Source organism: Lygodium microphyllum, chromosome 21 (genome assembly GCF_053477565.2).
Source record: "Lygodium microphyllum isolate KBCC chromosome 21, Lygodium_microphyllum_v1.1.10, whole genome shotgun sequence".
Taxonomy (NCBI): domain Eukaryota; kingdom Viridiplantae; phylum Streptophyta; class Polypodiopsida; order Schizaeales; family Lygodiaceae; genus Lygodium; species Lygodium microphyllum.
The window spans coordinates 78339723-78483901 of NC_141155.1; the positions used below are offsets into that span (position 1 = coordinate 78339723).

General features: G+C 41.6%; 2 protein-coding genes across 2 annotated transcripts; one reads left to right on the plus strand and one right to left on the minus strand.

Moving 5' to 3' along the window:
- The first annotated feature begins 1946 nt into the window (after nucleotides 1-1946).
- LOC148018182 (EXS (ERD1/XPR1/SYG1) family protein) lies at nucleotides 1947-104992 on the plus strand. The gene is made up of 13 exons (XM_087661481.1): nucleotides 1947-2266; nucleotides 2974-3104; nucleotides 3845-3883; nucleotides 4023-4115; nucleotides 4222-4338; nucleotides 21614-21709; nucleotides 22259-22372; nucleotides 23048-23101; nucleotides 44640-44687; nucleotides 102840-102990; nucleotides 103589-103754; nucleotides 103856-103925; nucleotides 104028-104992. The coding sequence occupies exons 1-13, from the start codon at nucleotides 2194-2196 to the stop codon at nucleotides 104283-104285; spliced, it is 1410 nt and encodes a 469-aa protein (XP_087517607.1). The 5' UTR covers nucleotides 1947-2193; the 3' UTR covers nucleotides 104286-104992.
- Nucleotides 104993-139261: 34269 nt separating this feature from the next.
- LOC148018183 (uncharacterized) lies at nucleotides 139262-143017 on the minus strand. Its single transcript, XM_087662069.1, has 6 exons — nucleotides 142558-143017; nucleotides 140674-140872; nucleotides 140506-140574; nucleotides 140110-140257; nucleotides 139755-140007; nucleotides 139262-139621 (listed from the first exon to the last, which is right to left on the minus strand). Exons 1-6 carry the CDS (start codon nucleotides 142892-142894, stop codon nucleotides 139605-139607), a joined length of 1023 nt encoding a protein of 340 aa, XP_087518195.1. The 5' UTR covers nucleotides 142895-143017; the 3' UTR covers nucleotides 139262-139604.
- Between the last annotated feature and the right edge of the window lie 1162 nt (nucleotides 143018-144179).

Here is a 144179-nt window from a genome sequence, read left to right on the forward strand (position 1 = left end):
TTGTAGATCACTTAGGTGTGGCTTAGTCACGATCTATTTTAGTTCCATGTATGGAAATAGTGCCATACGTTCCATCTTAGTTTATACGATGAATAAACAAATTTTGTACCTTTTTGGTTTTAGTTCATGCATATCATCATAGTTTTTGTCACTTCATCTTTTTGTACATTGACTTCTAGAGCCTATTATGTAATTGCATTAGAGGGTCATGAGCATGCTAGAAGTGCTATGTTCACAATTGCTTAGTGTGCCTTGTCATGGGGTGCAAGGCCTCTAGCAAGGCATAATAATGTTCTTTAGTCTCCATTAGGTCATCATAGGTAGCTACATGTGGGTTCAAGTTATGACTATCCTAGTCATCCATTGGGAAGTGCTATGTGTTGAGGCTTGGATCACATGCTTTAGAACCTTAGTACTTTTGATTATATATAGTATATGCAAAGTAGCCCTTTACTTTCTATAGAAATATGCATGTCCAAATGTAACCCATCATGATTTGTGACTTTTGGATTCTCAACTTAATAAAATTTTCAAGATAGCGCCTATTTTGCACATTGGATGGTGTGACAAAAAATTCTATGCCAATTCTCAAAGATTCGTTGTTGTTTTTTGTTGCTTTCCGATTCAAGAAGCGTGCATGCTAAAATGTAGATGTTCCTATGCATTCAAGTATGGATCTGTTTTGTTGTTCTTGATTAAAGATGTTTGACGCGTTAGGCCATTACAAGAAGTTCACCATTGATTTCTACATTTTGCCTTGTGGTGCTAAATTTGTCCACTTTGCCTTCATCTTCTATTCTCACTTACACTTGTTGCCTACCACAATCTTCCTGAGCTTCTTTGCTACTCACTATCCGATGGACATGTGTTCTCATATCTTGAGAGACATTTTAATGTGGGATACTCAATTGCATAGAAAAGTTTGTGTTATTTAAGTTGGACCTGATTATGCTAGCGACAATGATGGCATGGGGGTGAGAGCCATATGACTATGCAAAAGCTTAGAGATAGCTCACAAATTTTTAAGAATGCCTTTGGTTTCCCATGTTGCAAGTATAAATCAATGGTTGTACCCATGAAATAAAGGAGAAATACCAATGATTAGAGATTTTATAGGAGCTCTTGAGAGGCATCCCTTAAAAATTTGACCTATAAAAGCAATATTTAAAATAGCCTAGGAACTTTGTGTGAGGTTCCAAACACATTGAGTAAGGATAGTAGGCAGTTTGCTCCAATCATATTGTATTTCTAAATGCAAAGTTTGGGATATGCTCATATGATAGTAATGTTGATGAAAGTTGATTGTTGCATCGACACCTTGATTTTCCATTGAATTTAATTGATTCAATTGAATGCCTTTTGTAAATTAAATGTACAAAGACTAGAGAATATACTTGAATGATTTGAAATTTGAAGAGAGGGCATGTAATCCATTACCACACTATGGTTTGTATGTGGACTTTCACTCATAATGTTGTGTGCGATTAACAAGGCTAACTATGCTAAATTCAAGCAAATGATAAAAGAACGCGATCCTTAAACGAAGAATATTAAGGTAGTAGTTCAAAAGGTATAACACACATCTATCATGACATTAGTAATGGAACTAAATATTAGTATTACAATTAAAGAGTAGAGGGCTACATAATTATTATAGTCTTAACATAATAATAAAAATATAGCTAAAAGGTTAAATTACGTGGTAAATATTAGTATTGCAATTAAAGAGTATAACATTCCATAATGATTATAATGTCAGTGTAATAATAGTAGTATGACATTTCATAATTATTATTACGTGCTAAATATTAGTATTGCGAGTAGTAATAGTATAAGATTGCATGATAACTACTATAATTATTTTTCCAACATAATAATGTTATAGCATTTGATAAGGATATAGGAAATTTATAGTAGTAATGCGACAACAACAATAAGCATTAGTATAATGTATTACGATACGAAACTAGTCCCGATGTGTGCGTCCGACATCGTGTGGGTAGAACAAGAACGTGCATTTTGATCTCTCGCTCTGCGCGCGCGCGTGGTTGTGCCTGTGCGCGTCTGCGTGTTCGGTTGCTTCCACATTACACTAAAATTTACCAGGCACCCGCCATCTCTTATTTGTTTGTTGCCTTCTTGTCCTAATCTTCCATTGATGAGGCCCTTTGTAGCAAAGCCCCCAGGCCTTCCATGTTCTCTTCTCCATTGGGTCTCGCCCTGAGTAGTTCGCTCCTTCGCCGATCCATCAACAGAGTGGATCCAGGTACCAATCAATGATCTTTTTGAGCTCCTTTAAGCTTCAACAATGGAGTCTATTCCGCCCCAAATCAATTTCAATCTGAATGTGGTTTCAGTTGTGCCATCGTTCTGGTTTTCTTCAGATAGCTGTTGTGTTTATTTGATCCGCAGATCAAAAGAAGTCATCGATCTCAATCCCAACGTGTCTCCCTGAATGCTGCCATTGCCACTTCCATGTGCTGTTTGTGGCTTTTACATCTTGGACTTAAGATTGTTAATTTGATCTCGGCGTTGTAATCCGAATCCTGCATTTGTGCGTTCTTTCGGTGTGTCTGTGTGTACATGTGGTCCCTTCTGCATCTGTATTTGTGGCTGTATCTCCACATCTTGGACTTAGATTGTTTATTTGAATTCAGTGTTACAATCTAAGTCCTGTGCTTACATGGCCCGTTTTGCAACTGTATTTGTGGCTGTATCCCCACATCTCGGACTTAGATTGTTTATTTGAATTCAGTGTGACAATCTGAGTCCTGTGCTTGTACGGCCCATTCTGCATTTGTTTTTGTGGCTGTATCTCCACATCTTGGACTTGGATTGTTTATTTGATTGTTAGTGTTACAATCTAAGTCCTGGGATTACATACACTCTTCAGGCTGTACATGTATGCGCACATGCGCACATGGTGCCTGCCATGCCAGCATTGGGTTTATCTCTCTGATTTATTTTGAACAGCGAAGGCAGCTAGCAATTCAGATGAGAGATTAATTGATCTCACTCCAATGAAGGTGGGTAGCTCCCCACGGCCAGCTACCACTGTGCCTCTGGTGGTTGGTTTTTGGCGAAGATTATGGAGGCGTGTACAGGTATGTGCCCTAGAGATTAAGATTTTGAAGTTATACCACAAGAATCATGAAATGCCTTTTCAGGTTCCAGCTCTTCTTTGGAAAATATAGTTTTTAATATGGCTATGTATTCAGGCATACTTGACAATGTGGCCTTACATGTTAATTTTGTTTGCAACATTTGTTTTTTCAAATGCAAAGTTATGGGTGCTTAAATTTATCAGCTTGGTTTTGTAGTAGGAGCAAGTGCTAAAACAGACTATAATTAAAAGGGCCAATTATGCCAGTTTAGCGTCAAACCTGCTCAGACTGCCCGTTCTAGATTGCAATTTGATCTTTAGTCTGCATGAAGGGTTTCTGCTATGGGTTTCAGGAAACTTCATGCTTCTGAGCAAAGTTGCCTAGGACAAGTTCTGTATATTCCTTTAGAGACTTCTTCAGGCACACAGTCATTGAAAGAAGTGCTCAATCTAGCTTCAGACACTATCAGTTGCCACCTTATCTAGCTTCAGACACTATCAGTCGCCACCTTATCTTATGCTTCTTGATTTGCTGAAAATTGTTTGATGCATTGTTGAGGAGAAGTCTCATAGCAGATGAGTGTGTAAGGTTCTTAATGAAGGACCTTCACCCTTGAAATCTTAAAACATTTAATCCATTACGTCTGCTTTCTTTCTCTGGTTCCTGATTGGTAGTTTCCCTGCTCAATTCATTGTAACTTTCTTCTACAGTTAATATATTAATGCCATTTGTTGGTGCAGATCCCATTGTTTATATTCTGGGCTGTCTCCTGCTGCAAGGTATGTGATTGGGCAGTCTCAGTTTCCAAATAATAGCTTGCATCCTCTCACAGGTGGCAAGTCAGAAGCCTTGAAAAGAACATTCTTTAATTACAGAGGAAACAGAATGTTGATGATTTTCTGATTTGTATACCTGCAGTTAGCAGCAGACTCTGCAATGAGTCTGGATGTGGAACTGCGTAATCATTTACTGTATGAGACATTTTTGTATTACAATCCTCTGTTTCTGGTGGTTAGTAACACGGTTTACTGTCTTTATCTTATGTTCTCTAGCAGATTCTTGCAATCCCTCTCTGTTTGGTTGTAATTCTAAATATGCATGTCTCTATATGATCCAGGCTATTATGATATGGCTTTGGGGAGTTAATCTGTGGGTTTTTGCGGTCTACCGGATCAACTATGCTAAGATCTTTGACTTGGAAAGTATACAATTGAATTGCAAGGAAGTTTGGACAGTAAGTGGCCCATTGATGTGGCATGCCCTTATCTTTGTACAGCTGTTATTGTTCAGTGCAAATGATTTCTGGTTGCTTTCAGCTTATATAGGTCCAGGTGAGATTAGAAAGAAGTTCAATTCATATTCAAATATTAAAAGACTAGCAGCTGCTGTTGAATAGAATTTGAGAATCATCAATTACATCAGATTAACTAGTTGGGATCCTTCAAAAACAGCAACACGCACCTGCACCCTACAACAAGCAATCCTTGATTCCTATACAACAGCCACAAAACATGAGCATATATGTGCAAAACCAGCATTCTATGTTGGTTCAGGCAGCAGATCTGCTGGCGCTCAACTTACAACATTCAACATGTGACTGGCCAATGCCACATCCTTGTGGTAGCTATCTGACTGCGGGATCAAGCAGACTACTGCAGATCCACCTTCGGTCAGCCACACACAATAGAGCAGACAACTTACTGAACTAAAGAATTAGTCACCACAACCAATTCAAATAGACTTTGTCTTGCCAAATCCGCAGCAGGGGCTTTTTCTTTGCCATGAAAAGCATAAAAGCAAAAATCAAACTAGCAGGGATGAAGTGTCAAATCCTCAAACACAGCTTTAAAACGTCAAATGCAGCTATCTTTTGAAAGTTCCCTGATCAGATAAGTCTGAAGCCACATAAGCAAGCTGTGATGCATGTTGGCATTGCCATGTCATTGACATGTAAGCACTTGAATGCCATCACGAGGGAACATGTCATGTCTGCATTCAAATCAGCTTGGAATCCTCTTTCTAGTGATGCTATTCAAGAGCACCCAGTCACCTAGTTCAAAAACGAATGAGAGCCTGTAATGATCCGCAACTCTGTTATGCTTTTATTGAGTTTTTTGTAGTAGCAACTTGACCTCCTGATAAGCTTCTTCTTAGTTCTCCACATATCTATCAGACTAAACGATCTTATTCTTTATGCTCAGAATGAGTGGCATCTTCTTCCCTCCATCCACAATGTCAAATGGCACCTTTCTAGTTGAGGTGTTTCTATAAGCAAACTCCACCTATGGAAGATTAATGTTCCCATTTCTACTTGTTATTAGAAATATAGCACTTGAGAAAATCCAAAACTAATTTTGCAATCTCAAATTGCCCATTTGTTTGTGGATCAAAACTCAAAGAAAACTTTTATATTACGTTCATATTCTCGAATGATGCTTTCCAGAACAACTCATCATCCTTGTATCCTAGTCACAAACAATAGATAAAGCCATTCTATGGTATTTGGAGATGTTCACCATGAACAATGTCACCATTTGCTTTTCAGTGATCTTCCTTATTGGGATGAAATGAGCCTACTTAGTGGACCTATTAGTGTGTGATAATACAAATGTCATCATTTCTAATGTGAGTCATGGAACACAAAATCAATAGCTGCGGCCTTTTGGTTGTCATATTTTACCTTACGGTAGATGGACTCACAAACAAATGCATGAATGTCTTGCCTCAAAGTAGGCTAACGAAAGAAAGCCTTCGAATGCCTTCATTGTTGTTTCAACAGCCCTGTGGTTTGTGTGATAGCATGATGATGTTAGCAGATTAGTTAGCTCATGGTTGAGTCTGGACTTGTGGTTCAGTAGGCTGGCATTAGAGACATTTTAGGCATTTTATTTGCCATTGTGTATTGAGGTTTGGGCATTATTTACAGCTAGTCGGCCAGCATTTAATGCTAGCTGACCAGTCATTTTAGGCATTTATTTGTCCTATATATTGTCTAGCTCCCTCCTCCACCATTCATTCATCACTTGACAGTTTTTGGGAAGAGGGAGTAGGTGCAAGTGCCTCCACAGCCGGTGACTCACATTGCTTCTGTACTGTCTCATGTTTGGTATATGGATTCCATTTCCCGAGCATACATCTGAGTTCTCATCTTTATTGTGTTCCCTCTTTCTTTTCTTTTGTCTTGTGTTCAGTAGTTTATTTTAGCACATGTTTATGTTTCCATTGCTGCACCACTTCTAACAGATGATCACGTTGTTGGCCAAAAAACATGCAATAAAAGGCTCTTCCAAAATCCTCATCTTGCACATATTGCTCTTTCATCTCACTCAAGCTCACGATGAAACACACAAGAGGCTATTGTTTGTTGAAACTTATGGTCTTTGTGACAAAGCATCAGCCACCACATTCTTCTTTTCACCCACATGAACAATTTAAAAGTGAAACATGGACAAGAAGTTGGCCCATGTCAAGTTTGATGATTTATCAGCATTGTAAAGTTAGCTCCAATAAGATAATGCTTCCAAGTAGTAAGAACAGGGATACTTGCCAACAACTCTTTCTCATAAACCTAGAAATTCTTTTAAGCTCCATGCAAGATGTGACTCTCATTAATCACATGCTCATCTTGCATCAAAACTGCAACAATGCTATTCCTGTTAGCCTGCTCTATTTCATTCTCAGTCTGTCATCTCCTGGTTGTGAGCTCCTGTCAGAGTCTGGCAGGAGACAGAGGAGCTCTGTCAGTTTATGTGTTGCTGATTTTTGTGTGCATTCCCTTCTCGGGTGGCAGTCAGCCTTTATTTGCTGCTTTTTGCGCCAGTCGGCCAGCTTTTGAGCTTTTGGGCCAGTCGGCCAGTTTTAGGGCTGGCAGCTAGTTTTAGGGCTGGGGGACTATTTATAGCAGCCCCCCCATCAGTCCTTCATTATGTCCTTCAGATTCAGCGCACTCTCCCTCCTCTCCCACTTTGGCATCGGTTCTGCCCTTGTTCCCAGCTTGATCTGGTGCCCTCACTGACGCTCCGGGCTGCGTGCAGGGACTGATCAGTCCGTTTCAGAGTATTCAGCATCCATTTCAGTCAGTGCAGATCTTCTTCCTTCATTCTCTGCTTTCTCTCTGTCTCTCTTCCGTGTTCGTGTTTCTTCCGTTGCGCACTCTCACATGGTATCATCGCCTAACTGAGAGCACGGATATCTTCATCGATTGGAGAGACACCACACCACTCTTCTGCTGTTGCCGCCTCATCTCCAACAGCCAAGGCGGCCCTTCCAGGAGGTCACCATCCTTGCGTTTGCTGCAGGCGCCCCCTCCATAGGCTGCCACGTTATCAACCACCTCTTCCTGCTTGCGTTTTCAGTCAGGACGGCCACTTCTACAGCTGGGCGACACTCCTCCAACCTGCGCCTTGCTGTTCTGGCTGTCGTTCCATCTCTAGGCGGCTCTTTTCCTGCTGGCGACCTATTCCCAGGCTGCGTTTTGGTGCTGGCGGCTTCTGTCTTGGTGATATTCATCAGACAACCTTGCGTTTTGCAGCTCCAGGTGTCACTAGGCTTTCCCAGCTTGCGTTTTGGTGATTGGTGACCATACTACTGGTCATTCTTTGGCATCGGCAAGTTTTCTTCGGTGTTTGGTGTTTTGCAGATTGGAAGATGTCTTACCAGTTTTCAGGCTTTGACGACTCAGAGGATGAGCTTCTCTCTCATTATTCCTCTGAGCGGAGACGGGATTATCAGCCGTTTCGACGACGGGAGGAGACCCCTCGCACTCGTCCCTCTTCAGTCCATGCATCTTAGAGGGCTCCATCTACCGTGAAGGTTCCATCCGTGAAGAGTGCTTCAGATGTCCGGATGCCTTTCTTGATTCCCTCTATCCAGGTGCCTATTCTCCCTTCCTTTTCGAAGGAAGATAAGTTGGATGGTTCCAACTACTCCCTCTGGTCGTGCAAGGTGGAGTGCATCCTCGATACATTCGACCTATGGGAGCTTGTTTCTTCACCCATCGACCGTCCCCTCGTGGATTCGTCAGATGGAGCCTCTATGGGCCGTGCTGCCTTGTGGGATAGGCTCAACTCACGAGCCCGTTCCTTTCTTTTTATGAGTCTTCATGACTCGATTCTTGTACATGTTTACAGGTTAAAGACCGCGGCGGAAGTGTGGAAGAAGCTTGCGTCTTTGTATCAGCATAAGATGTTTGCCCATAAGATTTCTTTGGAGAAGAAGTTGTGGATGCTCAGTCTTGATGATTCTTCTTCTATGAAGGAGCACATCACGAAGATGGAGGACATGCGAGGCGAGCTAGCCTCTCTTGGTCGTGTGATATCATCCGAGGATATGGCGATGATTCTCTTGACTCAGCTGCCATCACCCCGCTATGATGTCTTCTACACCAGCCTCATCACCTCGAGGACCCACGAGAAACTCCTATGGGAGGAACTTTCCCTGCTTGTCTTGGAGCATGACGAGCGACTCCGAGAGGTGGGAGCCAGTGGCTCCACCAAGGCTTTTACTGCAGGTACAAGTGGCGGCAAGAAGAAGCAGCAGCAGAAGGAGAAGGCCAAGGATAAGAAGGAGGAGGCCAAGAAGGATGCGAAGGAGAAGCTGCCCAAGTGCCCACATTGTGGGAAGGGCACTCATCCCGAGGAGAAGTGTTGGCAGAAGTACCTCCATTTGAAGCCCAAAGAGAAGGATTCGAAGGTGGCCCCAGCCACGACAGAGTTTGCGTTTGTGCATGTCTTTGTTGAGGAGGATACAGCCCTAGCTTCTACCACTCAGGCGAAGCCTTGGCTCGTGGACAGCGGAGCATCTTCTCATATGACCTTTAGACAGGATTGGCTTTAGGATCTTCGTTCCAGAGGGGGCACTGTCACCATTGGTGACAATTCTACAGTTCCTGTTCGAGGCGTGGGGACGCTACCTATGTTTTCTGATAGGAGGTCTTCTTCTGCCAAAATTCTTTATGTACCTGATTTGGGCTTTAACCTATTGTCTGTGCATGGTCTTACTCAGCTAGGTACCCGAGTCATTTTCGCACAGGATGCAGTCACAGTGAAGGATGCTTCTACAGGTGATGCTCTTTGGAAAGGTCCACAGGAGGGTGGCTTTATAAGCTCACAGCCTTGGCTGCGAGGGCTTCCCACGAGCTTGGGCTGCTTTGGCATGCTCGTTATGGCCACTTAAACCTTGATTCTATTCGGCGGGCTTCTCGGAGGAAGATGGTGGAGGGCCTTCCAGATTTCTCTCCTCTTCACACTTTGTGCCCTAGCTGCTTGAGGGGCAAGCAGCATCGGCAGCCTCATCCGCAGATTTCTTCTAGACGGGCTACTTCTCCGCTTGAGTTGGTTCACACCGACCTTTGCGGACCTATGGGCACGGCCTCCCTTGGGAAGGCCAAGTATTTGATGCTGGTTGTGGACGACTTCGGTCGTTATGTGTGGCCTTATTTCTTGGAGTACAAAAGCGAGGCGTACTCCCGTTTCTGCGAGTGGACGGTGTTTGTGGAGACACAAATAACTTCCAAAGTTCGTGGTGTACGAGCTAATCACGGTGGCGAGTTTACTTCTCACATTTTCTCTTAGTTTTGTAGGGATCACGACACTCGGGTGGAGTATTCCCATCCGAACACACCATCTGAAAATGGTGTGGTGGAGCGTACGAATTGGACCATGGTGGAGATGGCCCGATCTATGCTGGCGCATAGGAGTCTTCCTCCTTTCCTTTGGGGTGAGGCGGTGGCTACAACGGTGTATATTTGCAACCGTTCTCTGACTTCGACATTACAAGACATGACTCCCTATGAGGCTTTCTTTGGGAGGAAGCCTTTCGTGTCCCACTTTTGCATCTTTGGATGTGATGCTTTTGTCCATGTGGACAAGAAGAAGAGGAAGACGAAGCTCGACTCTAAGTCGCGCCAGCTTATCTTCGTGGGCTATAGCACGACCACGAAGGGATATCGGCTCTACGACCCGACGACACGGAAGATTGAGGTGAGCAGGGATGTGATCTTTGATGAGGCTTCGGCCTCCGACGATCCGATTGATGGTTCTATTCCAGGTGCTTCTTCGTCATCGACCGGAACTCCCCTCCCCCCCTTTCCTTCTTCTTGGAGTTCTTCCACCCCTTCAGTCTCCCCTCTGGAGTCTTCTAGGGATCCACTGCCATCTGATGGGGAGCCTTCTTCAGATGAGGAGGATCTACCTTCCCTTGGTGAGGGGGAGTCCCTCTCAGAGACAAGTGCGTTACAGGTTCCGGAGGCTACTCGGTCTCCCTCGCAGCAGGAGGAGTCTCTTAGGATTCCTTTGTGGTATCGCTAGCTTATGTAGGATTCAGGTGTTACTCACTTTCCTGCTTCTTCTACAGGTCCACGCAGATCCGCCTGCTTACAGGCCGAGCGGGATAGTTCACTCTGTGTGAACTATGCTCTTATGTCTCAGATTCTTTAGGATTCAGAGCCTTCCACAGTGGAGGCGGCTCTTGCACAGGATATTTGGCGACAGGCTATGCAGGTAGAGCTCGATTCCATTGAGGGGAACCATACTTGGGAGCTTGTACCGCGTCCCAAGAAACGAAAGGTGATAGGTGTGAAATGGGTCTTTAAGACCAAGTATCTTACAGATGGCTCCTTGGACAAGCATAAAGCTAGGCTTGTTGCCAAGGGTTTTGCACAGAAAGCCGGTTTGGACTACTTTGAGACTTTTGCTCTACAGCTCGGATGTCTACCATTTGAGTTATTTTGGCTCTTGCAGCTCACCACCGTTGGCCTGCTTATCAAATGGACGTCAAGTCAGCCTTTCTGAATGGCGTCCTTGAGGAGGAGATCTATGTTTCACAGCCTCCTGGTTTTCTTGTGCAGGGGAAGGAGGATCATGTCTACAGGCTGCGGAAGGCCCTTTATGGCCTGAAGCAGGCTCCTCGTGCTTGGTACCAGCGGATTGACCGCTTCTTTCTACAGAGTGGTTTTCAACGCTCCGATCATGACCCCAACCTCTACTTTAGGGTTGTGGGTTCTCTTTGTGTTTTGCTTATCTTGTATGTAGATGATCTTATTACTACAGGGAGCGACACTCAGCAGGTGGAGCATACTCGGGCTATTCTACGGCAGGAGTTTGACATGACGGATCTAGGGATCCTTCACTTCTTTCTTGGTCTGGAGATCTATCAGATGGCACAGGGCATTTTTATCTCGTAGTACAGGTACATCTCCGAGCTTCTTTCGGAGTTTGGTGTGGCCGAGAGTCGGCCTATTTCATGCCCCATGGACCCTGAGTCCAAGATTTTGGCAGGTGGAGTCCCCCTTACAGATGCCACTCGTTACCGGTGCCTTGTTGGCTCTCTTATCTGGCTTATTCACACTAGGCTGGATATCTCTTTTGTGGTGGCTTTGTTGTCTTCTTTTATGAAGACTCCTACACAGGATCACTGGAGGGCAGCCTTGCGTGTTCTTCGGTATTTACAGGGGACTCGATCCTACGGGATCATGTATGGAGATGGGATTACTCTTTCTGGCTGGAGTGATTCTGATTGGGCAGGTGATGTGGGTTCGAGACGATCCACTACAGGTTATGCTTTCACCCTTGGATCTGGTGCTGTCTCTTGGAGCAGCAAGAAGCAGCCTACTGTGGCACTTTCTTCTATAGAGGCTGAGTATCGGGCCTTATGTTCGACCGCTATGGAGGTAGTTTGGCTCCGTCGCTTGATGGCGGAGATTGGCTTTTCCCAGACAGGACCTACAGAGCTGCGCGTGGACAACTAGAGTGCCCTTGCTCTAGCCAAGAACCCGGTGTTTCATGCTCGCACGAAGCACATTGAGGTTGACTATCACTATGTTCGAGAGCGGATCGTGGATTCGGAGCTGGCGGTGGCTTATTGTCCCACGGCGGACAATGCGGCTGATCTCTTCACGAAGCCTTTGCCTCGGGCTTCTTTGCTTCATCACATGCGGTTGTTAGGTCTTTAGACCCTCCCAGGATCTGAGAGGGGGTGTTAGCCTGCTCTATTTCATTCTCAGTCTGTCATCTCTTGGTTGTGAGCTCTTGTCAGAGTCTGGCAGGAGACAGAGGAGCTCTGTCAGTTTATGTGTTGCTGATTTTTGTGTGCATTCCCTTCTCGGGTGGCAGTCAGCCTTTATTGGCTGCTTTTTGTGCCAGTCGGCCAGCTTTTGGGCCAGTCGGCCAGTTTTAGGGCTGGGAGGCTATTTATAGCAGCCCCCCCCATCAGTCCATTCTGTCCTTCAGATTCAGCGCACTCTCTCTCCTCTCCCACTCCGGCATCGGTTCTGCCCTTGTTCCCAGCCTGATCTGGTGCCCTCACTGACGCTCTGGGCTGCGTGCAGGGACTGATCAGTCCATTTCAGAGTATTCAGCATCCATTTCAGTCAGTGCAGATCTTCTTCCTTCATTCTCTGCTTTCTCTTTGTCTCTCCTCCGTGTTCGTGTTTCTTCTTCCGTTGCGCACTCTCACAATTCCTACATGCATAACATCATTCACTATTTCGGAGAGTTTGCTTTACCACTTCACACTCTGACTAAGAAAGGAGTTCCCTTTAGATGGGCTGTATAGGAAAAGGGAACTTTTCAAAAGCTGTAGGAAAAGCTTACCATGGATACTATTTTGTTTTATCTTATTTGCATAGAGGTTTTGTGGTATAAATATCTTGTAGTAAGAACATAGTCCCAAGAAAGTGCGACCCTCATGAAAAAGCTGTTGAGATTAGGCCAATTCCTTATTGCTTCTACCATTGTTGGATCCATCTTTGTGCCATCCTTAAACTCAAAGAAAGTGAATCTAATTATTTATCCAAGCTGAATTTACTCTTCTTGCTATCAATGACCAACCTGTTCTTTCATAATTGCTGAAACATCTTATCCAAATGCTCCTCACGGCACATGATCCTCTTCCGTCTTGGAATCTATGAAGTTATGAACATATTATCAAAGAATGTGCCCACAAAGAGATCCTTTCATCATCCTGTTGATAGTAGCTAGAGCATTTGTCAAACTAAAAGGCATATTCAAAAACTCATAAAGACCAAAGGTAGGCCAAAAATCTGTTTATGCATATTCTCAATTATGATTTTGACTTGATGATATTCATTCTTTGGATCAATTTGCCTAAATACAATAGAACCTTGCAAACTATCCAAACTATTGTGAATCCTTGGGGCAAGAAAGTGGTTCTTGTTGTTTAAAACTACGTAATCAATATAGTGCTCCATTAACCATCCTTGTTCTACTTCTGCAATGTCTCATCTTCCCAAATAGCTAGGAATTAATCACATGTTAATCTGGACCTTGGAAAAACACATCTTGGTGAGATACAACAACACATGTGCAATTGCACCACTCCAAACACAGTAGTTTGTGACAAATCTAGGTTTCTTGGGCCTGGAAACACAATGAAAATTATTTAGTAGCCTTTGTTATCAAATGGATAGTTGTATATATAATCTAATCGAGAATAATTAGCTGACACATAGAAAACAATGAATGCAATAATTGATAGTTGTATATATGATAAAGTGGAAAGTAAAATGAGGATATCTGATGATGATACAAGTCATAAAGAGTAGACTAGAATAATAGGTATGCTTTGATACAATGTTAAAATAAGCGACAATGTAAATAGATAGTAGGGCTTGTGGGGAGTAACACAGCGTGTGTATGGCAAATACTACAAGAGAAGAAACTTAGAAACACAAGAAGAACACGATGATGCATTGAATCATACTATGAGAAGAAAAGCTGATATAGTGGAGCTGAAGCTTAGAAGATGACTGCATTGCCTTGTCTGAATCAGGCGGCGAAACCTGCACAGTGAAGGGAGCGAAACGCAGTCCTCTAGGCAGTGGGCTATCGAAGTAATCATTGGAAGGTGAAAGATAGCTGTTGAGGGAGTGAACCGCAATTCTCTAATGCCGTCAGAGATGTGGAAGATGATCACTAGTTGTCGAGGGAGCGAACTGTAGTCCTCTGATACTGGGGAGCGACTTGGGATGAAATCAGTCTTCCTTTATTGGTTGGGTGGTAATTCCTTGATTACAACTTAGTTTCAACAGCAATATTTATTACAAGATTGAGAAATGCAAATTAACTTATAATCTTGGATAATGGACACCGTATTGGCCCCAAAATTGGCACCCCCTTTCAGTATTTCTTTAACTTAATTGAAGAAGAAGTTGATGTACAATGGGATTTTTCCAATCCCTTTCGGTATTCCAGAACTCCCCTTGCTATCCAAAACAACTAGTAGGTCTTCAATTTGATTTGCCCCTTGATTTAGACAGTCAATTGGTCTTCACCGGCTTTGATGGAGATGGAAAGTGCCCCAAATTCATTGATTTGCTGGTCCCTCCACTTGAATTTAATTGAAAACAGCTTCAACTCTGTTGAATCCAAGTCTTGGAGCTTTCAATTTTTGGCACACTTCTTAAGGCTACTGCTAAACCCTAATTTTTGTTGTTGCAATTAGGGTTTATAGCAGAGAAATCTGAAATTTCTTAGTCTTTGGTGATCTCAATGCTATAATCTTCAGAGCAAGGTTGTAAAAAGATTGGGAGATGAGAGAGAATGTTGAGGAGAGAGAAAATTCAGACTTTCTTCGTGAAAAACTGAAGAAAATCAGTCATTTACTGTTGTTGCTCTTTCGCAACAGCCTATAGATATTGTTGCCTATTATTGATTGGTCTTCTACTGCCCTTGGTGGCTGCTTGAGAAGGTCCTCCAATGGCTATAGATCGGATGAGTAACATCTCCTCTCTCTCTCTCTTTTGCAGGTTGAATTGTTAGCAGAGTATTTGTCGGCTCATGTGTGAGTCTGAGCTGGATCTGGGCTGGGCATTTTTATTAGGTATTTTAGGTATTTTTCTGGTGTGGCATTTTATGCCAGTGGAGCATTTTATGCACCAGTCGGCCAGCATTAATGCTGGCCGACCAGCATTTATTGCTCCCCACTTTTCCGCCTATTTATACTCAGTGGCTCCTCCTCAGTCGTTATTATCACCTTCACCATCTGCAGACTCTGTGGAGAGAGGAGCCAGTGCCAGTGCCAGTGCCCACGCAGCCAGTGACTCACTGTTGTATGCGACTATCTCGTGTTCAGATATATGGATTCCATTTCCCGTGCATACATCTGAGTTCTCATCTGTATCGTGTTCTTTTCTTTTCTCTTTTTGTCTTGTGTTTCAGCAGTTTATTTCAGCACATGTTTATGCTTCCACTGTTGCTCCACTTCTGACATGGTATCAGATTTCAGGATCTGTGCTCTTGCTGTGTTTTATTGCTGATTTCAGGACTGTTTTGTACCCCTGCTGATCAGGCGACTGCTGTCGCAGCCAGGCGACCTGTTTTGGGGCTGTTTTCAGCCTGCGTTTTCTGCAGTTTTACCATCGCCTGCTGCCTCGGCACCCTCTGTTGCCTGCGTTCTCCATCAGCAGCTGCTGGCGACAGTTTTCTACCTGTTTTTTCTGCAGTTTACAGCCTGCGTTTTGCTGGTTCAGCATCTCTCGTGGCTGAGTGACTGTTAATTCAGGCCGTTTTTGCTGTTTTTGGCAGTTTTTGACTGATTTTTTGACTTTTTGCAGCAGATTTTGTCTTCTATTGATCAGATTTTGGGTTATATTGCATGTGAACTCTCATTTTCTGCAGTCTGTGCTTGTGTTTTGGCTGTGTTTCCTCTCTAAATTCCATCTCTTCTCTACTTCTCTTCTTATCCTCTCCATATGGCTCCTCCGTGCACTTCCACTGATGATAAGTTACATGGACCTGATTATCTCACATGGAGTGCTGTCATGAAAGCTTGGTTTGTGCAGAAGCGGTTATGGTACATCGTCTGTGGAGCTATTGCTCGACCTCTCCGTCCTTTTCCTCTTCCTGACGACTTTGATGAGGACAACCATGAGGAAGTGGTGCTCACATGGGACTCGGACGATGCCTGTGCTTACTCGGCGTTGCTTTGGTGTATTTCTAAAGCGGTCTTACCGGCGGCTACCTCCTGTAGGACATCTCCTGAAGTATGGCAGAAGTTGCAACAGATGTACGAGGCACCTTCCACCATGCGGGCCGTCACACTTTATGGCCAGCTCCAGCAGATGAAGTTTGAGCCGAAAGATACTATTCAGTCTTTTCTTCTTCGTGTTACGCAGGTACAGGACCAGCTTCGGCACATGCAGTCTGCTCTTCCCGAGGCGCATCTCGTCGTGACGGTCCTCTACAAGCTCCCCCCGGAGTTTGATGGAGTGGCCAATGCTTTGCGGGCGCAGACATCATCGACTCCTGTCAGTTTTACACATATGACCTCGATGCTTCTTGAGCATGAGACATCCTTGAGATTACAGGGGCGACTTCCGGCACATTATGGAGGTGAGGCTTATGTAGCTTTAGAGAAGGGTGCCGGAAAGAAGAAGTCGAAGGCCCAGTGTTACCACTGTGGCAAGAAGGGACATTTGCGGAAGGACTGCAAGACGTTAGCGGCTTCCAGGAAGAAGGAGCAGAAGAGGAAGCGGGATGTTGACTCTACCGATGAGTCCTCTCCTTCATCAGACTCCGACTTAGATCCTTCGACCAAGGTGAAGTCCAAGGCGCGGAAGGGATCCTCTTCTTCGGATCGTGGGAAGGGCTTGGTGGCCCCTTCCTCGGCTGCTTTCTAGTGGTGGTGATGAGGTCATCCCTCACGACTCTCTTGTGCCAGAGAGGGAGTGTGAGCGGGTGTTCAGATGGGGCAGCCGTGCCTCATCTCTACTTTTATACCGGTGCACAGGTTCCAGAGAGGGACGTTCCTGATGCATCGACTTCAGTCTGGCGGAATCAAATCCTGGAGCTGGGATTGACATCCAGGTTCATGATGAGCTGGTTATCTGATAGAGAGCGGGAGGCTTTCGTCTGGCGCTCACATGAGGGGACACTTTGGCGGTCTGGCCAAAGGCGGGGAATCCATGGTCACCTATGTTCAGGGGCATTTTTGACAGGATGGTCTTGTATGCTACTGCGAGATATTGGTGATGGACACAGAGACATGCTATGATCTTTTCTATTTTCAGGTGTTTGGTACGATCGACATCGACATCAGGTTCTCTCCGAGGCACCTTGGTGGTGGCTTGATCACCCACTGCTTGGGTATCCATGGTTCTACTTGGTGGTTTTATGTTGTATAGTTTCTAATCCCTTTTCATTGTACTATTGTATTCTATCAGATCACCCATGATCTGAGAGAGGGTGTTAGCAGAGTATTTGTCAGCTCATGTGTGAGTCTGAGCTTGATCTGGGCTGGGCATTTTTATTAGGTATTTTAGGTATTTTTCTGGTGTGGCATTTTATGCCAGTGGAGCATTTTATGCACCAGTCGGCCAGCATTAATGCTGGCCGACCAGCATTTTTTGCTCCCCACTTTTCCGCCTATTTATACTCAGTGGCTCCTCCTCAGTCGTTATTATCACCTTCACCATCTGCAGACTCTGTGGAGAGAGGAGCTAGTGCCAGTGCCAGTGCCCACGCAGCCAGTGACTCACTGTTGTATGCGACTGTCTCGTGTTCAGATATATGGATTCCATTTCCCGTGCATATATTTGAGTTCTCATCTGTATAGTGTTCTTTTCTTTTCTCTTTTTGTCTTGTGTTTCAGCAGTTTATTTCAGCACATGTTTATGCTTCCACCGTTGCTCCACTTTTGACATGAATGCACTAAAAATACCTCTCTCTAGCCTCGAAAGACGTTTTTCAATTTTGCATGGGCATTTTTGACATGTGGCAACTTTTCTAAATGGTTTTTTTCAGCATTATTCATAATTAAATATTAATTTTTAGTTTTTAAATGTTGAAAATTAATCTTATAATTATTGTAGTGCTTAGAAAAATATTCTGATTGGCCAATAATTAAATTGTCTAGGCAACTTCTATTTCCAAGTGTCTTTGCACCATCTTGGACTAACAGATTGGCGTTAGGTACCATTAAGTGCTACTTCTCTAGCATCACCAATCAACTGACACTCATAGCCAAACAAATGACCTAGGCCAATAATTGACACTAGATACTACCAAACCTGTGTAGCATAACTTATAGCAACTTTTGACTTTGACATCCCTTGTGATTTCCTTGGGTCCAGGCTTGTAAATTTACTCTAACCCTAGTTACACCTCACATCTACAACATTTACTTAACCATGTGATTAAAAATTAATCCACATGTTAAGTGAGATTTCAAAAATACATGTTCTCATGACATGGGCAGCAAAACACAAATCCCAGAGTGTCTGAGCTCTCAAATACAAGGAGAGTAGCCCAAATGTTGATGCCAGGTGGATAATGATGACGCTAGATGATGGAGGATGAGTCGGGTTGCAAAAACGCAGGTCCTAATAGCGTTTGTGATAACGAGTGACATTAGGTGATGGAGGAGAAGCCAGGCTACAAAAACGCAGGTCCTAGCAGCCCTTGTGATAGACAAATGATGCCAGGTGATGGAGGAGGAGCTAGGCTGCCAAAACGCAGGTCCTAACAGCCCCTATGATAGATGAGTGATGAAATCACTGATGCTCGGTGATATAGATTGTTGCCAAAGGCTAGATTGCTGACGCCAAGCTAGAAACGATGACGTTAGGCAAGGAGGTCTCCACATTGAAAAACGTAGGTGAAGGTGGAGTCTAAAGGAGAAGGGTGCTAATGCCAAGCAGATGATGGTGATGCCATATGTGGAAGATGCTCCAAATGCAAGGCCTAATGTTGGAACAAGGCTCCTTAAGCTGAAGAGGAAGGGTGAAGGCAACCACGAGCCATGAACCACAATGTCCTCCTGAAGGGGTGTGAGGGCAATGGAAGGGGTTGGTGAGAGAAGGGAAGTGGTGGTGGTGACCAAAGGTGGTGAAGAATGACTGAAGAGAGTGCGGTAGGAGTGTAAAGAATGAATGAAGTGATTGCATATTTATAGGCATAAGCTGTCTAGTGTGGTGCACCACTGTGTGGGCACCCATTGAAAAAGTGGCCAATATGTGGAGACCAGCCCTTTTTGGGGCTGTTAGTGCAAAACCCTAAAGGAAGTGTGTGAACTGAAGAATGGGTTTCTCAACATCTAGGACTGGTCAATTGGAATTGGCTTGACAAGCATTCTGACCCAACTGTATCTAGTTGGACCTGGCCTGCACACATCCTGAAGTTCAATGTGGCAGTCCTGTCCAGCAATGGCTAATGCTGTCTAGCTGCATTGCTTCTGAAGCTTCCACCAGGATCTGCAGTTGCTTGCTGAGCACTTCTTGTCAATAAAATGAAGACCCCATTGTCTATGTCAAAGATAAGAAGCCCCCAAACTCATGTGATATGAGGGTCACATTGCATTGTCAAGGTTAGTTTTCTTGAACTATTTTCAATTGGGCCTTACCAGGATTTTATTCATGTGGATAATTGCACCATGGAAAGCCATAGCACTGAAAACTACACAGGATAGTTTTTGTCATTTCCCCCGCTTAGTACTTGATCTCTGTTACCAAACAATATGCATGACAAGAAGGAAGATGTGGAATTGTGATATAATTTTCGTAAAAGGTAATTGTATTAATTACGAAGAAAGTACAAGATTACATGATTACATGAGTACAAGAGGCACGAGGGCCATAGGCCAACGTGTGGGAAATCCCCGGACTAGGGTACTAAAAAGTTACACCAATCATGGCAAGGACCCCGAGGCAATTGCCAAATGCCAGGAATACAAATCCTCCCGAGGGAGCAAGTCAGAGTGCCTGATGAGATCTAGCTGCCAATGCAAGAGCCCTTTAAGCCTTGCAATATGTCGCGGTACATTAGAAGCCGAATCAAAGAGAAAAGCATTTCGGGTGGTCCAAATGTGCCAGCATCCCCAGTATCTGAAAAAATGGAATAAGATCTTCATATGTAACGGTGGAGGTGTGGGATACTTCGGACGCACAAAAACCCAATCGAAGGGAGTCAGTGAAGATCCCACCACCGCGTGCCAGATTCGTGACAAGAGTGACCAGATATTCTTGGCGAGCGGGCAAGAAAGAAAACGATGTCGGGCCGATTCCGCCGAAGTGGTGCAGAAGAAGCAAGTGCCATTCGAGATTCGACGCTTGGAAAGGGCCGCGGCAAGAGGAAGACCACCAATCATTACCCGCCACAGAAAGACCTTGCATTTGAAAGGTGTCTTGTTCTGCCATCCCTCCATCAGCGTTGCCTGCCACCATGACAATGATTTCCGCAGGCCCCAAAGAGCATTAACTTTCACGCCCAACCATTGGTGATCTTTAATGAGAAGATGATACACCTGATTAGTAGAGGCCTTTTCCAGACTCAACCGGCCTGCAAGGTCCCAGTCCTGCCAAGGGCGATCCATAGCCAGGGCAGGAAAGGGTTGCCTACCCTGAAGTTCCGAGGAAAGCTTCCCCCATAAATCACGGTATCCGCGCGGGATCCTGAAAAGTCTCCTAGCAGTCCGAAATGATGCAAGGACATTGCGAGTGGCAAGGGTAGCATCCGCAATCGAAGTCACACCCAAACGGGCCATGCGGTTAAATCTTGGTCTGAGCTGATGTTTATCTTCCCATGAAAGTAATGTGGATACCGCCAACAATTCCAGCTGAAAAGAATTTGTCTGCACGCGGTCCCCTACAGGATGCCAACGGGCCTTTTGGAGCACCACTTTCCAAGAGCCGACCAAATGCACTAACAAAGAGGAAGAGGGACTGGAGAAACGAGCGTCAGCATTAAGGACATGCCACCATGAGGCTCGAAGCCGTGTGTTACCCTGGCGGAGGCCGCTGTCCTCAAGAAAATAACGGGCTATGATGGTCCACGGGTGATGATCCACACACATGGCACGAAACAGAGACCAACGAAGAGCCAGCATATGAGTTTTTGCATCCAAAATAGCTCCACCACCCATGCGCTTAGGGGTACATGCATGCGACCATGAAATCCAGGAAATGCCTGCCTGCAGTGAATCCTTCTTCCATAGCATGAAACGAATGGGATGAGTAAGAGCCTTCAAAGTACTGGGCGTCCATGGCAGTAATGGCAGGAAATACGTCAGCATTGGTAGCATAATTGTCTGAGCCACTTTGAGGCGGACATGGAACGGCCAGGCTTGCGACTTCCAATACATAAACTTCACGGCCAGTTTGTGTGAAATCCACTCCAGCAGGGCCTTTGGCCGAACATCCACCCCCAATGGGTATCCAAGATGCCTGAAGAATTGTGATATAATTGTAACAATAGCTTTGTAAGTTACTACAAGTAAGTAAGAAATAAGTGGTGTGCAATAGCTTGAAAACCTGTTTTGATTTGTGTGATTTATACTAGCTATCTACAACATCTACTGCATATTTAGCATTCTTTTGTCGCAAAACTTTACCTTGGTGAATAATGTTCCATCTGTCTTGTTTTTTCTTGTGGATTTTTCCAACTACGAGGTATTCGTGTACCGATGCTGAAAAACTTTTTTTCTATAATATCTTTGTAAATGCAGTTGATGATGCCAAATATGCTCAATTTTAGTAGCTTGATGTGGCTATTGTGCAGGTTGCATCTTGGGTGACAATCATTGTGCTGACAAGCATGACATCATATATGTACCTGTCCTCTCACGAAGAGCGTTCTCTGGCTGCATCTCAACCAGTGTACCATCTGCCCAACCTCTAGTTCTGTTTTGCTTTTTCAATGAAATGAGTGTGGTTTCTTTATGTTTTTTGTGGATAATCACACAATAGACTGCCATTCACCTTTCAAATAGAGGAGGACTATTTCACACTGGTTTCTCTCTCTTTGAAGCATAAGCCACTCAAAAGTCTTCGGTTACAACTATTTTTATCACAATTGTAACCTGATGGTTCTGAAGCTAGGGTTTTGACCAGTCTAGCAAAAGCAGAGTCCAGTTGATTTCAAATTGAGTGCAGAATATTCCAATAGCAAAATATTGGAAACTAAGACTTAATATGAATATGAAGACACAGCCTTCCTGAGGTTGCAAACATGATGGGGTTCTAAATGCCTCTGTTTATGTGAAAGCATTATTATTATTGGTAATAGTGGACCAGGTTGAAGAGAAATGCATATAGTAAAACAATGTTGACAAAAGAAAACTTTTTGATGAAACCTTTGCATTGGTAAATGGTCACATATGCACACATGTATCTGAATTCTATTGTTTATCGGTTTTGCTTTCAGGTACTTCTGTACAGCATTCTTCCTCTTATCATGGTGCTGCCAGTTGACATTTTCTATGTTTCATCTCGCATTTTCTTTCTCCGAACTCTTCTCCGTCTACTCCTTCCTTTCCAGGTAAAATTGAGCAATTTTTGTAGAAAACAGCCATGGAATTCCTTATTTCATGTGAATCCTTGTGGTAGCATCACATTTCTCATACCTCTTCATATCTAATTTGATTCTATTGCTTCTACTGCATTTGCAATGGAAATAAACTTAGATGTGTGGAATATTGTCTTTTTCATTGGGAGACTGAGACCAAGGGATATTCCAGTTTTTTGGTCGTTTTTCCAGATTCTCCTTATTTAGAAGGAAGCAATTCCAAATGACAGAATTAAGGTTATTTGAGTAAAGCACTATAAGAATAGTGGGTGAAATTTCAGAACACAGTCATGTTGGGAGTAAACTAGTAGCTGATTAACTATCCTGTAGCTATTAGCTTAGTTAAGTTTGTTCTTGTGGCTTCTCCTTATGCCTAGTCACCTTCTAATGGACCATAGATTGTGTTGTGGCTATCTGTTTATCTTTGTGGATGTGTACTGCATAGACACTGCAACTCATAAGCATATCTTATTGAGTTGTTTGGAGGAGCATTTTACACAAGGGCATTTTGGTTGCATCATTTACTTCCTTGCTTTTATGTACAATAGTGCTTTGCTTTCTCTGATTTCACACAAATTTGCGATACTGTGATCACCCAAAGGTTCTCATGAATGATAGACCTCACAAGAAAATTGTGTGTTTTTGCAGCCAATTACCTTCCCAGACTTTTTTGTGGCAGATGTCCTGACCTCGATGGCTAAAGTATGTTTTTCTTTCTTCTTTCTTTCAAAACTTGATGTTTGTTCAGTGTAGCATTATGAATTACAGTTTTCTTTAATGCATCCATAGATAACCATTGTTTACATCAGGTTATTTAATATCCATTATTGTTGAACATGATAATACGTGTTACTGATTGTGCATTTTACTTACTGTGTTAGCCAGTACTCCTGGCTCCTTTGTTGCACTTTTCCATAGAAGTCCAGTTTATGGATTCACATTTAAATTTACAAGTCCTTGTGTAATGAGTGCATTAATTCAATTCACAAAGTTGTGGTTTGTGACTACAAGTACATGACCTGCATAATCTATCATAAGAATGGCTCAACCTTTATCCTTGCAAGCATCCTTGTCCCAGTGCAATCTAGGAGGTTGGGTTCCCCTGTATACATGCTTAACAGTGTGCTCAAGCCTGGACCACCTTTTCAATTGAGATCTGACAATGCACCCCTGTGCTATCATGCATTATGAGCTTAAGACTTAAAAAGTCTATTCTGTCAATACTACTGGGTACAATGTCCTGCTTGTGCTGTTTTCATTTGATGGGAGGGTTCTCATTCACCATGCCAAACACCGGACCACCCTTTCAATTGAGATCTACCAATGCATGTCTGTGCTATGATACATTTCGAGCTTTAAGTTTATTCTGTCATACAACTGGGTGCGATGTCCTGCCTGTGCTGTTTTCATCTGTTGGCAGGGTTATTGTGTGACTGATCAGGCTGCCCTTGTAAAGAACGGGGAGCTTTTCGTAAGGCTACTGCATATCTGTTGCATGACAGAAACTTGAACCTCGAGTCTTATATTTTTGACTTATACGTGTCCACATTTTATACAGTCTCACCCTCAACTGTTTGACTTCTGAAGCTTGGAACTTGCCCAAATGTCAAATTGTACAAATAGATGACATATACCTAGTGGACTGACCTACTGATTTTCAGAGTGTAGTTCTGATAAATGTTCACATCACACTGTGATTGGTGTGACATTGAATACTGGCTACAGAATTTGTAAGTCCATAGTGCTTGGAACTGTCTTATTAAAGTTGTAACTGTGGGAGGTTCTTGTATGGCCTTCTTGATTGAAATGAAGCGTTGTATTGAACTGGCTTGAATGATGATTGTATCATGCCGATTTGTCTTTGGCAATCTAAAATTCAAAGGCAGTCCTTTGGGACAGGAAAGATTGAAGTAATTCTAGAGTCTTGTATTGATGTTACACTTCACCTTTAAGTAAACTGTTAGAAGCTAGAGTTTGTAGGGCATCTCTTCATTTGGATTGATTCACTGGGTGACAGAGAGCCCTATCTCTTTATTGGACATGGGCACTTTCTGCTAGTAGCGTTTTGTGTTTGGCTGCTGGGCCAGTGTCTTCACACTTTTAGGATTTCCGACACTATGTTTATTGTCCCCTGAAATAAGGGCACCCTATTGTACAATCCCTACATGTGAAAGTGGAAGTAAGAAATATTTTTTTCCACAAAAGGCCAATGTGGCCTATGAGACAAAAGCAAAGTCCATCCTTCTCTAATATTGTGTCATCATGAAAGTGAAAAAAATACATCCTAGTATAAGGCTAGTATCTCAAAACCTGTAAGTCTAAGAGCTGCATGTACAAGATATCTACATATTGCAGTTGTCTCTCTGGATCTCAAGGTCAACACATGATCTTGACTATAATGTGGTCTAGGGCTGCTCTGTTGATCTGCTTAGAGGTGAGTCCCATGTCCCTCACAATGATGGCTCTCTTCTGACTGACTTGCAACATCTGTGGTATGGGATAGGTTGAGGAGGTGCAAATGTGTCCAATGGCAGCCTGCATACCATGGGAGAGGCGTCTGAACATATATTGTGATTGGACAACAAATCCATAATCAAAGAGATGTAGGAGGTGGCTTTGGTAAAACTCCATTTTTGGTCCTAACATTGACTGAATTCTGCGCATACTAGCTGAGGGGAAATGTGCAGGCTCATCCAAGTTGCTATATGCGAGAATTGACATTCCCTCTCACTTGCCACTACCAGTTGTTTGGAGGATGTCAACACCAATCTAGGAAATCTTTGGTGCAGGAACTTCCATAACCGTCATTGCTTTCAAGAGTATCTCTACAACCATAGGTGCTGCAACTCTACTTTGATGATAGGGTGTGAGGTGTGCGAAGATATGCTAGGGTTTGCATTGAAGAAACATAGCATGTACAACCAAGATTGAAACACAAAGATTCAAACCGAGACAAGCAAAACTCAAACCCTAAATGCAAAATGCAAAAACTCAAAACTCAAACATAGAGTGAAGAAACTGCAAAGTGAATGAATGCTGTAAATGAATGTAAGAGTATACAGAATGCCCAAGGGCAGAGCAATGTAGTGTCGGAGAGTGACATCCACTAGAGATGGATCCTAAGTGAAGTAACCACTAGTTTTATATGAGAGAGTGTTGAAGAATGAAGAGCAGCGGGTTGGTCATTAAAACACAACAGTCCGAGGCTGAAATCTAGTAAATGCAGTAGTGTACCACTAGAGGAAGGTTGAAAAGTGATTACATGAGGTAGAGAACTGTTAGGTGATAATAGGAGAGGTGTTTGCTGATGTAGATGGCTTGTTGGACAACAAAAACGTAGGTGTTGCAGTAGTCGCCTGGTAGGAGAGTTGACAGTAGTCCCTTGGCACCAGATGTTGAAAATGCAAGCTGATCAGGTACTATTATGATGCAACAGATGGAGACCTCCAAATAGTAGGGCGATGGCTGAAAACAGGCCGCTTAGGTTTGGATAGTGATAGGCTGTATTTGGTGATGGTTGGATAGCATACAGATGGTAGGTGGCTAATGGTTGAAATTTGCATGATAGAGTGAGAAACCTGCCCAAAAGGATGAGGTTGAATGGTGGGCAGCCTATCTATGTATAGATGTTGAAAGGCGTCCAAAAAAATTAGGGTTTTGGGGGACCATTGAAACTCTCTTGAATTGTGCACCAAATTTGTGTTTTTCATTAATTAAGCATGTTTTGGGGCTATTAAAAAGTGCTAATTAGATGTAAAGCGTGTTTTAGCCCAACAAGGTGTAGGGCTTACTCTTGATCATATGTGATATCATCATTGTCAATGCTCTCTCTCCCTCTCTCTCTGTGTGTGCGATCCTTGTTGCCATCGTAATAGTCTCTCTTTGGGCCAATTTGATTAGCGGCTCGATTGTCTATGGTATAGGCTGTAACCCTAAATCTTAGATTCATATGGAAGAGTTGGTGTGACTAGGGTATCAAACAATCATAATTTGGTGCGAGATTCTTCAAATGGTATGTGGGCATATTGACTCTCAAGGGTCCCTAGTATTGCATAGCCTTGCACCAACCAAGCCTCATGCATTTGCCAATGAAAGTCTCGAGCCACAGAAACTGACTCCAAGGTATACATTTTCTTTCATGTGCTCCACTTCATTGTTGAGCTAAAAGTGCATCACAAATTTATTAGCTCTTTAAAATAGCCCCAAAACATGGTAATTACCAAAAGTTTTGTTAAATGGGGAGCAATCATAGAAAGTTTTTGTGTCTCATATGCAAAACCCTAATTTGGGAGGATCCTTATGCATCTATAAATAGACAGGCTACCCACCATTCAACCCCATCCTTGTCTGTAGGTCTCTCACTCTCATGTGCAGATTTCAACCATCAACCCTTATCAATAGGTTGTCTAGCCCCTAGTGTCTTCAGCCCTCCACCTTTCAGCACCTGGCATGTCATCTTCAGCTATTGGCCTTGCTGCATGGAGTCTTCTTGTTGCTGCCTTTATGGCTTTTGTGCTATTACTAGCTGCTTTCCCACTAAGTGCTCCTTTTGTGTTTGCATTTGCTGTCCTTGCATTGACCCACTTTATTCCAGTCGCTTGATTGTCTTGAGTCATGGGTGATCAATTCTCAGCTTGCTCGGGTGGTACACTTCTATATTTATGAGATTTTAGCCTCCAGACTTTTGTGTTGGTGACCACCTACTGCCTTTTATTATTGAGCACTCTCATAGCTCCAACTAGTGGTTTACAACACCTCGTATCTGTCTTAGGTGGAGGTCACCTTATCACCGCTTAGCTCTTGAGCATTCTGTACACTCTTACATTCATTTATTGCATTGATTTATTTGCTTTAGAGTTTTGTCTCTCTGTTTGTATTTGTGTTTTTGCGTTTTGAGTTTTGCATTTAGAGCATAAGCTCCGCACAAGAGTTCTATCGAATCCTAGTAACTTCACTAAAAATAGCATACCTTTCTAGCCTTGCATATGCATTCTATTGAACACTAGTGGCTTCACTAGATAACTCTTTTTTCATTTTAAGAATAAGAAGCAAGCCATACCGATTCAATGGAGAAAGTTTACTTTTTTCTCTTTCTATTCTCATCTTGTAAAGAAATCAGTTGTTTTTATTACATAGTAAGTGATGCTTATGTGCATGCATATGTTTGAACAATTTTATGAGAGTGAGAATTATTTCTCCTCACTCTTTGGTTGATTGTTGATTGTTAGTAAGATTTTTCATGAAGGACTTGGGTTGAGTAGAAATACATTCCTCCAGGGTGGGGAGGGTTTTGCCCATCTTCAATCCTCAATCTTGTTTGCATTACTTTTATGTATCCATGGCTATAATTTCTTGAATAAATTTCCTATTTAGCTTTAATTATTTGTTTTCTCTATTTCTTAAAATATTAAGTCTTGAAAACAAACGAATATTATAACTGTTGAGCACACTATGCCATTTGGGGTGTCTACAATATGTTAGGTTTTGCAAAAGAAAACTTTGAGTGTATGACTATGGCTGAAACATGAAGGGTTCAAACATAAATGTGAAAATACAAAAATACAAAACACAAAACACAAATAGAGAAGAAAGAGAACTCCGAAATGAATGAATGAATGTTGTAAATGAATGAAAGTATATAAGATGCTCAATGGGAGAGCTATCCAACAATTTGTGGCTCTCTTGAAAGTTGTTAGGTTAGGGTTCAGCAGCATGCGCACACTCACATACCCCCACAGTGAACAAGTGAACAAGAGAGAAGAGTGTTGGAAGGTCATTTCCACTATGTGAGGATGAATGAAAGTACAATTCTTAAGGTAATTATGTACCACACCCATTGATGGGTGTTCACATGAGGAAAAATCCTTCTCTAGCTATAGGGTAAAAAGTGCGTATGCGATAACGGAGCATTCACATCCAAACTTAGGAGAAACATGATAAGTGTAACAAATCCCCCTCGAGTGAATGATGTGAACATATATAGGGAATAGGCAGATCAATCCCCAAAGGGTATCAAGCTTAGAGCCTTGCAAAATGCTTCAAACTTCTCTCTAGCGAGAGCTCTTGTAAACACACATGCCACGTTGTCCCATGTAGGGACATAAACCAACTCAATCTCCCTTGCATGGAGCCTCTCTTAGACAAAATAACTCTCACTCTCATGCTCACTCACTATTCGCTAAAGTCTTGCTGTATCTCGATTGATGTGCGTACTCTCTTTGCTTCTGCTCGTTCTTGTCAAACTAGTATCATAGCTTGACGGTCCAAGCTCGTAGATGTGACAGACAACACTCGCAGTCAACAGGTGCAGCAACACTCACAGTTGATAGGTGTAGGCAATAGTCACAGGCAATAGTCGTAGACGACAGGTGCAGCTTGTGACAGGCGCAGACAACAACTGACGCATGCAATAGGCGCTAGCGGTGCACAGGCTCAGGCGTCATGTAGGCGATAGGCGCTTGCGGGGCTCTAGATCATCCTGACAGTAGGCTGATGTCATGCGCTAGGTCAATGGGCGGCCAGTCAGGTAAATTGTGTTTTTTAACAAATGGCTTATTTTTAGGCCTTGGTTTGTGTGTGGAAGCACGGTCTTTAGACTAGTGCATTCTTATGTCTGAAAATTTGGGGCTTTTCCTTGATTTGGTTCCGGACACACATAACAGTGGCTGTTGACCCATAAATTGCAGACATTGGGTGCACAGGCCTTGAAAGTTTTGGGGCTTTTCACGTATAAGTGAAATTTGGCTCGGTTGAGCCCTCTTCTTTGATATTTGTGCACTCTTGGACTCTGAAATTTGGGGCTTTTGCAGAATTAGTGAAATTTCTACAACATTTGCTCACATTTGATGCTAGGAAGATGTATTGATGCAATTGGGGTAGATTTATTGTAAAAATTTTGGGGCTTTCCACATTGGTGATGCATTTTGAGTTGATTTGAATCCTGACAGTGAAATTTGCAGCAGATTCATTGCTGAGTGGGAGAAATTTGAACTTGGGATGCTTCAAATGTTGCAAAAGGGGAGCTTCTCTTGGTATATGTATTGCTGAATGCTCATTATGTAGTGAAATAGCAGTATAGACAACACTTGGGTTATTGCATTTGGGAATTATGGTGATGTATTACTGCGTCATTAATGCAAATGTATTGGATTTGATGTGTGTACACGTGTAATCAGTACTTGAGACTGAAATTGCAGCAAAACATCTGCTTCTTGGACATCTTGGAAGTACAAGTGTGTGTACTTGCTGTTACATTCAACAACCTTGCTATTGGTTGAAAGCATTCAGCACTTTATTGCAGTTTTTGATTGCTTAAGATGGTTGGTAGTGCATCTATATCTAACACAAAGAATCTCTTTGAGATTCGTAAATTTGATGGCAATGACTTTAATCTTTGAAAAGATGGTATGTAGGGTATACTCTTTCTGAGGGATTGTGATGATGCCTTGGCATAACATAAGCCTGCTGCTTTACCAGATGAGGATTGGGCTAAAATGAATAAAAATGCCATTACTTACATTAAAAAGGCTATCATAGATGATATCTTGGTTGAAATAAAGAGGCTTGCTACTACCTATGCAGTTTGGGAGAAACTCAAGGCTACTTATGATAATACAACTCCTATCAATCAGGTACATCTCATGCAAAAGTTGGTCAACTCGAAGCTTGATGAGTCTAAGCTTGCCTCAAAGCATTTGAATGCTTTCACTGGTATCTTAAGTCAGTTATAGTATGTAGGCTTGCCAGCTTTTGATCCTAAATTGAGGGCTATCTTCTTGCTCATGACTTTGCCCGATTCATGGGAAGCATTGGTTGTGTCATTGAGCAACAACCCCAACTTGACATTTTGATTGTGTGCATGGTTCTATTCTCAATAAAGAGATTAGATGCAAGGTAAGTGGGGAAATCAGTGGATCAGTCTACAATGTAAGAGGAAAAGATCAAATGTTGCAAATAAATCGCAGCAAAAGCAAGAAAAAACAGCAATATGTAAATTGTTATGAGTGTGGTCGCAAAGGGCATAAAAAGCCCGATTGCAAGAATTTTGAAAGGGATCAAGACGCAAGAAGCAGACTAATGCAAAAGGAACAAATAATGAAAAGGATGACAGTTCTACTCCTAAAGAAACAAAAAAAGCTAATTTGGTATCTAGTGTTGTTATTGAGGAGATAGAAGAAGATAAAGATGCTGATTTGCTAGTTGTATCTTCAGATCCATATGCTATGACTGTGGAGGACATGTATATCACTAAAAGGGATGTGATAGATGCTTTGTTGGCAGCCTGTGATGGTTTGTCACAATCTTGGATTGTCGACAACGGTGCTTCATTTCATGTAACTTCGTCTTTGGAGTGTTTTTCTTTCTATGTAGAAGGTAAGCTTGGAAAAGTCTACCTAGGCAACAACCATGCATGTGATATTGAAGGAATGAGCACCGTACATCTAGCTTTTGAAAATGGTCAGGAATTGATTCTTAATGATGTTAGGTATGTACTTGGCATCAAGAAGAGATTGCTTTCAGTTGGGCAGCTAGACAATAAAGGTTACTTCACTACTTTTGGTGGTGGAATGTGGAAGATACACAAAGGGTCTATGCTAGTCACTAGAGGTGGTAAAAAGGGACTCTACATTATCTCTATTGCAAGGCACTTCCTAGAAAGTTTGTTGCAGTTGGTTGAAGTGTAGTCACACATGGAGTTATGGCACAAGCATCTTGGACATATGAGCCAAAAGGGTTTGCAGGCACTTTCTTCACTTGAAAGAGTTGATGTGAAAAACGCAAAGCTTGACTCTTGTGATGACTGGGTTTTGGGTAAACATGTAAAGAGTCCATACTCTCATGGAGCCTTTAGGAAGGCATATATCTTGGATTTAGTCTATTTTGATGTATGCACCATGCCAATAAAAACTCATAGTGGTTTTAGTTATTTTGAGTCTTTTGCTGATGACCATTCTAGAAAGCTATGGTTTACTTGCTTAAGCAAAAAAGTGAGGCATTGGATGCCTTTAAAAGGTTTTATGCATTTGTTAGTACTCAAAAGTGTTTAAAATTAAAATCCATAAGAACAGATAATGAGAGAGAGTATATATTTAAAGAATTCAATAAATTTTGTGATGCCAATGGGATTAAACACGGGAGCTTACAGCTCCTTATAATCTGTCATCTAATGGTGTGGTTGAGTGAATGAATTGCACATTATGTGAGAAGATATGGTGCATGCTATCCACAACTAATCTCTCGCAATCGTTTTGGGGAGAGGCACTCAAAACTGTGGTGCATATTTGCAACCGATCTCCATATCGTGCACTTGAAAGTGGCATTCCTGAAGAGGTTTGGTCTTGCAAACTTGTTTCATATGACCACTTGAGAGTCTTTGGCTGCAAATGCTATGTACATGTACTTGTTGATAGAAGGACTACACTTGACATGAAATCTCATAGAGGCATCTTCATGGGTTATGGAGATGAACGTGAAATGGGCTACAGAGTTTGGGTTCCAAGCATGAAAAAAGTGCAATGGAGTCGGGATGTGGTATTTAACGAGTCAAAGTTGCTAAAAAATGTCACGTCTAATGAGTCAGACAAAAAGAAAGTGAAATTTCAGCATGATCAGCCTCTTGAACAATCATCAGCCATTGAAAATTCAGCTCCATTTGATGTTGGTTATGATAATCAAGGTATCATCATTGAGCCAGATGAAAATGGGCAGCAAAGAAATGTTGAAAATCAGCCAGGGCAACAAAACCAGTATGCTGAAAGTGAATTACAGCAGCCTAAAGATGTATTACAGAAACCTGAACATGCAGTTCAGCAGCCAAATAATGAGGTCATTGACATTCCTTTGGATGTGGATCCATTACCTGATAACATAGATCATTGGGTAAGAAGCTCTACACGTGTCAGAAGACCTATACAAAGGTTTGGTTCCTCTTTGGACTGCATTTTGCTCACAGATGAAGGTGAGTCTCTTACGTATAACGAGGCTTCTTCATGTGAATTAAAGAAAAAGTTGGAGCTAGCTATGCAAGAAGAAATGAAGTCATTGTATTAGAATGATACTTGGGATTTGGTTTCATTACCCAAGGATAGGAAAGCCATTCCTAACAAATGGGTCTATAAAAGCAAATGTGTGGATGGCAAACCCAAATACAAAGCCAGACTTGTGGCTAAGGGCTATACACAAAAGGAGGGCATTGACTTTCAGGAAGCCTTTTCTCCTGTTGTCAAAATGACCACTCTTTGGGTATTATTTGCCATTGTAGCATCTATGGATCTTGAACTTGATCAGATGGACGTTAGAATTGCATTCTTGCATAGTGATCTAGAAGAAGAGCTGTACATGAAACAACCCGAAGGTTCTGTTATACAAGGAAATAAGCATTTGGTATGTAAGCTTAAGAGAAGCTTGTATGGTTTGAAACATGCTCCTAAACAATGGTTTAAAAAGTTTGATGGCTTCATGCTCTCACGTGGGTTTAAAAGAAGTAATGCAGATCACTGCTTATATATTAAGAAGATTGATGATGGAAGCCTTATTATCTATGAAGGGTGTTTCTTATGCTTCAACTTGTGGTTCACTTATGTATGCTATGGTTGCCACTAGACTTGACATTGCTCATGCAATGGGAGTTGTGAGAAGATTTATATCAAATCTTGGCAAAGCACATTGGGAAGCAGTGAAATGCATCTTACGGTATCTTAGGGGCATACAAAGAAAATGTATTTGCTATGTAAAGGGTAAGATCTGTAGGGGTATTGTGATGCAAACATGGTAGGTGACTTGGATACTTGCAAGTCTACTAGTGGGTACATTTTTACCTTGATTGGTGGGGTAGTTTCTTGGTGCTCTAGATTGCAAAAGATAGTAGCACTTTCTACCATTGAGACTGAATGTATTTCAACCATTGAAGCTTCAAGAGAAGCTGTTTGGCTTGGTCGTTTGGTCAAGGATTTTGGGCTGCCCACCAAAACACTTGTACTTGGAAGTGATAGTTAGAGTACTGTATGCTTGGCTAAGAATGCCATGGTTCATGCACATATCAAACATATTGATGTTATATATCATTTCATCAGATAGGTTCTTGATGATGGTCTAGTCACACTAACTAAGATCAAAACACAGGATAACCTTGCAGATGTTCTCACTAAAAGGCTCAACATGAGCATTGCATTCGACTAGGGGGAGTTGGTTAAAGGTTCGCCTAGGACCTTTAAGTGGGAGGTTGTTGGGTGTAAAGGCCCTTATGCTACTCTCGTGTATATTACTTTACACATGTGAACTCACCCTTGCAAGTGTAAGTGTACCGTATCCTAAGTATAAATACATTCTTTTATTCTTTGTGTGTATCACACTGGTACACACCTATTGGTCGACTCTCACTCTCACTCACTCACTGTTTACTAAACTCTTGCTATATCTCGATTGATGTGCGTACTCTCTTTGCTTCTGCTCGTTCTCGTCACTTCCCTTTGTTCCTATGGCTGGCTGCAAATGCTTGATTGTTCATACTTATGTTAGAGCGATTCAGCCTTGATTGCTCTTCTTGCAACAACGGTGATGCCAATGCATCAAATGTGTATACATTAGCATCTTCTTTTTGCAAGTAAACAAAGTGTAGTGGTAGAACTTTGATGTATCAAGTAGCCCGGTTAAGACTGTTGATATAAGAGAGGCATTGGGAGTTATTTTATCAATATTAGCAAGTTACTTTGTAATGCCCTTGACACTGTAATGTATGCTTCACAAAATCACCCTTTGTGATGTGCTTCATCTCAAGTTGCTTAGGTAAATAGGCTACACGAGTCTCATTGCGCACTTGATACAATGAAGCAAGCTTATCCCAAGCATCCTTGGCCGTTGTGCACGATTGAATATGCGGGATAACCTGTCTCTTGCATGATAGTGCAATTAAAGCATGAGCTTGGGCATCATGCCTATCCCATCTCAACCAATTTGTTGTGGGAGGTGCAGGAGGAGCTGGAGCGGAAGATCCACTAGTGATAGTGAATGAGCTAGAAGAACCTGAAGCATTTTGTGTAATCAGGCGTGCAAGCCTAACTTTTGAACTATATATATAACACCAAAGTTGCTTGGCAATAGATACATGCTTCATCATGTATGGCCATATGGGATAATTAGTGCTATCCAATTTGCCCGAGTCCCCAAACATGTTGAGCAAATCATTTTGCCCTACCATTGCTTGCTGTTTTTTTTTTTTTTTCCGTAACAACTGTTGTCCAAAGTATAAATGTAGGTGCAGCACAAAAAGAAAGCAAAGAAAAGACAAAAAACTCACATTTTTTCAAAAAATCGATGGCATTGATAAAGAAATTGCACTTGAAAGGACTCCAATGTGTGCGAATGTTGATGTAGGTATAATTGGTCTCAATGTTGATGACTTTGGAAAATTTTTATAAAAGCCCCAAATTTAATTGTTGAAATTTGAGCTCAAATGTGAAAAGCCACAAGTTTTGGTGCAAAATTGAGCAATTTTTGAGCACAGAATGCAAGATTCCCAAAATTTTGGTGAGATTCAGGATTTTTTGGCAAAATCCCCAAAAGTCTTGAATAAATTTTGGGAAAATTGTTGTTTGCTATGAAATCCCCAAAATTTACTAATTAATGTTAAATAATGTTGGACAGATGATGAGATCACATGCATTGATTCTCAGTCGTGCGGCAAATTGTTTGGTGATGGGCGATACAGTGTAGGCTGTCAAGGACCTGAACACTGTGGTGTTATAGAAAATGGGCTGTTGATAGGTATGTGGTTTGATGGGCTTGATTATTGTAGGTTTAACGGGTTGATTGCATGCATGTAGCCGTCAAATTGCGTGGCGTGGAAGAAGCTGTTGGACATCAGGCAATAGATCGTACAGGCTGTTAGGGCCTCAAACAAGGTAGATGTGATGTGGCAAGTAGTTGGTGAGGCTGTGATCGGCACCGTACGTGGTAGAGAGTTGAATCATGTTGCTGGCTTGACACACACAGAGTGTCAAGGGTAGCGGCGAAAGTGTCAATGCCTAGTAGTTGGAGTCGTGAGTAGTTGGTGCACAAGAAGGGACAATCAATTGTAGTTTGACGTGGCTATTGACAAGCAGAATAGATTGCAAGCGGCAAATCAAGTTTGAGATTTGATGGCAACGGAGGTGTGAGTGGCTCCTGATGAGTGAAGTGGCGGCCAACTGAGAGGTATGACTCTGATACCATTGTTAGGTTAGGGTTCAACAGCACACACTCATAGTGAACGAGTGAATAGCAAGAGAGGAGAGTGTGTTGGAAGGTCACATCCACTATGTGAGAATGAATGAAAGTACAATCTGTAAGGGTTTTTCCTTAACTAAGAGGTGATTTGTCTCATCAATAGAGATGCACCTTGTGGAGGAATATGAGACAAAGAAGAGCTGGGCATTAGTGAATGATCCCTAAAAGAAAGGTTAGTAGATGCCAGATGGAGTGTTGTCCTCCAAATCAAGATCATAATGAGCGCGCTATCTAACAATAGGTGGCTGTCGTGGGAGTGTGTTGAGGGAGGTATTGATGTATATCATCCACCGGAGATGGGTCGTGAGTGCAATAACCACCAGTTGGACCAAAGGCTGATGAGGGAAAGTGTTGAACACATAAGAATGACCCGTTGTAGATGATGATGGTGTCAGCAAGCTGGAGTAAAACACGGCTTGAAGGAGTTGTTAGGCTAAAGGGTGATAAATGGAGAGATGACCACAACAACAAGCTGAATGAGGTGCTTGATGGATGGAGGCAGGGAAGAATTGGGAAACCTATAAACAAGGGATGGACAGAATGGTTGGGCAGCCTCCTATTTATAGATGTTCATCCTCCCAAAATTAGGGTTTCTCTTATGGAACACAAAAACTGTGGTTATCTTTGAGTTTTGGGGCTGTTTTACTGAGCTAATGAATATTTAATCTGCAATGCATTTTAGAAACTTAAGAAAGGCTACTTTGCCTAACAAACCATACCGTAGTTTCAATGTCTTGATACATTCCAATACACCCATATGCTAGCCTGCAGTTTTTGGGCAATTGCTATTCAATGAACAAAATACATGGACTTGGGGCAGTCTTTGCTTATGTTTGCAATTGTTAACTTTGTTGCATACCTGGCAAGAACTCGTGCAGCTGATTTCAGCTTAACCCCTTTCAAACCCAATGACAATTTGCTGTTGTTAAGATGCTTGCCAATTATAAGCATGTACTTACTGCATCTTCTTTTTGGGGTTATGTTAAGAAACCTGATTTTGTGGAGTGGTATCTCTCCTAATGAGATTGTATGAGTCACATGTGCCCGGCATGTTACTCTATAGTGTGTTGTTTTCTTTACCTGACCAGTGATCAAACATGGACTGATAGATAGTCAACATTCTCAACTCAAACAAAGAAACCAGCTTGTTCATTTGACTTGCATTGTGCCCTAAGTGAGCCATTTCTCTATAACTATTTAGCAGTCTCTCCATGAGTATTGAGCTCCAAGCGAGCAGTTTTCTGCTGATATTAAGTAGATAAACTTGTTACCACTTACCCTAGTTGTCCACGTCCAATGGACTGGTCAACTCGTCCGATCCGTCCTGTCCAATACAACATGTCCGATGGAAACTGTCCGATTGTTTCAAGTGCTTGTTTGTGACCATTTGGGGTCACTTTTGGGTAAATTGTAGGTGTTGTTTAGGCTTTCTCTCCACCATATACTTGTATATACCCCAAATCTCTCTCTCTCTCTCTCTCTCTCTCTCTCTCTCTCTCTCTCTCTCTCTCTCCCCTTTAGGACGGGCGTGACGCTGGCGGGTGTGACGTTGACGAGACAGGCGTGATGGGATGGTGACGGGCGTGACGCTGGTGTGACGGGCACGACGGACGGATGCTGATGCGACAGGCGTGATGAGCCAGATGCGGACGAGACAGACATGACACTAGCATACGTGTCTGATAGAGCAAGGTACTTTGACGAATGTACTGTGACGAATGTACTGTGGCAGCAGTGACGAATGAGTATTGTGGCAGCAATGACAGATGTACTGTGGCAGTGACGAATGAGTACTGTGGTAGTGACGAATGTACTGTGGCAGCAGTGACGAATGAGTACTAAGTGACAGTGACGGGCCTTGTGAACAGTATCTGCAGAGATGCGCAGTGACTGATGGGACAGTTTTGGGTCGTGATTGTGACTGTATAAGAAATCTGTAGACTCTCTCAGACTGACGTGAATGCAGACCTGTGTGAATGTACTGAGATTGCAGATGTACTCAGACTGATGTGAACCTTGCCTGCTATGTAGACTGGAGACCTGCGTGATTTCAAACTGACGCACATTAACATTTCATGCTACAGTGACAGTTTAGGTGAGATTGACAGTTCTATGCTACGTTGACAGTTCATGCTACAGTCATATCTTATGATGTAGTCACATTGATAGTTTATGGTTTACTGACAGTTCATGCTATAGTGATAGTTTATGTTAATGGTTTACTACTCTAGTCAGACTGTAAACAATTTTATGCTATAGCACATACTATAATCATGATGGAAGAAACTGACATGAAGGAATCACAAAACCAACCATGGAGACAATGTTTCATACACCGCCAAAGAACACGAGATACAAAACCCATGGGCGTAAAACCCGAGATTGGAATGTCTCTCCAGGGTTGAGTAGATATGGGAAGACATCTCGCAAAATTAATGAAACACTATATGAGGAGATGTTGACCATACTCCGTGCTGAAATGCGTACCATGAGGAAGGAAATGGAAAAGGATATATAAGAGCGGGTTCGAGCTGAAATGATGGAAGAACTAAAAAAAGAGATGCAACAAACATTGGATGCACACATGGCAGAGAAAGACTTAATGATCTCTAATCTACAAGAAGAACTAGAGGAATGCAAAAAGAAACTGGATGCACAAAAGGAACCACAAATCACACCGGAACTACAAAAAGAAATGGATGTTTTAAAAAAGGATATGCACACCTATGCAAGTGTGGTGGAAGGCACCCAAAAGAAAATGGAGAATGTTGAGAATATCGTCAAAGAAAATGCAGAATGGATAGATGTGGCAAAAAAGAACAAAGGAATGCATGGCAACAAAGTGGAAGTTATGAATGCCACCTTGGAAGAAGAGGCAAAAAGACGAGCATGCGCACTCCACGTAAGAGTGGTTGGAGTAGATGAGAAAAGCTCCCCAATTGAAGATGCTACAGCTCTTGCCACCAAAATTGGGGCTACAGATGTACCCATCATTGGGGCTTGGCGAGTCAGGAAAGCTGACACAAAAACAAAAGTCCTCATCTTGAAGTTTGGAGACTTGGAAAAGAAGAGAGCCTTCCTCTCCAAGAGGATCGTTCTCAAAGGAGAAAAGATCTACCTAGATGAAGACCTCACCCCAGCCCAGTTAGCCCATAGGAGGGAAAATATGCCACGTGTTCTAGAGACACGGAAAGCAAGTAAATGGGCTGTCTACAGAGATGGAAGAGTCATCATCACAGAGAAAAGGACAGCATGACGGTGCGCGGTCTATGAGACCGTGAAGTTCACACTGTGGAATTGCAATGGCTCCCTTAAGACAGATGCATGTTATTTTGAGGATACTTTCAAAGGGATATTGCTATGTATAGCGAGACACATCAATGTAAAGGCAGCCGTCTACCTGATGTATATGGATATAGATGGGAAAGTGTATATCGCCCTCAGCCTAGGCGGCCTGGAGGGACGAGGGGATCAGGAGGTGTGGCAATTCTATTTAGAGAAGGGCTCCGAGATATAGTCCAAGTGGTACATAGAGATGTAGAGGCAAGATACATGTGGATCAGGTTACGTACAAGCAGAACTCGAGACATGTATATTGCGATATGCTATTTTTCCCCTGCATACTCTAAGTTTGCTCCTAAAGAGGCATCCCCGTATACACCACTATATGAGGACATAATGAGATACATGAGAATTGGGGATGTTCTACTAGGAGGAGACTTTAATGCACTTACAAGAAGCAACCAATCTGCTTTCTTTGACACTAGTAATGAGATGTTTAGAGATATTGCATTAGATGAAGTGGGATTAGTTACATCAGCCCAAGATAGAGAGATAACAGAATATGGAATACACCTACTGGCATTGGGAAGTGCACATGGTTTGGCCATAACGGGCTGCCACAGTGGCCAAGATCTAATGGTTTCACATGTTGGAATAACAAGAAAGGGTCAAGCACAGTGGACTATTTGATTGGATCACCCAACTTGCTACCTGATATAAAAAGCTTTGAAATCTCAGACAGACCAATTGGATTAGCAGCAGACCATGCTATTCTAGCTTTCACAATGCAATATGGGCATATACACGAAGCACAACCACACATACCAAAATTACCACGCTATGATTTTGTGGAAGCGACCTCACACACATACAACACTACTGTGCGAGATGCATTGAGGGAGCTAGACACACAGGCCTCTCTGGATGAGTTTACAGGTCAGTTGGCCGAGATAATACACACTTCAGCAGCATACGCTTTCCCACACACTACACCACCAGATAAACCTCCACGAGGTAATGCCCCACAGAATGGCTAGTATGATGATGAGTGCAGAGAGACACGAGCACGCTCTCAGCGAGAGATGGCACTTGGCATATGTACACATAAGCATGCTCGAACACTCTTCAGACGATTGGTACGCAAAAAGAAGCGGGAATACCTGAGCAGACTAGAAACATAAATGTATCCATGTTCTTGGGGCAGGACAACAAGAGATCATGGAAAAAGATGCATGAGAACCAGCCACCCCTATAGATAACTAGACCAGATGATTGGCATGGATATGCTTGCACACTCTATGATGTTCCTGGCTAAGAGCCTATGCCACTCCCCTCAACCTCAAGACCAGCAAATTGCAGATTTTTCACAGAAAAAAAAGTGAGGAATGCCATATGGAAACTGAAAAATGAAAAAGCCCAAGATCATGATGGTTTAGTGGCTGAACACTTCGCACATGCCTGTGATATTTTGGCACCAACGCTGGCTCACATCTTTAATAGGGCAGTTTGTGAGGGATTTCCAACCTGTCGGTCAGACCATATTATTGTGCCGCTCTTTAAGAGTGGAGACCCCGCGCTATGAACTATCATGATTGGCCAAGATATATGGCTCTATCGTGGAACACGCATTGAGTGAATGGGTCGAGATGCATGGCCTGAGATCAAAAGGGCAGGCTGGCTTCAGGAGGGGATATACAACTCTAGACCATATCTTTACATTGAGGGCAATCATTGAAGAAGGCAAGGCATTCAAGAAAAAGATCTACTGCTGTTTTGTGGATTTTCACAAGGCCTTTGACACAGTGCCACGTGCTAGACTCATGAGATTAATGCAAAACATTGATGTGCCTATAGAGATACAGTGGAGTATCTATGCCTTGTATGAGGCAGTGATGGGTAGAGTACGAACACCTGAGGGCATCTCAGATATAGTCAATAGCACCATTGGGGTGAAACAAGGCTGTCCACTTTCATTGACACTATTTGGGTTGTACATAGATGAAATTTCAGAATATGTGGACAGGACTGGTGGGGCCGGAGCCAGCCTAGCTGGAGTGCTGATACCATTACTGCTTTATGCCGATGATATTGTACTTATATCTGACTCACCTGAGGGACTAAATAGACACTTGGATGCATTATCAGCTTTTTGCAGAGATAGAGATCTTAAGGTGGACCTTGGGAAAACTAAAGTTATGGTATTTTACACTTTAGCTGCTTGGGTGACAAGAGCTGAGCACCAGTTTACTTTTGATGGAGAGCCAGTGGAGATGGTTAGGCAGTATGTCTATTTGGGGGTCACATTGAAGGGACCACAGTTCTCTTGGAGAGAGACATCAGAGGCTCGTTTGGCAAAAGCATATGCAGCCTTAGGTGCATTGTAGAGGCAATGTGCTCACATACAATTTCATGAGCCACGTACCAAATTGTGGCTTTTTGACACCCTGGTTATACCCACACTCCTATATGGGTCAGCTATTTGGGGTCCGAGTCTCTTTCACACGAGGAGACAGCCTTTGGGAGACAAGGATGGACCAGAGAGGGAATACTATGACGGGTGGGAGCATATGGAAAGACCACTGGTCATGATGATCTCATGTATGATACGAGCGAAGAGCTCGACCCCACATGAGATTATCAGAGCTGAGTTGGGAGCATCACCCATGGTCGTTGAGGCCTTGGTCCAGGCAGTGACTTTCATACATAGACTATGGGAGCTCCCCCAAGATAGATACCCACGGCTAGCCTTGGCCTCTTCTAGACAACTAGCAGCAGATGGTGACAGACATTGTTGGTATGCTCAGATGAGTACATGGATGAGTCTACATGGGCTGTAGATTGACAGACTACCCCCCTTTGACTATAGCCTGGATTGCCCTACACTTGACCTAAGCCGATTAGAGCTAAACCATGTGATCAGAGCAGACATACTGAAGTTAGATACGGAGAAGAGCCGGATCCGACCGACCCCCCTCCCCCCATGGCACGAGGATGGCACACTACCAGACCCACTTCCTTCAGGTATCTGAGGATGGTTTCATCACCCGACCCAATTACATGGACACACAGTTGCCTCATGGACTACACACAGTTATTGGTCAGATCCGCACCTCATCCCACCACCTGAGGATTGAGACAAGCAGATGGGAGGGTATACAGACAGAAGAACGCATATGCCCACTATGCGACAGAGAGCCAGAGACAGAGGAACACTACATCTGCCGATGCACTGTATATTATGACATACGAGGTAGATACCATTGTCTGTTTCGAGAGGGTTTTGGACCCCTGAGACGGATCATGCAGTTTGAGGATCAGAGATGATTGGGATTCTTCCTCTTGGAGCTCAAGAGGCGCAGAGCAACTATTCTACGGAATAGGAGGCCCCCACAGCTCGGCTCACATAGATAGAGAGTAATCACTGACTTTTTCACTAATACACGACAGAGTATGGCGGATACCACTACTACTGCCACACAGCCTATAGGAGTATATCATCATTGGACCTCATCTTTTGTAGGTGTCCCTTTGGATAGAGTAGTGGCACTTAGCCGGTCTAGGCGCCCATGTCCACCCGGACGAAGGCCTAGACATCCACACCACAGACAAATTAAAGCCATTATTGAGCGCCACAAGAGACAGATGCTGAGACGCCTCAGCCATGCAGTGATACACCTCCTTAGAGAACAGACATATCATTGATGGAGAGTTTTCCTTTTTCTACTCTCACTTTTAGATCATTGACATGTTTCCCCTTTTATAGGACACTATTTCATTTTTTCAGTCTTATAGGCATGTTTTTCATCTTTTCTCGTTCCAGATGAGAAACACACCATCATTGTATGTATTGCTTTGGTCTCGTAGGCCACATTGGCCTTTTAGAGACGTTAATATACTCTCTCTCTCTCTCTCTTTCCCTCTCTAATTTCAAATTCAAATTTCAAGCTAAACTTTTAAGCTCTCTATTCTCAAACTCTCTCTCCTCAAGCTCTCTAATCCCACTCCCTCAAGCTCTCCTTCGCCATATCTCCACCTACCTCCACTTTCAAGCTCTCCATCGGCCATCCTCTCTATCCTCAAGCTCTTACTATGTAAACTTCTAGGATAAAGTCTCTAAATGTTTAAAGTGTATTACTTTGAGTCCCAACATTCAGTTTAGGTATTAAATTTATATGTACAATTTTTTTCATCTGATGCAGGTTCAAGATTTATTAGTAGGATTAGTATCGTACTAGTATCAGACTGTACTTATCGGACGTGACAACCCCGCCACTTACCCATGATTGGGTTTATCCCTAAGCTGACAATTCGTTCATTCCATCCCAAAGTATTGGATACCAAGACATTCAAGGAGATAAGTGCCCAAAGTGACTTCTCACTTCTTGTGCATGCTTCTCATGGTAGGTCCATCCAAGCAAGCTATGGCTTGATACCATTAAGACCACTCTTGGATCAACTCTAACATAGCAATAAAGAGAGACAAAGCTCAAAACATAGGATTGGTGTTGAACTCACCTCCCAATTGTAGAGCCACTTTGAATCATCCATGGGCCTAAGGGTAGCTATGACAGGGCCTCAACTTTTTATTGGAGTCCCATACCACCAAATCACACCCCTTAGGTGTGTATGCTAAGCTATCCTAGGGCTAGACTTCAAGAGTGAGGAGTCCTCCCAAAATTGACCTTAATGGACCTTTCTTAGACTTCACTAACCTTAGATTGAGAATCCTTCTTCAATGGCTCTTGATGAACAGATCCCTTGGAAGTAATTCATACTATTTGATTTCCATATTCGAGTTTGTAAGAGTACTTTTGTTGTTTTCCATTAGTTTTGCTAGGGTGGCCTCCTTCCCATGAAATGTGATCCTTCAAAATTTGAAAAATTTAGGAGTTAGATGTATCAGAAGAAACTAAACCAGCTGAGGAACATTAAGAGGGTCAGATTTATGAGACAAAATTATAGTATGTATGCTCCCAGGCCACTTTATGTGAAAAGACTCCCTAGGATATTTAGTATGAGAATGGATTGTGTCGTCGTATCTGTGAAAACACCAAGATTGATGTTTAATCCTTTAGAATGAAGAGTGGAGATCATGTGTGGAGTAAAATATCGCGAGTGCGATATGCTGGACTAGGGTCCAGATCTAAACTTGTCCTTCTATATCTCTTGGTGAATTCTCACATTTAAGGGTAGGTCTTCAAAAAAAGTGCATGAACCTTTCAATACAGGTCTTCACGTTCTCACTAGCTCCATTCCCTATTTTGGCCTAGGCAGCAGTGGCTTATGAGAATACAACACAGCTCTTTAGTGAAATGCTATTTTTGAAGTGTTTCCCTAGCAGACAATATGCCATCTTAGCTGCATCCATGTGGAAGGAGTGTGTGAGTCTGATACTATATATGATTCATAGTGACTGGAATTAAGCCAATGTTGGGCAAAAGGCCCGGCAGTGATTGCACCATTCAAAAGTGCACAAGTTCTTTTTGCTTTGTCATTGAGTTTATTAGTTTGACAGTGATCCAGTAATTATTTTCTTTTCCTTATAGCTTGTAAGAAAGAGAATTACTGCTTTCTTTTCAGGCATTGTAACTATTTGGCAGATTTGAAAGAGCAAGTCATCTACTTTATGCACTAGGGGTCAGCTAATTTTGACCTTCTTGACTTTTATTTAACTGATAAGGCTCTTATTGTACAGGTTCTCTCTGATATGGAAAGAGCAACTTGTAGAATGTTTCATGGACAGGTAGAAAGTTTTGAAATCTGCACTTGGGAAGTTGTGTGGTGTTGAAATCATGTTTCTTATTATACAAGAATGTTCTTTAAGTAATGAAAACTATGTGCTAACCTAGAAGGGTCAATCATTTCTTTGTTCACATTGGTCAATTCTATATTTTTAAGGTAAATAAGGAGATCGTTTTGTCTTCTAAATCGTAGAAAACACTAAAGTGCCTTTTTCATGCCATCATTATGCTGACAGTATATGGCTATTTTCTCATACATTAGCTCTATGTTTTTTCTCTAACACTTTTTTCTCCTTTTGCATCCAAGGCTTTATCATCTTGGGGAAGTGTAGTCTCCTAATTTTCAGATTCAGCTTTCCATCACTTTATTTATGTGCTAAAAAGATGAACAGTCTATAGACCTTCCTTTGTAGTGTTGGTTTGTCTTTTAAGACAAAAGCAGTTCCTCCATGCATGTGTGAATGCATGTGTGCGTCTATTGGGGATTACAAGACAAAGTAGGGAATTTAGAAGCGAGGTGCCAAATTTTGACATGGTAAACATACCTGCACAAACATCATTACACATATCTCTCTCCTATGAGTTTTTTCTTAATTCTATTGCAGTAGATGTTTGATTCCGTTTATCCACCCCTCATGATATTCTTTTAAGGGTAGGATGCTTCCACAATCAAACAAAGATGGATACCATATTTGAAACCAAAGAGACAAGACTGGTTGGATCCTATACCATTTTTTAGATACAAAGGGCCTTCAACCAATGCTGGTCCTAATGCACCTGGTTGGGATAGCAATAGGGTGGACATCAGGTACCCTCTCACAATATTGGACATTGAAAATGGGCCAGTATTGAAGAAAGCAAATATAATTAGTGCTAGTTTGGTAGTTCTCTTTTTCGAGTTGTGTGACATCCATGCTGTCAAACATCGAGATCACTGGCCTTGTTATCCATGTTGTTCATGGGTAGGGGTTGAACATCAGCTCTGGTGCACGTGAGGGAATGGATGATGTGAATCAACATGGGCAACAAAAGAGGAAGATTGCATCTAGGGTTGGCAAGAGCATGAGTGCAGTGGAACCTATCCAAGGACTTCCATTTGCAATCTTGGTTACCATTGCTACATTGAATCTTTTGAACTAGTGGATTGGCTTATCACATGCTCCACCTCTTGTACATTGTCTTCCCCAATAATCAAATCATCCATATATAAGGTAATCATGACAATACCTCTATCACTTTGACACATAAAGTGAGCGATTTGTAACATGAAAACCAATAAAGGCAAGATATTGTGCTATCTTGTCATGCCATGCTCTTGGTACTTGTTTTAGCCCATTTTGAGCTTGAGTCAACTGCTCCTTGAACCAATGATTTGTTACATCATGTCATTTTCTGTTTCTCTGTGTCCATCGCCTGGTTGTGGGTCTCAGTCTGAGTCAGACTAGGACATTGGGAGCTGTGGCATTGGTCATGTTTATCAGTCTTCTCCTTGCTGCAGCAGTGTCCATGCCTGGTACATTAGATAAAGGCATGCCATTATTTGAGCATCCTGCCTGCAGCCTCTTAGGCCATCCAGATTTGCATTTTCTGTCCAGATTGCCACGTTGCACACTCTCTAGTCAGGCAACACTTTTTTTTAGGCATTCTAGGCCATTTCAAAGCAGGTCAGGCTACTCTCCAGGCAGCAGGGCATTTATTGCCGGCTGTTGGCTAATCATGCAGTGGTCTGATCTGCATTAAATGCATGTTGGCCAGATCAGTTTCCAGGCCTATTTACGGTCCTGCTCTCCTTCATGTTTGTTTCACATCATCACTTCCATTGTATCTTCTCCCTTTGCTGGTTATGGTCACTTCATACTGCTGATTGCAGTCTTTTTTCTCTCCAGCCTGCATTCTCTCTCCTCTACCTAGCACCTCACTCATTCTTCCCTCTGTCACCATTTGTGCAGGGGCCTAGTCTGTCTTCAGCATTGTATCATGTTTGCAGTCCTGTTTCTTCATTATCATTCAGGTTTTGTGTCCATTTACACTCATTCCTTTTGTGTTCTCTCTTTCTCTCTCAGTGCATTGTTGCTTCCACATGCACATTCACATGGTATTGCTGCCAAGTGCGTTGCATTTGTGAGAGATATCTGTGTTTTTGCTGCTACATTTTCTCCTTTTTGCCCCCTTTCAGGTCTATTTGTGCTCTTCTATGCATGGGGCTTGCCACGGCCCACCTCCTATAGGACATAACTGGTGATTTGTGGCTAGCAATACACAGTCTCCTTAGCAACTTCAGCAAATTTGGGCTCCCCTATCTCTGTTTGCAGCTGCTGTTATCAGTGACATGCACTTCTTCTTTAGGTTTGGAGGCTTCTTGTAACCAACTTTTAATATATCAACTATTTTCTAAATGTACTAGCTCAATGATTCATACTAATTGGATGCTTATAAAGCTTAAAATGTGATTTTATATTCTTTTAGTATTTAAAAATATGGCTAAATGTTCATCTTTTCATTCAAGGGTGGCCAATGGCTAGAGTGTCTAGTATTTTACAATTGGATCATCATGGATGAGATAGCCACAGGGACTAAAAGTTCATTTGGTTGGTCAGATTGACCAAAAAGCCCATATGAATAAGACTTTTTTACTCGGGTGGTCACATCAACTAGAAATCTACATAATCAATGGTTTCAAAAAGGCGAAACCAGATACTCATGATCAAAGAATCACACCATGATCATGAAACTTTACAAATGAAGCTCTCTTGAATCCGAGTTTGTGGACTCCTAAAATTTAGTAGGTTAGTATTTTTGAAAATTATTGTGATGAAAATTCTTTTAGCGTCAAAGCTCCAAAATTTTGCAAGGAACAAATTTACCTTTTGTGGCTATATCAATTTCTCAATGAGTTGAGATATTTATAGAGTAGAAGGTTTAGAAGCTTCTTTAGACGGTGCATACTATACCTACTTACGCCCAGGGCGGCTATACGAAGAGACCCCTATTTACTCACAAAACTAAAAAAGGACGCGAGTGGGCTGGTTAATTGGGCACTTGATATGCCTACGAAATGGTCTTGAATAGGGCAGAGTTGGAAGGAGGGATTTGAACCCTTACGTTAATGGACTGAAACGACCATCTTCATAGGGGGTACCGCAGTCAAAGAATCAGCCAAATACTTGGATACATACTTGGTTCCGGAAAATTCACAAAGCAGAATGAGAAGAGACGGGGTGCTACTGCATCATTATATCATAGAAATTGCTTTTGCTACCGCAATGACCTCGTGTTTCTCGTGCTCTAGATACTAAATTTTTTTGGGAAAGATGTTATTTTAGCCAATCTTGGCACATGCGTCTTTTTCTTTGCTTCTATCATTGCCGTTGGATTAGCCGTGGGCCTCGCTTCCATATATTTGGCGTGAGTATTCAAAAAGTGAAAATGAAGTGATATAAGAAGATAGCTAGTACAACTTTGAAGCCCCGGTGAATGGCGGCCGTAACTATAACGGTCCTAAGAACAGCTCTAATAATATGCCTTTAGACTCTAACCAATCTCTTTAATATTCTTTGACTTATGTTTTGCAGACCCTTTGAAATAAAGCGTCCTTCTGATATAGCCGGACAGTCAAGGAAAAAAATGAGTCGTTGATTGAATGATTAGTAGGAGGGACTTCTATAGCACAAGGAAGTGACAAGTGTCCCTACACTTGTTATTTTGCTTAACATTTGTCGTTTTCAATAGACACTTGTCTTTTGTAGCGTCCTCCTTTCACTTTTGAGCACCCAAGCCTTATATCTATATATTGGAGGTGTCTCTCTCTTCACTTCCACAACCTCTATCCTTAAAATTTCAGCCATATGCTACATATTCATCTATCTAATATTTTAGTAGATGCTTATCAAGGAGCACTCTCTTCTCAACTTGATCAAATCAAGGCATGAAAAAAGAAAATCAGCTTGCTGCCCAGAGTATGCAGAAATCTCAAGGTTTCAGAAACCCTAGTTTTCGGATTTCCAAAAATTGAGCCTCATTGTATTTGGTTCAGACACTTTCTACCCTTGTTTGTGTCTATAAAAACTTGTGAAGGTCTCTCACCATGGTGTTGTCTATGTGTGTGTGTATGTCTCTCTCTTTCTACCTTTTGATTAAGTTGGATAGCTCAAGACATCGTCATCTCACATTCTTCTGAGCATTTATACTTCCATCCCTTGAGTGTGTGAATTACTAAAGCCAAGAACAATCAAATATGCATGTATCTCTCATGCCATGCGCTAGGTGCTTGCTTTAAACCATAGAGGGCCTTATGCAAGTGGCACACTTTGCTTTTTGACTCTTTTGAGCAAAGGCAAGAGGTTGTGTGATATAAACCTCCTCATGAGGATCACCATTTAGAAAAGCAGTCTTCACATCCAACTAATGTACATGTCAATCATAATGAGCAGCCAAAGCTATGACGTTGTGAATGGTGGTCATACGTGAAGTGGGTGCAAACGTCTCATCATAGTCAATCCCAGAGTGTTGGGCATACCCTTTGGCAACAATACATGCCTTGTAATGGTCATTGCTACCATCAGATCTATGTTTTAATTTATAAACCCACTTTGTGTCTGTAGCATGCTTGCCAACAAGCAAGTCACGTAACTTCTATGTGCCATTTTTATGAATAGAGTCCATTTCTAATTGCATAGCTGTTATCCAATGTTCATTTTGCAAAGCATCATTTAAAGAGTCAGGTCCCTCATTTTGTGTAGTAGCTACAAGTGCTTGCACAACCAAGTTACCTTATGCATGGTAAGTGGCTGCTTCTATTGAGAAGTGGGACATACTGTTTGTTGTCTCCTAATGTATCTAACAGCTATCTAGGGACTGTTTAGCCTCCCAAATAGCAGCCCTCTCATTAGCAACTTCATAATTAGCAATGCCTTGATTAATGGGCTGAAAATCAAGCTGCTGTTCAACATGCGTTTGTTGCTGTAAACCCCTTATACGTTGCTGAAATCGACCAAAGTCAAGTGCACTTTGCTGAATAATGGCAACAAACTGTCAAACATGTCCATAAGCTCCACATTTTGCTGATTTTTGCAATCCATGAAGGGCTGACCAGCATGTTCAACGAATAGCACATCTCTACTAACAAAAATCTTGTTGGTGGAGGGTTGGTACAAGTGTTATCCTTTACTTTTTGCACTATAACCAATAAAAACGCATTTGAAAGCCTTGTCTTGCATTTATTCCTTTGTGGCTGTGGCACCAAAGCATATGCCAAACAACCAAAAACACGAATATGTGACACCACTAGTTTCCAGCCATTCCAAGTCTTGTAAGGTGTACATTCAACCAATGTTTTAGTGGGGCTGCGATTTAGCACACACACTGTATACATAATAGCATCAAGCCAAAACTTTGGGGGTAGCTTACTGTGTGATAGCATACAACATGCCATTTCCATCAAAGTGCGAAAAAGAAGTTGAACTCTGGTGACATATATTCCCCTCTCCCGCGATACGTAGTGTAATCAACTTGGTTCCACTACCATTTTCAGCCAAGGCCAAGAATGTTTCAAAGTATGCAAACACTATGGATTTGTGCCTCAAAGCATATGCCCAACAATGACGAGTCATGTCATCAATGAAGGTAACAAAGTACAAGTATCCTTCGATGGATTTGACATGCACGGGCCCACAAACATTACTATGCACAAGCTGCAATTTCTTATCAACATGCATAGATTCACCTTTGGGAAATGAAGCACGATGCATTTTGTTGAGTATACGGCTTTCACATACATTGTGAGTAGGTGCTTTTAACGGAGGGAGATCAAGCACCATGTTTTTGCTTTTTAGGCAAAGCAAACTGTCATACTTAAGATGACCAAATTGAGGATGCTATAACTCAGTGTCATCCACAGTGGTATCAACCTGCAATGCATTCTCTGGTGCTCTTCTTTCGTATAAATTCAGCTGATAGAGTTCATTGCACAATGTACTTGTGACAATGAGGGCATTCCCAAACATTATAGTCATAGATATTGTATTGATCCATGTGGAATTTAACAAGACCAGCACGTGCAATGGCTGAAACTTAAAGCAATTTTTTTTGAAACTTAAAGCAAATTTTTCTTTATACTTGGCATATACAAAATCTTTTCAAGCATGATAGTTTTCCCATCTATTGCAATAATGGGAATTTGACCAATGCCTTGGATTGCATACGAAGCATTGTTTACACATACAATGGACCCTCCTTGTGTACATTTGCATATGATACAAACAAGTCATGAAAGGATGCTATGTGCTTGGAAGCTTCGTCATCAAAATACCATGTGCTGCAATTTTCAGCAACTGAAAGACCATGTTCATGTGAAGAAGGATCATATGAACAACGCACAACAAAAGCACAAGACTGACTAATGTCCAAGCTTGCTAAATGTGCAATTGCATCCTTTGTATTCGCTGAATTTTTAACAACATTTAGGTTCGATTGTTTCCTCTTTTTACTTGCCATCCTCTTTCTGCATTTTTCAATAACATGCCCTTTTTTTGTAGTAATCACAACTCTGTCTCTTAGCATTGTCATTCTCGGTGCTTGAAGAGTCTGTGGAAGAAGCTGGTTTGCCGAACCCTTTGAGTTTGAGGGCTGCAATGACTTTGCTTTGTTCCTATGGCTGACTGCAAATGCTTGATTGTCCATACTTACGTTAGAGCAATTCACCCTTGATTGCTCTTCTTGCAATAACAGGTGGAAGTTGGGCTAGGAGTGAGCCATCGAATCTTGCAATGTCTCAAGGTCAGTGAGAACATAAAACGGCTTAGCCTAATGGTGGTAATAGAGCCATACCTCTTCTCAGTTGGCGCTGCCACTATTGCCATTGAGCCTCATGCTCAGTTGCTGTTGCAGGTTCAACGGGATGCATATTTGCTTCAGTTCTATTGTTCAAATAAATAGATCTGCTGCCTCCTGCTCATCGCCTGCCTATCCTAACAGGTCTACCTTTAAAATCAATAGATCTACTGCCTCCTGCCCGTCACCAGCCTATCCTAACAGTCTGTACCAACAACGTCAGGGCAAAACGGTCTTGCCAGCCCGTTTCACAAGACGGCTGCTTGCAAATGCCCCAACAGTTTGCGGTTCATCAGTTTGCACTGACAATAGCTGTGTTTCAACTCCAACACATGTTTCTTGTCTCACTGCCCTCCAACAGGCCTCAACAACCTGCCCACATTCACGTCACACTGCCCGTTCAAAGTGCCAACAGGTTTCTCATCATGCTGCCCCCTGCCAGGCACTGATTCAATACGAATGTGCTGATTCTTCATTAATGTTTCTATCTGAAACATTTTTTATCAATTTAAAATCTAAATCATTAATTAACTCATCTCCACTGACGGTTGTTTGCACGCTGCACCCATCCAAGCACAAATTTTGGGAATTTCAATGTAGGCATCAAATTTTCCCAAATTTCTTCAAAAATTTTGGGGCTTTTGCTTCAGAACCTCAAATTCCACCAAAATTTGGGGATTTTGCATTTGGTGGTCAAAAATTGCTTGATAACACGCCAAAAATTTGGGGCTCTCATATTCGAGCCCAAATTTCACAAAATTTCAGCAAATCAATTTGGGGCTTTTCTAAAATTTCTTCAAATTCATTGATATTAAGGACAACTACACCTTTTTCATCAACATTCGTGGACATTGGAGCCCTTTCAACCGCAAATTCTCCATCAACACCATCAATTTTGCCAAAAATTGTAGGTTTTTAAGACTTCCTCTTTATTTTGTTTTTGTGCTGCCCCTATATTCGTGCTTTGGATAGAGCTGGTCCAAATCCCAACAATTTGCAACATACATGATGAAACATGTTCTTGTTGGCAAGCAACTTTCAAGTTATGTATGTGGTTTCAGAGATTAGGCTTGCAGGCCCTCCTACTACAGAGAATGCTACAGGTTCTTCTAGCTCATCCACTATCACTAGTGGATCTTCCACTCCAGTTCCTTCTACACTTCCCATAGCAGATCAATTGAGATGGGATGGGTGTGATGCCCAAGCTCATGCTTTGATTGCACCCTTCTGCAAGAGACAAGTTGTCCCGCATATTTAGTTGTACATAACAGCCAAGGATGCTTGGGATAAGCTTGTTTCGTTGTATTCGGTGCACAATGAGGCTCGTGTAGCCTATTTGTGTCATCAACTTGAGATGGAGCACATGATAGAGGGTGATTCTGTGGATGCATACATTAACACGTGTCAAGGACATCGCGGAGTAGCTTGCTAATATTCATTAGATAATTCTTGATGCTTCTCTTGTATCTACAGTCTCGGCTGGTCTACCTAATACTTACCGATGTTTTGCCACTACACTTCTCTTACTTGTAAAAGGAGATAACAATGCATACACATTTGATGTGTCAGTGTAGGTCAGCAACATGCACACACACACACTCACTTACAATGAACAAGTGAATAACAAGAGAGAAGAGAGTGCTGGAATGTCACATCCACTGTGTGAGAATGATATGAAAGTAAAATCCATAAGGTACTAAGTATCAGACCCACTGACGGGTGTTAGGAGGAACATGATAAGTGTAACAACATATCCATGAAGCTTTTGAGATTTGGATTTGCTTGTCAACAAGGCTCTATTACGTGAAGACTTTTGCACATTGGATCTCCTTGGAGATGAGATTGAGATAGACCAATTAGGCAACATTTTTCGAGGCCTCTTGGGCCATATTTAGGCAAGTTGGCCAATTTTTAAAACAGCAGGGCATTTATCACAAGTTGTCGACTGGTCATGCAGTGGTTTGATGTGACTTAATGTAGATGACAAAGTGGTCTTTTACCCCTATTTATAGGCTTGCTCTCCTTCGTACTTGCTATCACACCATCACTTCAATCACATCTTCTCCCTTTGCTGGTTGCGGTCACATCTTGGTGCTGATCATAGTTTCTTCTCTCCCCTCTTCCTCATTATTCAGATTTTATCTTCTCCCTCTCCTCCATCTGGTGCCCTCACATCTTGTCCTTCAACTGGTACTTGTATAGGGGCCTAGTAGGTCTTTAGTATTGTATGCAATTGTGATTTCTTTATCATCCTTCAAGTTTTGTGTTCATTCTCTTTTTGTTCTCTCTTTCTCTTTTAGTGCACAATTTCTTCTGCATGTGCACTCACATGATTGACACTTTTACTCTCCAGCTTGTGTCAATATGTGTTGGGCATTATCTTTGTAGTAGGTCAATGGCAGCTCATGGGACTTTTGCATGATGAGTGCTTGGTCCAATGAATCTAGAATGATTGGCAAGGTGACCTGCTTAGACTATGCTGCTAGTGCATGGTCTTCTAATCAAGTGCTCACTTTGCACTATAGACTATGCTGCTAGTGCATGGTCTTCTAATCAAGTACTCAATTTGCACTATAGTCTTGTAGAAACTCCTTAACAAGTGCTTGAGGGATGTGAATAGGGAAAATAAGAGGGAGATGCAAGAGCAACACACTTTTTCCTTATTTGCAAGATGGCTGCCACCACATATTGTCATGGTGAGCTTGTGCATTTCATCTTGTAAGGAATCCAAAATTATAGAGTTTGCTAATTGAGAGTAGGAATCCACATCTGTATTGTCTATGGTCATGAGTGCTTTTGGCAAATAGTGAGCTAAAGTGTGCCATTGACTTATCTGTAAGCCCTAGCTCTAATGTTTCAAGGTGGTAGAGTAATTGTGCAATGTGCATAGTGGATAGTGTGGAAAACATAATTGAAACTAGGGATGCTTGAGAGAGAAACATTTCACTGTGAAATAGTGTATTTTGAGATGCTTCATTTGACTATGAATGTGGCCATGCTCAAACATGATGATGTGGCAGTTTTGATGTAACATGATGGTATCCCATGCTTGTTGACATTACAAAATTAATCTTCTCTTTCTATTAAAAATCATGTGTGTTGGTGTAATATCTCCGCGGGCCATAGGAACCCCCCCCCCCCCCCCCCCCCCCCCAAACCAAGGAAAAGGAGCAAAAAGGCCTGGATGCTGAAACAACATGAGAGAGAGAGAGAGAGAGAGAGAGAGAGAGAGAGAGAGAGAGAGAGAGAGAGAGCATTTTTGAAGGATCTCCTTCTCTTCCCCTCCTTAGAGGGTAGCCACACGTACTTATCTTTTCCGCGAAATTATCCTCCTCCACAGCTTAATTCTCTCTCCAAATTGGCCTTCGTTAATCGAGTAAAATGCGCTGAAGTCTTGTGCGAATTGCGTCCAAAGGAGACGAAGATCGAGAATGGCTCCCAAGCGGAGAATGTCACGTGTGGATGGCAATCCCACAACAAGCAACGAAGCCTCAAGGCGAGGGCATCATTGCCAATCCAACTATGGTACGAGTCGTAGGTAATGAATTTTCAAATTAATAAGATGTTTACTTTGATTTCCACATGAGATACGTCAAGCTCTGTACTATGCCGCGCTAGAATAGGTCATTGAAAAGGATAAATCTTATCTCAAATATTCGAAGATGAAGTTTGCGAAGTGCTTATATCAATGGAAGTTAATTGCACCTAGTTGCTATGCGATGAATCCATATATAGCATAAGCAGCATATAAGACTCTAAAGCATTAAGCAGTGATAAGTCTTTGGTTAGTCTTCGCCTAGGACAATATTGTTTGGGGCTCGCAAGATTACCCTAAGGATTGTGCACATAGACAGTACATGCATGGGAAAGATTATATGAAACTTACATCGATGGTACACAAATTGATCTTGCATTAAGTCTTGCATCCATCCTATGAAGGTTTCACATAAAATAACGGTCAAGGAGTTATCTTATGCTGCCAAACCATGAGTTGATTACAACTTGTACAATAATTTAGGGGTTATTTTACATTGGAAGATGGTCTTGCATTCTTACAAATTTGTCTCGCATTCTTTACCTTAGGAGAAAGGAAGATAAAGTCAAGTTAAAATTTTTGCATAGTAGCGCTCTTTGATCCGAAGGGGGAGAGAAAATATGCAATGGAAAGACTATCCCGACTATCCTTGCAATGTTTGGAAAAGAATACCATTGTTTTTGTTGGTTGATCAAGCATTATGCTAAATGCTTCTACATTCAACTGCTTGTTGGTTTATCGTTTAGATGATTATTCCATGTACTTGTGATTGATGGTAAATTTATGGCAGGGGTCTGTGATGACAAGTTGCCATGGGGATAAAGAAATGTTTTTCTTGGAAGATGATATTAGGTTGATTGCCTTGATTGTGTTTGATTCTTAACTGGACTAATTAAGGAAAGGATATTTTGTGAGGGTGAATCATTTCCAAGGTTGCACCACACTTCAACCTGAGAGGGCATTGCTCGATTCATGGGCCGAAGGTCGAGTGGTGAAAAGGTCAACCACGGAAATTGTCTCACTTCTAGGCCGGTTGTGGATCAAGTGGAGCTCTGGACACCCCTTGTCTAGTTCGGAACGGAGTTGAAGTTTGCCGTGAGCCCAACGTCTGTGGCGTTGGAAAATCCTATTCTAGATAAAGGATGGAAATTATGGTGCCATGTGATTTGGACCAGATACTTCTGCAGGGTATAAGGGATATATAATTTCTCCTGTATGCATCCTTCCATGGACATCCTTGTATGCATCCTCAGCTTGATCTCTTACATCCAAATGTCTTCTCAGATATATTTGCTATATCTTCACTTGTTGGAGCTCAATTGGATGCAGTAGAAGTTCGAGGAGGAGTGAACGTGAGTGTGACGGCTGGTGAGAGTCAGAGAGGGAGAGTGAAGTACGATTAGATTTGAGTGTACCAACAATGTGTTGGTACACAAAGAATAAAATGAATTTATACTTAGGGTACGTAAGGGTGCATTCACAAGTACAACTAAATAATGTGCGTGTACTTTACACAGAGGTTAAACGGACTGTTATCCCAACAACCTCCCACTTAAAGGTCTGAAGTGAACCTCTAATCAACACCCACTAGTCGTATGCAATGCTCATGCTGAGCTTTGCTTAGACTTTTAGTGAGAATATCTGTAAGGTTGTCCTGTGTTTTGATCTTGGTCAATGCGATTTGACCATCTTCTAGAATCTGTCTGATAAAGTGATATTGCACATCTATATGCTTTGCATGTGAATGATACATGGCATTCTTAGCCAGATACACAACACTTTGGCTATCACATCCTAAAACTGCAGTACCCATAGACATGTCGAGATCCTCTGCAAGTTTGCTCAACCATATAGCTTCCTTAGAAGCTTCAGTAGCTGATATGTATTCAGCTTCAGCGCGGTACTGAGTGCAACGATGTTCTGCAACCTGGAATACCAAGAAATAGCCCCACCAGCAACTATGAAGACATACCCGCTGGTGGACCTACGAGTGTCCAAGTCACTTGCCATGTCTACATCACGATAATGCAAGGAGGGGTCAAACCTATGTGGTTGCCTTCTTACACGTGTAGATCTGCGTACCCAATGATCAACATTTTCAGGAATTGGATCTACATCTGGAGGTATATTATTTTCAGCATTTATTGGCTACTGTAAATCATTTTCACCATGTTGTTCATGCTGTACAGCACCTTCATTTCCATTACCAGCACCTGCATTTTCAAAATCAGCACGTCTATCTTGCTGTCCATGACCTCCTTGTGCTCTTATTTGCTGTCCATCATCATCTGGCTCAAAAATAACCGGCTGGTTATTAGTTTTAGCTTGTGGTACAGCATCATGAGGCTCATTTTCTAAAGTAATAGGTGGCTGCAAACTCTGAAATTTCACATTTTTCATATCTTCATTAGAGGCTAAAATACCTTTCAGCAATTTTGCCTCATTAAACACAACATTACGACTACGAATAATTTTCTTGGACTGAGGTAACCACACTCTGTAGCCAAATTCACCCTCATCACCATAGCCCATGAAAATACCTTTGGTGGATTTGGGGTTAAGTTTGTTCCTCAGCTCATCCCTAACATGCACAAAAGTATCACAATCAAATATGCGTAAATGGTCATATGAGGCCGATTTGCTAGACCAAACCTCCTCAGGGATGCCATTATTTAAGGACCTGTTTTGAGAGTGGTTGCAAATGTGAACCGCGGCTTTGAGTGCCTCTCCCCAAAATTCATGAGGGAGATTAGCAAAGGACAGTATGTACCACACTCTTTCACATAAAGGCTCATTATATCTTTCTACCACCCCATTTGAAGAAGGGCTGCAAGGGGCTGTAAGGTCCCTCTTAATTCCATGCAAGTAACAAAAGGACTTGAATTCGGTTGATGTGAACTCACCTCCATTATCAGTTCTCAAGCATTTCAGCTTTCTACTTGTTTGAGTGGCACAAATGCACGAAAAGTTTTAAAAACAGCAAACACTTCACTTTTCTTTTTCAATAGGTATACCCAAATCTTTTTGGAACAATCATCTATAAAAGAGACAAAATATGTAGCACCACCCAACGATTTCACGGGAATACTATATACATCAGAATCCACTAAGTCCAAGACATTGGACTTACGAGAGATACCAGAGTAAAAGGAATTTCTTATTGGCTTTCCAAACCGATACTCATTACAAAAGTCAAGTTTAGAGCTTTTTCCAGCAATCCTCTTTACAGAGGTAAGGACATCAAGTCCTTTCTGGCTCATATGGCCTAATCTCTTATGCCATAACTCCAAGTGACTGTAAATTTCAGCAATGGCAAGAAACTTACCATTGAAGGCTTTATAGTGCAAAGAATACAAAGCGCCCTTCTTGGTTTCTTTTGCAATCAGCATGGAACCCTTTTTCACTTTCCACAAATCACCACCAAACAGTTTAGTGTAGGCATGCAAGTCAAGCTGACCAAGAGATAGTAAACTCTTTTTAATGCCAGACACATATCTAACATCTTTCAATACAAGCTCTTGCCCATTGTCTAAAGACAAGTATACAGTGCCAATCCCATCAATGTTGCAAGCATGGTTATTCCCAAGATACACCTTTCCATAGCTACCTGCATTGAACATAGCAAAACACTCCAAGCAAGGAGTTACATGGAAAGAGACACCAGAGTCTACAATCCAAGTTTGAGTGATACCATCATCAATTGACAAAAGTGCATCAATCACATCAGCCTTGGTAATCTGCATATCCTGCATGTGACATACAAGGGCATCATAATCAACTGCACATAATACATCAGCCTCTGTATCTGAAAACTCCTCTACGACCACACTAGAGGCCACATTGGCCTTTTTTTCGCCCTTGGTTGCCTCAGATGCATCTGTCTTATCCTCCTTATTTTTATCTTCTGCATTCTTTTTTCTCTCTTGTTCCTTCTTGTAATACCTGCAATAAGGTTTCTTGTGGCCCTTCCGATCACAGTGATAGCAAGTAATGCCACTCTTTTACTTTCCTTTGCTTTTGCTCTTGTTTCTCTGTCTCCTGCATTTGCATTTTTCTTTTCAGCCCTGCCTCTTACATGATAAGTTGAGTTGCTACCTTCTCCACTAGACATGCGTCTAATTTCTTCATTCAAGATTGAACCCCTTACCCCATCATATGAGAGATTGGGGTTATTGGTGAGAGAAACCACCAAGGTCTCCCAAGAGTCAGAGCAGCGTTATGATAAAAAGGATCGCCCTCAACTTATCATCAAAGTCCAAATTTGTATCCTCGAGCCGATTTAAAATGCCTGTAAATGCACTCAAGTGCTCAATTGTAGGCTTTGTCTCATCCAATCGCATATTTACCAACTTGTGCATTAAATGCACCTAATTAACAGGTGTGGTGATCTCATAGGTAGTTTTTAGCTTCTCCCATATTGCATAACCTGTATCTATACGCTTGATGTCTATCAAGATGTCATCAGTGATACTCATCTTAATGTAAGCCACAACCTTTTTGTTTACTCTTGTTGGAGGTTAGTTGAGAGTGACAGAAGTTCGAGGGGGAGTAAGCGTGAGAGTGTGATGGTTGGAGAGAGTGAGAGTAGAGTGAAAGTACGATTCGATATGAGTGAACTAAATAATGTGCGTGTACTATACATGGAGGTTAAACCGGGTCTTTATCCCAACAACCTTTCACTTAAAGGTCTGAAGTGAACCTCTAACCAACTCCCTCTAGTTGGATGCAATGTTCATGTTGAGCTTTGCTTAGACTTTTAGTGAGAACATCTGCAGGGTTGTCTTGTGTTTTGATCTTGGTCAATGTGATTTGACCATCTTCTAGAATTTGTCTGAGTGATACTTGGCATTCTTAGCAAGATACACAGTCTAGCTATCACATCCCAAAATTGCAGTACCCATAGACATGCCGAGATCCTCTGCAAGTTTGCTCAACCATATAGCTTCCTTAGAAGCTTCAACAGCTGATATGTATTCAGCTTCAGTGGTATTGAGTGCAACAATGTTTTGCAACGCGGAACACCAAGAAACAACCCCACCATCAACTATAAAGACATACCTGCTGGTGGACCTACGAGTGTCCAAGTCACTTGCCATGTCCGCATCACAATAACCCTGCAAACTAAGTCTACTCTACCCATAGCAAATACACTTGCTTTGTGTACCCTTGAGGTATCTAAGAATACACTTGACAGCCTCCCAATGTGTTTTGCCAGGATTTGACATAAACCTGCTAACAACTCCCACTACATGAGCAATGTCTGGACGAGTAGCAACCATAGCATATATAAGAGAGCGACGAGTTGATGCATAAGAGACTCCCTTCATAGCATTTGCTTCCACATGATCTTTTGGGTTATTGGCTTTGCTAAGCTTAAGATCAGGAGGTAAGGGTACCCTAAAAGGCTTAGCTTCAACCATGTTAAATATGTCCAATACCTTTCCAATGTACTTTTCTTGAGATAAAAACAGCAATTTCTGCATTCGATCTCTACGAATCCTCATGCCCAAAATATGCTCTGCATTCCCTGAATCTTTCATGGAGAAGGCTGATTTCAGCTGATTTTTGAGAGCATCCAAGCTAGTCTATCTTTTCCCAGCTAGCAACATATCATCCACATACAAAACAAGTATGATGGGGTTGCCATCTGTATCCTTTTTCATGTACAAGCAATGATCTGCATGGCTGCGTGTAAACTCATGAGATAGCATAAAAGTGTCAAACTTTTTGTGCCACTGTCGTGGTGCTTGCTTCAGTCCATACAGGCTGCGTTTTGGTTTACACACCATTTGCTCTTTTTCTGGAACTACAAAACCCTCGGGCTGTTTCGTGTAGATTTCCTCATCAATGTCACCATGCAAGAAAGTTGTTTTTACATCCATTTGATACAACTCTAAGTCCAATACAACAGTGAGAGCAAAAGGCATACGTAGAGTGGTCATCTTCACAATAAGTGAGAAGACCTCTTGCAAGTCAATCCCTTCCTTCTATGCATATCCTTTGGCAACTAGTCTTGCCTTGTACTTGGGTTTTCCATCAACTGTCTTTACTTTGTACACCCATTTGTTTGGAAGTGGCTTCCTTCCCTTGGGCAATGACACAAGATCCCAAGTATCATTTGCATATAGAGATTTAATCTCTTCTTGCATAGCTAGCTTCCACTTACTGCTGAACTCACATGACTTGGCCTCTTCGTATATAAGCGGCTCACCCTCATCTGTAAGCATCACAAAATGCAAGGAGGGGTCAAACCTATGTGGTTGCCTTCTTACGTGTATAGACTTGCGTACCCAATGATCAACATTTTCAAGAATTGGGTCTACATTTGGAGGTATATTATTTTCAGCATTTATTGGCTGCTGTAAGCCATTTTCAGCATGCTGTTCATGCTGTACAGCACCTTCATTTCCATTACCAACACTTGCATTTTCATAATCAGCACGTCTATCTTGCTGTCCATGACCTCCTTGTGCTCTTATTTGCTGTCCGTCATCATTTGGCTAAAAAATGGCCCGTTGATTATCAGCTTCAGCCTGTGGTATAGCATCATGAGGCTCATTTTCTGAAGTAATAGGTGACTGCAAACTTTGAAATTTCACATTTTTCATATCTTCATTAGAGGCTAAAGTACCTATCAACAAATTTGCCTCATCAAACATAACATTACGGTTGCGAATAATTTTCTTGGATTGAGGTAACCACACTCTGTAGCCAAATTCACCCTCATCACCATAGCCCATGAAAATACCTTTGGTGGATTTGGGGTCAAGTTTGTTCCTCAGGTCATCCCTAACATGCACAAAAACATCACAACCAAATATGTGTAAATGGTCATATGAGGCCGATTTGCTAGACTAAACCTCCTCAGGGATGCCATTATTTAAGGACTTGTCTGGAGAGCAATTGCAAATGTGAACTGTGGTTTTGAGTGCCTCTCCCCAAAATTCATGAGGGAGATTAGCAGTGGACAACATGCATGGTACTCTTTCACGTAAAGTCCTATTATATCTTTCAGTCACTCCATTTGAAGAAGGGCTATAAGGGGTTGTAAGCTCCCTCTTAATACCATGTAAGTCACAAAAGAACTTGAATTCAGTCGATGTGAACTTCCCCTCCATTATCAGTTCTCAAGCATTTTAGCTTTCTACCTGTCTGAGTGGTCACAAATGCATGAAAAGTTTTAAAAACAGCAAACACTTCACTTTTCTTTTTCAACAGGTATACCCAAATCTTTTTGGAACAATCATCTATAAAGGAGACAAAATATGCAGCACCACCCAACGATTTCACAGGCATACTACATATATTAGAGTGCACTAAGTCCAAGACATTGGACTTATGAGAGACACCAGAGTAAAAGGAATTTCTTATTTGATTTCCAAACTGACACTCATTACAAAAGTCAAGTTGCCGTCAACCCTCTTCATAGAGGTGAGGACATCAAGTCCTTTCTGGCTCATATGGCCTAATCTCTTATGCCGTAACTCCTAGCGGCTGCAAATTTCAGCAATTGTAAGAAACTTGCCATTCAAGGCTTTACAGTGCAAACAATACAAAGTGCCCTTCTTGGTTCCTTTTGCAATCAGCATGAAACCCTTTTTCACTTTCCCGTAAACCACCACCAAACAGTGTGGTGTAGCCGTGCAAGTCAAGCTGACTAAGAGATAGTAAACTCTTTTTAATGCCAGGCACATATCTGACAACACAAGCTCTTGCCCATTCATTGTCTAAAGACAAGTGTACAATGCCAATCCCATCAATGCTACAAGCATGGTTATTTCCAAGATACACCTTTCTGTTGAGCTAAAACACGCTTTTTAGCTGATTAGCATTTTTAAACATTCCCAAAACACACTTAATTAATGAGAAATCCTAAAAAGGGGAGCGGTTCAGGAGAGTTTCAGTGGCCTTCCAAAAACCCTAATTTTTGGGTTGCCCTTCCACATCTATAATTAGACAGGTTGCCCCCCCCCCCATTTAGCCTTATTCCGTCAGTGCAAGTTTCACACTCTCCAGTGTAGATCTCAGCCATCAGTCTTCCACCATGTGGTGGTCCATATGGAGCCTTTGCGATTGTTGCCATCACCTCGTTTTACTGTGGCGTTCTACTCCTGTGTTTTACTGCAACAATTTATTGCTGTGTTTTACTGCGGCGTTTTACTGCCGTGTTTTACTGTGGCGTTCTATTGCTGCGTTTTATTACAACGTTCTACTGTTGCATTTTACTGCGACATTTTACTACGGCGTTCTACTGCCACATTTTGTTGCTTCGCCCACATGATTAGGTATCATCCTCTGCAGTCGCCTTAGTCTCCTCACACTCTGGTGATCAGCGTTTGATGTTTCTCTCACTTCATTACTTCGACTGGTGGTCACAACACTTGGGATCTATCTCCGATGGACGTTACACTCCAATATTTCTTTGCCCTTGAGCACACTGTAGACTCTTACATTCATTTACAACATTCATTCACTTCAGAGTTGTATTCCCTCTCTCCCTTCTTTTGTTTGTGTTTGAGTTTTGAGTTTTGCATTTAGGATTTGAGTTTTGCCCTCTGTGTCTGTGTCTGTCTCTGTCTCTTTGTGTATTTGTCGTGTTTGTACACTCTGTGTGTTCTCAGTGCAAACCCTAGCAGTTTTCTTCACATGATATTAGAGCTGGTGCTCTTCTAAAAAGTATCCTGCGTATATTGTGGAGAGCTAGTTTTTGTGCGAGGCACATAATACGACTCGTAACCGAATCACAATGTCCTAGACACTTTCTTCTCCAGTTCCTATGATGTCTTATTAGGCTTCTCCATCATTGGAGGCCCTGAGACGACGTTATGGACTCAGTGAGCAGGATGACACTCCACCTTCACCAGATTTCACTAACATGATAGAGGACTTTGAGGAGTACTATTGCAACAAGTATGTGTCAGATGGGAGAGGATCGAGGTGCAGCTGAAGTGCAGTAGACAGTGTGAGAGTGAGAGACAGAGTTGAGCACGACACCCAATGCAATAGTACTGAATAGAGTGTAAGCTGAAAGTACAAATGATAACCCTTATACCTTAGGGTTATAAGGGGCTGTTCACACCCGAACACAGTAAGTGCCCGTAAGTGTGCACCACAAGCACATACAAAATAGTACACATAATCTGGGGCAAAAACCTCTCCTACCGAGAGTAAAAAGTGCCCCAGTGTCCTAGTGATCACCCGCACACTCCCATATGAGCGTAGGCGTAAGTAAGGCGTGTGAGATACCCAACAAACCCCCCTGGAGTGAAGAGTGATCAAGTGTACAAGGATCATCCGCCACCAAAGGGCGTCAAATTCAAAGCATCGCGAAATGCTTCAAATTTGTCTCGTGGAAGAGCTTTGGTGAAGATGTCTGCCACATTGCTGGTGGTAGGACAGTAGACAAGGCTGATATCACCTGCATGTAGCCTCTCTCTGACAAAGTGGTAGTGAATCTCTATGTGTTTCGTGCGAGCATGAAACACAGGGTTCCGTGCCACTGCAATGGCACTCTGACTGTCAGTATATAAAGGAGTAGGCTCCGTAACAGATACATCCAAATCAGCAAGTAAGCGTCTAAGCCATACGCACTCAACTGCAGTAGTGAAGGCTGCCTTGTACTCAGCTTCACATGACGACGTGGCAACAGTGGATTGTTTCTTGCTAAGCCAAGAAATGCATGACGAGCCAAGAAAGAAACAATTGCCACTAGTGGAGTGACGAGTATCAAAATCACCAGCCCAATCAGAGTCACTGTAAGCATGTAACTGCAGTGGTCCCCCCTTGGCATAAAGCAATCCAAGAGCTCTAGTACCCTGCAAGTAACGAAACACACGCTTCACAGCTTGCCAATGCGACATACGAGGCTGATGCATGTACCTGCTCAAAACTGAAACGGCAAACTGTATGTCTGGCCGAGTGTGGCATAGATAGATGAGACATCCCACTGCTGGAGCATAAGTATGGATATCAAACAAATCACTGTCATCATGTAATGACAGTTTGAGCCCAGGTTCCATGGGTGTACAAACTGGCTTGCAATCCTGTAAGCCAAACTTCTCAAGAAGTTGCCCAATGTACCTTGACTGACATAATCCAATGCCTCTAGCATCATGTACAAACTGGATGCCCAAGTAATAGTGCAAAATACCCAAGTCAGACATGTCAAAAGTTTGCTGTAAATTATTTTTGAATGCTGAAATCTGATCAGCACGTGTTCCAGTGAGCAAAAGGTCGTCTACATATAGACACAAAATCAGCATGGATCCCCCCTCTTTATGTACATAAAGGGTAGACTCAGATGGGCTGTTTACAAACCCCTGACTAAGCAAGAAGGCATCTATCTTTGCGTACCAAGCTCGTGGAGCTTGTTTCAAACCATATAGAGCTTTTTTCAGCTTGCATACTAAATTTTCTGAGCCTTCAACTGCAAAACCAATGGGCTGCTGTACATACACTTCTTCCTGAAGTTCCCCATGTAAGAATGCAGTCTTTATATCCAGCTGATGAACTTTCCAACCAAAATGTGCAGCCAAGGCAATCATAGACCGAATGGTCGTCATACGGGAGGTAGGAGCAAAGGTCTCCTCATAGTCAATGCCCTTTTTCTGTGCGTAGCCTTTAGCTACCAGCCGTGCCTTGTACTTATCTATGGATCCATCTGCATTCCTTTTCAATTTGTAGACCCATTTCGTACCAATGGCACGCTTGCCAACTGGCAAAGACACCAAATCCCAAGTATGATTCTTATGAATAGAATCCAATTCAGCTTGCATGGCTGCCATCCAATGCACACTATGTCGTGCATCCTCAAAACATTCAGGCTCCTCATTATCATGAGTACATGCTGCCATAACAAACTCCATGGAATGTGCTGAATCATGCAGTCGAGTTTGCCTTCGAGTACGACCAGCCAAGGGTGTTTCCAAATGACTATCTCTCATAGTCTGCGTGTACCATCTAGGCACCTGTCTTGCTTCCTGACTGTGTACAAGTTCCTGCTGAATTTCAGTTTCAGCAATGTGCTGATTTACTGCATGTTCCATAGGAGCAGCTGGCTGAACATTAGGTTCATTTGCTGAAGCACCAGCTGAATCACCAAATGTGATGGGCAGCAGCCCTTCAAAGACATCACGGGCAGCCTGATATGTATCAAAACCAGCCAAGGATAATTCTGATTTTTCATCAAATACAACATCCCTGCTGACAAAAACCTTCTTGGTCACGGGATCATAGAGTCTGTAGCCTTTGCTTTCGCTGCTATATCCCATAAAGATGCATTTTACAGCCTTGTTGTCCAACTTCTTTCGAAGTACCTGTGGAATATGGGCATATGCAAGACACCCAAAAGTACGGAAGTGGCCAACAGAAGGTTTGCGGCTGTGCCAAGCCTCAAAAGGTGTGACGGTTTTCAAGGCCTTGGTAGGGCATCTGTTCAAAATGTGGCAAGCGCACATGACGGCTTCCATCCAAAAACTATGAGGCAAACTCTTTGCCTTCAGCATACATCTGGCCATCTCCATGAGTGACCGATTTTTCCTCTCTGCTACCCCATTCTGCTGTGGAGTATATGCAGTAGTGTACTGATGGATAATGCCCTTCTGCTGCAAATAAGAATTCAGCATAGAGGACATGTATTCCCCCCCTCGGTCCGAACGGAGAGTCTTAATCTTGCAACCAGACTGAGTTTCTACAAGTGCACTGAAAGCCAAAAATGCATCATACACTTCTGACTTCTTTTTCAAGCAGTAGACCCAGCACAAACGTGTAAAGTCATCAATAAATGTTACAAAATAGTAACAACCACCCAATGACTGTGTCTGCATGGGCCCACAAACATCCGAATGCACAAGCTGCAATCTGGCTGTTGCTCTAAAAGCAACATCACGGGGAAAAGAGAAACGATGCATTTTCCCCAAAATGCAACCCTCGCATAAATGCTCAGGAGGTCTCTCCAAGAGAGGTAGTCCATCCAACATCTGAGTACGCCGTAATAGCATCAAGCTGCCATAGTTTACATGCCCCAAACGAGCATGCCATAACTCTGCCTCTAACATAGCAGGAGTAAGAGTGGATGTCAAATATGCAGACTGATCTACCGAAAGAGCATCCAACTCATATAACCCATGACACAGAGAACCTGTCAAGACCAATGTCATGTGTTCCTTGTCACGGACCATGCAACGGTCATCATCAAAGGTGACCTGCAAACCACAACGTGCCATAGAAGAAATGGAAAGCAGATTCTTCTTAATGCCAGGCACATACAAAGCATCCTGTAGGCGGAGAATAGAGCCATCAATGGCTGTAAGCTGAATCTCCCCAATACCACGAACAGGGTATGATGCATTATTAGCACACTGAACAGACTTCCCAACGGGAGGTGCACCAAGAGAAGCAAACAAATCTCTACGAGATGTGATATGCCGTGAAGCACCACTGTCAAAGAACCAAGTGTCAGCATCTTCTGTAGAGCTAAATGCTCTATCAGCCCAAGAGACATCATAACTGCAAGTGTAAAAACAATAGTCCCTGTCTGCAACAAAGGACGCGGACTCACTAGCAGTGGAAGGAGCTGCAGAAACAGACATCCCTGACTCCTTCTTCTTCTCTTTGGCGATGCGCTTCCTGCACTCAGTGATGTAGTGGCCAGGCTTCTTGCAGTAATGGCATTTTCCTTTCTTGGCTTGCGTGCCCCCCTGTTTCTGACTTGTCTGTGAAGTGTTACTACTACCAGAACTCTGCGAAGCATTTTTCCCTTGGCTGTTTTTACCCTTCTGCCTTGACATAAAAGCTTGCTCAGAGGCTATACCATCCACACCACTGTTCCGTCTAGTTTGCTCTTCCTCTAGAAGCAAACTGACAAGCTGAATGAAAGTGATGGGCTCTTTCGAAATCCTCATAGTGAGGTTCAAGGCAGTATGAAAAGCCAAGTAAGAGGGAGCCAGTGAATTCAATGTCGTAGAAATCAGCTGCGCATCTGAGTAGTACTCATCCACATTCATGAGTTGCTCCCGCAAGTCCTGAATTTTGTTGAGATGATCCTGCATAGAATCACCCTCATTCATCTTTAGAGTCTCTAGCTCTTTCTTCAAGAAAGAGATGCGAGTCTCATTCTTTCCTGCAAACATCTGCTCCAATATCAACCAAGCTTCTTGTGAAGAAGCTGCTGAACGAATATGAGGAATGATAGAACGCTGAACTGCCAATGCAATCAGCGACATAGCCTGTGCATCCCGTGTATCCCAAGTTTTCTGAGCTGCAGTTCTTGGGGGAAGTGGCTGAGCGGGGTGAGGTGGAGGGGGCTGAGGTTGCCCTCTTGCACGTCCTCCTGGAGGAGGAGTAGCGGGAGCCACAACTCCCGGTCGTGCTTCCTCTCCACTGACATAATCCCACAATTTTTTTGCCACTAATACATTCTTCATCATGAAAGACCAAAGGGAATAATTGTTCCCATCCAATCGGTCTTCCTTGGACACATAGGTGAATACATCTCCTCCCTGATTTGCCATTATTTCCCAAAAGGCAATAGAGCAATGTCAATGCAGTCCGGGCTGGAAATCTGCAAATTTCCAGAAATTGCAGCAAACACAAGTCTGCAATTAATGTGCAAAGGGTACTCTGTCAAAAAAACTGTCACTGATGCACGCTTCCCAAGGTGCAATTAGTGCTCAGCAGCACTAAAACATCAAAAGCCCCAAAATTTTCTGCCCGAAATTTCTGTCACAAATGTCTGTTACAAAAGCCCCAAAATGTGCATTCAATGTGTCACAGACAGACACAGCACGTTTCCCAATGCTGAAAACTGAACCTGCTGTTCAGCACGTTTCCCAATGCTGAACCTGAACCTGTTGCACGAACTCCTGTGTAAAAGAAAAGTGCAGAATGTTACCTCTGCGTGTTGACGACGGGCACGATTCCCGAGATAATGACTGCTGGGTACAGTCGGACTGACGCACAGGTACAGGCGTGCAGGTCCAGTGACGCGCGCAGGCAGGACTGGGCGCGCGCTGGGCAGAGGAGGCGGTACCCAGGACTGGGTGGTGGAGACAGGTGGCGCGCTGGCAGCTGGAGCTGACGGCACAGGCTAGCTCAGCGCAGGGAGGCTGCGCAGGCAGACTGACAGGCGAAGGAGCACTCTGGGCAGACACAGGGCAGAGGTGGCGCGCTGGGCAGAGGTGGCAGCACGCAGGTACAGGTGGCGCGCTGATTGTTGGAGCTGCACGCTGGGCAGAGGAGTCGTCTGGTGCTGCGCGCTGACGGACTGACAGGCACAGGCAGGACTGGGCAGGAACAGGCGGCTGGGGCAGAACTGGCGGGGGCTGCAGACTGCAGACTGAAGACTGCTCTGAGCTGAGCTCTGATACCAAATGTCAGATGGGAGAGGATCGAGGTGCAGCTGAAGTGCAGTAGACAGTGTGAGAGTGAGAGACAGAGTTGAGCACGACACCCAATGCAATAGTACTGAATAGAGTGTAAGCTGAAAGTACAAATGATAACCCTTATACCTTAGGGTTATAAGGGGCTGTTCACACCCGAACACAGTAAGTGCCCGTAAGTGTGCACCACAAGCACATACAAAATAGTACACATAATCTGGGGGAAAAAACCTCTCCTACCGAGAGTAAAAAGTGCCCCAGTGTCCTAGTGATCACCCGCACACTCCCATATGAGCGTAGGCGTAAGTAAGGCGTGTGAGATACCCAACAGTATGGTGATGCTTACACCCCTCCTACCAGTTTTGCTAGCACATTCGGACTGGTTGGTGAGGCTGGCCACCTCTCCGATCATGGAGGATATACGTCATTTGGAACGTCTGGCGTTCCATCTTCATTATCTCCGCCAGGTCCAATGTCAGGTTTGTACAATTCTTTTGTGTTGCATGAATCAAAACCCTCGCCTGTTTTTTCTTTTGAGGTACAGAATCCGAATGGCTTTGCGTATGTGAACTTCAATAGAGGGGGCTCACGAAGCAGACGGAATTCAAGTACATCTACAACTTCTATTTTATTTTAGCATGCCACATACACTTCTCACTTCCCTCCCATCCCACCCTCTTCTACATCACACCTTGATCACATGTTTTCATCTTTCCAAAACCTTGGATTACTCTCCATATCTGCATCACACATCTTAGGGGTTGGATCTTTCATCTCCGCTCCTAGCACATTTTCCTTATCCACCCCATTCTCTATCTCTTTGCACCATGGTACTTCGTTAGGGGGAATGTCACCCTTTAACACAGTGGCTCTCACCTTTCAGCAAATGAGCACACCAATAACTCAAACGCAGGGATTTCCATCCTCCGCTTATGGTGCGTCTTCACACTCTCCTTGGGTTACACCTATGCAGGGATTCCCATCTTCTGCTTCCTGTGTTCCCATTCCATCTACTTGGGTTTCTCATATGGCTACCATGCTCATGCCTTGTCAGTCCATCCCTACCTATGGATCCACCTTGCACACTAACTGCATGCCTGGTGGGCACTGTGGGACTCATTCCCAAGTGTACTCTACTCCCCTATCCTATCCATACTACACTTTTTCACACTATTCGTCTCCGAGCACTACCACTCCTATTGCAACGGCCAAGAAGGCCTTCACGGATAAGACACGTTTTAACGGGTTAAATTTCACCACTTGGTCTAATTTCATGCAACTAGTGCTTGAGTCTCAGGGTCTTTGGGACCTTGTCATTGGTCTAGAGCCTATGCCGGACCCTCAACTAGCTTACCCTGATTACATCCATCAATGGAGAGCTCGCAATGCCACAACCAATGTTGAGCTGATGCAAGGATTGCTTCCTGAGTTTTACTCTCAGTTGGAGCACTTTCCGCTCGCGTCAGAGCGTTGAAGTCACCTGCTCGATCGCTATGCGGTTCGTGATCGTACTTGGCGCACCAATCTCGACTTTGAGCTTCAAGAGTTCTCTATTTAGGAAGGGAATGATCTGAAAGTCAAGCTGGTTGAAGATAGGCGGTTACTTGCCGAGTTTGCCACTATTGGCTCTCCAAAGTTAGATGATGATCATGTTATATTATTCTTGAATAAGTTGTCAGAAAAATCTTCAATTTCATTCAATACATCATCTCCCAACCTTGATTGCCAACCTTCTATGAGTTTGAGTGCCAGTTCTTGCGTTACGCAAGGCTGCATGATCAAGTCCACAAGAAATCCTTATCCTAGCTTTATTCAGAGCAGAGGGGTTGGTTGCCTCTTCTTCGGGAGGGAAAACCACCAGTGGCAAGAACTTGCAAGATGCGAAGGCAAGCCAATCAAAGGGTGACTCCTCTTTCTCAGGTGGAACCAAAGAATCTAGACCTATTTGGCAGCAACTGCCTAAGAAAAACCGGTTTTGCACACACTGCGAGAGAGCAGGCCATGTGGACGAGGAGTGTCGCTCCAAGGCCTACGGTCTTCGACCTAAAAAGCCTCTGTAGACCACTACGACTGCACAGTCTAGTGGGGCTACGTCTTTTGCTCTTGCTTCATCTGCTCCTTCACCACGTGCCGTTGCTATTGGACATATGGCTCGAGTACAGCCTCAGCAGTCCATCTCTTTCACTACCCCCGAGGGACTGGTTGATTGGTCTGTGGGTTCCGATCCCGTTGCACTTCATGCATCTATCTCACCTTCCTCCCCACCTCGTCAGGCGTTCCCTTGGCAGAGCCCTGTTATTGGACATACGCAGTGGTAGCCACCTTCTTAGAGTAGCATGTCTCTAGGTCCTTTCGGATACCCTAGGTTAGCCTAGCATTCATTTTTCGCACTTTTAGAGTCGGGCCCATAGGATTCAATTCCCTTAGCTTTTCCATTATTTTGTCTTCCGTTGCATTTACTCACACACATACACATTTATTGCATTTATTTTGAGTCAGATTTTCTTTCTGTTATGTTTTTCTTTGAAGCATCTCACCACAAACCTCTGTGTTTGCAGATTCTCATCTCTTTTGCAAGGTTTTGTCTTTCAGTGCAGGGCTAACTTGCAGATTGCTTTGGTTCTACCTGGGCTAGAGATGTGGGGATGTGCACCGTTCCTTTCATGGTTTCATCATCCTAGGAGTGCTTGCTCTTCTTCTAGCATGGTGGTTTTCCCTCCCGAGGCAGATCATGCAACATCTCTCTCGATGCTATCATGGCGGTGACTTCTACCTTACTTTTCTAGCGGGGTGTTTCATCCACTTTATCTTCTTTCATTCCTTATGGTTCTCAGTACCATATGAATACTGACATCAGGCTCCTCTTCCTTCTTGGGCATCTACATCTAGGTTAAGAGAGGGTTTCTACCCTTCTTGATATTCTACAGGCTTCAACACTTTGTCTTCGACATCGGCTTCTTCCCCCTGTTGTACCTTCCCCTTTGCATTGCATGATTTCATCATCTTTGTATTAGGGCGCTTGGGAAGTGAACAATTTCCCCACGAGGGACCTTGTCCAAGTGGCACCTGCTACACGAGCATTCTTCAGCATGTAGCATACTTTGCCTCTCATTGTGGAGAGCACCACTTGAGCGGATCCTAAGCTGTTTCCACTGGCGGCTGTTGTTACCACACCACCATCCTCCATCACATGGATACCTCATCATCTATTTTTCCTCGTCATCAACACCCTGAGTGGATGGGTTAGCTTGTCCTGTTTTGTGATGTGTTGGGTGTACCCTTCCTACTCCCGTCTTCTGGGTTACTATTACTCAATCGACTGCATCCCATAAAATTTACCTCACTTATTCAACAAAAAGAAGAAGAAGGTTCCATGTTTTATCACGAACACAAGAAAAAATGCGCTAAACTGTAGAAGCATATGTTGAACCAGTAAAATACACTGCTGTTCTTTCTCAAATAGGAATAAATCTCTACTGTTTGTACATAAAGCAGCCACCACATGGGCAAAAATGCAGAAATTTACCAAATTCTGCTCAAATCCCCAAAATTTCAAGTTCGAAATTGCATAAACACTAGCCAATTAGACCCAGCTGAGTAGAATTTTGCCAATCCATGAAAAGGCCCAAATTTTTGGGATTCAATGTCAAGAGATTTTGCTGAAAGGAGCAAAATTCTAACTAATTTCGCAAAATCCCCAAATTAATTGAGGTCACCACACGCAATGTCTACAATTTTTGACTTGAAAATCACTGACGGGCATAAACAATGTCAAATCTAGGAGAAGCCCCAAATTTTTGGGCCAGATTTGCACAGATCTGTGACATGTGCCTCCAACGCGTGAACTCCTGCCAAGCGTATTGGTAATTGAAAAGTTTCAAAGGAAAAATTTTGATTTTAAAGAAAAAGTTGATGTGGGGGTCCATTGACCCATAAGGCAGGTCACGTGGCCTGTTTGTCGGTGACCTAGCCATCACTTCCCGTTGTCGCATGTGATTGTTGCCTGATCCCCCCCGTGTGTGCCTGCTGCCTCGTCACGCACAGCTCGTTAGCTGTGCGCTGCGTCAGTGCCCTGCTGGTCCATTGTAGCTTGCCTGGTCCCGACCTTGTCGCCTAGCTCCCGTTAGCTGTCTGCTGATGTTTGTGGACTACCTGTCGCCTGACGCCCGTTAGCTACCTATTGACATCCGTGGACTGGGAAGCATTGGGATTGCCTGCATAAAATCTTAAGCTCTGATACCAATTGTTGGAGCTAAGTTGAGAGTGACAGAAGTTTGAGGAGTGAGTGTGAGAGTGTGACGGCTGGAGAGAGTAAGAGCAGAGTGAAAGTATGATGCAATATGAGTGTACCAACAATGTGTTGATACACAAGGAATAAAATGTATTTATAGTTAGAGCACGTAAGGGTGCATTCACATGTACAACTAAATAATGTGCGCGTACTATACACGGAGGTTAAACGGGGCCTTTATCCCAACAACTTTGGCCCAATCTGCATCAGACATTAGTGCGGGTTTATCTTCTTGCAATGCATCCTCACAATCCTTTAGGAACAATATGCCTTGCATACGGTCTTTCCAAAGGTCAAATCCATGACCATCAAACCGTTTGATTTCCATCAAACTCTTGATGTCTGAATTGGAAGTTGCAACCATTTTATCACGAACACGAGAGTAAATGCCCGTGGACTGCAAAAGCACAAGCTGAACCAGCAAACACAATGCTGTTCTTCCTCAACCAGAAATAAATCTGTGTTGTTTGTACATGACCTGCCTCAAGGTGTTCGTGAGCTGACGGTTGTCACTTGTTAGTCTTGCAACTGACAGCTAGAGCCTGTGATCTCGGGAAATGCGCACTGTGTGCTTTGATACCAGTTGTTGGAGCTCATTTGGATGTAGTAGAAGTTTGAGGAGGAGTGAGTGTGAGAGTGTGACGGCTGGTGAGAGTCAGAGAGGGAGAGTGAAGTACGATCAGATTTGAGTGTACCAACAATGTGTTGCTACACAAAGAATAAAATGTATTCATACTTAAGGCACATAAGGGTGCATTCACATGTATAGCTAAGTAATGTGCGTGTACTTTACATGGAGGTCAAAACGAGCCTTTATCCCAACATTCCTAACATTATTGAAAGAGCTTTGATAAAACAATGACAGCCAAGTTGCCCCAAACTTGAGGGCACAGCACCAAAACCCACCCAGTTGCTTCTGATCTTAGCTAAGAGTGGTTGTCCACTCTCCCAAAAGATTCAAAGGCCCGTACTATGATGTGCTTCCTAGAATGTCCAAAGAAGAACTCTTTATCTCTTCCCTCTTGTTTTCATCACCTTTGATGGTTGAAACGTGTTTGGGATGAGCGGACAAAGCCCTAGTAGGCTGCATTTTTGGAGTCAAAGGGAGCTGCCCTTGTTATTGTGCAAGTTATTTAGGCAAAAATGTCTTTTGAGCTCGACATGGAGTTTCGGGCTATTATGGACTCCAAGGTCTCTGTGTTACCATCTCTTCCTCATGATCAGAAGCTTGATGGGGAGAATCATTGCATCTAGCAAGTAATGATGCTATAGCGTGTGATGTATCCAAGCTTTTTGCTGATGAGAAAGTTGAGTCGGCGAAGGTAGAGGCACACTGGGACAAACTGAATGTGGGCATCCAATCATTCCTATTTCTCTCTCTCACTCTAGCCATCATAGCCCACATCGAGCATTTGATTGTTGCTTGGGAGATATGGCTAGAATTTGATCAATTGTACATGTTAGAGATTCAGTCATCACTTGGAAGAAGACAATATATAAAAACTGTCTAAACAAACGGCTTTAGGAACTACATAAAGCTTATAGTGAACTTTGTTGGATGAGTAGTGCACTTGCACTACAAGTGATTAACTACTAGTTTGTAAGACATGCACTAAGGTTCTAACCATAGGCAGGCAAGATAATCAAAGGGGACTATACTTAGTAAATTAGCACGATTTTATGGAGTATTAGGGACAACAACAGTTGTGGAGAAAAGAGGAGAAAAAACCATAGATTATGGATTGCATTCATGTTGGCATCAGGGACCTTTAGGATAGGGAAGATTGACGAGATACTTGCTTTATACTTGTGGGCTTCTTTATAGTACTAGAGGGCTTCTCTCTAAGGGTTGATTAGAGAAAGATTGAAGTAGTAGACCAGGGAAGACAAGGATTGATTTAGAACAGGCTTGAACTGAAGTAAAAGGGATATTCACTGCTGTCCATCATCAGTAAAGGATAGGTAGTGTACTATTGTACAATTAGTACTCTCAAGCATAGTTATGTATTTTTTTGTGCAAGTTGAATAGTTTTCAGAAGTCTTTTGATGTTTATGCAGCAGGCTGGGCAGTGTGAATCACACCGGGTAGGGTGGGTAGTACAGATAGACTCCTGGCAGGTGCCACGTGGCAGTGCACAGCATTTTCACTGCATTCACTGTATAGTTGGCTAGTTTTCAGGCTGGTTGGCCACGTTTTATTGCTTGACCCGTTAATTTTTTTCATTATTTTGGGCTATTTATGCCCAGCACCTTCCTGGTCATTTTCACTTGTTGTTTTTATGTGGAGTGAGATTGTCTGGCGGAGATATAGTTGAGAGCCCATTACACATATCTGCCTTCTGCGTTTCAGCATCCATTTCCTGCAGATTTTTGCGCTCTTCTGTCTCTTTCTCTCTCCCTCTTCTCTCTTGTTCATTTTCTTTTAGTCTGGTTATACGCTTTTGCATTCACTGCACTTTGACATGGTATTAGAGGAGCGTTGAAGGGCTGATTGATCGTGGCCACACATGGAGGTGAGATTTCAGCATGACAAAAGTTTGCTTTTTCAGCATTTGAGGGCATGTGGGAGGGCTGTGCATGGACACAAGACTGAGATGAATGGATAAAGCATGGAAAGGAAGTAGAGAAGTTTTTTTCACGTTTTTGCTATTTGTCAAGGAGAAAAGGTTGCGTTTTCAGCCTTTTGGTGCAGACTTTGCATTTTCATTGCCTCCAATGGTTGAAATAGGCTTGGGACAAGTGGAGGAAGCCATAATAGGTTGCGTTTTCTAAGTCAGGGGGGACTGCCCTTGTTTTTGTGTAGGTTATTTAGGTGACAATGTCTTCCGAGCTCAATGTGGAGTTTTAGGTTATTATTGACCGTAAGGTCTTCGTTTTACCAGTGCTTTGTCAAGATTAGAAGCTCAATGGGGAGAATTACGGCATTTGGTAGGTAATGATGCTTGCCACCTTGGAGTCCTATGATTTAGCGGAGCTCATGACCAAGGCTATAGATTGTCGTACAACTAGTGACAAGCTTTCTTGTGATGAGAAAGATGAGTTGATGAAGGTATAGACACATTGGGACAAACTGAATGCCCACATCCGATCATTCATATTTCTCTCTTGCACTCCGAGTGTGATAGCCCACATCCAGCATTTGGCCATTGCTCTGGAGATATGGCTGGAATTGGATCAGTTGTATATGTTAGAGCTTAGTCATCGCTTGGATGGGCACATCTAGTGTGCTATTGTAGAATTAGTACTCTCGAGCACTGTTACGCATTTTCTTGTGGAGGTCGGACAATTTTCAGCAATCTTTTGATGTTTATCAGCATTTTGGGCAGTGTGGATCATAGCAAGCAGGGTGGACAATACGGATAGAGGCATGTGCCACATGGCAATATGTAGCATTTTCGTTGCATTCATTGCACAATCGGCCAGTTTTCAGGCTGGTTTGCTAGTTGTTATTAGTTGACCTGCTATTTTTTATTCATTATTTTGGGCTATTTATGCCTAGTGCCTCCCTTGTCATTTTCACTTGTTTTTAGGTGGAAAGAGATTGTTTGGTGGAGATATACTGGACAGCCCTATGTACATATTTGCCTTCTTCATTTCTGCATTTGTTCAATGCAGATTTTTGTGTTCTACTCTCTCTTTCTCTCTCACTCTTCTCTCTATGTTCATTTTCTTTTAGTTTGGTCATACGCTTGCACATTTTCTGCACTTTGACATGGTGTCAAAGGAGCGTTGAAAGGCTAATTGATTGTGGGCAGTCGTGAAGGGGAGATTTAAGTGTGAAAAAAGTTTGCGTTTTCAGTGTTGGAGGGCAAGTGGGAGGGCTGGGCATGGACATAAGGCTAAGATAAATAGATAAAAGTGTGGAAAATGATTGAAGTTGCTATTTTTTGTAGGTTTTTGTTGTTTGTGAAGGAGAAAACGCTGGGTTTTCAGCCTTTTAGTGCAGATTTTGCGTTTTTCTTGCCTTTGGCGGTTGGAACTGGTTTGAAATGAGCATAGAAAGCTCTAGTAGGTTGCGTTTTTGGAGTTAGAGGGGGACTGCCCTTGTTTTTGTGTAGGTTATTTAAGTGACAATGTCTTCCAAGTTTGAGGTGGAGTTTTAGGCTATTGTTGAGTGTAATCTCCACGTGTTACAGGTTTTTTTCTCAAGTTTAGAAGCTCGATGGGGAGAATTAGTGCTTCTGTTAGATAATGATACTTGCTCTAGCTTTCTATTGATGAGAAAGATGAGTTGGCAGAGGTACATGCACATTGAGACAAATTAAATGTTGACATCTAATTGTTCCTGTTTCTTCCTTGTACTCCAGCTGTGATAGCCCACATGGAGCATTTGATTGTTGCTCAAGAGAAATAGTTGGAATTGGATTAGTTTTTCAATTGGATTATTGTGATGAAGCGGTTTCTTTGGAAGTATAGAAACCTGTCTAAGTCTACTTCCTTGTGGGAGCATTTCAATAAGCCTTGGCAATTGCAGATGTAGGTCTAGAACACAGGGAAGGCAATTATCTCAAAGGACATGGTGATTACTCTTCTTTCACAATTACCCCCTAATTTAGTGCATTTTACTCTAGCTTGATTGCCTTAGGATGGATAGATTGATTGATTTCTGTTGAGGGATTAATCTTGTCAATAGAAGGGGAAGAACAAGAAGAAGAAGAAGAAGAAGAAGAAGAAGAAGAAGAAGAAGAAGAAGAAGGACAAGAAGATCAAGCAAGACAAAGCGAAGGTGTCTACTTGTCACATTTGTGGCAAGATAGGTCATTAGAAGGAGGATTGCCTCGACAAGGACAAGGACACCAAGAAGGAGAAAACTATGAAGGACTTGGGAGTGGTGGTTGCTCCTTCATCAACTGCCTTTCTCCATTTGAAGATAATTGAGAATTCAACATCGGTAGCTACTATCGAATCCTAATGTATCGATGATGGCTCCCTAGACTCATGAGTAAATTGTGGATAGTGGTGCTTCCCACCACATGACTCTTGTTGAGCTAAAACATGCTTGACAGCTGATTAGCATATTTTAACAGCCCCAAAACACGCTTAATCAATGAAGAACACCAATTGGTGTGCGGTTCGAGAGAGTTTTAGTGGTTCCCCAAAACCCTAAGTTTTGGGGCACCCTTTAACATCTATAAATAGATGGGTTGCCTACCATTTAGTCTTATTTCTTTTGTGGATGTTCTCACCCTTGTGTGGAGATTTCAGCCATTAGCCTTCATCCAAGTGGTGGTCTAGCTTGCGCGATAGCTGCCACTTCTTGCACAACTTCTCTAGTGCTTGGCACCTTCTTCCATTGTTGTCGCCTTGCCTCTAGTTGCGTTCGGCATCCCTGTCATCGCTAGCTCCTTCTGTTGCTTGTGTTGGACTCCATAGTTCCAAACGTCAGGTGGTAGCCCTTCCATAGCATTTAGTGTCATCCTGTTGCATGCATTCAACCTTTCCTTCACCTGGTGCCGGTTGGTGTGCATCTCCCCTCCATCTACCTAGCAGCTCATCCTTTGCTGCGTTTGCAGCTATTTGGTGTCGCCCACATCATCAAGCATCATCCTTTGCAGTCGCCTTAGTTTCTTGACATTGTTGATGAGTGTTTTGTGTTTTGCTCACTCCATCACTCCGATTGGTGGTCACAATACTTGGGATCCGTCTTTCGTGGATGTCACTCTCCGACACTACATTGCTGTGCCCTTGGGCGTTTTGCACATTGTTACATTCATTTACAACATTCATTCACTTCAGAGTTTCTTCTCTTTGTGTTTGTCTCTATGTTTGAGTTTTGAGTTTTGTGTTTGTGTTTTGTATTTAGGGTTCAAGTTTTGCTTGTCATTGTCTAAGTCATTGTGTTTGAGTCATGGTCATACATGTTGTGTTTTCTCAGTGTAAACCCTAGCATATCTTCACATACATGCTATTAGAGCCAATGCTCTTCTAAAGAGTATTCTGTGGTGATTATGGAGGCTAGTCTTTGTGTGAGACCCACGTGACTCGATTTTGACTCATAATGTCTTTGAGACCTTCTACATATTCTATGATTCCCTATCAGGCATCTCCAGCATTGGAGGCTTTGAGAAGGCATTATGGTCTTGAGGAGGAGGCAAAAACACCTTTACCTTTACCATCTTTATGTTTTGGTCATCTTATAGATGAGGAGTACTTGCGTATCACATATAGTCAGGTTTACACACCTCCAACGAGTGCTACTACTTTGTCTGGACCAATTGGTGAGATTGGCCATCTCCCTAATCTTGGAGGGACCACGACATTGAGTGCGTTGGGTGATCCATCTCCTTCATCTCAACCAGGCCTTATGTAAGGTATGAGCATTCTTCAATCTGTAGCATACTATGCATCCCATTGTGCAGAGCACCATTGGATGGATCCTAAGCTATTTCCACTAGCGGATTACACCATCATCCTTCTTCACATTATACTTCATCACCGTTGCCTTGTTATTGATATCCTCCAATGGTTGGGTTCACTTGTTTTGTTTTGTGATGTGTTGGGTGTACCATTTGTTGAGCTAAAACACACTTTACAATAGCTGATTAGCATTTCTAAAGAGCTCCGAAAGACACTTAATCAATGAAAAGTGCAAATTTGATGCACGGTTCGAGAGAGTTTCATTGGTCTCCAGAAACCCTAGTTTTTTTTTTTGGGCAGCCTTTAACATCTCTAATTAGATGGGCTGCCCTCCATTCAACCTAATCCTTTTGTGCAAGTTTCTCACTCTACTGTGCAAATTTCAGCCATCAGCCACCTACCATTTGTTGTCCATCCACCACCGATTGCAGCCCATCACTATCCAGCCCTAGATGGCTTGTTTTCAAACATAGCCCTGTTGTTTGGAGGTCACCATTTCTGCGTGATCATAGCACCTGATTAGCCTACGTTTTCAGCATCTGGTGCTAGGCGACAAGTAGTTGCCATCTCTCCCATGGGACGATTGCTGCAGTTGCTTTTTTTTTTTGCTGTCCAACAAGTTGTCTACATTAGCAAACACCTCTCTTGTTGTCTTTCAGTTCCTTGACACTTTGGTGACCAGTGTGTGGTGTTTCTGGCACTTCAACACTTTGTTTGGTGGTCACAACACTTGGGATTAGTCTTCGATGGATGTCACTCTCCAACACTGCATTGCTTTTGTCCTTAGGCATTCTGTACACTCTCACATTCATTTACAACATTCATTCACTTTAGCGTTTTTTCTCTCAATGTTTGTCTTTGTGTTTGAGTTTTGAGTTTTTGCGTTTTGTGTTTTGTGTTTTAGGGTTTGAGTTTTTTTTCTCCTTGTTTGAGTCTTTGTGTTTCAGTCTTGCTCGTACATGTTGTGTTTTCTTAGTGCAAACCCTAGCATATCTTTAGATAGTATCAGGGCATGCCTATATTTTGAACATGGCATCAAAGCCAGAGATGCTCACTGAGCTACGAAGATCCTTTGTATTAGTGAAGGCAAAGACATGCTACAAGTTCGGCATCAACATCTGATTTTCTTACCTTTTTTGCTGCGTCATTGGGAAATATCCTTCTTCTTCCTCCCACCCTCCCTTTTATAGATTGGCTCTATGGTATCATGGCATCTCCACTCTTAGATTGCTCGTCTCTTGGGTGCTCCTATTGTTGCAAGAATGGTCACATCCTCGAAGATTGTCGACATCGACCTTTGCTCCCTACCCCATTGGAGTATATGCGTCTTTCCCTAGGCACTCCTTGTTTTACCTCTTCTTTCTGGCCACAGAGATTATTTTGCATTGGTTCTCAGTTTACTATGCACAAGGCAATAAGACGCATGCAACACGCACTAAGTCCTTCCGAGCAGCCGGAGAGGCTTTAAGACCTCACGAGGTGATATGTCCTCTTGAAGACCACCACATTGTATGGCCGTTTTCCCCATCCATTTTCGGGTTTTGTGGATACCATGGCCCCCATCTCCTCCATAGTCCACTCCATTGTGCGCGTGGGACTATTTTCCACCCTTGGCTCACCATGCGCCTTCTCCTTCTACCCCACCCTCTTCTCCTTAGATTTATGAAGACACCTAGGGGGGCTCTTCGGCTTCTGCACCTTCTGAGCCCTAGATACCTTCTTTGGCATGACCAACGGTCCTTCCTTTGTCCTTAGACACCTTGGAGTTCGTGATTTATGAGTTGGAGTCCCTATCTCTCTCCGAGGGGGATCTTTTTCCTTTGTCCTTAGAGGAGGCGTCTCGTTTTTCTTCAGCTTCAAAGGTGGCTCCTATTCATCCAAATTCAGAGGGGGACCCTACTACTCTCAAAGTTCCTAGTCCCCATCATTTACTTTCAAGGAGTGGCTCTCTTTGGAGCATGTCTTTTCTCTCCTACCCAATCTCTAAAGGATCTATCTTATCGGGGTTTGATTTTTAGTTGTGACTTTATGACTACACCTTCATATTCTTTTTGGCATGGTGTAATGGCACTAGTGGCTTCTCACCCGAGGTTGTGCTTTAGGTTCTACTGCGCATTTGGTCTCATGACTATCTTCACAGGTCTTCTTTCTGGTGGCATTCTTGGATTCATGGGTGGATCTTCTTCTTTTCTCCTCACTCCTATTTTGTGCTCCTTTTTGGGCATGAGAGGGGGTGTTGAGAAACCACATCATTTCGTACAGTTTCTCTTCATCATTCTCATTTTTGGTTTGAGTTTCCAACCCCAAAAAAGCTTTCTAAGGTCTTTCAAGAGTGTTGGAGGGCCGTATGAGAGACTTCAGTGGGTGAGACTTGAGATTGTTCATGCCTATATATACAATGCCTCCCATTCATTCTTGAACCACTTCTTTCACTCACTTCGTGAGACAATCATCTCTCTTTCCTCTCCTTCCACCGTCTCCATCCTTGTTGCTAGGCGTCAATCTCCAGCTTCCTTGGGTTGCATTTATGGTGGCAATGGCTTCTCCTCTCCAACTGGTGACCATTCCCTCATCATGGCGACAACATCCTGAGGGTGGATTTCTTGCTTTTGACATCTTCTGCCATCCTTTAGCTGGTGTCCATCACCATCATTCATGCGTTAGGTTTTCAGCCCCTGTCCACTACGTTTTCCAGTCAGAAGGCTATATCCATTTGCGTTTGTTGTATCGGGTGTAAACATTGTTGGCCTTCCCTTTTAAGCTCAATTTTGGGCTTGAGAGGGGTGGTTGAGCCAACCATCGCCCTAGTGTTTGGAGGTCTCCATGTGCTGTGTCATCATAGCACTTGATTAGCTTGAATTTTCAACATCTGGTGCTAGGTGATAGGCTATTGTTATCTCTTCTATGGGGGGGCTTTTGCAGTACCTACGTTTTTGTTGTCCAGTAGGCCATCTACATCAGCAAATGCCTCTTTTGTTGTCGTCTTAGTTTCTTGATACTCTGGTGATCAATGTTTGGTGCTTTTGGCACTTCGATACTTCGGTTGGTGGTCATAGCACATGGGATCCATCTCTGATGGACGTCACTCTCTGACATTGCATTGCTCTACCCTTGGGCATTCTGTACATTCTTACATTTATTCACTTTAGAGTTTCTTCTCCCGGTGTTTGTCTTTGTGTTTGAGTTTTGAGTTTTTGCCTTTTGTGTTTTACGTATAGGGTTTGAGTTTTGCTCGTCTTTGTGTTTTAATCTTGGTCGTACATGCTGTGTTTCCTTAGTGCGAACCCTAGCATATCTTCACACCATCCCTACTCCCGTTTTTTGGTTCACTATTATTTAATTGGCTGCCACAACAATCACCACCCAAGAAAAGAAAAAGAAAAAAACATCACCAACAACAAAAGTTCAATGTGGTTCCATTCGCCTTTGTAGGGCTTGGTAGGCCATTGGGTGGCCGACGAGCATACTTTGTCCGATGCCCTGTCCTCTCCAGGGTGACTACTCAGACTCCCTTGGTAGGATAACCATCACTTTTGTAGTCCTGGTAGGCCATTGGGCAGCAGACATGCATCCTTTGTCCAATGCCCTAGTTGCTTTCGGGTAGGATGCCTTGGAGCAAACATTGAACGTCTTCTCTTTTGGCTCAATTTAGGACATGAGAGGGAGGTGTTGAGCTAAAACATGCTTTATAGCTGATGCATCTTTTGTAGTCTTGGTAGGCCATTGGGCAGTAGACATGCATCCTTTGTCCAATGCCCTAGTTGCTTTGGGGTAGGATGCCTTGGAGCAAACATTGAACGCCTTCTCTTTTGGGTCAATTTTGGACTTGAGAGGGGGGTGTTGAGCTAAAACATGCTTTACAACCGGTGCATCTTTTAACACTCCCAAAACATGCTTAATTAATGAAAAACACAAATTGGTGTGTGGTTCGAGAGAGTTTCTATGGTTTTCCAAAACCCTAATTTTTGGGGAATCTTTCAATATCTATAAATAGATAGACTGCCCACCATTTAGTATTCCTTCTATACAGGTTCTCATCCTTGTGTGCAGATTTCAGCCATTCGCCTTCATCTACATTGTGGTTTAGTCGTCACGACTGCTATCACTCCTTCCATATCTCCCCTAGTACCTGGTGCCTTCTTCCATAACTATCACCATCTCCCTGGCACCCTCCCTCTGGTTGTGTTTGGCATCCGTGTCATCGCCAACTCCTCTTGTTGCTTATGTTTGGACTCCATAGTCCCCGGCACCATGTGGTAGCCCTTCCACAGCATTTGACGTCCTCCTATACCTTGCATTTGACCTTTCCTTCACCTGGCGCCAGTTAGCGTGCATCTCCATGCACCTTGTAGCTTATTCTTTGTTGCATTTGCAACTTTCTAGTGTTTCCCATATCATTAGGCATCATCCTCTGCAATTGCCTCAGTTTCTCAACACTTTGCTAATCAATGTTTGGTGTTTTCCTCACTCCATCACTTCGATTGGTGGTCACATCAGTGCAACACTTGGAATCCGTCTCTGGTAGACCCCACTCTTTGACACTCCATTGCTTTGCCCTTGGGCATTCTCTAGACTCTTTTATTTATTTACAACATTCATTCACTTTAGAGTTTCTTTTCTTTGTGTTTGTTTGTGCATTTGATTTTTAAGTTTTGCTTTTGCATTTTGCATTTAGGGTTTGAGTTTTGCTTGTCACTGTCTAAGTCGTCGTTTTTCAGTCGTGGTCATACATGCTCTGTTTTCTCAGTGCAATCTTCACAATTCCTATTGATGGTATTGCCCCCATTGTCCCTGCATGGGCAGGTTCTCATTGGTGACAATGCTTCGGTCCCTACCAAAGGCAAAGGTGATATGCTACTAATTCTAGATGGATAAGGTGGTGCTCACTCATCGGACATTCTCTATGTGTTGGTTTTGGGATATCATCTTATTTTAGTGAGCAAGATTTACGCTCATAGCCTTATGGTTGAGTTTGATAAGGACTCTTTCTAAGTTCTTGATAGAGATTCTTGATAGATGTTGGCCTAGGTGTAAAGTAATTGTGTGATTAATTTGATAGAGAATGAATGAGAGTGAGACTTAATCAATGCACAACAATGCTCGATGATCGATCACAAATGAGAAGGGATGTATTTATGAGAGAGAGGATACAACGCTTAAGGCGATCACAATGAAAAGGTCACACGTATGTGGTAATGACACACGAAGTGCCCTTTTATATGAAATGAAACCCTAACGACTTAATCATAGGAAATCCTAACATTTTGATCGTAGGAAATGAAACCCTAACAGCTTGATCGTCATAGGGAATCCTAAATAATCCTAGTGTCACTTAGTGCCTAGGATACTAAGGGCAAAAATTGCATTTAATTACAATTTAAATGCCTAGGGAGCTTGGATCATGGATCAAAGGGCATCAATGCATAGTCCATGAGATGGCTTATAAATCCCCCTACATGGAATGGGTGGACTGATCTAGAAACAAGATAAAATCCTAGAAAATAAAAGAAAAATATAGGGTTATGGTTGCACAAGTTTATCCAAGTAGATATAACAACCTATGGAAATATAGAGTATAAAAAATTCTGGAACAAATGGAATCAGGTTCAAGGCTTGTCAAAAAGTGTGGAACTTTGGTCGAGGAAGAGTCTTCGTGAAAAGCAAGTTGATTGGGAATGTAAGACAACCTTATATCTCCAATTGACATCCACTCATGAACATAATGGTAATGAACTTCTATGTACTTTGTGTGGGCATATAACATTGGGCTCTACGCAATGGTCAAGGCACTCTGGCTGCTAGTATCGATAAGTATTGGAGCCATTTGGTGTGACTAGGTGGCAAGATTTGAAGGTGGCAACAAGTCGTCTTGAATTGGCTAGGAAGGCGATTGGGCAAGGTCAAAGCAGAGTGACTACCTAACCTTCTAACCCAGTACCTACCCTAAGTGACCATAGGTTTAAATGGATTATGGACTTAAAAAACCGCATATCGCCTGTCGTATTATTGTGTCAAGGATAGCTGGGACATACCATGTGTGTCAATTGGGTACTAGGCAAGGTGGTAGTACCAATCTCAAATGGGTCGTAGGGTGCAGCACTCAACAAGAGGCTGAATATGGAAGATTTGGCTAGTAACTAACATGAATGGGCGAAATTATTTGTGGCAATGAGGCATGCGAGGGAATATGGCGGCATGGGGTGCAATTGCCAAGAAGACAATAGAGTTGACGTGAGAGCAATGACTCGTGGGGCAACCAATCGAGCGGGAGGAGCTCAATGGAAATGGGTGGTGGTGAATGGTTATGAGTAATGGTGATGGCAATGAAGGTAAGTGGCTTTGATATCACGGCTGGCCTAAGTGTGGAGTAATCCTATGACAAATTTAATAGAGGAGGAATGAGAGTGAAAGGATTAATCAATGCACAACACTCGATCATAAATGAGAAATGATGTGTGAATGAGTGAGAGAGGATACAATGCTCAAGGCATTTTCACAATGAAAATGCCAAACTTATGTACGAATGATGCACTAAGTGTATTTTTATAATGAAATTAAAACCTAATGGCTTACCGTCCTAGAAAACTCTAAATGAAACCCTTACTCTAGTGTCACTTAGTGCTTAGGACACTAGGGGCAACAATTGCATTTAAGGACAATTTAAATGCCTAGGGAACCTAGATCATAGATCAAATTATTGAGCTGAAACACGCTTTACGCTTTATAGCTGATTAGTATTTTTAAACGGCCCCAAAACATGCTTAATTAATGAAAAACTCAAATTTGGTGCGATGTTTGAGAGAGTTTTAGTGATCCCCCAAAACCCTAATTTTTGGGGCACCCTCCATCATCTATAAACAGACAGGTTGCTCACCATTCAGCCTCAATCCTTTTGTGTAGGTTTCTCACTCTATTGTGCAGATTTCAACCACCAGCCACTACCATTTGCTGGCTAGCCATCACCGACTGCAGTCGATCCCTATCCAACCCTAGGCAGGCCGTTTTCAGCCATCGCCTTGTTGTTTGGAGGTCTCCATTTGCTGCGTCTTTTCAGTATCTGGTGTTAGGCGACGGGCTGCTGCCATCTCTCCCACCAGGTAACTGCTGTAGTACCTATGTTTTGTTGTCCAGTAGGCCGCCGCCTATATTAGCACACCTCTCTCTTGTTGCCGCCTAATAGTTCTCTGCCTCGGATGACCGGTTCTCAGCCTTCTTTGATGGTACATTGCTGCATTTACCAGATTTCAGCCTTCCATTGCTGTGTTTTGGTGATCAGTCTGTTGCCCTTCATTATTCAGCACTCTCTCATCTCCGACCAGTGGTTACAACACTTGGGATCAGTCTTTGGTGGATGTCACTCTCTGACACTCTGTTGCTTTGCCCTTGGGCATTTTGTACACTCTTACATTCATTTACAGCATTCATTCACTTCATAGTTGCTTTTGTTTTTGTTTGTCTCAATGTTTGAGTTTTGAGTTTTGCGTTTAGGGTGCCTCAATGCTAACCCTAGCATATCTTCACACAAAGGGTATCAACGCACAACCCATGAAATGGCCTACAAGTTCTTTGTGTAGGTCATCAGGAGAATCGAGTCTACAAGATGTGGACTTTATCAACCTTCTTTCTTCATGCTTTCAGACCGAGCTACGTCATGCTTGGTTTGGCCACCTCAACTATGAGTACCTTTAGAAGGTAGCTCGTGGTCAACTTGTGGGTGGATTGCTATAGATTGGGTTGAGCCACTCGCCATGTATGTCTTGCATTTGTGGCAAGTAGCATAGAGATGCGATTCCCAACAAGGCTTGGTGTGGGGCAAAGGAGCCCTTGGAGCTAGTTTTGACGGACTTCTGTGGACCTTGCGTTCCAATAAAGAAGGGAAGATTGTTTCCAAGGACTTAGCCAAGTTTTGTGCAGATCCTAGCATTCACCAGGAGTTTGCCGACACAAACACACCTTAGGAGAATGGCATATTGGAGCGGAAGAATCGTAGTGTGATCAAGATGGCATGGACTATGATGGAGTATCGACAAAGACCTTGGTATTTATGGGCTAAAGCACTAGCCATTGGTTTCTATATCCTTAATCGGTTACCTACATTGGCCATGGTTGATATGCCGCCTTCTGAGGCTTACGTGGTCAAAATCTAGATGTTTCGAATTTTAGGGTATTTGGGCGTGATGCCCAGTTGTATATCCACATCTCATCTAGACGGCACATGTTGTTCGTGCTATATGTGGACAGTCTCATTTTGTCAGATGACCATGTCCAGAGGTCAAGTAGACAAAGGAGACACTACACACAATGTTCAAGATTATGAATATGGGTCACATCCAAATACCCCAAACTACGACACAACTGGCTTCAACCCATAGTCATTGAGGTGTTTGCTGATGCTCCATCATAGTCTGTGCCATCTTGATTACATTGTGATTCTTCTACTCCAATATGCCATTCTCTTGAGGTGCCACGAGGTGCACAAAACTTGGCTAGCTCATTGGAGACAAACTCTCCTTCAAGTTTGTACACGATCATGTTGTTGGGGGTAAAGGCACGTGTGCCTTGTAGGCCATCTTGTGGGCTACGCATTGATGCCCTTTGATCCATGATCTGGGCTCCCTAGGTATTTAAACTTTCATTAAATGTAGCTGTTGCCCCTAGTCTCCTAGCACTAAGTGACACTAGGGTTAGGGTTTATTTTTGGGTGCGTGTGCCTTGTAGGCCATCTTGTGGGCTACGTGTTGATGCCCTTTGATCCATGATCCAGGATCCCTAGGTATTTAAACTATTATTAAATGTAGTTGTTGTTCCTAGTCTCCTAGCAGTAAGTGACACTAGGGTTAGGGTTTATTTTTGGGTTCCCTATGATGATTAAGCCGTTAGGGTTTCATATTTCATTATTTAAAGACACTTCGTGCCTCATTTTGCACAAGTGTGGCATTATTCAGTGTGATTGCCTAGAGCGTTGTACTCTCTCTTTCTCTCTCTCACATTAATTCATTACTTCTCATTCGTGATCGAGTTTTGTTATGCATTGATTAATTCTTTCATTCTCATTCATTTTCCATTGAATTAATCGCACAATTACTCCACGCCTGGGCCTACAGTGATATTAGAGCGGCTTTTCTTCATCACCATCGCTATCTCTCATAGCCATTGCCATTGAGTGCCACACCTTGGCTGGCTGCTTTTCGAAGCCATTGCCATCGTGCCAACTTTTGTCACGTTGGTTTTCATCACCTCGATTAGTGGTCCCACCGGTTGCACGTCACCGTGTTGCCATTGTCGTTGCCAATTGGTCTTGTCTTCAATGATTTGTTGACTTGTGCTCAGGACTTGCCTTGTCATCGCCTTGTCTGCCAGTCTGCCAGGCCCTTTTGCACCACGTCAGACTACTGAGAGCGACCATCACATCCTGTCCTTGAACCATCATGCCAGTCGCCCTGCTGCCAGTCGTCGCTCTATTACTCGACACACCTTAGCTGTCAGCCTTCGTCGACTTGCTAGTTGCCAGTTGACAGGCCTGGACACACTTGCGACAAGAATGTAGTGTCTCATGTCGTTGCCTCACCGTTGCCACGCTGAGACTGCCTTTCTACCGACCTGTCAACGGCACAGATGCCGCCTGCCCCACCGCCACATCATTGCTACAAGTCAACTGCCCTGTTGTATCTTTCCTGATAGCTTCAACATCAGAGTATACATTATTTTATTGCTTCTCTTACTTTTCAACAGGCCATAGTTCATGTCCACTGCCCCATCTAAGCACAAACTCTGCAAAAATTGGGGATTTCCTTCAAATCTTCCAATCGAGCCTGAATTTTAACAGAAAGTTTGGGGCTGTTCATCAATTCAACCAAATTCTTCATTGATTTGAAGAAATTTGGCCGTGTCATCATCAAATTTGGGGCTTTTCAGTAATTTGACCAAATTTCACTCCAATTTTGTCCACAAATTTGGGGCTTTTCAAAAATTTGGCATTCTTCATCGTCATTGAGGCAGAATTCATCATCGGGCCCGACATTCAGCATCTTTTGGGTAAAATTGTACAAAAAATTGTCAAATTTGTCTTCAATTTCCTGATAAAATTTGAGGCTTTTCATTATTCAAGCCCAATTTCATCCCAATTTCTTTAGAAATTCTGGGCCTTTTCTGAAAGTCATCAATATTGAGGCTCAATCAAGCTTAAGGCGTGGCATTCGACTTAATTGGGTAAAAATTTTACCCGTTTTCTTCAATTTCTCTTCATTTTTTCATGTAAATTATGGGCCTTTTGCCCAATTCCACCACCAAGGCACCCAAAATTTGGGGCTTTTGCCTCAATTCATTTTCTTGGTCCTCGAGGTGCTCCAAAATTATATTATTTGGCTGCTGGCCCTGTTCTTTCCCGACATTGAAGACGAATTTGATCATTTTGGCATATTATTGGGCGAATTTTCAGTATATTCAGCTGCTGTCCACATTACTGGAGCATTTCCAGCCATTAATCTCTGATATCTGCATATTGCTTATTATCATTGCCTTGATCGGGTAATATTTATTTATTTGCATAATTTTCTCTCTCCTCAACAGAATAAACAGCAAGAAGAAATCATTATTCTTTATATTATTCAACTTCATTGAGGCCGACAACATATCTTCTATCAATGATTTATTATTATTCAGGCACCTTTTTTTCTCTCTCCAGTTAGAAAATATTATTTTATGCTGATCATCACTCATGGCCAGCAATAATAATGATTTATTGGGCATGTTGCGTGCTGACAACAAACTCGACAGCACCAATTACCCAATGTGGGCTTACATGATGTGAGATGTTCTTATCATGAAGAATTTTTAGCATATAGCGAATGACACCAAGTAAAGATTGGCTTCTCCAACACTGGCACCACCTTTTGATTCCACATCGCGAGGTGGCTCTCATGATGCTAAATCATCTTCTTCGACAACGCCTCCCACTCAAGATTAGATTCGATGGGATGGCCGTGATACTCAAGTGCATGTCCTAATTGCTCTGTGAAAAGAGCCATCATTCCACACATCCAATCGTGCAAGACATCCAAGGAGGCATGGCAAAAGCTTGCATCATTATATCAAGTGTGCAATTGAGTGCATGTTGCTTACCTACGTAAGCAACTGGAAGATGTTTGCATGGAAGGAGGTAATATGGATGCCTATATCACCGACATCAAAGATCTTATTGAGGAATTATTAAATATTGATGAAGAAGTTTCTAATCACTCACCAAATTGTTTCCATCACTCTTAATGGTCTATGGGAGTCATATCAGGGTTTTGCTACCACCTTGCAGTTGTTAACTATTGATAACCAAGTTACCTGCAGCTTCAATTGGCTCGTGTCTCTTTTGTTACAAGAGGAGCAAAACTGCCTCTATTGCAGTGCTACCATGGCGACCCAATAGGGCCTTTTCTACCCATCATTGTGGAAAAACCAAACCCAAGCTAAAAAACAAGGTTGTTGATCCAAAAATAGCAAACTTTCATGCTGGTCATCCTTCTTCCTCCACTTCTACATCGAAGACACCTTTCGATGCAAGTCCAACCATCCTCTTCCAATCCTTCCAAGGGTCCAGTCAGCAAAGCTAAGAGGTGTAATTATTGCCGAAAGACAGGTCATGACATGACTGAATGTTGGAAGCACATTGCAGTAGAGGAGTCCAGTCTTCTTACACACGAGACCACGAACTATTCTCAGTTTATGGATTATACTTTTTTCATTCAATGTCAATATGATCGCACTATTCATGATGCTTGTTTTTCTATTGCTGATGCGGCTTCTACTTGGTATTTGGACAATGATGTACCTAAAGGGGATATAGTTTAGTCCACTATGAACCTGTCCCGAGAGCTGTCCCTATCCTTAAGGAGGAGGAAGCATCATCTTCAGATGATGAGGAAAAAGTTCACCAACTTGACATCACCCCACCGGAAAAGCCATTGCCGCATTGGGTGAAGCAACTCTATTACCACAATAATCCTATGTCCACATCTGTTGAGGAGAAGGCAGACGGACCAAGGAGGTCTCAGAGAATAGAGGAGCAAAGGAGGGCTTTTGCTCACATAGTCAATATGGCCTTGATGGCTAAGATTATGAGAGAAGTAAAGGAGCCAATTGACTTAGAAGAAGCACTTGCAGATCCAGCATGGAAGTCAGCTATGCAAGCCGAGTATGACAGCATAATGCCTCTTACGCAGTTAAAAGACATTAGACATGTGTAGGTTGTCTTCATCTTGGGCACTCCTTTGACATTGCATGATGTTCTCTATGTGTTCGGCATCAAGAAGAATCTTATCTCCATTTCAGCCATTGCCACTTCTGGGTTTTGCGTTATTTTTTATGGTGTGATATATGATGATCAGATTTCTTCTTGGTTTTGTGTCATTTTTGACGGCCCCTGATGTGCGATATATAATGATTAGATTTCTTCTTCCATTGTCTCGACAAGCACCCTCACTAAAGGTCTCTATCACCTTGTTACTTATGATCAGCAACTTGCTGAAAATCCTATTGCCAGTGTGTTATTAACAAAGGAATCTTTTCATATTACACATTTATGGCATTAGAGACTTTGTCACATAAACTATTGAGCATTGATGAAGCTCTAGTCAGAGGATTTGGTCAAAGATCTTCCAAAAATTCACTTGCCATCAAATTACATTTGTGAAGGTTGTTCACCTGGTAAGATGCATTGATTCTCCTTTTCTAAGGATTCTCATATTCATTCCCCATCTATTTTGCATCTCCTTCACAGTGACGTTTGTGGTCCTATGCAGACCAAATCCATTCATGGATTTTTCTATTTTGTCACATTCATAGATAGCAAATCCCGATTTACTTTGGTATATGGGCTGAAATCTAAGTTTGAAGTTTTCTCTTACTTCAAGACCTTTATTGCTATGGTGGAAAACCAAAGCAGCTTTTGCATTCGGACGCTTCGCACTGATGGGGGGGGGGGGGGGGGGTGAATATCTTTCAAAACAACTTTCAGAGTATCTTGCATCTCGAGGAATTCCTCATCAATGCATTGCTCTTTACTTCCCACAACCAAATGGAGTAGCAAAGTGGAAGAATAGGTCACTCATGGAGATGGCCAGATGCATGCTGAAGAGTAATAATTTACCTAATTCCCTTTGGTTTGATGCTATTCTATGTGCCACTTATGTTTTGAATAGGTGTCCCACAAGAGCTTTACGCACCATCACTCCTTATGAGGCATGAACTAGCTCCAAGCCTTCTATCTCTCATACAAGGACTTTTGGATCATTGGCGTATGCTCATGTGCCTTCTCAAAAAAAGCATAAGTCGATGATAAGGCTGTTCGTTGCATATTATTGGATATAGTCCTAAAAGTAAAGGGTACCGTCTCTATCAACCCTCTACAAGCAAGTTTATTCTCAGGAAAGACTTTGATTTTTGCTGAGAATGCTTTTGACCCCTTGCTGGACTGTCAAAAACAGCCTACTCTTGATGCTTCAGACAACTTTGACAACCTACTACCGCTTTTCCATAATGGTTCCATGGCTGATCCTTCTTCTCAGCCGTCATTTCCACCATTTACAGATACGTTACAGCAGTCTATTCAGCCTGATTTACAGCCACAACAACATCATGATACCTTGCTTGCTCAAATAGCAGCCCCCTAATCTAGATCAATCAGAGTATACAAGGGATGAAATTCAGCAGTCTAAAAGAGTGCCTTGCTGGCTGATTGACACTCTTCAGGACAGCAAAGAGCCTCTTCCTTTGGGTGCCCGCACATGAGCCTTTACTCACAAAGATCAAGGTAATCCTCTTGCATGTGCATTGGTGGCTATATCATGCAATGAAGAACCTCTATGTTATAAATATGCTTTTTTAGATAATCGTTGGGTGGAAGCAATGAAGGTAGAGATTGATTCCGTCCATCAAAATGACACTTGGAAGTTATGTGACTTGCCTCAGAGCAAGCATGCCATTGGTACCAAATGGGTTTATAAAGTTAAAAGAAAGTCAGATGGTTTCTATTGACATGTACAAAGGCCGCCTTGTTGCCAAGGGCTATGCTCAACAACAAGGAGTCAACTTTGAGGAGACTTTTACCCCTACCTCTCGCATAACTACCATTAGAAGTATTATTGCCCTTGCTGTCCACTTTCATTGGGAGGTGCATCAATTGGACATCAAGATGCATTTCTCCATGTATATCTCACTGAAGAGGTATATGTTTCTCAGCCTCTAGGATTTGCAATTAAAGGCTCTGAGCACAAAGTTTGTTATCTCAAGAAAGCTTTGTATGGTTTAAAGCAAGCTCCACGGGCTTGGTATGCATGCATACATTCTCATCTATTGCATCTTGGATTTTAGAATAGCCCTACTGAGGCTACTATTTACATAAGACATCACAGATTTGATTTTATTATTCTTGTGCTTTATGTTGATGACGTGCTTGTCACTAGGACCAATGCTAGTCAAATTGCAGCATTTAAGTCTGATTTACAGCAAACATTTGCCATGACATATCTTGGTTTACTTTACTATTATTTGGGTATCTAATTTGTGACAATTGTGGGTGCATCATTATGATACAATCCAAGTATATTGGACAACTTTTTCAGCTTTTTCAGTTTGAGGATTCTAAGCTTGTGTCTCCTCCCTTGGAGCCTAGTTTTAGATTCACTTTTGATGATGGTAGCGGATCCTTTGAGCCTACTTCATATAAGTAGGCTGTTGGATGCTTGATTTATCTATGTCACACGAGGTTTGATCTTCAATTTGTTGTTTCCCAGTTGAGTAGATATATGCACAACCCTTAAGTACTTCATTGGTAGGCAGAGAAGTGTGTCTTTTGATATCTAAAGGCACCTAGGATCTTGGCCTTTTCTACAAGGTTGATTCTTCACTCTCTTTGCATGGATATTCTGATAGTGATTGGGTTGGATGTTCAGTACCTTGTGTCTCTCATAGTAGCAACGACTTCTTCTTAGGTACATCTCTTGTTTCTTGGTTCAGCAAGAAACAAACTACAGTTGTTACTTCCAGTTGTGAAGTTGAGTACAAAGCAGCACTCACAGCCATAGTGGAGTGTATTTGGCTCCGCAAGTTACTTGTAGATCTTCATGTGTACTAGACAGCTTCGACTCTTATTTACACTGACAGGCAAAGTGCTTTCGCCATTGCACGAAACCCAATGTTTCATGCTTGTACAAAGTATATAGAAGTTCATTATCATTATGTTCGTGTGCGAATGTTAGTTGGAGAAATAGAGTTGTCTTATGTATCCACTGAAGACAACTTGGTAGATCTTTTCACGAGGGCTCTTCCTTGGCCAAAGTTGAGGCTTTTTAGCAAGCCTTAAACTTGATTCCATTTGTTGCATGATCTGTTATACTCTGTATTGTCATAGGTTTATATATCCACTTGGATGAACTTGTGCAACCATGACCTTATATTTTCTTTTACTTTCTAGGATTTTACTATTTTTCCTAAATCAGTCCACCCATTTCATGGAGGGGCATTTGTAGGCCATCTCATCAGCTACACGTTGATGCCCTTTGATGCATGATCCGAGTTCCCTTGGCATTTAAACTATCATTAAGTGCAATTGTTGCCCCTAGTGTCCTAGCACTAAGTGACACTAGGGTTAGGGTTTATTTTAGGGTTTTCTATGATGGATAAGCTGTTAGGGTTTCATATTTTATTATTTAAAGGCAATTCGTGTCTCATTTTGCACAAGTGTGGCATTATGTTGTGTGATTACCTAAAGCGTTATACTCTCTCTCTCTCTCTCTCTCTCTCTCTCTCTCTCTCTTTTCGTAAAAGGTAATTGTATTAATTACGAAAAAAATACAAGATTACTGGATTACAAGATACATGACGACAATCCAAGCCATCATGTGAAGAGGTTCTAAGTACTACAAGTTACAATGTCATGGCAAGGATGCGGAGGAAATTGCCATATGCCAGGGACGGAGGTCCTCCGTAGAGAGCAAATCAGAACGATGGAGAAGAGCTAACTGCCAATACAAGAGGCCCTTAAGCCTCACAATATGCCGCTGAACATTATAGGCGGAGTCAAACAGAAAAGCATTCCGAATGGTCCAGTTATGCCAACAGCACCAGTATCGAAGAAAGTGATACATGAGCTTCATATGGGGCTGTGCGGGAGTAGGGTATTTGGGCTGGCCAAAAACCCAATGAAAGGGACGCAGGGTGATACCAACCACCCCTCGCCAAACAGCCGATAAAAGTAACCAGACTTTCTTAGCGACGGGGCAAGAAATAAATCGGTGGCGGGCGGATTCCATAGTAGTGATGCAAAAGAAATAGGTGCCATTGGAGATTCGTCGCTTGGAAAGAGCCGAAGCAAGCGGAAGACCCCCAATCATCACTCGCCAAAGAAAGACTTTATATTTAAAGGGTGTCTTGTTCAACCAGCCCTCCATCACAGTTGCCCTCCACCATGACCGGGATTTACGCAATCCCCATAAAGCATTCGCTTTAGGAACTAGCCATTGATGATCTTTAATCAGAAGATGATACACTTGGTTAGCAGAAGCTTTGCTCAAATTCAGCCGGCCTTGTAGGTCCCAATCCTGCCAGGGACGATCCGAAGCAAGGGCAGGAAAGGGTTGTCTGCTCTGGAGCGCCGTCAAAAGCTGTTCCCATAAAGGCCTATATCCACGAGGGATCCTGAAAAGCCTCCTAGCTGTACGAAACGATACATTGCGACTGGCAAGGGTGGCATCCGCAACCGAAGACAAGCCCAAACGTGCCATCCTGTTGAATTGTGGTCTAAGCTCATGTTTACCTTCCCACGAAAGTAAACGCGAGACTGCCAGTAATTCCAATTGAAAGGAGTTAGTAGCCAAGCGATCCTCTGTTGGATGCCACTGAGCCTTTTGAAGGACATGTTTCCAGGAACATACCAAATGAGTAAGCAGCGATGAAGAAGAAGTGGAGAACCGCGAATCAGCATTAAGAACATGCCACCAAGAACTCCGGATTTGGGTATTGCCATGCAGAAGCCCATGGGCCTCAAGGAAATAACGGGCTATATCGACCCATGGATGATGATCCGAACACATGGCGCGGAAGAGAGACCAATGGAGTGCCTGCATGTGAGTTTGGGCATCTAAAATAGCTCCGCCACCCATGCGTTTGGGGGTGCACGCATGCGACCACGAGATCCAGGAAATACTTGCATGCAATGAGTCCTTCTTCCATAGCATGAAGCGAATAGACTGAGTAAGAGCATTCAGAGTCGTAGTAGTCCAGGGCAACAATGGCAAGAAATAGGTGAGTATTGGCAACATAATTATCTGGGCTACTTTGAGGCGAACATGGAAGGGCCAGGCCTGAGACTTCCAATACATAAACTTAGCCACCATTTTCTGAGAGATCCACTGCAGAAGCTGCTTTGGGGGAACATCAACACCCAAAGGGTATCCAAGATGTCTGACAATGGAGCCACGAGGAACAACCAGACCCTGCCAGTCCAAGGATTGCAAATTCGACTCCGTGCAGCTTAGAATGGCTGATTTGAGCGCATTAATACGAAGGCCTGACGCGTGACCAAAGAGACCCCAAACATCCAATGCTTTTCGAAGGTTATCCTTGTCCGCACGCAAAATCATAAAGGTGTCATCCGTCAGAGATTGGCTAATGAAGTGCTGTCCTGTAGGAAGCGACAGTCCAGCCAACTGAGAGGAGGCGGCCATATGAGATAACATGGAAAGAACTGGATGTGTCACCAGGGCAAAGAATAGAGGGCTCAAAGGGCACCCTTGTCTGACGGAACGGGCAAGGACAAATGGCTCAGTAACACCTCCGTTCAGCATGACTCGCGAAGACGCCGCAGCACTAATGGTGTAGATTAGACGAGACATCCGAGCACCAAAGCCCATAGCAGACATAAGTTCAGCAACGAAAGACCAGTCCAGATAGTCAAAAGCCTTTTCCAGGTCCAGTTGAACCAGTACTACCTCCTGATTAGAATGCCTGGCATAATCAATGGCCAATTGGGCATTCAAAACATTGTGCAGAATATTTCGGCCCTTAATGAAACCATACTGGAGAGGGTGCACAAGGGCAGGGAGATGCTTATGGAGCCGATTTGCCATTACTTTGGAAAAGATTTTGTACATTGAACCCATCAAAGAAATTGGGCGCCACTGTGTCAACTTAGATGGCGAAGGAACTTTTGGAAGTAGTTTAATAAGTCCTTGTTTCCATGAGGGAGGCATGATTCCCGTTTCCCACACCTGCTGGAATAAAGCCTGCAATGGTTTGGCCAGTTGAGTAGCGAAAGCTTCAAAGAACTCATTGGTGAGACCATCCCAACCCGGACTTTTATCTTTGGGCAAGTGCAACAAGACGTCCATAACCTCTGCCTCATCAATATCCGACTCCATAGTAGCTTGGATGTCCTGCGGAAGCTGATTGCGGACCAGGTCATAAAAAACCGAACGGGCCTGAGTAATTTGGGCTGAAGGTGAAGCGGAACCGAGAAGGTCACGGAAATAATTCCTGCACATATGCACAATAGACTGTGGATCCAGGATAAGGTGGCCTTCTGCATCCTCGAGTCTGGTCATATTCTCGCGAGCAGGAGAGGCATGAAGAGCTCGAAAGAACTTATGGGTCTGACATGCACTATCTTGCAAAGTCTCTGTCAGATGTTGCAATTTGGCCTGCTGATACGATTTTAACTGGAATTCTTTAATAAGATCGGCCACCCGCATGGCCAGTGCAAGCAGAAATGCATCATCCGGAGTGTCCACCAGCAAGAGCGAACCAAAACCAGCAGGTCCTCCGCTGCCTGTCGACGGCGCCAACAAAGAGAGGCATGATAGATCCCATACTGCCGAGCAACCCGCTGCACATTAGAGAGCAATCTGTCAAATGACGCAGTGCCCTGAGAGGAAAAGTCCAAGAAGAATCGGTCAAGCAATTGCTGCATATAGCCCTGAAAAATTGCATGCTTCAAGTAGGACGAGTTGAAACGCAAAGGGAGTCTCTCCAGAAATTGCTTGAAAGGTACAATGGGTTGTGCAAGCAACTCGAACTGCAGAGGGAAATGATCCGACAAGGCATATTGCTGCAACACTTTTATTTCGAGCATCTCAGGAAGAAAATCATCATTCTGCATGATATATATACGGTCCAACCGCGACCATGTTGTTGCATACTGGGCCGAATGGAAAGTAAACCCGGTAGACGGGTGTAGCCAGGACCAGAGATCTTGCTTAAGAACAGCAAGAGCCAACTCATGCCACATACGACTTTCCGGCGCATCCATGACCGAGTGCTCCGATGTGGACTGGGAAGAATCAACACACATATTGAAATCCCCCATGAAGAAGCCCCGTCTGCCAAGTGACAAGGAAGTCTCCAAAGTCTGCCAAAGCTCCCGGCGAGATAAGGAATCATTCGGAGCATAGAGGCCAAGTAACCATAAGATTTCCCCTTCGAATAAAATTTCAACCACCAAAAAGCGGCCATGAACATTATTTTTAATAAGAACAGGCTGATATTTGGCATGTACAATCATGAGCACACCCGAATAATGCATGGCCTGTGTTCCTGCATAGAACAAACGAAAGCCATGGCAATCCACAACTTTTCCGGCGTCACCGTGACTCTTGTGCTCAACAGCGCACAGGACATCCCACTGATTCTCATACAAGGCAGTCCACATGGCATGTTGCTTGTGTCGAGAACAAATTCCTCGCACATTCCACGTGGCTATTTTCATGTGTATGCAAAATAAAATCAGGTACGAGGCACAGCTTGCCTCGATTTGACTTTGTCGGCGAGAATGTCCAGGACTCCCTCATCCAAGAAATCCGCCAACACCGCAAAAGAGTTCTGAGGACCAGATTTGGAAGTAGACGGCATATTTGCTTGTTTGGGGTTGGAACGTGGATACCGACGGTCCCATGGGGTAATGACGTTGCCTCTGGTATCAAAAGCCAGCTTTGCAGGTGGACCCTTTAGACGATCCGAATACATTTTCCTGGCGGGCTGAGGACGGGGGGCTGAGGAAACCATAGCAGGAGCAGAGCGCTCGGAAGACAACATTTCCTTCCTGCACATATATGTACGCATGGAATCTTGTGAGGTAGTAGGCACAGTACTCTCCATGCCGGCAACAATCCTGTTGCCTTTTTTTGCACGTAATAGGAACGATCCTGAATAACACCTATCTCTGCCGAGGTATGCTTGGTACGTTTACCCGCAGGCTGGATGTTGGGACCCGGGGGCATCTCTTCAGTGCACGGAACCATATCCTCCGGTTCCTCAGCATCAGAATCCGGGCCAAGTGCTGCCACCGTTTGGTCTATGAAATCCAGATCCAATCCAGCCATCTTGGATGACGAGCTGATCTCGAAGGAGGACTGACGCACAGGCGAGGGGGGCGACCGACAGGCGAGGGCGGACCTCAGGCGTGGGCAGAAGGCCGGACGCACAAGGCGGACGGGCGTGAACCAGGCGCAGAGCCCGCAGTGCACGCGGGCGACAGCAGGGCTGGAGGCGCAACTGACGGGCTGCCAGATGCAGGCGAGGAGCCTGTGGGTGACGACACGAGGGCGGTGACAGGCGATGGCAAGGAGACAGGGCGGCTGCAGACGGGGTGGCACGTCTCTCTCTCGCTCTCTCTCTCTCTCTCGCTCGCCGTGCAGATCAGCAAGCACTCAGGTCGAGACGCTGCCTTGCTGACGACTGTGGGACTTAGGGTTGACCGCCGCCGGGCGGCTCTGCAGAAGGGAAGAGAACAAACAGGCGTACCTGCGGACAGCAGCGTAGGCGAAAGCAGACAGGCGTCGGCCGGCGTGGCAGCGGGAGTGGTCAGGAAAACGGCGCAAGGGAACCCGTGAAGGACGAGGACGGCGCTGCGGAGCCAGTCGCGTGAAATGAACGCGGACGATACAGGCGAGCGACGGCAGGGACTCCACAGGCGGGCGACGGCAGGGACTCCACAGGCGGGCGACGGCCTATGCCGGCTGTACGCGGGGGGAACCAGGCCACGGACGACGACGAGACGGCAGGTCGCGAGCAGGCGCCATCGAATCTCCTCTACCTCTCTCTCTCTCTCTCTCTCTCTCATTAATTTGTTAGATCTCATTTGTGATCGAGTATAAGGGAGAGGAGGTGGTAAGAGTGGTGTACCTGCATAGTGTAGATGAAGAGGAAGAGGCTAGAGGTTGATTCTTGAAGCTTGTGGTCATTGGTGATACTAGAGAGGTAGAGATGAGAGTTTGAAAGTTGAAAGCTTAAGGGGTGAGATGCATGTGTGAGGGGCTTTTTTTACAAAGAGAATAGCTCAAAAAAGGTAAAAAGGGCCAAATAGTCTCTTTTCAAAGCTCCAAAAGTAAGGAAGATGGCCAAATTTTTTTAACTACACTCGACGGTATGGTTCCTGGATGTATCTTACATGTTTGACTGGACTGGACGGATTGGATTGGACAGTGTGGGTCCGTTCATGGATGGAATGCAACCCTGGAATGCATAATTTCTTAGGTGGTAAAACATACCTTTCTAGGGTAATATCGAAAGACAAGTGATACAACTGCTTGAAAACTCAAATGGGTGGCTATATATGGCGATTTCTTTTGATTATTCTTGCAAAAATGCTTTGGAAGAACATTAGCAGACAAAAAGGATGACATATTATTATATCTACTTCATGGAGCTGGCACATCCACTCCACGTCCATTAGGTTCCTTAGATTGATCCAAGAAATGTGAGGCTTTCAAAAATCATGTGCCACAAGGAACATTGGCTCACCAAATTCCAAGTATGTGAAGTAGTCTGCCGCTGCATACTCCAATCTGGGGTAGTGCACCATGGAAAACAATTTTTACAGTGTAAGCACCCACCTTGCCAATTTAGTTGTGAGATTTTGCTTGGAAACGAAGCAGAGAAAAGCCTATTAATCCATGTGAAAAGTGAACTAATTAGGCGACTCCTTGTGGATACTAGATATGAAAACATGGTTGACCAGGCAATACCATCTTTTGAGAATGTACATCAGAACAATCCACAACACTTGGGACAGCTTCTGCCAACTTGGAGGCTTCATGACCCAGGCCTGACAATATCAGCTTTAGGAGCCGTAATGCTAAAGCATGCTTTCAGATTCCACTGCAAGGGATAGTGGGATCTCAGCTGTGCATTTTATGGAACAACCAAGGGAAGGAATTGGAGCTGTATAATGACCTCCACCTTTGCTAGAGATAAACGTGACCCAGGAGCACTTCAGTGACCACCACCTAATAGGAACAATAATTGCACCAGCTGAGTCTGAATGTTTCATGTAGTTGAGAAGTAATGCATACCCGTTTAGGTATCAAATTATCATCCTCTGTCTACTGCGATTGCTGTAATTCCAACTCAAAAGCCTGCTTAGAAGGTCTAAATTTTTGCATGCCTGTGGGCATATCTGGAAGTTCTGCTGCCAAGAAGTGGCAATGGGCAAGGTTTTTGCATGAAAGATTCTACATTTGTTATCGTGGTGATAATTTGGGAGACTCAAGTTTTTACTCAATGATTAGAACAATTGCAGAGCGTGCAAATGTTATGCTTGATTTGATAAAGCTCTTACAGTCATTAGCAGCTCCAATAATAGTTGATCTTGACATTGTTGAAAATATATAGGATGGGTATGATTTTATTATTTGTGGCTAGCTTTTCCTAGTAATGCTTAAGATGGTTTGGGTATTTGATTGTTTTGAATTGGCATCTTCACAAATAATCTTTTCTATTGCAGGTTGCCACATTATCATGGTTTGATCCTGACTCCACTTGTGGAAGCCATTCTATTTGGATCCCTTGTGTACTGGCTCTTCCTTATGTGTGTCGTTTTTTTCAATGCCTTCGACAGTATAGTGACACAAAAGACAAAACTTGCATTTTTAATGGTATGTGTATGGGGCTTCTCAAATACAGTGTATCATATGCACATACAGACCAACTTAAGTATATGGTTTATTATCATGCAAACTGAGTTGTCCCTAGATGTGTTAGAGGAGATCCCTAGATTCATGATGGCTTCTAGTTGCAAACAGTCACATCCTCATTGGAAGTTGGTCTTGAACATTTTTATGAGCTAGTCTCACATATGTGAACCTGCTCTTTGAAGGGTACAGCTTTTATGAATGTTCAAGATTAATTACCTTTCAGTTAAAATTAAAATGTCATGACATTGGGAAAGCGTAAATATCTCAAATTTAGGGCTTTGCAAGAATGAAATACAAACCAGATTATCACTTTTTGAGACTAGGAAGTTGGGAATTTCCATTTTGGGATTGTGAGGGTTTACAAAAGTGAACATTCCTCATGTAAAAATGGGATACCTTTTAAAACATGTTTCAGGACACACTCATTTTCTGCAGGACATGGGATGCCTTTTAAAACATGTAAACTGGGACGCCTTTTAAAACATGTTCCAGGATCCAAACTCAATTTTTAGAAAAGAAATACTAATTGTAATACCTTTTTGATGGTGAATGGCAACAGCTTTGAAGTATGCAACAGCCTTTCCAGTCATTTTGGTCTCTGCCCTCAAATATCATGTCACAATGGATATGTGGGAAGGAGTATACAGACCACTCTGGCTCTTTTCAAGCATGATAAATTCATGCTTTTCATTCTATTGGGATATACGGCGTGACTGGGATCTAAGGTTTGTTTCTTTTTTCAAGTTCGTATGAAACAGCAACTGAACTGTCAGTGAATTATATGAAAAAGTTCCATTAATAATCACTTACCTTGGCATTGTTCCAGCTTCTTCTCGGGCATTTATAACACAAAGTATCCAATTCTCAGATCAAACCTGCTGTACAGTCCCCATTGGGTATGCCTATTTTGTAGAACCTAAAAGAAAATCCAGATTATTAGAGGCAAAGTCTACAGGTGATGCTAAAATGTTTGTCTGTTTGTGCTTGGTTTGTTTCAGATATATTATTTTGCTATTGGCAGCAATTTTTTGTTACGTTGTGCCTGGACTTACAAACTTTCAGCTCATCTGAGGCATAACTACATCACAGTCTTCTTGATGACTTCTCTTGAGATGCTTCGACGATTTCAATGGGTATTTTTTCGGGTTGAGAATGAATGGAATAAAATGACAAGTCGCATTAGCTCACAGGTCTCTTTGAAAGAAACATCCAAGGAGGTGGAAAGGCTGCTCTCAACTTTTGATCATAATGTGTGAGCAGCACCCAATCTATGCAGATGATGTTTTGAACCACTCCATCAGAGCTCACGAGTCACAAGGCTTGCATATCTTACCCTGGCTGCTTGGGAAACCTTTAAAAGGTAGGCAGATGTGGGAACTTATGGTCTCATTTGGTATCAGGAGGGTTCTTTCGTGAGCTTCCTTGCTCTCGGAGGTTGGTGGCCAGTTCAGAGTTCTATAACCATGTTAAAACTTAAGGTGAATCTCAAGGCATTGCCTAGTCTCTGATGGTTTCAGAGCTGACTTGATGCTCACTGTTCTTGACCTTATACAGATGACATTCGGGTGATCCAGTTTCAGTTCAAAACGAAACATTGCACCCAGTTTACAAGAAAATGACCTTCAATATAACATTATATGTTTTACCAATTTCTTATTTCTGGCTTAAGCCTGCCTGGTAGTGTTTGTATAGGCACGCTTTTCAGATCTATATATTTTAGTTTCCAAGGGTTCTCACCAAGGACATGCAGACTCTGAGTATGTAAGAACAACCTTATTTTATAAGGTTTGAATTCAGAAACCTGATTTTACAGTGTCTAATTAACTACAAAGAATTCTTGGCCAAAACTCAGAAACAGAGTCCACAAAGAGAGAGAGAGAGAGAGAGAGAGAGAGAGAGAGAGAGAGAGAGAGAGATGATTCACAAAGGACATGCAGATGCTCTGAGTATGTAAGAACAACATTATTTTTTAAGGTTTGAATTTCAGAAATCTGATTTTACAGTGTCTAATTGAACCACAAAGAATTCTTGGCCAAAATGTAAAAAAAAAAGAGTCCAGAAAGAGAGAGAGAGAGAGGGTTTCTTATCATTTGCAAACAGCCAAAATTGATATATATAAAGCATAAACATAGCATTGTTACATAGAACTGAGTAGAGATGGGTTGAGCTGTTGGAGGCATGGAGATACATAATCATCCTGAGAAAGCCCTCATTGCTTCTTGGTGCATAGACTCAACCTTATCCCATGTTTATTTGGGGGTTTTTGGCTCTAGCTTGAGTAATAATATTCTGTATTCTCCTACACATCTCATTGATGCATGGATTAGGATCTGGGATGTCTAGATCAACGAAGTTGGATATAAATATAAATAAATGTGTGCAAACATCAAAAGACCAAAATGGTTATGTGAGATGAAACAAATGAGTATAATTGGTGTGTGGTATATCTCATCATGGGTAGACATAAGAATCAAAAATAAAAAAAAACAAAATACAAGAGCTCTTACCTCTCCAACATCAGGGCTTTGGGGAGAGGTATCTCAACTCTCAATGGTAGTTTGATGAGGTTTCAGTGAGAATGTGCAATAATGGTGATAGTTAGATCTTCAAAGTCTTACGGGGTGTTTTGCTTAAGAATGAGGTGGCCTAGCTTTTCATAGCTATTTGGCTTTACCTTGACTTGTCCATGATAGTCTTGTACTAGGTGGGATTGGTGTTAATGGTTGAGCTTGTATTAGTGGTGCTATATGAGAGAGAGAGAGAGAGAGAGAGAGAGAGAGAGAGAGAGAGAGAGAGAGGAGATGATGATATATTAATGTCCTTGTGAGGCTAAGATGGGGTTTTGCAAATAATGACCCTCAAAAAAGTTAAATTTTTTTGGTGATGCTCAAGACCCAAAAAGTTTTCAGTTAAGTGTGATTTACAACACCCTACAAGTGGTCGCTTGACAAAGGAGAATGACGTGTTGCCAATTGATTATTGTGGTGAGCTCTAGGCTTTACACATCACACGAGGGCCCAAAGTTTGTTATGGGAATGGGGGTTGGTTTAGTGAGTTATCCATGAACTTATTTTCCCAACCATCATAACTAACCAACCACCAAGTTAGTTATATGTAATTGCAACCAACTCATCTATTTAAATATGTAAAGGCTTGATGAGAAGGCAAGTTGTAGAAAGAGAGCTTTAGCTCAACTTGATGTATGTTTCTCTTGGAAGTAATCTTCTTTCTCTTATTTTGAGCCCACTAACAATGTGATGTTGAAGTTAGGTGTAATAGAAAATTTACATAGTTATTGGTGGAGACAATGGGCAACAAATTTATCATGCTTGCTAATTTTGGGGATGATAATGTCTTCTTATTAATCTTTTTTTGTTGAACCTTCTACCCTAGGGCCAAGAACCATGCATCACAAAAGATATAAATGAGGAGCTTCGTTACATAGTGCAGATAGAAGCAACATGCCCATTTGACAATCCTCCCTCTATACAGCTCACTCGCCTCTTCATTTTCTCACATGAGCAAGCTAGTAGTGATGCAACCATGCTCACTTGCCTCTCTTCATTTTCCCACATGAGCAAGCTAGTAGTGATGCAACCATGTTGCACCACAATCCCATTTCTCACTGACATCACACCCCAAATTGATGACACGCAGTACCCTGGTCAAGCACATGGAGAGCATACAATACAAATGCATGAACAACGAGTCTGCCATGACAAAATGCTGACCAGCAATTTGCACACAAATTTAAGGACTCGATGCCCGATTACCAGCAGCAACCCTTGCAGCTTTCTCCAACATGCCACAACCACGATAGCCCACATAACCTCCAATGTCAGCAACGTAGCTCTCCCCAGCATTTCAGCAGCCTATGTTGTCACACCTCGTCAAACACCACCACCTCTTGTATGGCAAGAAGGCCATACAAGATATCGATACCCGAAGCTATTGAGCTGAAAGAGCAATTGAAGCAATTGCTGGAGTAAGGCTTCATTCGTCCTAGTAATTCTCCCTAGGGTCTACCTGTCCTATTCCAGAAGGACGGAACCCTTAGATTATGCATTGACTATAGGGGTCTGAATCAGGTTATAATAAAAAATAAGTATCCAATTCCTCGAATCGATGAATTGCTGGATAGATTACAAGGAGCTACGATCTTCTCAAAAATTGACATGAGATTTGGATATTATTAGATCTGGATAAAAGAAGATGACATTCCCAAAGCAGCTTTTAATACCATGTATGGCCGTTATGAATTCACAGTAATGTCATTTGGGCTGACAAATGCTCCTGCCACTTTCAACAGGTTGGTCCAAGATATCTTCAAGCCCTATCTAGATGAGTTTGTACTCACATTTTTTGATAACATTCTCACCTACACCAAGGAAGAAGAAGTACATCCAGTTCATCTACGGATTGTTCTCGAGCTGCTTCGCGAGAACAAGCTCTTTGCTAAGAAGAAGAAGTGTTCTTTCTTGAAGAAGATGATAGAATACTTGGGATTCATTGTCTCGAAGGAAGGAATATCTGTAGATCCTGCAAAGATCAAGGGTGTCCAAGATTGGCCACCACCTCAAAACGTTAGAGAAATTGGAGGATTTCTAGGTCTGACAGGGTGGTATAGGATTTTTATCAAGGATTATTCTTTGATTGTGGCACCTCTCACTAAGCTGCTCAAGAAGCAAGTTAAGATTGCATGGACAGAACGAGCGTAAGAAAGCTTTGATAAGCTAAAAGAGTGTCTCACCACTACTCCTATCCTAAAGTTGCCGAACTTCTCAATGGAATTTCAGGTCATCAGAGATGCAATTATCATGGCATTGGGTTGTGTCCTTACTCAAGAAGGTTGTCCAGTCGTGTATTCTTCTTGAAAGCTGAAACCTTATGAGAAGAATTATTCGACGCATGACCTAGAGCTTTTAGCAGTCTTCCATGCCTTGAATCTTTGGTGTCATTATCTGCTGGGCAGAAGGTTCACACTTGTGATTGATCACAAAAGTCTTAAATGGATCTTCACATAGCTAGATTTGAACATGAGACAGAGGAGATAGATTGAAGTGCTTCAAGAATTTGATTTTGAGATCAAGTTTCGCCCTGGAAAGGAAAATGTGGTAGCCGATGCCTTGAGCAGAAACTCATTCCTCAATGCTTTATTCTTAGAATATCCTAGCAACATAGGATTTCTCACTAGCCTAATTTCCATTTCATCTTGGAAGTAGTGGCTACAGAGATTATCTAGAGTTAAGAGAGACCATCAAAGCAGGAGGTGATGGTTCAAAATTAGAGCCTAGATACAAACATTATCACCTTGAAGGAGAGCTGTTGTACTGTCAACATAGGGTATGTGTGCCTAACAATTGGGACCTCAAAAAGAAGATTCTTTGGGAGGCCCATGACAGCCCCGTAGCTGGACACCTCGGCTATACTAAGATTGTCAACGCTATTAGGAAAAGCTATCATTGACCAGGATTGAAACCTGATGTTCTGAGGTACGTGGCTCAATGCTTGAGTTGCCAACGAATCGAGGCAGAAAGGATCAAACTTCTTGGAGAGTTACAACCACTTGACATTCCACAAATGAAATGGGAATGTATCAGTATGGACTTTGTGGTTGGCCTTCCTACAGGGTAGGGAGGTTACGATTCTATCCTAGTAGTTGTGGATTTGTTGAAAAATGTATCATCCCAATAAAGACTACCTTCAAAGCATCTGACATTGCTAGGTTGTTTGTCAAGGAGATCTTCTGACTGCACGGATTGCCAAAGAGGATAGTCAGTGATAGAGACTCACTATTCACGTCCAAATTCTGGACTTGTCTCTTCCAGGCTATTGGAACCCAATTGTGCTTCAGTACTGCCTATCATCCACAAACAAATGGGCAAACTGAACGGGTCAATCAAGTACTGGAGGACATTTTAAGGGCTTACTGTAGTACAGAGCCTAAGAAGTGGATCCGATATCTTTCCTTGGTGGAATTTGCCTATAATGCCTTGTACCAGCAAAGCATTGGTATGACTCCCTTTCAAGCATTGTATAGGCAAGACTGTTTGTATTCTCTAAATTTTTCAGATCCGACCTTAAGGGTCAAAGCATCTAGGAAAATGATGGAAGAAATGGAAGAGCAGACCAAAGCGATCCGTCAAGACATTAAGGCTGCTCAAGACATGCAAAAGGCTTATGCAGACACCAAGAGAACTTCTCGCACGTTCAAAGAGAGCAAGATCGTCTTCTTAAGGGTTCGACCTAAGAAAAGTCCTCTATCTCTTGGAAAGTCCAGGAAGCTAAGCCCTAGATATTGCGGCCCCTACAAAATTATCAAATGTCTTGGTAGGGATGCCTACAAATTAGAACTTTTCCCTCATCTCAAAGTTCATAATGTTTTCCATATAAATCTTCTAAAACAGTATGTCCCAAGTCCTGGTCATGTCTTAGATGATGGAGAGATTATAATGCCAACTCAAGGAATCTTAGAAGTCAAGCTTGAGAGAATTCTAGAGGTTAGAGAGAAGCCTCTAAAAAATTGTACTCTTCGTGAGTATCTTGTACAATGGAAGGACTTCCCTGAAGAAGATGCCACCTGGATCGAGGAGTCCATTCTTTGGAGAGACCACCCAGAGTTTCTCTCGAGATGAGGATATATCGATATCTCTAAGGGGAAGAGGATGTAACAAATTGCCTTGACAACACAAAATGTACACAAAAAAATTAAGAAATCTCCCATGGCAATTTTCTTCATCGTATACACGAGCAAAATCGTTGATCCTTGCATGAAACCCCCCTCTCCCCCTTCCACTAGCCAAAGGACTAAAGCCTTAAAAGTACCAAATCAGTGGAGATAAGTTATCCATGTGAATCCCTCCATAGGCATATGTGCACACGTATACACGGGAACACGTGCATATACATTTCATAAATAAAGATATAATTTACACTTGTGAACTTACTCTTGATGTATGATTGTGCATTTACTTAAAAGCATGCGAACACTTGCAAAAAGAATAGTTTTTGCAAACATGGGATAATTATTTTCAATAGTGTATGTGCGTTATTCCTTATCATGTAAACTCCACCTTAGTTTTGATGAAACACGTAAGAAATTATGCATGCATGAAAAGGAAAAATGGGAAGAAAAGAAAAATCATCCAATTAGTTTAATTTTAACTAAAAGCCAAAGAGTAGTTAACTAAAAGAGAGAAATAGTTCCATTGTAAGTAGGACTTTACAAGAGAATGATAGATGGTGAGAGAGAGATAAGCAATGATTAGAAAGAGTGTGTACTTTTCCTCCCATCTCTTGCCACATAAGTACTATTCTCCTATTTTTTCAATTATCATATAAAAAATGTTAGAAAAAATCTAGTACTTTTTAACCTCCACAAGATACCTCATTTCTCATATCCTAATTTTTCATGAAAAATTCAAAAATGAGATTCTTTTTTATTGATTGAAAATTCCTCAGTTGCCACATCAGTATTCCTCCAATTTTTTCAATTATCATATAATTTTTTTGGGGATATTTTTAGCCACTTCTAACCTCATTAGGACACCTCATATCCTCTTTTAAATTTTCTCTTAAAATAAAAAAACGAGTTTTTATAAAAAAATCTCAAACTGCCACCTCACTAGAAATATCCTATACATGACATTTTCATGTTAAAAAGAATTAAGAAATTTTAACAAGCTGACACCCAGAGTTAATCAACCCATCACCCATCATTTTCATGGTGCCACTATGTGGCATCTTAGATGCCGCTTATGCAGACAACATTCCATACACCCCCTCCTCTCCCCTGCTTCTATAAATAAGGCCCCTCCCCTCCATTGTGAGAGCATGAGTGTGGAGCTAAACAAACTTTGTTGTGAAGAAGAGCGATCAAAGAAGCGACGACGACATCCTTATGCTGCTAAAATCTTCTCTTAATTTTCATATTTCTCTAAAATCTAAAAATATCCTTATCACTGCGAAGAAGACGAGGTGTGGCATCGTCCCCAAATGTGGCTACACCGCTAATATCGTGATTTAATGCGGGGCCAGCTACGAATAATCCTAGCCAAAATCAGGTTCTAAAATGAATTAAGAAAAATACTATTTTATTTTAGAAAAATAATAAAAGTCATTTTATTCTTGAAAGTATGAATTAGATTATTACTTTAAAGTAGAAAAGCTCAATAAACTAATGATCAAAATTGATTTTTAATGTTAGCATTTTGGTGATATTTTTCTTTATCGAATGATAATTTTTTTTAAGAAAGAAAGAATTAGTGATAATTATAGTTAAAGTTAGATTAGGTTCTAGCCATTGGAAATAATTAGAAAATTAGTTGTATATATACATGGGATAATAAAGTCAGTTAAAAAAAGAATGATTATTATGTTCTAGAGAAATCCTAATATAGAATGTTATACTAAAGAATAAACAAGTATGCTTGAGAATTTTCTAACTTAGAATGTTATGCTAACTATTATGCTCTAGGAAATTTTACATAAAATATTAAGTTACAAATCTTGTTTAGCATCATATCTAGTTTAAGGCTTATCAAAAGTAATCTATTAGAAAATTAATATTATTAAAATATTAAAATTAGTATTAAAGAAATATATATAAAATATTAGAATTCTTTCCATGATTGAGCTAACCATAACTTTTAGTATCACACTTATGAGAATGACATTAGTGGAATCTTTATAAATATTAAATATTAACTAAGGATAAATTAGTTAAGTCTATCTCTAAAAGTTAAGTATAATTATAGTAATAAAATTATTTAGATGCATCATTGAAATTTGAGTTATTCTCTTGACTAAAAATTAACGATTTCTATGAACGTTTAAACATATAGGACTTATTTATATTAAATAAGAATATGTCTATTGATTTGGCCATGGAAATACTTTCATAATCATAAACTATCCTAGACGATATACGAAATATAAATTATTGCTTAGAAATAAAATTTCTAACTCTTGGGTGACAAAAGTGATAAATACAAAAGTGTAGAAAATGATTGATTTAGTAAACTTAGAAAAAAATACCGTAGGGAAAGAAGGTAATCAAAGAAAGAAAAGAATTGGTTACCATAATTTTAAAAAATTAGGAAATTGACAAAACAAATCAAGCAAAGTCTTCCCGTAGAAAATTCAATAGTCGCGAAAATGAAACAGGGAATGGAAATCCTTAGAAATTATTGGCCATCAAAATCAAAGTCATTGAAAAATATTTTCAATAAAGTTATAAACGAATTTATAAATTACTGTTTTTAGTAACATTAATTGCTCAAGAAATATTGATTGCAAAAAGGACTGGATGATTGATGGTTTTTGATTTTCGAAACCTGGATATGATTGCGATTTCTTCACTAATGAAAGGAAATATTCTTGCCCAGATTAAGGGCGATTTTAGTGGTTGACTTTCCCCTGGGGTCAGCTGTTGGAGCTCAAACGAGTTGGATATATTTTTTGGTTGGCCTAGAGCATTTGATCAGCGCCTAGGACGACGGACGGTCCAGTATGGAAGATTCCCTTCTATGGTGACTCATAACCATGAGGGGCTCTAGTCAGAACTTATTCATAGAGTATGTAGTCAGTCCTAAGACCGAGCAGAAATCCGTATTGTTATCAATGCGTTTTGCATTGGAGCCTGGAAATGTAGGCTGAAAACATTTCTCTGGTTTTTAAGGGTAGACACACCTCCGATTTTGTGGGCGGAACTAAAAATATATAAATATTCTTTTATCCAATGTTTTGAAAGGACTGGCTTCATTGTTTTTGTATCGTGAATTAACGAAGACGTGAAATGAACCCTGTGTTAAAAGGATAATTAATGAAGTTATTTTTATGTGTTCAATAGCGTGGTAGTGTGCTCTATTTAGATAACTAAAGAAATCACCATTTAAAGAGAAGCGAGCAAGCAACCTTTCTCGACGAAAGGCGTTCGATGTGGCTGGATAGAATCGATGAGTCATGTGCTTTCCTTTTTAAAAAAAAGGATGAGAGTCGACACAATGACTTAACCTAGTTAGGGTCAGAGTCTTAGAACCTAGACTGATCATTATCTTAGGGGAAATGTTCAGCAGTTGTGCCAGAATGCGTTAGGGTTCCACGAACCCGAGTCCATTACTGGAAAAAAATGTTACACTCCACGAACCAAGGATAATGACCCCTCTCTATTCGGACGAGAAGTCTCTTGAAGGACACCTCCGAACGTGAGTTAGTTTAAAGATAGGAGAATGTTAGGTCAGTAGGAAATACTCAAGTCGATCCTTGTGGGATGAGGTAGGATGTTCCCCTGCGAGGTGGACCTCGGGTCGCCTAAACTGTCAAAGTCCAAACATTCTAGTGGAGTATAGACGGTGGCAACTAGGAAAGACCCTAGATGACCACGAAACATTATCGACTATATTTAGTGGTTGGTACGTCATAATAATATCCCCAGATGATCCGGCATCAAATAGACATCTTGGAAAGCATAAGTGATCTCCAGACAATGAGTAAAGTGCTATCCTGAATTATATAACAACAAACTATCATAAATTGTTGGCCATGGTAACTGATCCTAAAAGCTTAAAAAATGAGGCCTAACTCAGTCCTAGAGAGTTGAATACAATGCCAAGTGAATACCCAAGAGTACTCAAGAGCTCAAGAGTTGGAGACGAGGAGGAGATTGATCAGAGATGGAGGCAATCAAATTGGCACAAATCATGATGAACTGCTGGCCACTCTTGCTACCATTGTTGAGTTGAATGTGGCACTAGCAAAGCTCCAATAGGTCTCAGGGAAGCCCTGGAACAAGCCTCAAGTGACAGGAAGAAGTCGGGAAGATGATAGATCTTAATACATACTGTTAACCTCAACACAAGCAAAAAGCGAAAAAAGTGGAAAAGCACAATTCGGGACCTAAAAGAGGTGTCCTAGAAGGAGATCAGACACAACGGATGAAGTAGGACAGGAAACGGCCGAAAGCGCAAGGGCGGCCTCAAAAGCTAAGTCAAAGGAAAAAGCACATTTTTAAATGCAATGCGCCCCTAAAACTTTTGGTAAAAGAGCACCAAGCTTCCTCCTGTGCAAATTGTAAAGGTAGATGGGCGGTAGAAAGAAAGCTAGGAAGATGAGAGGACAATGGGAAAAATGGCCTAGGCCGGCTATGTAAAAAAGGGGATAAGGGGATGACCACACAAAAGAGATTTAGGGTTTTGTATATAAAGTTGAAAAGTGAATGAGGAGCTCACTCTTTACTGTGTGGCAAAGTGGACTCATCTTCTTCCCTCCTTCTTACTTGCTTGTGTGTGCTTGAGAGAGGGAGTGTGAGAGTGTGAAGGAGTGAGTGTGTGAGGGTGAGGGATCAAGGAGAAGAAGCTCTCCATCATCTCCTCTCTTCTTCTCTTCTCTTCTCTTCTCTTGTCTCGCATGCAACTAAATTGGCACTTAGATGGAAATCTTAAGACACTCAATTGTATGTTCAATTCTGATATTAAGGTATTGATATTTTTGCATTTTCCTTTTCGTATGAAAGCAAGCAATTGTTTTAGGGCCCTAGAACATGTCATAGGAAACAAAGGAGCATTGGCATGCAATAAAAAGGATCCACCAAATCGGTTGCATCTTCACAAGCATTGGAAACTCATATTTCTATTTCACATTGGCATTCTCCATTTTTACGCTTTATATTAACTAAAGTGCATATTTAACAAGCTTTTGAAGTTGCATATTGGAAAGTCATAAAAGAAAAACTAGGAGCTTTGGAAAGATTTATGCAAATGTACTACATATTTAGAAAGAGATCCAAGCAAGATTGGTTATACAAAAGTTTAGCATTATTTTGATAAGTTGGTGTATATAGTGGTGAAAATGTCAGCAAATGCTTCAACTCAAGCAAAATTCAATAAAGTAGTTGATTATTTTACCAAGTTATTTATCAATTCATAGGAAGAAACCAACATCACCCACTACATTATATCTTTTTATCCTCACTTCCTAGTTTTTAATTTTCATTTGCAAGAGTTCTTGGCATTGCTCTTCTAAATCCATTGTTACAATTCCAATATCAATGGCCTATATTCTTTTGCCACATATTGTACACTCATTGATCATACTTTTTGGAGAACTATGAATATTTAGAGATATTGAGCACCCAAGGTATGGAGAAGTCATATTATGAGGGTCATAGTGCATACTTTAAGAACACTTGCCATGGAGGTGATCACATAAAGGGTAGATATCTTGTAGGATTGTTTGATTGCTTTTACATAGAATTCTATTCTCAATTAATTGCATTGGGAAATGCAAACACTATTGCATTAGCTAAATCCTTTATATAGGAGATTCACTCATGTAATAGAGAAAGGTAGCAAAGCACATATGTAGTGAATACGTATGTAACATGCTACGACTAGACAAGGGAATGGTAAAAAAATGGGTACTAGGTAAGTGAAATCGTCTAAATGCTCTTAACCCCTTTTAGTAAGTATGTTATGTAAATAGCTATTCTTCTTTAGTTCATTCTCTATTTCACACTTTCCTTGCTCTCTCTTTCCCTCTACTCTTCTAATCCACCTCATGGCCCACACTAGTAAAACAACATGATGACATCTACAACTTGGCCAACCATTCTCCAGTGTACCATGGCTACATAAGGGTATCCCTAACTTATCCCACCCCCACAAGCTTGAGCACCACTTCCTTGACTAGCCCCCCCCCCCCCCCCCGCCCCCTGGTGCCCCATCACAATAGTTAAAAGACACTTCTTGCCTAAGTTTTAGAGTCTTTGAAAAGAGCTTGCAAAGAAGAACATTCTTTTGAAGATAAGCAAGCCAACCAAGAAGAGAAAGGTGGAAACAACCATAGTGAATTAGGAGCTTGCAAACGAGGAAAACACTTATACTAATGAGGAGAGTGAGGATAGTAGTGAAGAGAGCAATGATGGTGGTGAACATGAAGATTCTAAGGGTAGGGAACACTGCATTGATAGGACCAAGAATGGCATATAAAGGACTTAGAGTAGCATGTATAGACTCAAGATGAGGGTAACCATTATTGGACGATATCAAGGGGTAGTAAGGGGCCATGCAATGCCCCAAGCTAGCCCCTAAGGGAGCCAAGATACCCCATCCTCATGCTCTTAGAGTAGCTCTTGCTCTTGCTCCAAAAACAAACCCAGGTTAATAGCCACAGCCTTGGCCTCAACCTCAACCTCAACCAACACAAGCCTGACTAGCACAACAAGGTCCAGCAACACAAGTGCTTGGCCAAAGGATAAAGAGGAGACAGATTTAGCACTTTGCAGACCTCAAAGAAATTCACAACTACCAAAAGAGCATCAACCTCTTGATAAGAAAAACACCCTTCACTCACATACTAAAGGAAAACCTTTGGTCATATGGAGACCAAGTTCACATGAGAGGTATCTTATTGGGCTCTTTGAGGATACCTACTTATGCATGATTTGTACTAAGAGGTGACAATCATGCAAAGAGCCATGCAACTAGCTAGAAGGCTACAAGGGGAGCAAAACTAGAGCTCCTCTGAAGTGCTATGTTTTTTTGTACGTGCCCACTCAAGTTGTATACACTCTTGTAATATTCTTGTATCCAATGCCTAAACATTATGCTAACAATAGTGTAATGCAATTTTTGGGGTCTAATTTACTAAATTTGAGTGTATTCTTAATGTGATGTACTACAATTAATTTACTATGCTTTTGAACATTATGGAGACTGTACATATCTACCAAGAAAGAGGAATTTATTCAAAACAATTTCTTTTCCTTTTCTTTAATGTTCTTGTTTCTTAACATGCTTCAAATTGAGTTAAGATACTGATTTAAGTTTTGTTTTACATGTAAATGAAGTTCCACATTGATTTAGGGGGAACATGCAAGAAACAAATCCAACAATGCCAAAGAAATAGCTACAACTAAGTACCTACCATGCTGTATGAAATGTCATTTCATGTGATATGGCAAGCACATACTTGTAGAGTCAAAAAAATCATCATGGCATTTCATGCATCACAATGATGGGCATCTTGTTGTAGGGCGAAAAAAAAAGTTTTGAAGAGGCCCCCCCCCCCCCCCCCCCCAACATAATTTTGACTTTTAATACATGATGACACCTACCTATTGATAGTTACAACAAAACTTATGGCCCTCAAAAACATCTTTACTATCCAATATTAGAGTAGCTCAACCATTCATTATAGCACATATTTTAAAGGAAGAGGAGATTGATATGAAAATTTTGAACATAATAGAGATTTTACTCACAATCGAGAAACAAAACAATACTCACATCAAATAAAAGATTGCAAGTGATGTCTAGCCATCCAAAGTGAAAAATATAGTGATATAATGATCTGTTGGTCTTTAAGTGCTTGATTCTATCATTTTCTTACTTGTAGTACTTATTAGCCTCAAGCAACAAGCTAGTCCTAGTATTTATCTCCTTCTCCTTTTGGCTTCCCCTATAGCCCTTCCAACATCCACATCCTATAAGACCCTTCAATATAATCATGTCTCCAACATGTGGTTCACCATCTCCTTCTTCATAATAATAATCTTATGTGCATTTGGCAAAGATGTCACTAGCGTGAATGGATGAGCAAAAATGTGAAAATTAATCATTACTAAACTTAATTCTTGCTCATCCATTGATGGCAACCTCAAGGCCTTATGTCAATTCCAAACGAGACTTTGACTCTATTAATTAGGGAAACTTGTGGTACATATCCTCCACAAGTACTTATTGTTCCACCATTAATGTGGCTTGCATAGCATCAATCTCATGGGAGCCAACCATAGCATGGTCTAAGTCATTTGCAAAAAAACTCACTCCTTGTTGATCAAGGTCAAGAGATCACATGGCTCCCAATCCTTCTTCAAATCTCAAAAGGCAATATATTTTTGAAGGTTATCATTCATATATTGGAGAGAGTATTCTAGGCTTGAGGCATGCCAAATCACTATATCGTAGTAACTAATATTAGGAGAAAATACTTGTTATAGGTCTAATCTCCCTACAGACTCAGTGCCCGCAAGGAAATGTAAGAAGCTACCAAATGGTGAGGGTTCCATTGCGATAGGTAGATAAAAGGCAAGGACGCAAGGGATATGTGAGAGAGAAGTAGTGGTTGGAAAGTTGGCAAGTGAAAATGAGAGTTGGGTATAGGTTTATATAGTCAAGCTATAAGAGCAATTCATTTTTTTAAAAAAAGATCCCAAATATAGTTTTAAAAGCTAAACAAATCAAAGCATACCCTCTCAATAAATTAAAATATAGGAAAATCAAATAAAGGCAGAAGCCTGATCTATTCATCTCATGAATTTCAAATACATTGTCTATCTCCACAAAAATCTTGACTTGTTGCAAAGCACTCGAAACCATATTACTCTTCTTTATTCTTTTGCCCATAGGCAAGAGAAAGTAATATAACTTTTAAACATGCTTTTTTAGATGCAAAGAGCAATATAAAAAGTACAAAATCTCACCTTCCTACCATCAATTAAAAAGCTAAAACTCTCCATTCTTATGCTTCCCATTAGCAATAGATACTCATGCAAGCTCCAACAATAACTTAATGTGACTATCTCAATAATTCCACCTACCATATGTATTCAAAGATCAAAGATTTGTCCCATATCTTCATTAGGCTCCAAGGGAACCAATTGGCCCACATTCTTCATCCATTAATGATAATATAAGTGCATGTATGATTATGAATGTGCAATTAAGTAATGAAACATAGCACTAGGAAACACCACTCTACATGACTAGATGTCACCTTTGTGCACCCCTCCTACCTTATTCCATTTTTCTTCAAAGTCGAAAATGAGAAATTCCTCGCTTGTATAATTATGCTGAAACATAGAGTGACAATAATGTATATTAATGGTCTTGAAGGAATACATGAAAACATGAATTGTCACAAACCATGAAAGGCCCTTGTAGTTTGAAGCTCTTGCAAATCTCAATGAACTATGTATGTCATGTAACATCTTTGACTTCAATGTTTGAAGTGACCACTCATCTAGAATGAGTTTTTTCGATAGAATTGAAAAGATGGACAAGTAATTCAAGAGATCTATACAATTTTTCCTATGTAGGCACTATATGCATGTACATATAGAAGAAGATAGTGTCATGACTTTTCTATATCATTTTCTCACCCAATCCACATGTAGAGCATTGCATCTCCCAAACAAGCTTTTCAATGGCTAATCTTCTATAGGAGAAAAGAATTAAAATTATAGAAAAAGTATTGTTAAATCTCATCAATAGCCTAAAAACTAAGGAGATGAAAGAGAGTGACTTACAATGTGAAGAGAAGACTTGTCAAGGATTCCCAATATGTGGTTTCAAGTCATTTGCACCATAAACATATTAAAATATTACAGCAAGACTACCATCTCAAGTCTCCCAAAACCCAAGAACACTACCTTTCCAATCATTCTACAATATGCCATGAAGATGAACTCGATGAGGCCCAATCATTGAAGACTACATATAAATCCATGAATCCTTCTTGAACATTTCTCATTTCCATTAACCATGCTCATCCTTGGTATTGTATACAAAAATAGCAAAGTGAGAATCATGAGGGTAGCTTTTCTAACATCTAGGTACCATTGGAATGAATTTGAGAAGAATGCTATTGAGGAGAAAAGAAATGTCACTTAGAAGCTAGTAGAAGATTATATAATAAGGATAGAAATGGATAATGGAAGAAATGGAGGAGCTAGGGGGCGTGTAGAAGATAATGGTGATTATGTGACTATGGCTATGTGAGTAGAAAAGGAGAGATTAGATGTAAAGGTTTGGGAAGTGAATATGGTGATTATATGACTATGGCTATGTGATGAGAAAATGAGAGATTGGATGGAAAGGTTTGTGAGGTGGAGGTAAGAGAATTCCCAAAGTACAAGCATTTCTTGCAATAAGACACCAAAAATACTTGGCTTGGCCTTATATGATAAAAAGAGAGTGAAGGGAAGATAGAGGGGATAGATTCAGTGTAGCAGGTCCAAGGGAAAGAAGGGAATAGATAAAATTTTCAAACCAATAGCCTCCCATTGGTCCACCTCAATCTCTTGCAATTAGGAAATTCATTAACTCCTAAGATAAAGGGCCCTTCTAGAGTCAATATCTCCTTTAATGGTATGTCTTCATTCCCAAGCAAGATCCATCAATGGACAGAGATAGAAGGTCTCAAAGCGCAAGGATGTGTTGGATTTAGGAGAGGTTTTTCAACACTAAATCGTGTCTTCACACCCAAAGATATTATTGAAGAGGACAGTGCCTATGGGAGACATATTTGCTACTAGTTTGTGGGTTTTCATAAAGCTTTTCATACAATTATGAGATCCAAATTGATGGTTAGTCTATATATGGCATGGGATTACCTGGTGAGCTCATGTGGGGGATTCTGGAATTATATGAGATGATTATTGGTAGAGTACAAACATCTAAGGGTTTATCATCTCCTACTCAATCCACCATTGGGGCTTTGCATCAAGAGGTGTGCTAGTGTGACGAATGAACCACGTTCTCCAAATAAGCGACAATGTTTAGAACAAGTTGTAGAGGATCAAAATGAAGCTTTAAGCAACCTCACTTCAAAGCTAAAAAGCAAATTGTTAAGTCCAAGCACTCTCGGGACTTGGAAACATGAATGCAATAGAATAAGGCTAAAGTTAAAACAATCAACAATCTCAAGGGACGATAGGTTTGAATTACACAACAAAGATATCAATGGAGAATCTCGAGTTTGTGTTTGGTGTTACGAATGTAACTCGTTGTATGGGAAGGGCTCAGTGGAAGGGAAGCATGCTGCATATACTTGTCTTTCTAACTTCATGAGGACACACATCAAGCAGAATAAACATCATGAAAAAATTATCTTATGTTTTGAGGGCCTACAAAAGTGGATATACAACATGCTGTAGTTGATCAAGAACCAAATGATAAGAAAGAAATAGAGAAGTCAATAGAGAAGTTACATTCTTACATGGAGAAACATATAGGTATTATCTTTTTTCTTTGTTTGAGTTTATATATGCAGTTCTTTCTATTGAAAAATAGGATGTGCATTAGATGAGGCTTTTTAATATCAAATTCGTTACATAATATAAGTCTACTTTTCATGTAGATTGGGATTTTGAGGTCATCGAAGCTACCTTACATGACTTCAAAGACAAAAGCTTTGCTCGTGTAAGGTGCAAGTATGATGACATGCTAAAAAAGTCAGTAAAAATTTGGATCAAGGACTGTGAGGTCCTTGTGGTTTTCAGCATTTCTTTTTACGTAGATCTTCAATTCATTGCAGGTCTTCTTGTCGGTGTAGTCTAGCTTGCTCTTTTTTATCTTGTACTTGTTCTTCACTTTGCTTGCAGCTTTAGTCTTCATGTCCATCAACTTGCTCTTTTTGATCTTATACTTGTTCTTCACTTTGCTTGCAGCTTCAGTCTTCATGTCCATGTCCCCCTCAAGCAAAGACATCTCATTCTTTTGCATGTTGAGTAGAGTGTCTGGAGCATCTTCAAGGTCTTCAAATAAGATCATTGATCACTCTTTGGTGTAGGCAGCTCCAACATTACCTACGAGTGATGTAAACAAGACTTCTATGTACTGCAAGTGAGCAACAAGAGTAATGTTGCTTTGCATCCGCATAAAGATCTTCTTGTTCATCATTGTCATGACCAAGGATCGACAGTAAATCAACTCCAAAATTCTCAAATTTTATCAGTGGAAGAGCAGATTACAGTGTGTCAAGAGACGCAAGTAATGACAATGTCAAAACGCACTATGTAAAGACTATGTCTGAGTTGATGTCGAACTTGAATCTTCTTAGTTTGGGGTCATCGATCCTTATTCAATCTTTCTAGGTCCTTCCCCTCCTTGACTTGATTCTGGGATAGTAGATCAGAGTGGCAATTGGTTGGTCTAGGTGGCAGGAGAGAGAAAATGATGAGATTTTTTAGCTTAGGTGAAAATGGCTATGGAGTCACAGTTAGGGTTTCTGACAGTGGCCTGGTTTTTTTGACATTGCAGGAGCTATACTTGATGATTTTTTAGAGTTCTTTTATGAAAATGAAGCTTGTCTCATGGACTTCCAAAGCCCTATGGTGCTCATCAGGAATCATGGACTGCAAGTGTGGCATCAATAATACGACAGTTGCATATGCATTCTGGACAGCGATCTGCAAAAATGATAATGCTGGGCCTATGGAGCGGCAATGTCATGGTTTGTTGTGATAGTAGGCTACGCCTTGAGTTGAGGAATGATCCTCTAGAGAAGAAAAAAAGAGGAGATATGCTTTGTATTGAGAGATCCAAGGACTCCAAGCAGGGTATGTCCTACAAGTCACAGTTGCAAGCTATGGCAGTGACTGAGAATTTTAACAATGCAGAGCCTATGGTTGCATGATGTTAGTGATTGAGGTGACAAGAAGAAGCTTTGGAAGTAGGGAAACACTTTTCTAGAAGGAAGCTCCAGGAGATTTGACCTGTGGAGTGAGATATAAGAGCTTCAAGCTAACAGGATGCAGATGGTTGTGGCTGCCATGGAAGCTCAAGTGAAGGTAGAGTTGAGAGATGAAGTCATGGGCTGGAACTGAGTTGACCAGATTTGAAAAGGGACTGAGAGAGAGTAGATAAGAGCTAAGCCGAGCTGAGCCATGCCCGATTGGGTTCTGATACCATGTTAAAAGACATAGGATCTAGAGCATGGCAGTGGCTATGGTGGATCGAAGAGGAAGATTAAGCTCATGATGACATAGACAAGACTTGAACTATTACACAAGTGAATTAGGTTCCAAGATTGATACTTGGACTCATAAACACAATCTTGTGTATAAGACTGACAATGACCAAGACACTAACTAAAATGGGAAAGCATCATGATATTGCATTCATCATATGTGTGTAAAAGTGATAGTCAATTACAATGCTTTATAGTTGTTGGATAGGTAGCATTTCCCTTTCTATGCATATGGGATTCAGTCTGCATACATGTCCTAAGCCTAAATTGCCTCATACAAAGAGGCCATAGAGGGTGTGATTGCAAATATCTCAACAATGAGATGGCATTATATAGTACAAATTACAGGTTGTATTCCATAGATTTTTACAAAAAATTATGATCTATTTCAAGGCATCTTTAGATCCATGAGTCATAGAGACTAGTAAAACTAGATTAGATGTTTTACAAAATATGGGAAGAGATTGCAAGATGTGGATTATTTAATAAGGGTGAGCTAGGATAGGGCCAAGCTCTACGAGTGGTCTTTGTGCCTTTGTAGGATCAGTGCCACACTTCATCCTCAAAAAGTCATCAAGATCTGCAAATGATACTCGCATGGCCCTATCATCTACCAACATGCGGTCCCTTGCCTTGAACTCTATTAAGTGCATGATCTCTTTATCTGGAGCATCTCTCAGCTCCCTATGTAACCACAAGCATTGGCCTAAGCACCAAAAATCAACGAGGCAGATGATGAGCCATCCAATTGCATACACATCTGACTCCTTACCATATGCAGATTGGCATAGTGGGGTCATAGATCTCGAGTGCAATCCATGGCCTTCTTTTCCTCTCCAATGCTCCTTTCGTCTACGCTCATCTATAATGTGCATGGGATCATCTACCCTCCCCAATCTATGATACCAATTCTAGGGGTGTTATCTCTAGTAAAGTCCAATACCATATTGTTAGCATGCAAATCTGAATGGATGACATTGGCACTATGCACGGTCTGCATCCCATCTACCAATGCATGAATAATATTCAGCATATTTTTTATGACACCTACAATTCTGGCCATCTCCTCTACATTGGGCACCATGTCAGGACCAGGTCTGAATCCCATTGATGGCTTGTGCAAACGCTCGATTATTCTTCTGTATTTACATTCTTGAAAAGGATCCCACATCAATATATCATTCAATGTACCACCATTGAAGAAGGGAAAGATTGTAACCCAAGGGGGCTCAAAAGTAAAGGCAATGCATCACACAATTGATGCATTAACTTTCTGTATCCCACACTCCACTTGAAATTGTTGTAGTTTAGTGTTGTTGGAGCCCTTGTACATTTTAGCACAATATACTAAATTTGAAGGAAAATAGCTAATACTGTCTATGGTAGCTTCAACACACTGTCCGAAGGCACCTTGGCCAATAACTCTCCCTAGCTTGATAGCATCAAAGGGAATGCCAATTTTTGGGGCACATTGGTGATTCCTCAATGTGCGCAATATAGCTTCTGCCCTTGACAAATCACCTTGTTTCCTGGTGGGATCAAAACCAAGACTTGCACCTATGGTGGTCTTAAGACGCTTCGGCAAAGAAATTGCACTAGACAAGTCCTTTGCCCTCTTTGAGCGTGCTACCTCCTCTCTCCACTTTGTGTTCCATAAGGCTAGCTTCTCCTTTGATGTAGACATTGGTGCTAACTCTTTAAGATCTTCTAGCATCTTGGGTGCATTTCCAAGCAGTGTACGACAAAGATGCAAATTTTTCTTTGAATCCCAGGGCACATCAGTGACTAAGTGTGAAAGCCCTTGTTGCTACAATATTGTACGCATGGTTGCACATACCCAATTGCAAAAGATGACAAAATTAACATCGTCACTATTAAAAAAGGATATTTGATGTTCTGTGCAAGATGATATGGCCTCTATCAAGCAAATACGGAGAGCTTTGGCAATGTTGAGGGCCATTGTAAATCATAAACTGTCCACAATAAAGAAAGGCAAGCATATAAGCATGATAAAAAAGGCTTAAACCTTGCATTTGCATATGGACATGACAAAAACCTGACAAAACTTATATTCACAATTAAAAGAAATACATGATTACAGTATATGAAAAACATTGAAATACATGATTGTAGTATAATCTTAAAAAGGAAATACATGATTGTAGTATATGAAAAACATTGAAAATGTAACATAGATTGCATTAGATCTTCAATTAAAAACATAATTTCCACCTATGATTGATTCAAATAAATTAGTGTGAGATGTGATTGTTGATTGAAAACAAAATAGTGTAACATCAATCTTAAGTCATACTGGTATTGTATGTAAACCTTGATTAAACTATACAATTGCACAATACCATTTAGACATTGAAAATGTTACATAAACTAAATTAAGTCATAGTGTAACAATATAAAAAACACAAAAACATTATCACTTTTTTAAACAACTACACATGTGAGGACATTTTCTGGCCAAGTATACGACCTAAATGCCCATTCTATCAAACAATACCAGATAACTTGCATGTCAGGACATTGTGCAGCCGAATATACAACCAAATGCCTATCACTTATTCATCCATATGTAAGCCAAGGCACTATTTAGCCAAATTCACGACCAAGTGCCCATCCATATCCAAGAAGGGAGAAGGGAGGGTGTCACAATTAAAATGAAACCTCTATGTCGAGTTCACAACACATTGCCAAGTTGATTGTGACATACTCATCAAAAGACACTCACTTACCGAATTCATGGTTGAGTGCCTATTTGACAAGCACCTTTCGGCCCTACATACACTTATCACGAGATGATAGGGATATCATGACATGTATATATCAAATACACGACACATTCCAATCCACATGTCCCACAAGAAACAAGATAACATGCATATATGCAAAAACTCAAACATGCAAATAATACATGACAAGGAAGAATCACCTCATGACATACATAGCCTATGACAATCAACAACCTCTTCCTTGCAATGCATATGCATGTGAAGGGTGCACATATACACATAGTGAGTGATAGGATAGGATTACCTTATCAGTCCTCATGACATACAGATGCCAAATACATGGCGCATGCCAATCGAACAGTCCCTCCTATTATGTGTATATATGCTATATACGTGGACACACACATGCTTGCATAGTAAGTGGCAAGAAAGAAAAAATATAATGATGGTAGAGGCAACGATGGGAAGGTTGTGAAGGATATATAGGTGTTGAAGGCTACGATAGATATATAGTCTCAAGTGTGAGCTTGATGAGTACAATTTTTGAAGCCTTAAACTAGTAATGTATATTTAGACCATTCCAAATGGGTTTTTTCATGTTTAGTGTACTTTTAGTTTCCTTTGGTTTCGAGTTTCAATCCTATGTTTCATTTTATGCTATAAGATGCCAAAATGACCTCAAGCTTACCATTTTGTTCTAGATTTTCATGAATAGGAAGTACTCCATGAGTATATGTACAAAATTGCATGTGAGATCTAATAGTGGATCATAATCTAACTTCTCATGAACTAGTGATACGTTTTTAACTTATTGTTCCATGGTTAAAAATTATGACTTTTTCTAATTTGGTAAATCTCAAGATTTTGCTAAAAATTGTAGCATATTGAGCCCAAATTTCAAGCTTCAAAGTTTTAAGCCTTCAAAAACACAATTGTTATGCAAAAAAGAAACTAGAATAACATAAGAAGAAAAAAAGTGAAGAAGAAAAACTAGCATAACATAAGACTTACTATTGCAGCCCTTCTATGGTGGTGGTGGATAAGAAGAAAGGTGAGCACAACTAGGACTATTGTTGCTCCTTCATGGTGGTGATGATCATGTAGTCGTTGATGAGTAGGTCTTTATGACCACTTCATACTGGTGTTTCACCCCTTCTATGGTGGTGGACAAGAAGCAAAGCAGGTGGAAGTTCTAGGAATGTTGCCCCAGTGTTGTTGTTGCTTCACACTTTTATGGCAAGCTCCAAATGCAACCTAGAAAAAACTTGCAAACACAAAGGAAGAGTGAAGGGAAGCTCTAGACAATGCATGTTGCATGTCATAAGGATAAAAGGGTGCAATGATGCAAGTTGCAACTCACAATAGGCATCATGATGATGATGCAAGTGCCATAGCTTGTAGCTCACAAAGGGCATGATGATGTAGGTCATTGCATGTAGCTCACAATAGGCATGAGGATATAAGAAATGCTCGATAGCTCATAGCTCATAAAATGGGCAAGATGATGCATGTTGTAGCTTGTGGCTCACAAAGGGCATGATGATGTACACTGCAGCTTGCATTGAAGCACTCGAGAGGTCATAGCTCACGACGGCCACAATGATGCAGGTCCCCCTATGAGGGAGCACTCAATGGTGTAGGTCATAGCCTATGAGGATGAACTCAATAATGTAGGTCACAGCTCGCACGTCGTCATGCCCATTGTTGCCCAGGCTAGGAGCAGTACACCAAGCAACTCTGCCAAAGCAAGTGGGAGGTTGAGCAATGGCAACGAGAGTTCAATCGATAGAATTGGAGCCTGGCGGGACAAGACGATAGCTCTACCGAGAGAGAGAGAGAGAGAGAGAGAGAGAGAGAGAGAATCATGCAGGTAATGAGAGCCTCTAACTTCAATATAGGAGTAGTGGTTAGAAACTGGTGAAGTGGCCCTTGTAAAGGGATATCAAAGTCAACCCATATGTGTGCATATGTTGGGCATGTCATAATCATGTGCTCCTCTGATTCTACACTCTGTAGTCCACACAACTTGCATAACCTCATCTCTCTTGCCTGCCCACTTCATGCACCTGTCTCGATCAATAAAGTGTGTGATTGAGTTCGAAGTCGTGCAATACTCCGTCTAAATACCACTGAGAGCGGATTGGCCATGTATGGCTGCGTGTGTGCCTCTGCCTACATGTAGGATTCCCAACATGAAGGATAGATATGCATACTATAATAAGAAAGTTTGCCATTTGCTCCCTTGCTTTGATGTTTTGCTTGATATGCTCGTAAGAGGTCTAGCGAAATGTGTCCATGCATATATCTTCGAATGCCATATCTAGATATATATCCATTCCCCACCCTTTAAACCATTTTTGCATATCCAGCACCCATCCTTTTGAAAGCACTTTACTTTTCCATGTTTTTTGTAGGCATGTGCTAGCATCCCATGCTCGTTTGGGGAGCCTATTGTCACCCATTTAACGTACTCGAGTGGCATATCTCAGTACTCGGATCATAGCATGTACCTCAATTGGCCGACGGCCAGTTTCCAAAAGCATAAATACATATGGTGTGGTGCTTTTGATGCCCAAATGTCTACGAATAAAAGCTTTTTGCAACTTCTCAATGTCGTTCCATGCAAATGAGGAGATGCTCCCCCCTACACTTCCACTCCATATAATACCGTATGTAGAACATATGCATAAAAAATTATACAGCATATTTTCCAGCATTTAGTACATGTATTGTTGCAGTCATTTTCAAAGTGATAATACTTGCTTTTCCCTGCCGCTAGTCACGCTCCACACGTATGCCATCTGTGGCCTATAGGTATCTCAATCCCCAAGTATTTGAAAGTAGATACTACCTCTATACACTGTCCCATATAATGTACTTTTGGTGGTGTCTTTGATTGCTTGGTACGCACAGCCATTAACTTTGTTTTTGATACATTTGCTGTCAAGCCACTATCTCGACAAAACCATTCAAGAATCCCCATGAACTGCTGCATATGTTCCCTAGTATATGTAAAGAAGACACACCATCTGCATAAAGCAAGAGCAAGATGGCAAACATACCAATATGCGGGCTTTTGGCTTCCTCTTCATTCATAGCCGTGAGAAGTATTTCCTCCAACTTATCAATGCATAAACCAAATAATGTAGGGGAGAGCGGACAACCTTGTTTGACTCCCATATTACTCTCAAATACTTGTGACATCCCATTGCGACCTTTGAGACAGCACACCACTTGTTGATATATCCTGTAAATTCCCATGCATAGATCATTTGGGACCCCTAATTCTTGCATTCGTTGCCATAAGTCAACCCTTGGTACGATGTCAAAAGCCTTCTTAAAATCCAAAAAACAGCAATACAAGGTTTCTCCCTCAAGCCGACTCCACACGTAAAGTAACCAAATGGTCTATGGTGTTATGACCAGGGCGAAAACCTACTGGTCCATAAGCTCGTTTGTTATTACTTTTTGCCCATTTACTCAATGCATTTCCAAGATAGTGCTGAATAGCTTTGCCATGGTTGAACTGACCATAATAGTGCGGTTGTTTGTGAGCAACTTGCAATCTCCTCCCTTATACAATGGTTGTATCCAATTCTCCTGCCATTCTTGGGGAAAACCATATGCAAAAGCATGATGTATCACATGCAACATAAACAGCCTCGTCTCCTTTGTTGTCCATTTCAACATCTCCGCAAATTCAACTGCAAAGTATCACATGCTTTTCCATTAGCCATCTTGTTGAGGGTTGCTTGCAATGTTTCTAAAGTGAACAGAGTACTAAATTGCTGCGTTTTTCCTACATGTGGCTGATATGCGCTATGAATTATGTATCCTGGGATGACTGAAATTCTACGTTTCCTACTCCCATGTCTCGGCGAGGAGCACAATGTCAGCATCACCAACCATAGCATTAATGCTTTCACCTTTATGCCATGGAAACCCTCTGCAATTCCAAAACAACACCTTCATAAGTGTGCAGCTCCCATGGGTCGTGCATCCCTATGCATCCTTTGAAGTGTTATCACTAGATTTCTTTCGCTTATTGTATTGCTTCCGACGTTTCTCCTATTGCATGGGGGTGTGATCCTCATTTACATAAAAATATGTTCCCTTGAGGTATACTCGACTACTGTCTAAAAGTATAGTTCTCTTGCATGCATCCAATAGAGTGCATACGATGGCTCTTGCCTTCCCATCGTTCTCTTGCATGCATCCAATAGAGTGCATACAATGGCTCTTGCCTTCCCATCGTCTTTCTTCTTGCCCATATGTCGAGCACCAAAGAGAGGTACATCTGCCATGGAAAAATTATTACCAAAATACTCCGTGACTTCTGTAGTAAGAGACAGTGCAGTCTCATCATCTGTTTTGGGCAATCCCTAAATAACCAGGTTTTGGGCCCACTTTTCTCTTTCTTTACATTCACGTGCATCCACATCATCTACCATTGCATCACCACCCTCTGCATGAAGTACAGGCATGTCTCCATTTGGGGGGTATGTGCTACTACTCTGGCCCATGTTTTTGGTGTTTCCATGCATGTGTGTGTCGTCATACTCGTTTCCAAGTCTATGATTCTCTTGGCCTGTTCCTCCACAAAGAGAGAGAGAGTGTGTGTGTGTGTGTGTGGGGAGGGGGGGGGGGGGGGAGGAGAGAGTATACATTAAAGTGCATTTAACCCATATTCAATTTTGTGGGATTTGGGGAGGGAGAGAGAGAGAGAGAGAGAGAGAGAGAGAGAGAGAGAGAGAGAGAGAGAGAGAGAGAGAGAGAGAGAGAGAGAGAGAGAGAGAGAGGGATGTGTCATTAAGACTTAGGATATATAGTTTTTTTTTAAACATTGATTTGTATTAAGTGAAAAGGTTTTTATAAGGAAGGGAATAAGCCTTGTAGAGCTACGACGGAGAGCCATGAGAAGAGTAGTACTTAATGGTACGGGGGCCTATTTAGTGACAGCTATCAGCCCTCTCATTTGACACACCACATAAATCAAAATCTGTATCATGTTGTTTTGCTTTCGTCCTCTAGCGGTACTTAGCGGACTTAGGATATATAGTCAATCATTCTAACATATTTATCTCATAGGGTACGAGGGCCCATTTAGTGACAGCTATCGGCCCTCTCGTTTGACACACCACATAAACCAAAATTTGTGCCTTGATCATGTTGTTTTGCTTTTTTCCTCTAGCTCCTGGGGGATTCACTCACATCAAAGAGAAAATATATCACTTACGAGTGATGAGTCTTCAAAAACCCCCTATTTATGACTCCTACAAGAGTAATATGTCCCCCTTTTTTACACTTGTACAATGTATAATAAAAATTTGTTTTGTACCCCATTCTTATGTGTAATATTTTATACTGTTACTACCATTATATTACCCATATACATAAACAATTAGTAATTTTACATGTGGTTGTGTACTTTAATTAGATTGGAATATGTTGTTACTAACTTACATGGTATATATGTTTGCACTAGATTTTGGTCTCTATTGATGCTTAGTTTGTAAAAGTTGTGACATAAAGCATCTCTAACTACTAAGAATGACTAGGCATATACGCTAAGCTTTAAAAAAATAAATTTGAGTACTTTCATTTGATTATATAATAAGGCATACACAGTAAGGTCAAAGAAAGTCATTTTTAGGTACTTAGATTGGATTGCAAATTTATTAGAATTTTATTGAATGACTAAAACAACATATATGATTATACTAGATCTTGATATCCTTTAATGTCAAAATATGAAAGACATAGGACATAAATACTAAGCTTAGTACCAACATTAGATACTTACATTGAATTTTGTTATCCCTTAGTACCAAATCTGTTAGTATTGGGGCATAGATACTAAGCTTTATGCAAAAGATCATTGATTAGTAGATCTACTTTCCTGACATGAACTCATGTGAGCTCTCATAATACAAGCTACTTCTCTATCTATGAGGTTACCACACTTGAATGGCCATTACAAACATATGCTAATCTAGGCTTAGGATTGATAGCCACCAACTCGATAAGTCAATATCAAGGTTTGACAAATGATCAAAGATATTCTCAACAGCTCTTCAAGATCCAATACAATGTTATCAATGGATTTTGGATACATGTGGAGCCACATCATCCATAATATCTATTAGCATGCTAGCCACTCAAATATATTTTCTAAACTACATTTCATGACCTCATAATGCATTTCATGGCCTATTTCAATGGCTTCTATGGTGCTACAAAGCTTTTAGGAAAACAACCTCAAAACAACACATGTATGATAGCATCTACACACACCTTCAAACTATGTCCTCTAACATAATCTAGCCAACTCCTTGTCAAGGATGTGTTCAAAGTACTTTGCAATTAGCAGGCACTAGTGATGCACAAGATGCTTATGTGATTATCTCAAAGTTCCAAGCTATCAAACACCTGGTGTGCTTTTACAAAAGAATAAAATTTCAAATACTTGTCAATGAGTGTGCTACCAATCAGTGTACTTCTCTTGCTAGCTTCTCACGCAACCTATGATGGTGGTGCACAGTATCAAAAATTCCTGCCCCTACTCCCCATCCATCACCTTATCTTAGTCCTCATCCTTGCCATGTATCATTCTTAACCAACCCAAAACCTTCTACAAAATCATATAAGGACTTTACAAGCAGGCAAACCACATGTCATAAGCCAAGGTGTTATCACTATCATTTGTCCAATGTATACATGGAATTCAACATAATGCAACCCCAAGATAAAGTTTCCCATCTACAATCAACAATATAATAGAATTCTACAACAACTATTGCAGTCACATGAAGTCCTTGAAGATAATCCAGCCTATATGGCAATTTCTAATTCCTGGTTATGCTAGCGCAAACTGATAATTAGCAACATTTCCCTGGTTGAATACCTTTACTCAACCTGCATTGCTTGAAATAGATATGGCTTAATTATTCATTAAACCAAAAATGAGATCAATTTGGGTTCATCCCTTGGAATCCTAAAGACATTTTTTAGCTCTTTTTAGCTCATAGCCAGCGAGTAGCTAGCTCAACTAGTACATCTACTATGGGGCCAAGTGACCAAATTTCCCCATGGCCTAACACACACACACACACACACACACACAGAGGATATACTAATGATTAGATAGCATCATATCAAGACCCTCCATCCTAGCTTTCATGCCATATTAACAAAAAATGAGCTTCAAGATGCATTGATAACAACACAAATTGTTTTACATGGTGAGAAATTTTGATTAGAAGGGTATTAAAAGCCACCTCTTATGGATACCTTAAGCATACACCGAATCACCTAATGTTAACATAGTCTGGTTGAAGAGTGCATTCATGGATAATATTTACGTGGACTTTGTAAGACAAGGACTTCGGCAAGTGGATGTAATACCCTAAAGAATAGGGGTGCCATGTTTAGTTATTGAGGTTCATCATACCCTTATGTTAAAGATCCAGGTTAATTTTATGGTTTAACACTACCCTTTTGATTTTTTTAACATTTGTAATATTAAAATCCCTTCTATGAATAGATTTATGCATTTTAAAATATTTCCTTCTATAAACGTACATATGTAAGCTTATGTTTTTTTATATTCCCTTTTTTTGAACTCATGTAATGCACATTTTTATACACAGTAACTTACCTGAGGTTGCTTTTCAACCAATTTTGGGAGATCTCATGTAAAAAGAAGGGCTTCCGAATTGGCATCACGCGCAATTGCAATTTCAAGGTAGCAAACAGCACACCGAACGAGAAGGAGGTTTTACCCCCTTTTAGAGCCAACATAACCATCAAATTTTTTATCTGGAGCAACAAAGGAGAAGCTAGTGTTTGGTGTGAGCTTTTGGGTATAAAAGGGTGAAATAGAACACGGTGAAAAGGAGACAGATTGTAAACAAGTTTTCTTAATCAAAGATTGATTTTGGAATACTTTGAGTCTCTAATATCTTGCATGTATGTTGTCTCATCTCTCATTGGTCTCTACTTTATGTAATCTCTATCCTATTTTGTGCTCTCATATAAGAATCTACCTAATCTCTTACTATCGTTAATCCTCACTTAAGAATCTCTCTTATATCATATACATCTATCTATCCATTACTACTCTTATTCACTCCCACAGCCAGAGACAGCATACATGCAGATTATCTTGACAACACCATGTTTCGGCTTACCTGTGGGAATCTTGTCTTGATATGCAGTGCCAAGTTTGGCACTCTCTATCCCTTACTTGTATCTGGGTCTATCGACCATGTTTTAGGATTGGCCACAATACTACATGTTTACTTTACATGATGTACACCATGTTTCGACTTTGACTAAAAGCCTACTTTCAGCTAGATAGGTGGATGATGCAGGTTATGTTATCTCTTTTGGTGATTCCTCATGGAAGCTTACCCGTGGGAATCTTTTCTTGGCACGCAATGCCATGTCTGGCATTCTCTACCTCTTACTTGTATCTAGATCTATCGATCATGTTTTGGCACTAGTGTGGCTACAGTACCACATGTATCATTATGGTATCATCGCCTTGGGCACATATCATTAAAGAGAATGAAAATGCTTACATGTTTGCAATATCTCACCTGCATCCCAACCAAGGCAGACTCGTGACTCACATAAGAAATCTTGCATTACACACATGGGTGAGCCTATAGCTCTTGTTTATTCTTATGTTTTTGGATCTATGCCGCCCTGTAAGTATGGCGCAAAGTATTTTGGTACTTTCATCGATGATTACTCACATAAGGTCTGGGCATACCCCATAGAGTAGAAATTGGAATTCTTGGCTACATTTCAGTGCTAGCTTGCTTTTATTGGAAACCAATCTGGATATAGGCTGAAATGCCTACAATCTAACAATGGAGGTGAGTATATATCCAAAGCCTTTGTGCAGTTTTGTGATAAGAGGGGTATTAAAGCGTCGATTGATTGCCTCGTATACCCCACCTCAGAATGGTATAGGTGAGTGCATGAATATGATGATTCAAGAGCAAGTTCATAGTATGCTTGGCTAGGCAGGCTTACTGTAACACTTTTAGGCTAAGGTTGTTTATTACTGCCGTACATTTGATTAATCAATCTCTATGCATTGCTCTTGACTTTCAGGTTGTTGCAAAGGCGTCTAGAAAACCTCCATCATATGCTCATTTGCTTGTCTTTGATTGTGAGGCTTTCTGCCATGTTTCCAAGGAGAAGCACAGTAAGCTAGATCCTAAGTTTATGAAATGCATCTTTCTTGGTTATAGGGATCCAAGTGAGATGGGCTATCACCTATGGGATCTGCATGCTTACAAGGTTATCCGCAACCATGATGTAGTTTTCCATGACAAAAAAAATGCATAGGCAGCCTAAGCAAGTAGTTGAGGTACGCATGGTGATCATTCAAGAGGAGCCTTCTATACTGTACAACCCACTAGACAGCCTACAGTAGTTGATTCTCTAGTGGCCTAAGACCACGATGTTAAACAAGAGATATAGGCTCCACAGTCTATTTTCTGGCAGTCTACTAGAGATAGAAGTCCATTTGACCTGTTTGCACTCTCTATGGACTATGTTATGGTGACAGATGTTGATGAGTCTCTTACCTATGATAAAGCCATGCACAGAGGTGATAGTCACTCTTGGGAGAGGGCCATGCAATAAGAGTATGACTCAGTTCTTAAAAATCATACATGGGATTACCCCAAGCCAACCTATAAGGCCAGATTGGTTGCTAGGGTTTTATGCATGAGCATGGTGTTGACTTTGATAAAGTCTTCTCTCCTGTTGTCAAGATGACTACCCTACACTTCGTTTTTACTTTGGTTACATAGCTCAATTCGGATCTCTATCAAATGGATGCCAATACAACTTTCTTACATGGAGACTTGCATGATGAGATTTATATACAACAAATAAGGGCTTTGAGGAAAAAGGCAAGGAACACCTAGTATGCAAGTTGAGAAAGAGCCTTTGTGGCCTTAAAAGCAGGCATCTAGGAAATGGTACAAGTTCAATGCTTTCACTGCATTCCTAAGGATATACTTATATTAATATGGATCTGTGTTTATACACAAAGAAGGCTCGTGATGGCAACCTTATGATTTTGGTACTCTATGTTGATTATATGTTGATTGCTAAGAGCACTCCTAATGATTTAGATGCCTTGAAAAATCAGCTCAAGGAGAGCTTTGAGGTGAAGGACATGGAACAAGACTTGCATATTCTTGGGATGCACATCACGTGCCATCACTCTAAGAGGCTCCTTTACTTGTCACAAAAGGAGTACATCTAGAAGGTCCTTGAGTGGTTTCATATGCAGGATGTTAAGCCTATTGGGTGTCCTTACCTTGTCATGTGAAGGTTAGTCAAGCCAATTGTCCATAATCTGATGAACAGAAAGCCAAGATGGCCAAGATTCCTTATGCATCCGTAGTAGTAGACAGTTTGATGTAGGCCATGATAGCCACTCATCTTGACATAGCATTTGCAGTGGGAGTTGTGGCACGCTATATGGCTACACCTAGTAGCAAGCGGCATTGGGATGTTGTGAAGGACATCATGAGATATCTTAAGGACATTGTAGCTATGTGCATATATTATGGTGGCCAAGATACAAGAATCATGGGGTATAATGACTCATTATGCAAGACATGTAGACAATAGGAAGTCCCCACCTCTGGCTTTGTCTTCACCTTTGTTGGAGATGTTATTTCTTAGATGTCTAGGGTGCAAAAATGTCAAATGCTCTCTTTTCTATCTTTATCTAGTGGAGTGGTATTTTGGATATTTAGACAATAAAGAAGACATGGAGCAAGTAAAAGGAGAAGCCTAAGTGGAAGCATGAGCAAGCGAAAGCAAGAGAGGTGTGAGCTATGGCGGATGGAGCAAGAGAGCAAGAGAGAGACTCAAGACATTCCAACAACCACAATGTGTCACATGGCAATATGCAGGTGCAGGTACTATCAGTGTAGTAATACACAGGCAACTAAGCACAAGCACCTTTACCCCCAACAAGCTTCCACTTAAAGGCAAATGTACCTTGAGTGAAGAGGAAACAAGAAAAAAATGACAAAGTACATTATGTACATAGAGTACAACAGGATCAGGAATAGAGATCATGTCCTTTCCACTACACAAAGGTAGAGTATATTACAACAACTGAGACTTGCAAGGAGGCTCTCTAGTTAGCCATCTTGTTACATACCTCAATATTAATGATGTAGTCCCTACATTGCATTCAAATTCTATGAGTACATTCAATTGAATCTAGTCTTCCATGCAAAGACAAAGCACATTGAGGTGCACTATCACTTCATCAAGGAGGTGGTAGTGGATAACTCTACTGAGCTTAACTGACAAGAATCCTACAAATTTGCTCACACAAAGTCTTTCGAGGAAATATTTTTCCTTAGGAAGATGATGGACGTAGGATGCTATTTCTTGTCCTTTGTACTTCATGTACATTTTAACTGTCATTTTTTTCTTGTTCTCCATGTTATAGCATATTTTTTGTTATTATAATGTCAACTATATGATATTGATATGTAAGGATGAGTATTGCACTTGACAAATCCGTCAAAACTTATATTTGTTCCATAGATCTATCACTTCTTTATGCAACAATGTTTTGATACATCATGATTACTCCACAAGTTGCACATATTATTAATGTGCCAATGATGCTTGTCCCCAAGTTGATTACAATTTATATATATCATATATCAACTTGTGACACAATTTTAGTGATGGTTTTCTTAAAGCTATAGGTTTCCTTTTTCTTAAAGATCTTAATGAGAGCCTTTGGTTAAGCATTTACATGAAGTGCATTATTGTTTTGCATTCTATTAACATAAGAATGTAAGATTATTCATAACAATAGTATGATTATATGATTAGATACAGTTTTACATCTTAATCTTTATGTTTGAAAAACCTACATATTTTAGAATGTTTTGATTGAGTTTGATTACTTGCAAGTTTTTAAAGCTATTTAGATTTGGCTAGAAAGTAGTTGTATAACATGATACAAATTGATAAAGTGCATCTTGCAAAACATAATCCCAAAAAAAAAAAACAAAAGATTGCTTAGTTAAAATTTAAGATGAAGGCTTTGACATTTAATGAACTTTTGTGGTTAAGAATTAATTTATAACTTTGTAAAAGCATAGTAGTAACATGAGAAAACAGGTAAACATGCTATATAAGTAGTATGTCAAAGAGTTGGCACAACTCTCTTCGTTGTTTTATAATTAAAGGGAAGGTTGCTATTTCCCTGCCTTTAGAAAATATCTTAATTTTCCTCTACTTTTATTCTCTCTTCACTGTTTATGATTTAAAAAGTGAAAAAATATGAGTTCTAACTTGTAGAAGATTGTAGGTATAAAGATTGGAATTGCCTTTGCTAAAACTAAACCTACAACAAGGAGACAATCAAAGGAGAAAAGTACTAATTCCAAGTAGAACATTTACTAGTTTCATGTTTAACCACACAAATACACATGCACACACATGTTCTTTCTCTGTGTATCAATTTGAACACTACAATTGACATATTAGTTGTTAACTAATACACACTAGTGCACAATATAGAGACTTATTAACTACAATATACACTAACCACACATTCTTAATTGATTACTTAATTAATTGCAATACTTGCCATCACTAACTATTTATCATGTATGTTATTTACATTAATCACCAGCCATAATTGAATAATCTTAATAGCTATATTTATAGTTACATAAGAATTCTAAATATAAAAATTATCAGTTTCATATTCAAATTAGTTTTTAGTCTTAGTTTAAAAGTAACTACCGACTCCAATCTCAAATGCCTTATCCCTCCTTACTCTTGACACACAACAAAACTACAAATTTTCTAGTTTTTCAGTTCAAATTAATAACTAAGTTGTAAAACTATTTCATAGTTAATTAAGTTGATTAAGTTACTATAAACCATCGTGACATCCCATGCTTAAACCATACCCCCCACACTTAAACCATCATTAAATAATGAATTAGATTTAATTAATTAAGTAATCTAACTAATTTAATTGATTACTATAAAACACCAATCTCCATCCCCTAAGCTAACCTAAACCAAGTCCCCCCAAACCTAAACCATAGTTAATAAATTAGATTAATTAAAACAAATTCCTCAATGATAAGTTTGTATTTATCTTTTTTCTTTTTTTTTTCTGTTTTGAATAACAATGAGCTAGTTAGGTTTAGCGACTAGTTAACTACACGAGTAAAAAAAAGAATGACATTTCACAGCCCTTCAATTGACTGTCTAGAGGCAAAGCGCTACAAAAGTGATCAATTTTATCATTGTCTTTGCATCCCACAAGACACGGTCGAGGGCATAGTGAACCCTAACCATCACACGATGTAAGTAGCCCTTTTGCTAGCAAAATTTCACAAGTTCCCAAAGGTTTTGATGTGAATGAAATGTACTTGGTTCTCAATTCACTTTCTACAAAGTATTCTCAGCTCCCAAAGAAGGGTGATCTATGCTGTAAGAGCAAGCACCGCCTGATTCAGCTGTTTTGTAACATGATTGTCAACAGCTTACATAAAGTCCTAGTTTAAGGACATCAAATTGTAGTGTTGGTAGGCTTTAACATCAGTTGCACTTCATGATTCCAAGATATTGAAGGGGAAAACCTTTGAGAAACACACCAACATAACTTGGCAAAGGTAGTGAGAAAATCAACCAAGCAGAAGCTGAGAAAAGCCTTTGGGTAATGTCTGGTTAAATATTAGGAAACAGGTGATACAGCAGGACTACAGCAACCTTTTAAGTGGCAGGTTTCCGAGTTAAAAGGCTAGCAAAGAGTCATGCCTCTTAACACTTGCTGTAAGCTGTCTTGAGATTCCACATAATGAGAATGGTGGGCATATAGTCCCTCTTGATTTTTTAAGGCAGATGCAAGAAATGAAAAATAAAAATAAAAGTAGATTTTGCTGTTTTTACAATATAAAGGCCACAAAATTACCCATGCTAAAAGCTCTGACCCCATGTTCATTGTAGAGCTCCTTTTGATTCTGCTGAACCCTCTCTTCTTCGATTTCCACCTCGCTAAAAGTACCACTTGCCTATTACAGCAAGAAATGGCAAAAAGACAATCAATAAAGGCACCCATGCAAAAGCCTTGACCCCATGTTTGTGATAGGGCTGCTTTTACATCTGAAGCCAAGCTCCTAGCAAAAGACTAGTCCACAATCTCACCCTCCTCAATCTCTTCTTCAATTTCCTCCTCCCTGAAAGGAATGCCACCTCGTTTATCCAAATCTGTTATTGGAAGGATTTCCTTGCCTGCATACCTTTGCTTTTCAGATTTAAGATCACGGGTAATGGTGAGATTTACTGCAGAAGACAGAGGCACCAGAAGTATACTAGGATACTCTATAATGGTGATGGCTGTTAGTTGAGATCCCAAAGGTTCCAGAGGATCCAATTCTACATAACCTTTGCCCTCTCTCTGCATATATCGAACCACAAACAAGTAGGCAAAAGGCTGAAGTTAATTCCAACACAGACTAGCAATTTAAGATTGTGTAACCAGCAGACAGAAAAGACTTACCAAACAAAATTCTTCTGCAAGAAGAAAGCGCATGGATTCAGTAGGCTCCTTGCAAACTTGTCTGAATTGCTTAGACTGTGAAGATGATTTGTGGTTATTTGAAAGCTGGTTCTCCAATATCTTAGCTGGACTTAGATTCTCATCTGCACTGGCAATGACACACAATACAATCACTACAGCATAGTCACTATATCATAGCAGCCCCAACAGCACAATAACCCTGCTATTCAAGTAAGTCTTTATGGCTCATTATTAGAAAAAGAGTCTATAAAAAGACACTAGTCTTTTAGTCCAAATAGAACGTGGAGAACCAACTGCTTCAGATCAATCTGCAAATTAAAAAAAGAATCAAGCCAATAAAACAAGAACCCTCCAAAATTAGCCAGCTGAATTTACCCCGTGTCAAGAAGTTTCAAACCCGCTGAATGCAAATTCCATTCTATCCTCCAGAAAATACATTTGCGCCTGCACACAAAACCATTGGATCCAATAATTTTGTGAACAATAAGCAAGCATCCTTCTCACAAAGCAACGCCTTAGACTTCTACACTATCTTTGACTTACTTTTTGCAGTACCGACTGGAGTTCTCAGTTCTCTTTGTCATACCCTTTGCCAAATATAACAGATTGATCCTCCGTTTGATTGCCTGTTTTCTCAAAAGCGTCCACCTGGGCCCTAAATCTTGTCTTGCCTGGTCATCTGCACACCTGAATCTCTTTGCTGAATCTGATTGCCTTAAAATTTCTTCCAAAAGATTGTAATCTGCAAACATTTAGGTAGTTCGAGTCAAGATGGGAATCTCATGCAATACATGTGAAGTAAATTTTCAAGCACTCTGTAGATGCATGTGTAATGCATTACTAACTCATTACCAAGATTGCACAACTCGCACACTTCCATTACGGAAAGCTAGACACCACCTACACAAGGGATGAGCTGAGAAGCAGTAAGCCAAAAACTGAACAGTTGAAACTTCAGACGGTAGATAAGGGACATGTTGAGGCATGGGCACTTTGTTTTGTGTACAACTTGTATGAAGTCTATTTCACAACCTAGGCAAGTTGGCAACTACAGCATTCTCTTTCCGGGGCTTTGATAGCCATCCATATAAGAAGGTAACTACTCATGGGCTGTGACTGGGCACTCCAATACCTGACTTGTGGTGATTTACAGCCACAACATCTTTCCTTGTTTCATTGTCCTAGATGCACTGATTTTGGTACATTCAGCTTACCCAGAATGCCTATCTCAACTCTCATCTCTGAACTTACAGAACATATCTGTTGGGTGAGGGGATTATGTTTTGGCAGGTGGCACATGTGAAGGTCTTCAAACATCCTCGATGGGTGCCTGCAACATTGAACATTGGCCATTCACCATTAAGTCACTAGGTGTCGCTAATGCAAGGTAGTACCTAATGCAATGAATGCTAGTTTGCAATGGAACCAATGCACATCTGAAGTGCAGGTCTCAATTTATTTTCGAGTCGTTTTTGACTACATTGAGACTAGCCTGATGAGGTGACCAGCTGATCCAGTAGGAGAAAGCATTTTCCTCATTAATTCATTCAGGTCGGCTAGATTTTTAGCATTGCTGGATTGCAGTTGGCCAGTTTTTAAGGTTTTTTGCTACATATAGCAGCCCCCCTCAACTGGCAGATCATTCTGTCTTGCAGATTTCCAGCACACTCCAACATCCAGGTCATTCCTCCCGCTTTGGGTGTTGCCTTCCGTTATCTGCGTGATCTATTGCCCTCACCGATGCCTTGGGTTGCAAGCAAGGACTGATCAGTCCTCATTGTATTCAACTTTCTTTTAGAGTTCAGTGGAGATTTTATTATTCCATCCTTTTCTTTTCTTACACTCCAACATCCAGGTCATTCCTCCGGCTTTGGGTGTTGCCTTCCGTTATCTGCGTGATCTATTGCCCTCACCGATGCCTTGGGTTGCAAGCAAGGACTGATCAGTCCTCATTGTATTCAACTTTCTTTTAGAGTTCAGTGGAGATTTTATTATTCCATCCTTTTCTTTTCTTACAGTCTTTCGCCTCCCTTCTCTCTCCTTGTTCATGTTCCTCTTCCATTGTGTACTCTCAAGAAGGTACGAGCAAGATTGAAACTGCAATTGAGAACACACTAGGTCTATTTGCATTCATCTATGCAATGCAGGGATATTAGTGAAACTTGGACGAGCAGCCTTGAACAGATAGACGTGAGAGACCAACACAGGTCAAATGTAACGAAACTCGGTGTTTAACCCTACCCTAAACCCTAAACTACTTACAAGCAGTGTGCATGAAAAACCAAATTTAATGTCAAATGAGATCATTTTAGCATATACTACCATCTAAAACCTCGAAACCCTTCAAAGCACACGAGATTGAATGTTACTGGAGTTAGGGTGGCATCCACTCGAGCTCCTGACTTAAGCAGGAAAACAGAAACAGACCTGAGATGAGGCAGTTGTCATCGAAGGATGCCAGAGGGACAAAGGAGGTTCGGTCTCGCTTGCCGGAGCACGAGGTGCGTTGCTTGTGAGCTCTAACGCACTCAAGGCAGCAAGAGCTGAAGCCACAGCCGGGGCATTTGTACTTGGAAGGGTTTTTGAGACACTCCTCGCAAAGCACGCCACGGATGCTGTTGGAAACCTTGTTCTTGGGGCTCCCTCCCTCTTTCGGTTCTTCTTCTTCTGCTGCTGCTGCTGCTGCCGCTACCGGCACCTCTAGCATGGCTTTCAGCTCTGAGACTGCCGCCGCCACAACGGCGCCCGATTCCCTGTGTCGCATTTTTGCACCTCCGCGGGCACAGCTGATTATCACAGCCTTTCAGACATATAAGAACTTTACTGCAATGGCGTCTAGGCTCTAGCCATAGGCCCATAGGCCATAGGCCCATAGGCCATAGGCCAGATTCACACTCGTCCGGACAATGGAGGAGTATAAGGGAGTCGTGTAGATGTAGCAAGCTCTCGTTCTTCAAAAATTTGTCTCCACATGGACAATCTTGAACAACCTAAGCACATCGCCCATGATGTGCCCGAACGAACATCGCGCATGAACTCAGAGATTTCAACCAATGTGACTCGCAGAATACTCCTTCCAATATGCCAACAAGCATGACACATGTAAAACGGGATGTTTTTATAGTTGATATCAGTTGTCGCCGGCTATCTATGAATCCTAGATGGCCAAATCTCCTTCTAAACAAACTGGTCCATCCAGACGAGTTCGAATCCCGCCTTAGTTTAAACTTCAATGCCCTCGATAGTGTCTAAAAGTTAAGAACATCCTTGATGGAGCAAAACCAACGACTAAATTTCATCTCAAACTAATTGTGAAGTTACAACACCTTTTAAGCTATGTATCAACCTTGCAACCCTACAAGCGACTCTTAGAAAAAAGTCAGAGAGCTCCTAAACTCACCTCTATGTGACGATCAAAACTCTCTAATATATTCAAACTCATTAAAAAATGCCCACTGAAACAAGGCATACTCAAACTAGTAAAGAGAGACAATACATGGCAACTTGTGGTTGGAGTCCCCTCCAATTAGATCATAGGCTTTTTGCACATCAATTAGCTTGCATGTGTTCAAATTTTGGGCAGTAACTTGATATAGTACAAGGTACCATCGTGTTTGTTAACTACATGTGAATGGAAGATCCACGGAAGACCCATATTTTTGAAAATAAACAAAAGGAACTGTTCTGAGTTGTAAATATTGAGAAGAAATCATCGTACATAAAACATTGTAATGAGAGTCGAACTCACTCCCATGCAAATTATATTGATATAGAGTAGCACCTAAGGCTAGAAATGTGCAAATTAATCAATATTAGAGTAAGTCCATGTACATGCAAGAAGGGAAGACTAGTCATTGATCCAAAAAAGAGGGTTGGATTCCCAAGGGGGATAGGAAAACCCTAGCCCTAGACTTCTTTTATTAAAAATAAGAAAGTGAATGAAAAAGGGTATTCATATATGTACAACTTTATATACTTACCTTCTTGCTTTATATTGTGGGAGAGAGAGAGAGAGAGAGAGAGAGAGAGAGAGAGAGAGAGAGAGAGAG

What these genes read in the sequence shown, in the direction of transcription:
- LOC148018182 (XM_087661481.1), top strand. Translation starts at nt 2,194, where the DNA reads ATGTTCTCTTCTCCATTGGGTCTCGCCCTGAGTAGTTCGCTCCTTCGC. An exon ending in GATTATGGAGGCGTGTACAG is followed by an intron (nt 3,105 to 3,844) that starts GTATGTGCCCTA and finishes TTGTTGGTGCAG; the next exon opens with ATCCCATTGTTTATATTCTG. An exon ending in CTCTGGCTGCATCTCAACCA is followed by an intron (nt 21,710 to 22,258) that starts GTGTACCATCTG and finishes TTTTGCTTTCAG; the next exon opens with GTACTTCTGTACAGCATTCT.
- LOC148018183 (XM_087662069.1), bottom strand. Translation starts at nt 142,894, where the DNA reads ATGCGACACAGGGAATCGGGCGCCGTTGTGGCGGCGGCAGTCTCAGAG. An exon ending in TCCAGTCGGTACTGCAAAAA is followed by an intron (nt 140,575 to 140,673) that starts GTAAGTCAAAGA and finishes TTTTGTGTGCAG; the next exon opens with GCGCAAATGTATTTTCTGGA. An exon ending in TTGCAGAAGAATTTTGTTTG is followed by an intron (nt 140,008 to 140,109) that starts GTAAGTCTTTTC and finishes CGATATATGCAG; the next exon opens with AGAGAGGGCAAAGGTTATGT.